General features: G+C 41.2%; 3 protein-coding genes across 4 annotated transcripts; 1 reads left to right on the plus strand and 2 right to left on the minus strand.

Annotated features, from left to right (window-relative positions):
• Positions 1–6339: 6339 nt before the first annotated feature.
• Positions 6340–60791, plus strand: LOC148029055 (pentatricopeptide repeat-containing protein At2g48000-like). 2 transcript variants are annotated; one of them, XM_087687808.1, is made up of 3 exons: positions 6340–6786; positions 58516–58591; positions 59314–60791. In XM_087687808.1, exon 3 carries the CDS (start codon positions 59350–59352, stop codon positions 60445–60447), a length of 1098 nt encoding a protein of 365 aa, XP_087543934.1. In that variant the 5' UTR covers positions 6340–6786; positions 58516–58591; positions 59314–59349; the 3' UTR covers positions 60448–60791. The 2 variants fall into 2 exon arrangements, with proteins under 2 accessions (XP_087543934.1, XP_087543933.1); XM_087687807.1 differs by lacking the exon at positions 58516–58591 and having other exon boundaries at positions 59314–60788.
• On the minus strand, positions 31334–33089 carry LOC148029056 (uncharacterized). The gene is made up of 4 exons (XM_087688749.1): positions 32416–33089; positions 31995–32309; positions 31636–31832; positions 31334–31518 (listed from the first exon to the last, which is right to left on the minus strand). Exons 1-4 carry the CDS (start codon positions 32502–32504, stop codon positions 31334–31336), a joined length of 786 nt encoding a protein of 261 aa, XP_087544875.1. The 5' UTR covers positions 32505–33089.
• A 58738-nt stretch (positions 60792–119529) lies between the features above and the next one.
• TIM8 (translocase inner membrane subunit 8) lies at positions 119530–122172 on the minus strand. The gene is made up of 2 exons (XM_087687809.1): positions 122016–122172; positions 119530–119874 (listed from the first exon to the last, which is right to left on the minus strand). The coding sequence occupies exons 1-2, from the start codon at positions 122055–122057 to the stop codon at positions 119686–119688; spliced, it is 231 nt and encodes a 76-aa protein (XP_087543935.1). The 5' UTR covers positions 122058–122172; the 3' UTR covers positions 119530–119685.
• Between the last annotated feature and the right edge of the window lie 22007 nt (positions 122173–144179).

Genomic DNA, 144179 nt, shown 5'->3' on the forward strand with positions numbered 1-144179 from the left:
CCAAGCGATGCAGAGCCACACAAACTCGCTTCTCAACAAGTATTGCTCTTCTATAGTTTGTGTTCTTGCGTCGTATTTGTGGTGCTAACTTCGCGACGAGATATTCAAATGTACTCATGCTAACTCATAACATGCTTTTAAACATTCGGTTTGAATAACTCCCAAAAGCCCCTAGTCCATAAAAATTTGTGGTCTTGGATAGGCCCAACATGACTGTCAATCGTGCCTTCATTGACCTATCCTAGCTCAACATGCAACATAACCTCAAGCCATGCACTCCATCAAAGTATGAAATTGTATACTGTCATCATCCCCATCATCCAAATCACTTAACAATAGCTGAAATATTGCCATGACAACAACTACAACACTGATGACACACATTATCAGAAGTCTTTCATCGTCCATTCGCTTGTTGTCAAAAGATTTGACAAAACTTTATGAGACAATTGAATAGAGATGTATAAGTAGACTTAAATATATATTTTTTATAAAAAGTTCCAGATTCATTTACTGTTGAAACCATCATTCCTTTTTAAGACTTTTGATTACATCTAACAAGCTAGATACAAGGGAGGCAAGTGTGTCCATGATAATGAGCTTGCCTCTTCCAATGCTTTCATTTCCTCTAAGTTTTCTTTTTGGTTGGCTAACATTAATCGGGCAGTGCTAGCCATGTGATGCCAGGAGTCATATTCCACAGTAGATTCCGTGAGGTTTTTTGGTGGATTTCATAAAACTAGAGACATATTCCATAGTGGATTCTGTGAGGTTTTTCGGTGGATTTCACAAAACTATATTTATTTGCTGAGGCTTATATATAAGGTAGATTCCTTGTGTGAGAAGTTGACGGGGACACTTGTCCTTTTCGGGCATTATATTAATTTAATGTGCACATGGATGATTCCACAGCGGGTGATTTCACAAAATACATATTAAATTAATGGACGTTTATGAGTTTAGAGTGCGCACTCAAATTAAATTAAGGTTAGGACAGTGTTCCAACCTATTTTAATTATTTATAGATGAAGACTGCTAGGTATTCACTATTGTTTGTTTATTTTATTTATAAACAATTGTGAATGCTTCAGTTTACGTGTAGAGCAAGTAGCGATGGCTTTGGGTAGCACTGGGTGTTAACGTAGCTCCAAGCATAAATTTCATAATTATGATTAGTTATCTTAAATATAATATATACTATTATGTATTTATATGATATTATATTATTAAAATTATTACTCTATTTGTAAGTTATAAGTTTAAACTTCTTTAGTAATAATTAGATCATTGTCTTTAGTACTATTTATTTATTTATTTTTAATATCAATTATTTTAGAATATGAGATTTAAGATATAATTTTATTGAAACAAGTATTGAATACCTTGCTATTTTCTTAATGTGGTTAAGTTTTAGAAGGCTTTTCTAGCTTTCTTTATAAAAAGCAACATGATCGCGTGCAATACAGGAAAACAGGGTGAAAACTGAGTTTTTTCGTTGATTCCTCATCTGGAATCGGAATTCAGAGCTTTAAGAGTTGTTTTGGGGGTTTTGGCTCGCTCTAGACGCGATGGTGATGTCAAAACATCAAGATTCAGAGCATAGACTTTTCTGCAACAATTGCATCATATTACAAGATACCTCTTGACTCTTAAAACTCTATATTTCCATTGATATTTGTACTTTCTTTGTAATTATATGTAAGATATGAATGCAAATATCCATGTAAACTATAATATATAATTAAGGATGGCAAACCATGGCTTTTGCCATGGAGGAGGTTGGGCTCGATCTTATGTTTTTCTCTTGTCTTTCTCAATCAATTGAGTTATTCAAATCCTCTTATGTATTATAATGTTGTTTGTATTTAATAGTTGAGATGTTTGATTTGTTAGATTTTTTCCACTAAGTGCTATTATATGTGTCATAAAGTTGTTTATGATTGAGATTTTGATTTGCTAGATTTGCCACGTGTTCTACTTCGTACCACCATGTCATTGAGAGACTCCTCTATCTTTCTACCCTTCTTATGGTGTGCTCCTTGGTTGATCGTTTGATCTTGCCCGATCTTCGGAGGCTCGTTGGAGCCACAATGTCTTCCTAAGTGTGCTCACATGGATTGGAGACTGATTTAGTGTGAAGACAATCCACCAATAGATGAGGCATGTGCATCGTTGACAACATTGGCATGATTCCACATATATTCATCCACAAGATCATACCATTGGCAAAAGATCTTGCAATAATTGTTTGATATGGCATTGTGGGCCTTATCATTTTTATATGACTCATAGATGCGTCCCCAACATTTTCTGCATGCCTCACCATCTTTGTCGAACTCCGAAAATAGCAATGCCAGCTGTGTGGCTACCTTGGACCATATATCCACTCCTTGCTTCAGTGGCTTTGAGAACTCTGCACTCATGAATCCTTAGATATGAATGAGTTGTATTATCCATGCATCCTTCCACAAACCAAACACTTTTTTAATGGTTGTTGAATGATCTTGTGTCTCGGGTGTGTCATCTAGATTCTTTCCTTTTCCGCGCCCTCTTTGGTTTAGGAGGTTTTGGTGCATCAGACTTCGATGAAGTTCATCATGGACGCTGCTTGTCGGCATCTTCGGAATGTGGCACCATTGGTACTTGGGTCTGAACCATGTCAACCTCATCACATGTGTCCTCGATTGTATCACAGGAACTTATTGCTTGCGGATCTTGTTGTGGTGGTTGAGGACTATGTGGAATTGGACAAAGAATTACATTATTGTGTATTGTTGTGGGTCCCTCTATACCTAACTATCTTGGTCGATGGAATAGTGTGAATTGAGGAGAACGAGGATTGATCAAAGGAGGGCGGTTTGGAAACACATTTCTAGGATATATAGCTAGCCACACTATTGCTTAGAATGTAGCATGGAACACCCACACTTTGGCTCGAAAAGTACATAAATTCATTACTGCATATTGCATCCTAGCTCATTTGAGACACGAATTGTTGAAACTCCTCCATGGGAGTGCTCTCTCGGGAATTCATTGAGCTCTACCTTGCGCATGAAAATTGATCCATTATTTACAATATGTGGATGGACAAACATGTTTATTATTCTTTACATAATTGATCCATTATTGTTCTTTATGTAACTTTATGAGACAATCTGTATACAAGATCATTCTATGTACAACTTTACGAGACACAAATTCACATTCTATGTATAACTTTATTGTTCTTTACATGGCTTTACAAAACAATTTGTGCATGCATAATTGCTGAATGCATAACTTTATGAGACAATATCAATATATGCTTAATAAGTATACACATAACTTTTCGAGACAATCTATATACATAATCATTGTATAATTAGGGCCGCTACACACCCAAACGCAGCTGCCCAAGTCCACTAACACGGGCCAATAAGAAGGGGTCAATACGAAAAAAGGCCTTAGTGTATACATATTGAAATGAGCTTATCAATGAGCCAAGATATCCTATTCATCAATTTGGATGTAAGGTTTTACTTTGGTATAGTCAAACAATTGTATCTAACTACAAAACTATGAACTATAAAGTTAAAGTAGCTTTTATGGAAACTAACTATAATATGTCAAAACTTGTCAAACAACTAGAATCTACATAGGTTTTTACAAAAAGATAATTTACTTTGTAAATAGCTAATTTGAGCTTGGCTATACCATGATGCCACCAATCTAATCCAAATGTATACTTTTGCATATGGTTTTTAAGTTTAAACTTATTGGAACAACTATTAACGTACAAGGGATTAACCAAGTTTCATCTATTGCTTACGTACACATGCCAATCCATATACAAGATCGTTCTATGCATAACTTTATGAGACATAGGTTCTTGAAACAACTATCACCTTACAAGGGATTAACCAAGTTTCATCTATTGCTTATGCGCACATGCCAATCCGTATACAAGATCATTCTATGCATAACTTCATGAGACACAGATTCTTGAAATAACTATTACCTTACAAGGGATTAACCAAGTTTCATCTATTGCTTATGCACACATGTCAATCCGTATACAAGATTATTCTATGCATAACTTTACGAGACATAGATTATTGAAACAACTATTACCTTACAAGGGATTAACCAAGTTTTGTCTATTACTTATGTACACATGCCTAAAGATTTCTTAGGAAAGAGAATATGCCTATTTAGTTCTAACCAATGGGCTGCAAAATGTGAAGAAGTTTTAGCTCCTTTACAAAAATAATGTTTAGATAAACATAGGGGGTGTTTCATAACAGATCTACCATTGTTAGTTCACAACCTTATAAAGCTCCTTGTTTTCAAGACCAAATAGAAAAAAAAAAGATTTAAACCCAAATTCAGGAATTCCTTTTCACCACATGGTGTGACATCACACTTATTTAACTGTCTAAAGACACACATCCGTGCATCATGATGCATAGGATAGGCCCTTATCTAAATTCAAGGCAAGCAATGGAGGAAAGAATCTAAAATTAGGGCATTTGGTTCACGGGTGTGTATCTCTTGTCTCATAAAAAAAGTTAAGATGTGCCTTAGATGCTTAGCAAACAAATAAGAGTGCGGTAAAGAAAAACAACTTCAGCGTATACCCTTTTCTCACATTTTCCCATGCAATAGTTTTGAAGGTACATTACATGAAACAATCACAGAAGAGAGAAGTTTCCATTGACAAACATAAGTGCTTTTATATGTCAAATACTTCTTAGTCTACAAGTTGACAGTAATATATTTCTCTATGTATTTTTGTTCTTCTGAGTATCGCTTCTTTCTTTTTGTTGCTAAATTTCAAAAACCCATATTTAAAGATCACAGGCTTAGTTTGACAAGCAATCATTGGCATTGTAGTTTATAGGATCCATAAACTGTTCTATAACTCGTGCTTTATGTACCTTCCATGCAAAAGCAACTACCAGAGCAATGGAGGAAAGAATCTTGGAAGTTGGACACAAATGACAAGCTCCTTTTTCAAGGCCCCTGACTTTGCCTTGACAAAAAACTGAAATGATACTGTTGTGTGTGCTTTTGGAAGAAGAAGATTGACATGATAGTAATAAGCTGGTTTATGGTATGGGGATTTGGGTACCAAAAAAATTTAAGAATACCTGTGACATGGATGCTCAGAGGGATTCGGACCATTGATGCACGATGTATGAGAGAGAGAGAGAGAGAGAGAGAGAGAGAGAGAGAGAGAGAGAGAGAGAGAGAGAGAGAGAGAGAGAGAGAGAGAGAGAGAGAGAGAGAGAGAGAGAGAGAGAGAGAGAGAGAGAGAGAGAGAGAGAGAGAGCATACCTGTGATAGATGAGTGAGATCATAGCAGTACCTCCATTCATTCGAGACCACAGCTACCCTAACCCTGCAACCAGAAGCCATGCATTAGCATGCAACTCTAAAACAAGGCATGGATGGATTGCATAGGCAATGGGAAAGACTTCTCACTTGATCACAATTCGTATATAGGTATGGCGACCCCAGAAACATTTATATAGCAACATAGTGGCAGAGATGACCAATGGCTCACGCAATGGAAAAGAGAGGGACCTGACCCCGGGCCTTACTGTGATTGGCGAACACGATGGAGGAGCCCACACCCCAGCCTACGGACAGAATTGGACAGGGGAGCTCCCTCGCTCTGTGGAACGCCGAAATAGGGTGGGGGGAGCATTCAATACCCCCTGTTGTTGTAGCTACTGGGCACCCCCAGTGTGTAAGAGGGGAATGCCCTTTTTTGCCTTTGGCGCCTTCCTATTGGCCCCAACACCTTCACTTGGGCGGTTGCGTTCGGGTGTGTAACGACTCTTAGATTAGGCCTTTTTGACCTCGACCATTCGGTATGAGTTTTAAACTTCTAGTAAAGTTCTTTTGTATTTGTTTTCATTGCACCATGGTGGGACCTTAACTTCTAAGGTGTGAAGGATATCGTTGTGCTATTTTTTTGCACTGCCACTAAGACTAGCTACACACCAAGTAATGGATAGCCAACCCCCATCTAGAGTGTGGGCATGCACTTTTTGAAACTGGGTACGAACATGGGCGTCATACGTTTACATACCAAATAGACATAGTTTATAAAAAAATAAAAAAAACTTATAATTTTTTTGATTGGTTGCAAATGCAAAAAGTGTATCCTTGTCCACCACTTTACAAAGTGGATAGGCAAGACTCCTGGTCCAAAAGTGAACAGAGAGTTCACCTATTTAGCAGGTAAACAACAAGTTATGTCCTCTCCTATGTGTAAAGGACTGCGGACGCCCAACTTTTAAAAAGTCCCTTATTTAGTGTGTAACCAGCCTAAAGCTGCGGGGGAAGGGGCTCAGAGTGTAGGCTTAAAGTGTCAAAAGTTGGGCACGTAGAGGTAGAGGTAGGTAGGTAGAGAGAGAGAGAGAGAGAGAGAGAGAGATGAAACACCTGCTTCGTCGTGTCCGCCATAGAACCTGCAACAGCAGCAGCAGCGAAGGATCCCCCTCCTGTTTGATCTACCGAGCGGGCTTCTGCTCGCCATCACTACCGCCCCCGCCACCACCGCCGCCGAAGAGCGTCCAAACCGTCTTCACGTCGGTGGTTGCGCAGCGCCAGCCGCAGGATCCCTCCCTCGGTCATCTCTCTCAGCTCCGGAGAAGCCTCATCTCGGCCAAAGATGCCCAGCACGTGGACCTCATCCTCTCTCACAACGCCTCCTTCCTCCTTTCTCCCTCCTTCCAACGGCTCACCCGCCTCATGGACATCCTACGAACTTCTAGAAGGCCCAACCTTGCTTTCCAGGTGATTCTCAAATCCGGTTTCTGTCATTTGTTTTTCATTGTCCGAGATAAAACACACACCCCGGACTTCCATAAGGGTGGTGCCCCCTTTCAAATATTGACCAAGAGAGCAGGGAATAACCATACTGGCATGAGAGTGTGGGCAATAATCATACTGGCATTCTGCTTTCTGCACAATTAGAATAGCTTGCAAACTGAAAGTCATTTACATGAAGATTATGTGCTTAAGTATCGACGTACCTTTATATGGAGTAATGTTAAGAGGTCATAATACATGAAGACAGTGATTGGCATATGGAAAAAGCTTCTACTGGCTAACAGTTTGTGTGTAACATGTGTAAGCCTCACCTACATCCATCTCATATGCCAATGTGTGTGTGTGTGTGTAAACATAGATACCAATTTATACAGGTATACAAGTACTTACATACATACAAGTACTTACAACATTAATACATATGCAGATGAAAGAATATATGTGCATGCTGTTAGCAATGTACATATCATGGCTATATGCTGTTTTAATGCATTGCATTTTTGAGAGTGGCACATTTTATCAGCTGGCTGACCTGTGTTTTGGCGTTCTCAAATGCTGGCCAACCTGATCTTTATTTTTCATTGTCACTGCCTATTTATAGGCCACCTCTTCTCCATCTCACATTCATTCATACATGCACAGTGTCTCCTACTAGGGAGAGGGAGATTGGGAGCACTTTGCTGGCCACCTACAGCCCATGCCTTTGTACACACTCTTGTGCTTTGGTATATGGATTCCATTTCCTGAGTTCTTTACCTTTGAGTTCATGTGTTCTTGTTCTTTTCTTTAATTCTTTGAGCATACAACAGCTCTATCTCCTTCCTTGCTTCTGTTAGCTTCACATTATTCTAACTTGGTATCAGAGCGCAAGCGTCTTGGTTCCAGTGTTGTACTCTGTTTTTGACTGCTGTTTCAGGTCTGATTGCTCTCCTGACTGCTCCACACTTTGTTTTTTGCTGCTGTACCTATCTGGCTGGCCTGGCACCTCATCTGATAACTGGGCGACAGTTTACATTGTTGGGCAGCCTATTTTCTTTCTGTTTTTGGTGCTGTCTCCTGTGTCTACACTGTTATACATTGTGCTTTGATCTGCACAGCCACTGTATTCCATTAGTTGCTGACGTTTTCATCTTCTGCATAGGCATTTTCACTTGTTTTTAGTAGGCGCTTGCCTTTGTTTCATTCTTTTCTACGTTTTTCTAATCTTGTCAGAAGTGGGTGCAGCAATGGAATCGTGAGAATCTGCTGTAACAAACTACACAACACAAAAGAGAAGAGAGAAGAACACTGCAAAGAGAATTTAGAAGAATGCTGTCAAGGAGAGGGATTGGGAGAGAGAAAGAAGAGAGAGAAGACTGCAGAGAAGAAGAAGAAGAGCAGAAGAGAGAGAAAGACAAGTATGAGGAGAGAGAAAGACTATAAATGGAGAGAGAAAGAAAGGAAGAGAGAGAGAGAGAAGACATGAAAGCTTGGAGAGCAAGGTGAAGGAGAAAGAAGACTTGTATTAATTATCTGATAATGAAAAATTAAGTCTCTCTCACCTTATATACCAGCCAATGTAGCTAGTATTTCCCCGTTATTAAGTCCCCCTCTCTTACATCCCATCCCCACCCGAAGCTTTTTGCCCTAAAAAACAATTTGGGTACGTGTGGTAATTGGGAGGGGCTGATCAGAGTACTACTCTGCTGCATTATTACAAGGGTATACCGATGAATGAAGAGGTATTATTGTGTATGATAGGTCATGGGGTATGTATGATACATGGGCCTTATTGGGGAGTTATAAACATGAGTTTTGACCCAAATATCTAGAGTAAATGCGGGCTGCAAACAGTGGACAGCAAGCTGTTTACTACAGGACCCTACTGTAGTGAATCTGTCATAACTTTCTGTGGGAGGCTTCGAACGGGGTGTGTTATACATCAAAACGGAGCTCTCGAGAAGTACTTTTAGCCCATGTATGGTGTGCATTACTGTCCGTAGTACAGAATAAAATCTGCTTTAAAACAGAGTGCTGTCTGCAGTCAGTTTAGGAGAAAACAGGGCCATAGTTAGCTAGATTTCAGCCAAATCTGCTTCTAAAAGGTATGGGAACTCTTCCAAAATTGAAACTGGCCTCCAAGAAGCTTTCTCGAGTAGTAAACTTTGCCACTTAATCAAGTATTCCATGATCGAGCGAGAGCAAAGACTCTTTTCTCTTTGTCCTATGACTTTTTCGGGAATGATGCCTTTTTCATCTATCGGTGGGAGTTCCTCAACATAGTCCACTGCTGAGCTAATGAAGGGCTTCAACTAACTCACATGGAAGACATTATGGATCTTCGTAGATGGGGGTAATGCTAATCGATATGCCAAGTCTCCCACTCTCTTGATAATCCGGTATGGTCCATAGAACCTGTCAACTTATTGCTGGACCCATCTTTAAGAGAGGCATTTCTAGACTTAGGCACTTTCAAGAGCACCAAATCCCCTTCTTGGAACTCCACATCCCGTCTTTTGTCATCAGCATAAAGCTTCATTTGATCTTGAGCTCTCTTCAAGTTAGCTTTACACTGCTGAAGTAAGGTCTGCATTCTATCCAATTCTTCCTTACTTTGTGGATTTATTTTATCATTGAAGATAACCACAGGAAGGGGCACCTTGTAGCCATACAAGGCCTCAAAAGGTAAAACTCCAATGCTAGCATATGCAGAGTTATTATAGGCAAACTCAGCCAAATGCAACCGTGAGTCCCAAGCATGTTGCACATCATGACAGAAATGCCTTAAGTAAGTTTCCAGCCATTTGTTAATCCTTTCTGTCTGACCATCTGTTTGTGGGTGGTAAGCAGTGGAAGGGGCTAACTGAGTGTCCATAGAGCTGAAAACTGCCTGTCAAAAGCTACTCATAAACTTAGCATCTTGGTCATGCACAATGACCTGTGGTAAGCCATGTAATTTGAAAACATATTCCATGAATTGGTTGGCTACTTGAGAAGCATTATACTAAGTCTTTGTGGGAATGAAATGGGTTGCCTTTGTGAGTGACAGATGACTCAGAAGAAGACTATGAAGCCAGAAGAAACAGTCGGGATGGGTGAGCACGAGTGATTCCTTTCACCTCCCAGCCTTGCCTAGTATATTGCTGGCCAGACCATCGTGATCCGATTGCCAGTCGTCAAACCTTGGTGAGTCCTATTATTCTTGGACTCTCTTCAGTTCTAGGCTCTCCTTAACCCCGTTCGGGCGCCCAAGAGCCCGGACGGTCATCCTCGTGTGTGTTCCCCTTGATTTACCTTAATGTCACATTAAATGTCACTTTAATGTCACATTCAATGTTTGTGACCTTAATGTCACATTAAATATCACTTTAATGTCACATTAATGTCGCATTTCCTTCCCCTTAAGAATCGGTTTCGTTTTCGAAAACGATACTTGGAAGATCTAAGTGTAAATCGGGAAACCTTTTTTTTAAAGTACTTACTCGCTCCCATGTTGAGCTTTCTTCTGAACAATCTTTCCACTTAACCAAACATTCTTGATAAATAGTATTCCTTGTTCGTATATTACGAACATTTAATATTTTTTCTTGTTCATGTGGATTAGATTGGTCATTGAACAGCTCCTCAATATTATCATTTAAGATTAGATTATCCAAATCACCCAGCTTTTGCCTTAATTTACTTACATGAAAAACTGGATGTATTTTACTACCAGCAGGTAGTTGGAGCTTGTAAGCCAATTCTCCCACCTTTTTAAGTATTATGAAAGGACCACAATACCTTGGTGAAAGCTTTGGACATTGTTCCTTTTTTTCATAGTTTTAGTTTGTTCAGGCACCTTAATATAGACCAATTCTCCTTCTTCAAAGGAGATGTTGTTAGAGATCAGCGCCTGTACGGGTATGGGACTGCACAGTCCAGTCGGACTGTGCAGTCGGACTGCCACGTGGCAATCGGACTGCCTGCAGCCCAGTCGACTGCATTTAATGCAGCCGACCTGCCCTGTTTGTGCCCTGTTTTTCTGGCTATAAATAGCCGAGGATTTCCACAGTCTCCCACACTTCTCTGCTCGCAGATTACAGACCGGTGGCACGCGCAGATTCCGTCTCTGTTCGCAGATTTCAGACAGGAGACAGTGCAGACTGTAGCGGACTTCGAGGTGAATAGCAGGTTGCATCGTCGAGGTGGAGACACGCAGTCCAGCGCACTGCGCCTGTGTATATTTCTACATATCTTTGTATTCAGCACACTTTATACAGCAGATCTTCATCTTCCACTGTCTCTTTCTCTCTCTTCTCTCTCTGCGTTCTCTCTCTCTCAGTCCTACGCTTCCGCACCGCTGCACTCTGACATGGTATCAGAGCAGTGTTGAAGGGCTGACTGAGCGCAGAACCAACTTGAAGAGGAGTTTCTATCGCGACACAAATTTGCGTTTTCAGTGTTTGAGGGCAGACAGGAGGGCTGCGCCTCGGAATGAGGCTGAAGCGAGCGTGGGCGTGCAAGAAAGGAGTCCAGGTGGTGGATTTGCTGCTGTTTACTGCTGTTTGACGCGGAGGAAGTTTGAGTTTTCAGCCTACAAGTGCAGGTTTTGCTTTTTCATCGCCTCCGGCGGGTGAAGAAGTTTCAGGACGTGGAAGAGCCTTAGCAGGCTGAGTTTTCACAGTGAGAGGGGGTTGCTTTTGCGTTTGTGAAGGCATTACAGGTGAAGATGTCTAGAGAGATTGACATTCTTGAACGGAAAAACCGCAGTGTGATTGAGATGGCGCGCACCATGATGGAGCACGGACAGACCCCTCTGGTTTTGTGGGCCGAGGCTGTGGCTACTGCAGTCCACATCCTTAATCGATCCCCCACTTCGGCCGTTGATGGGATGACTCCTTTTGAGGCTTACTTTGGGACTAAGCCTGATGTTTCTTACTTTAGGGTCTTTGGGTGTGATGCCAATGTTCACATTCCCAAGGCTCACCGTGATAAATTTGAAGCAGCTTCCTGAAGACAGGTATTTGTTGGCTATAGCTCCCAGTCCAAGGCTATCGATTGTATGATCCCGTCAAGCGGGACGTGTACACTAGTCAAGATGTGCGGTTTGTGGAGGTTCCGGCGATATCAACGCGAGAGGAGCATCCCGTTCTTGGAGATCCAGGGGAGAGTTGGGCTCCTGCTACAGTTCCACTGGAGCCTGTGCCTTTTGATTATGATTCTGGTTCTGACACAGAGTCTACTGTTCCACCGGCCCCCCCTGAGGAGTTACCACCGGTGGATATTCCAGAGTCTTCAGCTGATGGAGAGAGACGAGGGGAGGTTCGGCCTCCTCCTCGCTGGGCCCGTGACACACTCCGTGATTCAGGGATCGAGGGGGTTCTTGAGGAGTGGGGACCGCAGGATGGTCCGCGGCGGTCACGGCGGCTCCAGGCACATTCTACGGAGCTTGTTTGCTCTAACTATTGTTTGATGACCCGTGTTATGCAGGATCGAGAGCCCACCTCTGTGAAGGAGGCTTTACAGTCCGCACCATGGAAGAAAGCTATGGAAGCCGAGTTGGAAGCTATTGAGAGGAATGACACTTGGTCACTCGTGTCCCGCCCCCCGAATAAGAAGGTGATTGGCGTCAAGTGGGTCTTCAAGACCAAATACCTTAGCGATGGTTCTTTGGATAAGCACAAGGCTCGCCTTGTTGCTAAAGGTTTTGCACAGCGCCCAGGGATTGATTGTCCTGATACTTTTGCCCCCACTGCTCGTATGGCGACCATTAGAGCTGTTCTTGCCTTGGCTGGCCATAGGAGATGGCCTGTTTACCAGTTGGATATGAAGTCGGCCTTCCTCAATGGTGATTTGAAGGAGAAGATCTATGTTGAGCAGCCTCCTGGCTTTGGATCCTCAGATGGGAAAGTCTACAGGTTGAAGAAGGCCTTGTATGGCCTCAAGCAGGCTCCTCGTGCATGGAACGAGAAGATTGATTCGTTCCTCCAGTCTCAGTTGGGATATCGGCGTTCTAAGGCCGATCCGCAGCTTTATGTTCACACTTCCGAGGATGGTTGTGTGCTTTTTGTGTTGTATGTTGATGATTTGATCGTCACAGGTGATCATGCACAGCAGGTCCAAGAGACGAAGTCAGCTTTATATCGGACGTTCGAGATGACGGACTTGGGTCTACTCCATTTCTTTTTATACCATGAGATTTATCAGTCTCAAAGGGGGATCTTCATCTCTCAACAGAGATATGTACAGGAGCTCTTGGTGTCTTTTGCGATGGAGGATTGTCGGACCCTTTCTACTCCTATGGATCCGAACTGGAAGGCCACTTCCCATTCAGCTTCTCCTATGGCGGATGCTTCCCGCTATCGTCATTTGATTGGATCCTTGATTTGGCTTCTCAACACTCGGGTTGATCTTTGTTTTGCTGTTGGGCTCTTGGCAGGGTTCATGAGTGAACCTAAGACAGTGCATTGGCAGGCTGCTCAGAGGATACTTCGGTATTTGAGGGGGACGTTTGATTTAGGGATTCATTATCCCGCAGGGACAGATGGTTCAGATCTTGTACTTGCAGGTTGGAGTGACTCGGATTGGGCCGGTGATGTGGACCACAGGCCGTCTACTACAGGTTATTGTTTTACCTTGGATGCAGGTGTTATCTCATGGAGTAGCAAGAAGCAGCCCACGGTAGCCCTTTCATCTACTGAGGCGGAGTATCGGGCCGCGTCTTCCACCACATGTGAGGCTGTGTGGCTTCGGAGATTATTGGAGGAGCTTGGGTGCCCCCAGACTCGTCCTACTTTGCTGCAATGTGACAATGAGAGTTGCATTGCCTCGGCACGGAACCCTGTTTTTCATGCCCGGACGAAGCACATAGAGATCCAGTACCACTTCATCAGAGAAAAGCTTCTGGATGAGACCATCACTGTGGAGTACTGCAAGACGGAGGATAATCTTGCAGATTTGTTTACGAAGGCACTTCCCCAGGCTCTACTTCGAAGACATTCCAGATCCCTCAGGCTTCTGCCCCGCCCAGGCTCTGAGAGGGGGTGTTAGAGATCAGCGCCTGTACGGGTATGGTACTGCACAGTCCAGTCGGACTGTGCAGTCAGACTGCAGCCCAGTCGGCTGCATTAAATGCAGCCGACCTGCCCTGTTTTTCTGGCTATAAATAGCCGAGGATTTCCACAGTCTCCCACACTTCTCTGCTTGCAGATTACAGACCGGTGGCACGTGCAGATTCTGTCTCTGTTCGCAGATTTCAGACAGGAGACAGTGCAGACTGCAGCGGACTTCGAGGTGAACAGCAGGTTGCATCGTCGAGGTGGAGACACGCAGTCCAGCGCACTACGCCCGTGTATATTTCTGCATATCTTTGTATTCAACACACTTTATACAGCAGATCTTCATCTTCCACTCTCTTTCTCTCTCTTCTCTCTCTGCGTTCTCTCTCTTAGTCCTACGCTTCCGCACCGCTGCACTCTGACAGATGTCTCTTCGGTGAGGATCTGCATATGCTCTAGCTTGATTTTGAGCCTTTTTAATATTTTCTTGAGCAAATTTTAACATATTATTCATATCCTCCAAAAAGTCTTTAGCTGCCTGAACCTTTTCCTTATGCAATTCTACTACAAAAGGAGCTCTGGGCTGAAACCCATACATTAACATAAATGGACTATATCCAGTGGAAGAGTGCTTGGCACTATTATATGCAAACTCTGCTATCGGTAGATACTCTTCCCAATCAGTTTGTCTTTTACTTACATATGCCCTAAGCATATCTTTAAGAATTTGGTTAACCCTTTCAGTTTGCCCATCTGTTTGCGGATGATCCGCCGTACTCATGCTAAGTTTAGTATCCAATTTTCTAAATACCGCACGCCAAAATTGGCTATCAAATTTTCTGTCCCGATCAGAAACTATATTTGCCGGAAGGCCATACAATCGGTATATGTTCTCTACGAACAATCTAGCCAATTCTGGTGTTTTAACATCAATTGAAGTTGGAATGAACCTAGCCATTTTGGTTAACCTATCCACAATCATCCACACAGAGTCGTACCCCCTCTGTGTTCTGGGTAAAGCAACAATAAAGTCCATGGAGATACTCTCCCATTTTCCCGAAGGAATGCCTAGTGGATGGAGAAGTCCTCCCATTTTTAATCTTTCAGCTTTATTAACCTGGCATTTATTACATTTGACCACATAGTCAAGGACGTCCTTATTCATTCCAGGCCAATAGAACTGCCTTTTAATAAGACTATAAGTCTTATTAACTCCTGGATGTCCCACACTAGGGGTATCATGACACTCAGAGTATCTGGCGCCTTATTTATGTATCTTTTGGGACACATATTCTACCTTTGTAGAGTAAATAACCATTATCAATGGTAAAATTCTTCCACTTGAATCCGGTTAGAGCAACCCCTAATGCTCCATTTCCTTGTTGAACATCCTCAGATATTCCTTCCTCAGTAGAAGCACTTCCATTTGGATCCCCATTTTTTATTGCTTCCCATATGTTGGAATATGCCGGATCAACCTGGCATTTCCCTTTTAAAGATTCAAGCAAGTTGGAAGTGAACTGAGTAAAACTCAATTCATTAATGATGGGCATTCTACTGAGTGCATCAGCTACTATATTATACTTTCCTTTTCTATATCTTATCTCATAGTCGAACTCTTGAAGGAGTTCGGCCCATCTGGCTTTACGCCCGTGTAAATCCGGTTGATCATTAAGCCACTTAATGCTTTCATGATCCGATAAAATCAAAAGTTTGGCACCGTACAGATAGTACCTCCATTTCTTCATTGCTATACTCTTGCATACAGCTCCCTCTCATAAACAGAATAATTCTGTTTTGCACGATCTAATTTCTTGCTTTCAAAAGCAACTAGTCGACCTTCTTGTAATAAGACCGCGCCTATCGCCTTATCACTGGCATCAGCTTCAACCACAAACGGTTTATTGGGATCCACAATTAATAATACTGGAGTTGTAGCAATAGCTACCTTAAGTTTTTGAAAACTTTCATTTTGGTCTGTTCCCCAATTAAAACTTTTTCCTTTTCCTTTAAGTTGGTCTGTCATTGGAACAACTATTTTGGCATAATCTCGAATGAATCTACGATAAAATCCAGATAAACCTAGGAAGATCTGCAGCTCTTCCAGGTTCCTTGGAGGTGGCCATTCAATAATTGCCCTTACTTTTTCTGGATCCATGTTGATTCCCTCTTTCGAGATAATATGCCCCAAATATTTGACCTCTTGTGCAAAGAATTCACATTTAGTTTTCTTCGCATAAAGGGAATGTGTTCTTAACAGTTGGAATACTAATTGTAAGTGTTCCAAATGTTCTTCTCTTGATTTACTAAAGATCAAGATATCATCCAAGAAGACTACTACAAAATGTCCTAGATAGGGCCGTAAAACACTATTCATCAGCTTCATAAAGGTAGCTGGTGCATTAGTGAGGCCAAAAGGCATCACCAAAAAATCATAATGCCCATATCTAGTACGAAATGTTGTCTTGGGAACATCTTGTGCCTTAATTCTTACTTGGTGATAACCTGATCTTAAATCTATCTTTGTGAAGAATTTTGCTCCTTGTAATTGATCAAAAAGATCTTCCATTTTGGGCATAGGAAATTTATTCTTCACCGTTATTTTATTAAGTGCTCTATAGTCAACACAAAGTCGCATAGAACCATCTTTTTTCTTTACCAATAAAATTGGTGAAGCCCAAGGTGAATTACTAGGTTGTATAAACCCTTTATCAAGGTAATTCTTAATTTGTCTTTCAACTTCTTGATGCTGTGTTTCACTTAACCTATACGGTGGTTTAGAAATAGGGTGTGTATCCTTATTTATGTCAATTGGGTGATTTATATCACCCCTATCTGGTGGAAGGCCACTTGGTAAATCAGAAGGAAACACATCTTTAAAATAATCTAACAAACTACTTAATTCATTATTAACATTCAACTCACAAACATAAGAAAATTGTTGCTTTATATTACAAAAAGTAAAAGTGTTCTGTACAGGAAGAGACCATAACATATATACCTCACAAACTTCCTTCTTTATAAGCTTCTGAACTTCAGTAGAACACAGCAAAGGATTATCAGCTACTTCATGTTCACCTTGAATGACAAAAGTCTTACCATCCCTTTCAAATTCCAGTGTATTATGGTGATAACTACGTTTTAAGGATGGTTCCAATCCCCATAGCCACTCCCTCCCTAGAGCAATATCAGCTCTTTCCATGTTCATAATTTGGAAATCAAGTTTATCTTTATATTCTTGAATCTCAATTTTCAAATTGGATACCATTGTATCCCATATTTTATTGTCTTGGCCTTGCATCATACGAACAACATATTGATGCCCACTCTTTTGTTGGGGAAGTTTCAATTTTTTGACAAGTGCATAATTTATAAAATTATGTGTGGCAGAGTCATCAATCATGACTCTAACCCTCTTTCCAGCTATCAATTCATGTACTCTAAGTAAATCATGTGGCCCAAAAGTAGGCTGCCACATAGAAGTTGACATACAACACTTGTGTTGTACATCCATGTGCAAGACCTCCAAAGATTTGTACTTTTCATGCCCCTTTAATTCTAAGGTCTGCACTACATGGATTTGTTTTTCTTTTCCCTTGCCCTTGTCCTTATCCTTTCCTTTGTCTTCCCCCTTTTTCTTTTGAGGGCAATTCCAAGCAGCATGGTTAGGGGATAGGCAATTGAAACACAACTTTTCTTTTTTGGCCTTATCAAAGTCATTAGGACTTAACTTTGGCCTCACATATAGTTTCTTTTCAAAAGGTTGTTTTTTACCCTTAATGAATGACATTTTCCTTTTAAATTTGCCCACAAATTTTGAGGTTTTCAATTCCTTAGACTTGGGCTCCGTATCAGTGAGACTAGTGAGTGTACCTGGACGCACATTATTTTCATTGATTAATGCAAATTTAATTGCCTCTTCCAGCGTCTTAGGTGAACTCCTTTTTACTTCCTTTTTACAGGCTTTATCTAGTCCCCTAATGAATTCTCTTGTTTTTTGAAATTCATCTATTCCTTCCAATTTGAGGATTATCTCACGATATTCCTCCAGATATGTCAGCAGGGGTCTTCCCTTTTGTTTGACATAATCCCAATCTTCCCAATTTCTTTCCATTTTATTTTCAGGAAGGAATTCTTTCAAAAATACGGATTCAAATTGAGCCCAAGTTTCAGGTATTTAATTTGCCTCCTTTAAAGTTCGCCACCACTTATATGCTTTGGGCCCCAAAGTTAAACTAGCCTCCAATGCTTGGAGATGTGGTGGGGTATTTTTAAGTTTATGTAAATCTTCCCATTTTTGGAGGAAATTAAAGATTGTATCTTTATTGCTATCTTTTTCCTCCCCGTGAAACTAAGGTGGTTTCATATCCTTTAGAACTGGATTATCCCTCAATTTATGGTGGGATTCCTTAGGATCTCGCATAGTCACATCTAAATCTTTCGATGAAGATGGGACATCCGAGGTTTCTATCTTATTTTTATCTCTTTCTAACAATAAAGTTATTTGAGATTTTATTTCAGTGAGTGTTTGGGTTAAAAATTCCATTTGAACCCCCTGAGCTTGCACACGAGCAGTAAGATCATCAAATTGCTCTCGTGTAGCAAAAAATTCTTCCCACTGTTCTTCTTGCATTTCTGGTTCATGGGGATCTACCATAGGGTGGTCCCTAGAACTAGAACCTTCCATTACTCTCTCTTTCCCTTTTTCTGCCATTAATACACTGGAATTGGAAAGCAAAGATAAGAAATTTGCATACAAAGTAAAGTACTTCCCTGGTTTTAATGGCACGGCAGTTGCTGCTGGGTTTATTAGTAAGCCCGAAGAGTGAGGAATAATCCTTATCTTCCCGGACTAGACCAGTCACGTTGAAAATGAAGTTCTTCAGCAGAAAACGGGACGATCACTTGGACCACAAATATGTCTTTTATATGTGTGACAAATGTGGCTGATTTCAGTCCATTGGTGGTGATTCAAATGCTGGCTCAGTTGGGAGGAAACAATATTACTGCAAAATTGCTCCTCAAAGACAGCTGTGTGACATATATAGCCTGAATGCTATCTGGTACTTATCATCACGACTACAGTAGTCGTCTTTATGTTTCGCCTCACAGCTTCTTCATGTTTCGCCTCACAGCTGACGCAGCTGATGCCTTTTGCACATTTCGCCTTTCGTTGACCACAAACGGATCCCTTTTCACCTCACGCCGGGTCGTTTTTCCTCACGCCTGGTCGTTTCGCCTCACGTCGGTCATTTCGCCTCACGCCTGGTTGTTTTGCAAAGTGTCACACTTACGTGACGTGGCACACCACAAGTGACTACTTCGAAAGAAACTTCGACGACTAACGAATGGTGGGCGACCCTCAGTCGACTGGTAACCTGGCGGGCGACGCGTGACCTGATGGATGACGGACGTCTTGGCGAGTAACAAACGACCTGGTGGATGACGGATCATGTCCGTTGATCCATAGGCTCTGATACCAATGATAGATGACTCAGAAGAAGACTATGAAGCCAGAAGAAACAGTTGGGATGGGTGAGCACGAGTGATTCCTTTCACCTCCCAGCCTTGCCTAGTATATTGCTGGCCAGACCATCGTGATCCGATTGCCAGCCGTCAAACCTTGGTGAGTCCTACTATTCTTGGACTCTCTTCAGTTCTAGGCTCCCCTTAACCCCGTTCGGGCGCCCAAGAGCCCGGACGGTTATCCTCGTGCGTGTTCCCCTTGATTTACCTTAATGTCACATTAAATGTCACTTTAATGTCACATTCAATGTTTGTGACCTTAATGTCACATTAATGTCACAGTGAGTCTGTCCACAACTACATAGATGCTGTCCCAATCTTTCTTGGTCACCGGTAGGCCGGTAATGAAGTCCATAGTGATGTGTGTCCACTAGCCTTCAGGCATAGGCAATGGTTGAAGTAAACTAGTTGGTTTTAAGGTGCTGTCCTTGTTTTGTTGACAAGGCATGCAGCCCAAGACAAAGTCTTTCACATCTCTCCAAAGGCCCTTCCAGTAAAAGCTTTTAGCAATTTTGTCATAGGTCTTATAAAGACTCCCAAGTGACCAGCTATAGGAGTTGAATGCATCTCCTGCATGATTTTCTGCTTGAATGGGGAAGCATGAGGGATGGCAATTCGGCCATTATACCATAAAAGCCCATTTTTCAGCTGATACGAAGAGTTTTTCACACATTGTCCTTGCTGTAATTTCTGAAATACATTGCTGAAATCAGGGTCTAATAGGTAAGCCTCCTGAAGCTCATGTATCCAATCACTGTGTAACTCCGTGATAGCAGAGACTTTACATGCCCACATTCTAGACAGGGAATCGGCCACTACATTGTCATTCCCACGAGTGTGGGTGATGTCAAAGTCATAGTTCTTTAAGGTGGCTACCCATCTCCTCTGCCTCGGAGTCAGATTTGATTGAGACAAGAAGTACTTGAGTACTCTATGGTCGCTTTTCACTAAACCGGCTGCCATACAAAAAATGATGCCATTTCTTGATGGCATGAAGGATAGCCAGCATTTCTTGATCATAGACATTCATAATCCTCTCATTTTCAGCCAGCTTTCGGCTCTCAAAAGCTATGACCCCATGTTCTTGCAACATAACTGCACCAATTCCTCTCCCACTGGCATCACACTGAATGGTGAATCCCTAGAAAAATCAGGGCATACCAAGATAAGGGCTGAAGTAAGCAAATCTTTCAGCTGATTAAAGCTTCTATCTATCAATGCATCCTAGAAAAATGCTTTTTTCTTCAACCTATCAGTGAGAGGGGCTGCAATAGTGACATAGTGCCGAATGAATTTGTGGTAAAATGAGGAGAGATCCAAGAATCCTCTCAAAGAGGTAGTATTTGCAGGTGTGGGCCAATCTCTGACACACTGCACTTTCTTTGGGTCAGCTCTAATGCCTGCCTCACTGACAATGTGTCCCAAGTACTCAACCTCAGTCTGCATGAACGAACACTTTGTCTCCTTAGCAAAGAGTCTATGCTGTCTAAGTATATCAAATATCTGCCTCATGTGCATAAGGTGAGCTTCCTTTGAGCGACTATAAATGAGAATGTCATCGAAAAATACCAATACAAATTTGAATAAGTAAGGCTGAAGTATTTTGTTCATGAGGCTCTGAAACGTGGCTGGTGCATTAGTCAAGCCAAAGGGCATGACCAAGAAGTGATAGAGCCCACGATCAGTCTTGAATGCAGTCTTTATCTCATCCCCTTCACGCATGCGTATTTGATGGTAGCCGGATCTCAAATCAATCTTTGTGAAATACTTAGCTCCCTTCAACTCATCTAACAGGTCGTCCACCCTAGGAATAGGGTATCTATTCTTGATAGTGATCTTATTCAGATCTCTGTAATCTATGCACATCCTGAAAGTGCCATCTTTCTTTTTGACTAGCAAGACAGGTGATGCAAAAGGGGATGAGCTAGGCTCAATGAATCCCATACCTACTAAATCCTTGACCTGCTTGGCCACTTCTTCTCTTTCACATTTGGACAACCTGTAAGGGGGTTTATTGACCGACTTGGAGTGGGGCTCCAAATCAATGGGATGATCAACTGCTCTCTTGGGAGGTAATGCTGTAGGTAACTGAAGCAAGTCACCATACTCCGCAAATAGAGCCTTAAGGGCTGAATTATCATGCATTTTTCGGGACTGATCTGCATTTTCCTTGTTTAATTGCAGCACAAAAATCTGAGAGCATTTCTTGAACTCTTTCTTGAGTTGTTTGGCTGTAATAAGCTGAAATTCATTGCTGTTTTTAATTCCTTGCAGGTGAACAAGCTGTCCAGCCCTGAAAAACTGCATATACAGCAATGAAAAATCCATGGAAATGGTGCCCAAAGTTTTCAGCCAATCGCAGCCCAACACAATGTCTATCGGCCCCATATTGAGTGCAATCAAATCCACTTTCTGCTTATAATTTTCAGCAAGCTTAATAGGTACAACTGGGCATACATGAGTACTAATTTCCTCACTCCCATTGGCCACTTGCACCCTCATTGGTTGCTGTAAATTAGAGACAAAACATTTCAGCCTGTCCATGACTGCTCTATTTATGAAACTGTGTGTGCTACCACTATCTACCAAGACAAATACATCTTTCCCGTGAATCTTGCCTTGAAGACGAAGAGTGTTGGGGCTCTTAGATCCTGTCCAAGTATCCAGGGAGATAGTACAAACAGTGGCAGCAGCATGTGAACCATTCTTATCACCCATATTTACATCTACATGACCGCCGAGGTCAAATGGAAAGGCGTCAGCCGGGTCAAAGAATTCTTCTTGCCCACATTCCTCTTTAACCTCATCATTTTCGGCAGTGATTGCAAAGGCATTTGCATCCTCATGATCCTCATCAGATTCAACAAAGACTAACATGCTATGTACCCTTGCTTTTGCATTCCTATAAGCACATTTAGATGCATGCTCGGCTGTATACTTTTCTCCGCATTTAAAGCAAAGTCCTTTTTCTTTCCTCTCTTTGTAGAGGTCCATCGGGATAGAGCGTTGACCACCAAAAGCTGAAGCATTTTTACCCCTGCTGTCCCCTTGTCTATTTTCAGCTCTTCCTTGATTTGCAGTCCTGAAATTATTGTTTTGCCTAGAGGCATTAAAGGTGGGATATGTGGAGATCTTCGGGGTGCTGAATGGCATATTTCCACCACCATAACCTGCCTCAAACTGCCTAGGCCTTACAGCACTTCTTTGCTACCCAAAATGTGACTGCATAGATCCTCTTTGCTGCCCAAACAGTGGCTGAGATGCCCCTCTTTGCTGTCCATGCTGAAATGAAGCATCTCGGCGGTACTTACGAGAGTACCTCTCAGCCAACTCAATAGCTTTGAACAAATCTGATGGGCTTTGGGTTGAAACATCAGCCGAGAGTTGGGGATCCGAACCATAAATGTACTTGTGAAGCTTTGCATCGTCATTAATGGACTCAACATACATTGTGAGATTGAGGAATTGGTTTGTGTAGTCACGCACCGTCATCCCACGTTGCTCTAAGCCATACCATTGCCTTGCAAGCTTCTCCTTCTCAACCGGAGATACAAAGATTTGAATCATAAGAGCTTTGAATGCATCCCAAGTGTCAACAAGTTGCTGATTTTCCCTCTTTATGTACCGCCACTACGTGTGGGCAAAGTCCTCTAAGTGTATCGTGGCAAAGTGTATCTTTTGATCATCATTTCTTGGCATTATGTCAAAGTAGTCTTCAAGCTTCGAGAGCCATTCTTCTAATTCAGCCGGGAAGGACGACTGGCCATTGAACTTTGAGAAAATGATTTTGTTTCTCAACTCCCTTTCATGGTTGGGGGGTTGTCCCATATACCCAAAGTGGGGCTGATCCATTGGGCTGTCAAGAAATGACCCATTGTTTGAGTGATTCCTTCCAAAAGACGGCTGAGCACGCATAGGTGGCAGGGGCGCGGGTGGTGGCTTAGAGTTACTCCTCATCCCATTGTTTATGGGCTCCTCATGCCTTTGTGAGGGCTCTCCTTGCTCAAAGCTGATGTTGGAAATGCCCGTTCTTCCCAAAATACCTTGGGTACTTGCATAGGCTGCATTCACGGATGGGATAGTCACTCTTTCAGCTTGTATGCTTGGTCTATCATCTTTTTCCTTGCCTTTCATTTGGGAATCCATCCACATTGAGAACTTGGCTACAAGTGCTTTCATGGTAGAGGTCATTTGGCGCATCTCCGTCACCATTTGAGCTTGACCTTCCATTACTTCCCTATGCCTCTCCGCATGTCTAGTCTCGTGTAAACTGAGGGTATGATTGAGTGCACTAAGACTTCCCATGGAGTGAGAGAGGTCTTCCTCTTCAACCTCAAAGTTGGTGTCATCTCTCGGGGTGCGTGCATCCCTTATCTATTGCTGAACATCTTCATTTGCTTTGTTTTTCCCCGTGTTACCTGCCATGTCTAGGTATAGTTCCGCGAGACCACCTGTTAGTTCTGGTTATAATTAGAGCTAGACAACTCTGATTGACCTACTTTTTGGTTCAAAACAGAGGCAGCGATGCCCTCTTCGAGATGAGCATAGGCACGCGTTCCCAGGTTTTATACAGAAAATTCTGTAATCAGAAATGTGGGACTGTTCTGTGCAGTCAGCACCTTGTCTACACCTAGGAAAGGCCTGTTTTGGGCTGTAGGTATTTGGTATGCTCCAAGTGGGTATTCAAAACTGAGCAGGGTTCTTGGCAAGGCCTGAGGGTACTCTCCAAGGTCAGCATCTCAATTCTTGGGAGTGGCAACACCTCTACAAATGCAAGCGGTTTCTCTACAGCACCCTGAAACAGTCACAAGAGGGTTGAAATTGGGTTTCCCTTCTAATGCACTGTGGGATTCACTGTTTGCTTGGCATCATACATCACTTTAGCATCCCTTAGCATGTTTGGCATCACTTCAGCATTATTGAGCATAAGAGTAAGCATTCCCATGACGATATCCAACAAGATAGGCTCTCATACATACATAACCACTGCTCTTACTGCATATACGACTGCATAGGTGTATCCCATGATATATATATCCATCTTCAATCCAAGTGAAGCAATACATTCCCATAAATCACTGCATACATAGCTGCATGTGTATCTAAAGATAAATTTGCTGATACATGTGCTGAAGTACAATCATACATCCCATGCACACGAGTGTGTCATGCCATAGTCATCAAAATTTCAATCATGTCAAGTCAATTTCTCAATTTCCCAAGAAATACCTGCACTTGCAAATGAGTTTTGGGCTCCGGATCATCGGGAGGTGGGCAAAGTTCCCCCCGGGCCGGGTTGTGCACCCCTTCAGGGTCTTTGATGGCAAGGGGGGGTCACCCCTCTTTTGTCTTGCCCTCTCGCCTGGCATCGGGCTTTTCCTCACCCGGAATATACATGGTAGACATTTATTAATTAAATACCCAGCATGAGATGCATTTTAGGAATGGAAATTTTGGGCTTTTCATGAAGTGCATGGAATTAGAATTGGGAATAGGGATAGAGAGCTTACCGGTAGTGACTCACTCACCCTTATACAATGGATTTATTAATCAATTCTTGGCTCAGCCAATTCATAAGAAGCCAAACGGGTTATGGGTAAGCAAAATTATGATCTCAATGAAGCTTCAGTATGAATGAAATCCATTCCAATGCCATAGGATCAAATGAGAATGATTGAGATTAATATTCAGCATGCATACAATGTTTGGGACTCCTATTACTTACTTGGACTCATGCATCCTCTCAAACAAGTGGATAGGATTCAACAAGAGGCTTAATGGGAGAGAATGAGAGCCAAGAATCGGTTACCTTGTGTTATTTGATGAAGATTGCAGCCACTAATGCCACTTCAGTCCTTCATGAGAGCTCCAATTTGATTCCGTATGCTCCATAGCTCCAAAATGGTTGTGCTCCATCAAGAAGAGATGGATTCAAGCTTGGGGGAGAAGGATTCTTTAATGGGGGAAGGGCATTGCTTGCATAGACCGATCAAGAGAAGGATTCCTTCCAAATGAGCACTCCATAATGCCTTCTTGCTTCCAAGGACCTTCAAATCTTGAGAATGAGCTCCAATGTGGCTGTAGCTTGGAGATAGGATGGCTCAGGACCTTCCCATGAAGAGCTCTTGATGAAATTGAAGCTCTACTTCCATAGCCATGGCTGCCCACAAATGCATGTCTTCAAATCTTGCTTCTAATCTTTTTCCCGTGCTTCTTGATGGCCAAATCTTGAGCTAGACTTGAAGAGTGAACCCTTGGGACCAAGAAGAGACCAAAATCTTCAAGATTCTTGAGCTTGATACCAAGCTTTCATGGCTGCCATGGATTGCATATGATTAGGGTTTCTGAGATGGAAGAGAAGTCCAAGAAGATGAGAAAGGAGGCTTCAATCTTGCCCAAATGACCTGCAAGAAGCTGGGAATGAGAGCCAAGAAGGAGAGGAAGCTTGTTGTGCTGTCATTCTGGCCTGGAATCAGCCCGCATTTTGCGCTGTGAAATGTGGGGAGCTGCTTGGAGGGGAGAGGAGGTCTCACACAACACTTTCACCACTTGCCCTGTAGCTCAAAGGCTTAAGGAGCCCCCGGAAAGGAAGGCAAACTCTATGGAAGAGAAAGAGCAAAGTTTGGGGTTGATTACCTCCATGGGAGCTTTGCAAGAAGCTTGAGAAAGGGGGAGAGAGAAGAGTCTCCCTGAAAAGTAACCCCAACTAGACTTTCTTCTAACTCCTGTGATCACGGTTACTAAGAGTTTACATTCAAAATGGGCCAAAAATGACCAACAGAGCTGCTAAAGTCGGTCTTCCTTCCTCCAAACTTGATCCAAGCCGCCATTAATACTCCTGCCTACAGTCCTTGTGGTCCAGAAATCTTAGGGAACTCCCCTACTGCTCCATGTACTTGTGTACTTGTGACTCAAAATTCCATGTGACTAGAAAGTTGTAACTGGGTAAAATGAATGACTAACTGGGACCAAGAACCTAGGCTCGAAAGTTGTAATTGGGTAAAATGAAGGACTAACTGGGACCAAGAATCTAGGCTCTGATGCCAATTGTCAAGGAGAGGGACTGGGAGAGAGAAAGAAGAGAGAGAAGACTGCAGAGAAGAAGAGCAAACGAGAGAGAAAGACATGTATGAGGAGAGAGAAAGACTAGAAATGGAGAGAAAGACAGGAAGAGAGAGAGAGAAGACATGGAAGCTTGGAGAGCAAGGTGAAGGAGAAAAAAGACTTGTATTAATTATCTGATAATGAAAAATTAAGTTTCTCTCACCTTATATACCAGCCAGTATGGCTAGTATTTCCCTGTTATTAAGTCCCCCTCTCTTACAAATGCTTGGAAAATGGCCATTAATATAAAAAAGTTGGCTGGTTGAAAATAATAAAATAATTAGGTTGGCCAGTATAAAACTGTCTAGTTGGCCACATAGGCCCCAATGAAATCAGATGATAGCTTCATAAATACCTAGCCCACTAACACAGACTCCAACTTACTCATAAACTCACTAATATGCTAACATCCTCTCTCAGATCATAGGTGATTTGGTACAAGACAATATACAATGATAATGACTTATCATAGTATATACAACAATGACCATCATAATGGACCATGGATACCTAAGTAGTGGGTCATGAAGCCACCACCAAGGTGCCTTAGAGAGAACCTGATGTTGATGTTGATCGTATCAGCCCTTGGAAACAAAAAGGAACGATAGTAGTTCTCTATGTCTGTAACAATTTATCTGTAGTAGTATGTTTGAGTATTTTGTAAACAAATCCTTTGAGCATATGTGACCATGGATTTCTTGGCTTCGGCGAGAGTGCCAAAGCGCTTCCTCATGTGAGTCTAGACTAGGAGCCAATCTCACTCTCTATAAAGAAATAATCCATCTTGAACTTGGATATCAATCCTAGCTCTAGGATTTTAAATGTGCGAGACTTCTATTCATGCATAAGGGAAGTCCCTCTCTGGGTCTTTGCACATGTGTACTTTTATATATGAGGCTCAATTGCCCTTCCTCACCACTCTTTCACACTCACTCTTTGGTGCTAGAGTCATGAGGGATGACGTGCATCACACGTACTAGAAAGCAGCAGAGGGAGGAGCAATGCCCTTTCCCTTCATTGTAGAAGATGAACCCTTCCGTGCCTTGGCCTTTGCCTTGGTCGGAGGATTTGAATCTGAGTTGGAGTCAGAGAAGAATGATGACTTGTTGGAAGAATTCATATATTTGGTAGGTTTCCTTTTTTCTCATGATTATAACATTGGGTCTTCATATTCTTTTTCCTATCACTCCTCTGTAAAGTTGCAAAAGCCTTTGCGTGGCCACTATATCGAGATGAAAGCCTCCCTTGTAACCTCAAAGATGCCTCATACTCAAGCAATATGAAGGGTATATGTGTAAAGCTCATCGGTGTCGATGATGTTTAGGTCCATAGAGCATTGGCTATTCCGTCAAACCCTGAAGCAGAGTACAATCTTGTAGGAGGTAACCATCGTAAGGGCTTCGTTAGAAATAACTTGAGAAGAGCAGAATAAGCATGAGCATCATCTGTATTCCAAGCATAGAAACAGAAAACGGTTGGAATGGCCTTGTGGCACGCCGAAATGTTGTCTCTGGCACAAAACCGTCACAAATTGCATCCCCAAACTGTGAAATGTTCCTTGCCTTGTTTCGGATAGGGAACGTAGCAGGGAACGCGTTGCATTCCTTGTCCAAAACAGGACAGGGAACGCGACGTGGCATGATACTTATCCTCCTGCCCTTGCGACTCGTTTCGCATGTATGCTCGTTTTGCTCCTGATCTACTTCTACGTGCTTGTAATTGCTCTCGGTCCGGTGTGTTGTCCCCACTGCACTTGGTTTGCTTCCGCCTACCCATAGTTGCCATCTCCATTACGATTCACCTCATCTCTCTTCTTCTTCAACCTCCCTCTTCCTTCTTCCTTTACTTTTCTCTTCTCTCCCTTCTAAGTTCTCCATTCTTCTCCTCTTATTCCTTCATCCTTATCTCCTTTTTTCTTCTCTCTGCTAAATTCTAAGTTTTCAACTTCTTCCTCACTCTTGAGTCTTCTCCCTTCTCTTGAGTCTCTTCGTAGCAACTAGTTCTTTAGGCTTTTCTCCAGTAATTTTTGTTTCAGTTTTTAGCCTGAAATGGCTTCATTTTTTTGCTCCGCTCTTCGTGCCGGTGGTTGAAGAAGAAGGTCCAATGATTGGTCATGGTGGAAAGAAGTAAATGTTGGCCGCCCATTGAGTGGTGGAGGATCTCGACCATGGGCTTGCAAGCTTTGCCCATACAAGTGAACTAGTGGAGCAAACAAGGTAGTTTGTTGAACTGAGCAATTCTATTTTGAATTTTTATTGATTTTAAATTTTTAAAGTTACTTAAATATTAGAATATGAATATCAATTGCAACTTGTTCCATTTTATGCATAATTAGGTCCGAGCTAATCTCCTACATGAGCCAAATTTAGAGGTACAATTTTGTCCTAATGTGACCTTGGAGAAGCAAAGAGAGCTTCGTGATCGTTTAACAGGTCAATAAGCTTATTTTATATCTAGACCACGACGTGTTGCAGTTAACCCTACAACTTTTGTGACACCATTCCCATCAGATGCGTTTAAAGCAAGATTAGTATCAGGAAGTGCTACCTCCACACTTATTGCAGGCATTGCATTGGCCATGGCATCAACACCACCACATATTGCATGTAGACAGAGCACACTTGATACTAGTTGAGATCCCAAGAAGAAGAAAGAGGTGGATACATTGGTGGCATGTTTTTTCTATCATGACCACATTCAATTTCGTGCAGCCAGATCAGAGTATTTTAAATTGATATGCAAGAAGATTGGTGAGTATGGCCCTTTGTATGTACCTCCATCGTCAGAGACCTTACACACCACTTTGCTCAACAAGGAAAAGCGCCTTGTTGAGCAAGCATCAGTGATGACTAGAAAGAGTATGTGGGCTAAAAATGGAGTTTCGTTGATTGTTGATGGTTGGAGTAATACATGCAAGTGATCCATTCATGGCATGGTTGCTTATTTTTGTGGAAAAATGTATTTCATATCTTCACATGATACATCGGGAACATGAAAGTCGGCAGATGTACTTACAAATAGGGCAACAAGTGCTATTATCGAGGGATATTATCCGATTTTATAGTTTTATATTGTATGGCTCATTGCTTGAATAACCTACCAAAGGATATTGGTAACTTGTCATGGATTGCACTTGTCATACAGCAAGGAGCTTAAATGGTTAGCTTTGTTTTGAATCACCAGTTTTTTCGTCATCAGTTCTTTTTGCGGTCGAAGAAGAGACTTTTAAAATACTCTCTAAGCTCAATACACAATTTTAAATAAAATAAAATAAACCAGCCATTCACATTGCACTCGCTTCATGCACCAAATATGCATATTTTTAATTTGTAATAAAATGAACCTGTTGTTGTCGTGTCGCTATGCACAGTGTGAAAAACTCTAGAGTGCATCATCATTTGGCTTTCTTATTGATCTAGAGAGTTAATGTCATATTAGTTATTAGTGTTAGTGTCCATAGTGTGGATAGTTCCAAAGTACAAGATTTTTGGACAAGTTTAGTCTATTTTTGATATTTTGGATATTATTTTTTATAAATATCCCACCTCATTAGCATTGGCAGATACTCCTGTAAGTATCTTATGCTTGGAGAAAGCAAATAACTTAGCTTTTTGGGATGATGTAAAGCAAATAGATGCTCTGATATCACCTATTGTGCATTTATTGAGGGTTATAGATGTTATGCAGCCTTTCACTGGCAAGGCATATGAGGCTATAGATAGGTTGAATGAAAAGCTATAGGAGTTGGCACCAAATGATGAGGTATATGAGGAGATATGCCATTTAGTTGTGACGAGGTGGAACTCCTATAGCTCATTCATGCATACAATTGCATTTGTTGTGGATCCTGAGTTCTAGGGCAAGGTCAAAGAGAATGACATTGAGGTTATGGATGTATGGAGATTTATATTGTCTTGTTTAGTGCCTGATCATGATAGTAGAGGAAAGATCAGAGATCAGTTTTGATGTTATAGGACCTTTCAGGGTTCTTTTGGTTGTGGAGATGCATAGGAGGATCACTGTAAGATTGGGGCAACTTTGTGGTGGAAGGACTATGGTTTGGATGGTCCTGAGTTACAGCAACTAGCCATCCGTATTTTGAGTCAGTCAATTAGCTCCTCTTGTTTGGAGCAATTGTGGAGTACATATGCTCACATTGCTTCAAAGAAGAGGAGCTGTCTTGGTATAGAGAGGGCATACGATATGGTAGTTGTTAGTGCTAATTTGAGGATGTTATGTAATAGTATGACAACAAAGCCCGATCCATTCACAGAGTAGGAGATACAGCAAGGAGAGGAGACACAAGTTAATGTTGAGGGAGATGCAATAGTTCATGGTACACATGATGATGAGGTTGGTACTTCCGGAGTAGCTAGAGCAGCCTCAGATCATGATGATGATCTTTGATTTAGTTTGGTTTTGCCATGCCGACATTATATTTGTACTTGCAGTCTTGCAAATTGCCCTTTAGGCTATTTTGACATGTCACATTTCTCTTCAGTCTAAAGCTTAGACTTTATATTTATAATCTTTTTTGGGACAGTGAGCATGTTCTTTCGAAGATTAGACTTCATATTTGTAGTCTTTTAAGTTTTTTGGCAATGGGGCTATGGGCATGTTCTTTCACCCTAGACTTTAAAGTTCATTGTTCATTGTTTTATGGCATATGTATTATGCGTTTTATAATTGAATAACTTAACTCTCGAGCCTTGTAAGTTGTAATTCAATTTGTAATGACTAGTTTTAGAATGATGCATGATATCTTTAAATTTAAACTTAACATGATTTGTCCTTGTAGATTATATATCTTGGTTTTAGCACTCCACATGGATTATGAGTGAAATATTATATTTTTTTCATAAATTTTAATTTTTAAATGCCATTCCCGTTCCCACATTCCTGTTCCCTAGGTTTGGCGTCCCTGTCACTCTCCTTTGTGCACGAGTCTCATGCGCCGGTGCTGATAGCTCCTCATAGAGCATGGAGTAGATATCTCGCTCCTCCTGTGGTATTTGCGGAATGTCACGCACCTTCTCTATAGATTTAATATGTTCAATGTTCATACATATGACAATTTACAATCCAACATCCAAGCAAATTAGTAATGCTAAGTATCAAGGACTCAAGGTTAAAAAGTTAATTATACATAATACTAATCATTATCAATTTACCTGTGAAGGCTCAGGGGACAGAGCGGTCCTCTCAAGAAGCTGGAGATTGCAATGGCAAAACACTAAACGCTCTAGCTGGGCAGTTGTGAGCTTGTTTATCTTTTTGGTGTGGAAGAGAGTCCATGTATTGCAGTTTCTCTCAGTAGGCCCTAAACTACAATCTTGCGAGAGGATCCGAATGGCAATGCGTTTCTATTCAAATTTGAAAGATTGAGGTGAAGTAATCGACAATTGCTAATATACATGCCGCAAAATCAACATTTGAGTGGGTAATAGATTACATAAGTTGTTACCTAGATTGTATAATGCATTAGATAATCAAGATTCAAAATATAAAAGTCACCTGTCACATATCAAAGTAGGAGCACAATTGCCGTATTTTTCCCACCAAGAGACAGACTCAAGTTGTGTTTCTTGAAGCCTAGCTGTGGGTGGGCCAAAATGAAGAGAATAATTGCGGAATGCCAGTAAATCATCATCTATTCTTCTCATCATATCTATATCATCCCTTGTGAGGCGCCTCATGTACTCCATGAAGCCCTCCTCTAACTCCTCGCTGGAGTACTGCTCCTCGCTACACCAAAGGGGATGCAAGATATGTGCGACAGCATGGATTGGTTTATGAAACCAATCCCATCGTGCATTCCATATTGTACGAATCTCATCAACCCTATAGATAAAATAAGTTAAAAACTTAGAAGCTAGAATAATGATCAATCATCAAGGAGTCGTTAATACCAAATAATTAAATGTGTGATAGTTAAACAAAAACTTACTTGTCTTGAGGCAAAAAGTTGTTGTGAAGCAAGGCCTCGCTAATTTTATCCATATACTCATATAGAAGCTCCAAAGTACTCTCCTCCATATCAGTGATGCGTAATATAGTGTAAATAGAAGTGAAACTTTTCACCAATGCCTCTGTCTCAACCCACCAACTCTCATTTAAAATATTGCGCCTAAAAGCAAGATCCTTTGGAGACTCTCTCTCACTCCATGTAAGCCATTTCTGGTACGCAATGGTTAGTATCAAATTTGGATTGGACCCGTATTAACCTCTTCAATACAATAAACATATAAGCAAATCTAATGGTGGAGGGCTTCAATAGCTCAAGTGTGCTATTGGCTCGAAACATGCTTGTGACGGATGACCTTTTCTTCACAAATCTTACCATGCTTGTTGCTGTCTTGAAAATGTCATCTATCCAAGATATTTGCCCAATATCTTCAATAAGCAAGTCAAGGCAATGGGATGCACATGGAGTCCATACTGTGCTAGGAAACTCCTCTTAAGCATACATCCCATATACACACAATTGCTTCCATTATCTGTGATCACTTGTACCACATTTTGGACTCCTACGTCCATGATGACCTGTTGCATATGCTCCCAAATGAAAGCTCTTGTGATGGTAAGACCTGAGGTGGAGGTATCGATGGCTTTAATGAACATGGTGCCTTTACATGAAGACACCAAAACATTGTAAACATTCTTTTGGTGCATATCTGACCATCCATCGCATAATATTGCGCATCCTTATTTCACCCATGTCTCCTCCAAGGGCTTCAATTGAGCCTCTATGGATGTTTTCTCCTTTTGAAGCTCCTGTGTGCGTAATGAATGTGGATGGGTCTTCCCACTCACACCCTATGCGGCTTATTACCCTAATTGTCTTTTTCCATTGATGTGTAGTGGCCATATTGAAAGAGATAGCACACCGAATAAATAAACATGTGAGTTCCCTAGTTGCCTTCACAATTGCTTGTCTCTGAAGTCTTGCATAGATACTTGCACCATGCAAGGAGTCCCTTTGCCCACCACCACTAGAAGATGGTAACAGGGTCCTAGCACTTGGACCCGATACGGATATGGATGCACTTCTTTTTGATGGGCCACTAGCACCTCCAATTTGGCTAGTGCCACTAGGCCCACTAGTCTCTCTTTGCCCACTTGTGGTTCATTAGTCTGATGTGGTGTTGATTCATTCTCTTCTAGCTCAATATCCATACGCTTTCGGTGCCAAAGATGGAGACTTACTGTTACTTCTGCCGGCACATTTACGCAAGGCCCGATGTCTTTGTTGGGAACGCATGCCAAGTGGTCTTTCACGCATGGTACACTCCCTGATTTCTCCAATCCACAATAGTTGCACCGCTACTTCTTTGATCCGCTGGAGCCCTCATATCCCTTGATTGTACTGACGTGCCTCCAATATGGGTCCGGCGTCATAATATGATTAGCCTTTAGGACCTAGGTAATGGATTAAAGGAGAAGAAGAAGAAGAAAAAGAAGAAGAAAGAAAAAGGAGAAGGAAAAGGAGAAGAAGAAGAGCTCAGAGAAAGAGAAAGAGGAAGAGGAAGAGGAAGAGAAAGAGGAAGAGGAAGAGGAGGCGGGGCGGAAGATCTGAGAAAGAAGCGAGAGCTACTAGAGTATGTCGCTACGCACGTGAGTCGGGAAGAAGAACGACTAGAATCGCGATCCAGCGTTTGATAACCGGATCCAAAATGGGCTAAGGATCGCGAAACATCGATCTCCTGCTTCTGTCCCGGTCCGAGACGGCCGGTCCGTCGTTTCGGGATTCTAAGGACAAAGCATAGACTGATAGAACACAATTGGGGTTAGGGTAACTCAAAGACAATGAACATAAAGAATGAATAAAGTGATATGACCATCAAATATACAATGCTCATGCAACACACTATGGAGTGAATGAATATTGTACCTCGAACTCTTGTATCTCAAGGATTAGGGCAGGGGTAATATGTGTGTTGTACTCCAAACGGATCCAGAATCGCAGCAAGGCAGCCTCCGAATGTCGAACATTAGCAAACATAGCCAAGGAAGGCTAGATCTGATGTAGACGATAGTATAGGAGAGAGAAAGACTAAAAACACACGTGAAGAGAGACTAAAAACGTAGATGAGGAGAGAAAACAATGAACGCAGCTGGGAGGAGAGAGAAAACAGCAAATGCAGGCTGCAGGAGAGAGAAAACAGTAGCGACAGGTTGAGGAGATGATTGCGACAGTTGGAGGAGAGAGAAAATCTGGAGGGTGGCAGAGCTAGGGTCTGCAAACGCAGCAGTATGCTGACGTGGTAGATTGTACGACAGCTGATGACAAACAACAACAATTGCTTGACTGGAAATAGTAGCAAACTAATGATGGAGGGCTGGAAACATGCATTAGATGAGTGAAGACTGCAACGAACAACTTGGATTGCGACGTCCTCCGTGAACGGAGTGTGGACAGCTTAGTATTCCAAAACGCCGTTTCGGCGGTGCTGAAACGAACTGGCCATTTTGGACCGGGACAGAAACGGAAGACCGCCGTTTCACGATCATGCGGCGTGTTTCAGAGCTGGTTATCCAGTGCTGGATCGCGATTCCAGTCGTTTTCCTCCTTTTTTTTTTCTTCTTCTTTTTTAATCCGTTACCTAGGTCGTAAAAGCTAATCATATCATGGCGCCGGACCCATATTGGAGGCACGTCACTCGAATCAAGGGATACGAGGGCTCCGACGGATAAAAAAAATGGCGATGTAACTATTGTGGATTGGAGAAATCGGGGAGTATAATGCACGTGAAAGACCACTTGACATGCGTTTCCAACAAAGACATCATGCCTTGCGCAAATGTGTCGGTTGAAGTAACAGTAAGTCTCCATCTTTGGCGCTGAAAGCGTATGGGTATTCAGCTAGAAGATGAATCAACACCACATTAGACTAATGAAGCACAAGTGGGGTAAAGAGAGGCTAGTGGATCTAGTGGTACTAGCCAAATTGGAGGTGCTAGTGGCCCATAAAAAAGAAGTGCATCCATATCCATATTGGGTCCAAGTGCAAAAAGGATCCCGTTCCTATTCTCTAGTGGTGGTGGGCAAAAGGGCTCCTTACATGGTGCAAGTGTCCATGCAGGACTTCAGAGGCAAGCAATTGTGGAGGCAATTAGGGAACTCATATGCTTATTTATTCGGTATGCTATTCCTTTCAATGTGGCTACTACACATCAATGGAAGAAGACAACACAAGTCTCTCTTTGCCTCACTATACAAGTGGGGCAAAGAGAGGCTAGTGGGTCAATGGCGCTAGCCAAATTGGAGGTGCCAGTGGCTTATAAAAAAGAAGTGCATCCATATCCGTATCGGGTCCAAGTGCAAAAAAGACCCCGTTGCCATCTTCTAGTGGTAGTGGGCAAAAGGGCTCCTTGCATGGTGCAAGTGTCCAGGTAGGACTTCAGAGGCAAGCAATTGTGGAGGCAATTAGAGAACTCACACGCCCATTCGTAAATGCATTACGCACACGGGAGCTTCGAAAGGAGAAAACTTCCATAGAGACTCAATTGGAGCCCTTGGAGGAGACATGGGTGAAATATGAATGCACAATATTATGTGGTGGATGGTTAGATATGCGCCGAAAGAATGTTTACATGTTTTGGTGTCTTCATGTAAAGGTACCATGTTTATTAAGGCTATCGATGCCTCTGTCTCAGGTCTTACTATCACAAGAGCTTTCATTTGGGAGCACATGCGATAGGTCATCATAGATGTAGGAGTCCAAAATGTGGTGTAGGTGGTGACAGATAATGGAAGCAATTGTGTGTATATGGGATGTATACTTGAGGAGGAGTTTCCTAGTATAGTATGTACTCCATGTGCATCCCATTGCCTTGACTTGCTTATTGAAGATGTTGAACAAATATCTTGGATAGATGACATTTTTAAGACGGCAACAAGCATGGTAAGATTTGTGAAGAAAAGGCTATCCGTCACAAGTATGTTTTGAGCCAATAGCACACTTGAGCTATTGAAGCTCTCCACCACGAGATTTACTTATATGTTTATTGTATTGGAGAGGTTGATACAAGTCCGGTCCAAATTTGATACGGACCATTGCATGCCAAGAATGACTCACATGGAGTGAGAGAGAGTCTCCAAAGGCTCTTGCTTTTAGGTGCAATATTTTAAATGAGAGTTGGTGGGTTGAGACAGAGGCATTGGTGAAAAGTCTCACTTCTATTTACACTGAATTGTACATCACTGATATGGAGGGGAGTACTTAGGGGCTTTTATTTGAGTATATGGATAAAATGGGCGAGACCTTGCTTCGCAACAGCTTTTTGCCTCAAGACAAGTAAGTTTTTGTTTAACTATTACACATTTAATTATTTGGTATTAACGACTCCTTGATGATTGATCATTATTCTAACTTCTAAGTTTTTAACTTATTTTATCTATAGGGTTGATGAGATTCGTATAGCGTGGAATGCACGATGGGATTGGTTCCATAAACCAATCCATGCTGTTGCACATATCTTGCATCCCCTTTGATGTAGTGAGGAGCAGTACACTAGTGAGGAGTTAGAGGAGGGCTTCATGGAGTACATGAGACGCCTCATAGGGGATGATATAGATATGATGAGAAGAGTAGAGGATGATTTGTTGGCATTCTGCAATCATTCTCTTCATTTTGGCCGATCCACAGCTAGGCTTTGAGAGACACAGCTTCAGTCTGTCTCTTGGTGTGAGAAATACGGCAATTGTGCTCCTACTTTGGTATGTGATTGGTGACTTTTATATTTTGAATCTTGATTATCTAATGCATTATGCAATCTAGGTAACAAGTTATGTAATCTATCATCCACTCAAATGTTGATTTTGCGGCATGCATATTAGCAATTGCCAATTACTTAACCTCAATCTTTCAAATTTGAAAAGAAACGCATTGCCATTCGAGTCCTCTCGCAAGATTATAGTTTAGGGCCTGCTGAGAGGAACTAGAACACATGGGCTCTCTTCCACACCAAAAAGAGAAACAAGCTCACAACTGCCCAGTTGGAGCATTTAGTGTTTTGCCATTGCAATCTCCAGCTTCTTGAGAGGACCTCTTTGTCTCCTGAACCTTCATAGGTAAATTAGTAATGATTAGTATTATGCATAATTAACTTTTTAACCTTGAGTCCTTGACACTTGACATTGCTAATTTGCTTGGAAGTTGGATTGTAAATTGTGATGTATGAACATTGAACGTAATGAATCTCCTCTCATATGATATATCTTTGTTTCGTACTCTTACAGATGAATGTTGATAAGATTGATATTTACTCCATGCTCTATGAGGAGCTATCGGCACCGATGCATGAGACTCGTGGACAGAGGAGGGTTAGAGTGAGGGCCACACGTGGTTGTGCATCACAGGCAGAGTCAGAGCCAGAGTCTGAGGATGAGGTTGAGGCTGCTTCATCGAATTTTTGATTAGGGTTCTTGGAGTTGGACGAGGAGATGGTGCACAGACCCTTAGAGTCCGGATGAGTCATGAGTCATGACTCGTGATATAGAGGAGTCAGTTTAGCAGTGCAGAGTCCAGACTAGAGTTGCCAGTTGTTCATTGATGTTGATACTTATACCCTCACTAGACTTTGAAGTTTTGACAGATTATTCACATGACATAGTTACTATCATTGTATCTTGATCCCACTTATTATGCATCTTGATTCTTGTTCCATTGTTCTTGATGTCAGTCTTTACTACTCTTTAGATCATAGATTATTCATGAGTCATAAATTCTAATTCATTTTATTGCCTTAAGTTTTGAAAATTGAGTTTAATTGTGTTAAGCTGTCTTAATTTTCAACCATTGAGTCCTCAGTTTTAACTCCTCAATTTTCACTCATGAGTCGTGACTCGTGACTCATGACTCCTGAAATGTGTAGTGAATGAGGACTTCAATGATATGACATAAAGACTCAAAGTTTTGTATGAAATTTGGGTACATGTTGTTGTAGACATTGATATATTTACGTACTGACATAATACTGTATTTTTTTTAGTGTGCAATCCGAAACGTTGTTTTTCCATTTCCAAAATTTGGCCGAAACTCTAAAACTCCGGTTTTTCCCATTTTTGAAACTCCCCCGTACTATGGTGGGTAGTAAGTTGAAAATACTTGAAACTTTAAAAAATGAGATTAGGGCTGAACGGAGAGCAACATACCTATTTATAGAAAGGTTGGGTTTTCCCAAGTGGATTTGTGCTTATGGGATATAGACACTCTCTAAAAAGACATTTCTTTTTAAATAAATAAGGTTTCTTACTTAATTAAACATGTTTTGGGGCTGTTTAAGTGAAGCTAATGCATTTTTTAGCTCAACACCCCCTCTCAAGCCCAACAACGGTGCCATGAGAAGTAGGCCAGCCAAGCCCGTTTTTCTTTATTCTTTATCCCAAGGCGTCCTACCTCAAAGCAACTAGAGCATCGGACAAAGGGTGTGTGTTGGCTGCCTAGTGGTCTACTAAGACTATAGAGACGATGCTTATCCTACCAAGGGAGTCCAAGTGATCATGCCAGAGAGGCTAGGGCATCAGACAAATGGTGCATATTGGTGTCAGTGGCCTACCACGTCCTGCAAAGGCGGATAGAATCAACTATGGATTGGTTTTTTTTTAAAAAAAAGGGCTTTGTAGTTTGTGATAGATTTAACACTAAGTGAGGGTTAAAGCAATTTTCGTCCTATTGAGTATATGTGCCCCAAATGGGAGAGTGATAAGGGATGGTTAGACCCAAGACCTTTATAAAACAAGCATACCATCCCTACCATTACTGGGTGTCGGTGAAGAAGGAAAATGACGAAGGTGTGGGTGACATAAATATAGCAAAGATGTGAAGCAAGCAAGACAAGCAAAGCAAGCAAGCAAGCAAGCAAGCAAGCTAGGAAGAACTGCCTTGGAGATTGCCATGTGCAATGCCACAAATATGGTGGATCCAAAGTCGACCACTCCAAAAGATCGAAAAGGGATAAATGCGCACAGATGCATGTTCATACGAACAGAATGCCAATGCATAGGGTAATGCAAAGGGAGATGTAAGAGGTTATGCTCACGCAAAATGCAGTGCAACGGTGCCACTTGGATAATGCCCTTGCAGGGGAACTGTTCACTTGTCCAAGTGCCCTTTTACAATCATGTTATCCTTACAGTGTGGATGAAGTTACAAATATCCATAAGTACAATACAAAAGAATGATATCCTGACAGTGTGGATGAAGTTACAAATATCCATAAGTACAATACAGTGTGGATGAATGAATGTCTAAAAACTGTAAGGATTATCACTGTCACTATCAAGAGAAGTAGCCGCCTCCTCTCAAACTAGAAGAGAAAGCAAGAGGGAAGCACCCTGCCCCCGACAATCTAAAGTAGGGGAGGGTGTATCCAAGCCAACTCGGGTAGAATGTATTGAAGAACTGGCCATTTGACCGCTTTGGTCAAAATGTATGCAAAGTTGTCTGATGAAGGCACAAACTCTAGGCGGATGCACTTTGGTTGTCGCAGTAGACAATGGTGGGAGAGTCACAAGGGAAGTGAAGTGCTGCCAGTAAGCTCCTCAGGTAGATGGTCTCGATGGTGCTATCGAAGAGAGCTCTATTCATGGCCTTGGCTGTGGAAGCTGCCATTGTCTCTAGCTTATGGTTGGACCAAGAAATGGGAGCTGTGCCCAAGGTTAAGAGGTAGCCGCCATGGGAATGTTGGGCGTTTAGGTTCTCTTACCCAATTAGAATCAGTGTATCCTTGTAAACATAAACTAGAACCATAAGTGAAGCCATAAGGATAAGTACATTGTAAATAACGCAATACACAAAGACATGTAATCTAATGTGACATCCTAGGTGCTATGAAATATTGATTGAGAAAGCTAAGTCTAGCCTAGTATGAATTAACCAAAGAAGTTTTCCTTATAATAGACCTATAGGCATGCACATCGAAGGGCTGACCTAGGGTATCCTTTGATAAGTGGATAGTAGAACCAAGAGGTGTGGCCACTGGCCATGTTTGATCCGTAGTGAATTGTTCCACTAGTTGAAGTGCGTACTTCTGCTGTGACACAAAAATACAACCCCGAGATTGAACTACCTCCATCCCCAAGAAGTAAGACAACAAATGGAGGTTTGTCATTTCAAATGTAGCACTAAGCTTTGCCTTGATTTCTGCTATGGTAGCAAAATCTGAGCTTGTGATGAGTAAGTCATCAACGTACATCAAGATGTAGCTGACCCCCTCTGCAATAGATTGAACATATAGGTTTGGGTCATAAGGGATAGAATGGTATTTGTGAGTTTATAAGAACTCATCCATCCTATGGAACCAAGACCGTGGTGTTTGCTTCAGCCCATAAAGAGCTTTTTGCAAGCGGAATACCTTATCCCTCGAGTTCTAATGTATTGGCCAACCGTGGTGAGTGGCTAGCACGAGTAATAACCGAAAATATATCAATTATGCAGTAGGTGCGAATGTCTCCGCATAATCAATACCATGCTTCTATCGAAACCCCTGCATGATAAGGTGAGCCTTGTACTTGTCTAAAGTTTCATTGGCCTTTAGTTTGGTTCTAAAAATCTACTTCGTCTTGATGACTTTCTTATGGCTCAGACGATCCACCAATGTCCAAGTCTCATTTCAGTCAATACTCTCGAGCTCCTTCGCCATGGCCTCTTGCCATTGAGGGTGCTGAAGAGCCTCCTGCTATGTATTTGCCTCAAAATGCATTACGTAATCAGCTGTAAACAACGACGCAAATGATGTTTGAGGTGCAAGTTGAGCAGATCTTCTAGGTTCCTCTGGAGTGGAATCCGATGGTGAGATCCCCGAATCTCGCATGGTTTGCTGGTACCAGCGAGGTAATGGGTCTTGTGGAGGGGGTCTGGGAGCTGAAGAATCCACAGGTAGGCTAGGAGCAGGTAGTAAACTAGGCTCTATAGGCACGATCGCCAATGATGTGGAAGGAGGAATCAGATTGGAATCCTGTGCAAAGGATTGTACATCAAAGACGATGTCCCTCCTAGCAATCACCTTGTTCGTTTGAGGATTGAACAAACGGTAGGCTTTTGCTTCGGGGAAATATGTGACAAAGATAAGAAGATCAACTCGGGGAATGAGCTTTCCTATTTTATCATCAAGCATATGTGTATATGACACCCGAACCGTGTTTGTTTGAGGATTGAACAAATGGTAGGTTGTCGCTTCGGGGAAATATGTGACAAAGATAAGATCAACTCGGGGAATGAGCTTTCCTATTTTATCATCAAGCATATGTGTGTATGACACCCGAAGACTTTGAAGTGGGATATGACAGGCCGAGAGCTCACCACCGCTATCACTCCTCTGCAACCAACATGACAACCCGTCTGGTTATGAACCAGCAGCACCCAAGCAGAGAAATATATGAAAGTATCGTTGTAGGCGACATGCTGCACGCTGCAGACGACCAGACCAGGCGACACGGACGACAAGGCTGCAGACGTAATGGGCAGGCTCGCGACGACCAGACAGTGGCTCACGTGGCTGGCGGCGACCTGTTGGACAGGTCACGCTGGTCACGACCTGCCCTGTTAGTTACCATTCTTTTTTTTCTTAACTTCTGCAGTCATTTTACCGGGCATTCACACGCCAAGGGACAAAGTCAAATTTTGCCCAAGAAAATTGGGGCTTTTTCCAGATCCGGGGATTTTAATGTAGAAGTGGACAATCTGACTCAGAAATTGCGAAATCAATGCACAATTGCCCATGAAATTATTTTCTTCAATTTCAGTGAAATTTCTGCACACCGGACCTGAAAAATTTGGGGCTTTTGCAGAATTTCATCAATTTGTGCAAGAATTGCCTGCTATATGCATTTGGGTACTTGAATTGATGCAATTTGAACAGATTATCTTCTTAAAATTTGGGGCGTTTGACCCTTTGTGCTCGGGAATGTCTTTGGAGCAGAATTTGCAGTGAAATCTTGGGGATTTCACATGTAACTGGTGGCTTGGACTCTAATTGTGTCAAAAATTGCTTGAAGAGTGCAGCAAATGACAGTTTTTTAATTCTGAAAATTCATTTGCAGATCTGAAAATTTCTGCAATCTTGGGATTTTCATTGCTGGTTGACCCTCTTGTGCATTATGGTCATTTGTGTCATATTTGGACTTGCCTTTGGTGACTAGTTAGTCAAATTGGGGCTGCAAATTATGGCTGGAAACAGTGACAACAGTAATCTTTTGCATATTAAGAAGCTTGAAGGTGCCCATAATTTTACCATCGGGCAAAAACAATGCTACAATGTCTTGGTGCAGAAAAAGCATGTAAAGCCCATCAAAACAAAGGGAATCAAACCAGCAGACATGGAACAAGACGAGTGGGATGACTTGGACAAACTTGCTTGCTCTACCATTGCTCTTCAACATTGAGAAGCTGAATTCAGCATATGCAATGTGGCAAAGGCTTGAAGAATTGTATGCTCAGAAAAGTGCAGCCAGGAAGGTTTTATTGGCTAAAACAATTGATGGACTTTCGCATGAAAGAGGTTACAGCCATGTTTGTTTACTTGAATGAGTTTAACTCAATTTTCGGCTAGTTGATTGCTTTGGATTTTTGTATTGATGGAGAGTTCAAAGCTACCTTCTTGCTATGCACCCTACCTGAAAGTTGGGATACTTTCAGGACAGCTTTGAGTAATTTGAATGCTCAGCTGGTATACTCTAATGTGGAGAGTTCTTTGTTGATGGAAGAACTCAATAGGTAGAACAACTCAGCAAACAAGTCTTCAAATGCATTACACACTAGAGGTAGATTTCAGCATAAGAGCAGTCCTGAAAACCGAGCACGCAATTAGTCTCGTGGAAAGAATGTGGAGTGCCATCATTGTGGCAAAAAGGGGCACTATAAAAGGGATTGTTTTTAGCTGAAGAAAAAGAAGGGTAAAAACAAAAACAATGAAGTCAATAAGGCTGAAAACAAGGACAGTCAACGTGCCAAAAAGAGCAATGTGAAAATAGAAGAGGTTAATGTAGTCACTCATGATAATGACAGTGATGGTGATGTACTTTTAGCTTCTTCTTTGGATGCACATGCATTGATTGCAGATTCCGAGGATGACATTCACACTTGGATACTTGATTCAAGTGCGTTATTTCATGTCACACCACATCATGACTGGTTCTCTGACTACAATGGTGCAGTACGTGGTGTTGTCCACTTACGGAATAACTATGCATGTAAAATTGCAAGTATTGGCAGTGTGAAATTGGAATTTCAGCATGGCTCCATGTTTTTTTGCATAATGTGAGACATGTATCTCAACTCAAAAATATCTTGATTAGCACCACAGGGCAACTAGATGATGAAGGCCATCACACCACCTTTGGGGATAGCAAATGGAAAATATTTAAGGGCTCCCACATTGTTGCTAAGGGGTCCAAAAGTAATACTCTGTATCCTTTACATGTATCTAGTGTGCGTGACCATGTTGTCGCCATAACTGAGCAGCCAAGTGTTTCTTTGTGGCATAGCCGGTTGAGACACATCAGTCAATTTGGAATGAAAGTGCTCTCACGTTTGGGTTATTTACTGTGTTTGAGGTATGCTGATTTCGAACAATGTGATTATTGCATCTATGGGAAACATGCTCAAACGTCACACAAAAAATCTCTTTCGCTAAAGTCTTCACCCTTAGAGTTAGTACATTCAGATGTATGTCAAATGCCAGGGTTATCTTTAGGGGGGAATAAGTATCTTATTACCTTTGTTGATGATGCCCCATGCAAAGTTTGGGTTTATCCAATCCGTCACAAAGACGAGGCCTTGGATAAAGGTAAAAAATTTCTTGCACTTGCTGAAAATCAGACAAGCAAGACATTAAAATGACTTTGCTTTGACAATGGGGGGGGATATGTGTCCAAAGCCTTTCAAGACTTTTGTGATAGCAAAGGGATTAAGAGAGAGCTTACTGCTGCTCATGATCCGCCCCAAAATGGAGTTCCCCAAGAAGTGTGGTCGGGCAAGCCACCTTCGTATGCACACTTGAAAGTGTTTGGTTGCGAGGCATTTGCGTACATACGTAAGGAAGAACACAACAAACTTGAGCCAAAGTCCTGTAAATGTATTTTCCTAGTATATGGTGATGAAGGTGAAATGGGGTATAGATTATGGGATCTCGAGAAAAGAAAAGTAGTATGCAGCAATGATGTCATCTTCCAGGAATATTGCATGCACAAACAGCCCGAAAGAACAGAGCAAGTTAGAAGGGTTGTATTCTGGGAGGATGTATCAATAGGACATCAAAGAATGCCCGTTACAGCAGCAAATACCTGCTGAAAATATCCCTGAAAATGTAGGGAATGATGCTGTAAATGATGAGCAAGATCTTGCCCACGATGTCCCACAAATTCAGCAAGAACATGTGCACCTAGAACAACCTGAACCAGTTATACAACAAGTTGTACTTGCAGAACAACAAGCTGTTAATGCAGACTTACAGGCTGAACAGCCAGCAAATATTGACCATTGGGTCCGTAGGTCGACCAGAGTGCAAAAACAGCCAAGTAGATTATTATGTGGCTGATTATGTCATGTTAACAGATTGTGGTGAACTGTTATGCTTCAAGGAAGTAATGGATAGATAAGATAGTAAGAAATGGCAAAAAGCAATGCTATTAGAGATGGAATCTCTCATGAAGAATGACTCTTGGGATTTGGTACTTTTGCCAAAAGGACAAAAAGTGCTACCTTGCAAATGGGTTTACAAAATGAAAGTCACTTCTGGTTCTTTGCTCAAGTACAAGGCACTCTTGGTTGCTAAAGGGTACAAGTAAGAACATGGAATTGATTTTGATGAAATCTTTTCTCCTTTAGTTAAAATGACTACTTTGTGAACCATCTTGGGCTTGGTTGCATCTGAGGACATGAAACTCATACAGATGGATGTAAAAACCGCCTTCTTACATGGTGATTTGCATGAGGAAATCTATATGCAGCAGCCTGATGGTTTTGTTGCAAAGGGAAAAGAGCACATGGTATGTAAACTCAATAGAAGTTTCTATGGGCTGAAGTAGGTACCACACGAATGGTATTACAAATTTGATACATTCATGCAATCTCTGGGATTTCATTGTTCTCAAGTTGATTACTGCTTATATATCAAAAAGGCAGCAGATGAAAGCCTTATTCTCTTGGTATTGTATGTGGATGACATGCTAATTGTAGGCAAGGATATTTATGCCTTGGACTCCTTGAAGCAGAGTCTACACAATAGCTTTGATATGAAAGATCTTGGTGAGGCAAATCACATTCTTGGCATGTGTATACTCAGAGACAGATCAAAGGGTTTTCTTTATCTGTCACAGCAAGAGTATATTACCAAAGTTTTGCAACGTTTCAATATGGAGGGAGGGAAAGCTATCAATGTACCATTGCCTCCATATGTGAAACTTAGTGTAGATGACAACCCTACATCAGATGATGGGAAGGTTGGAATGGCCAAAATACCCTATGCTTTAGGTGTTGGTAGCTTGATGTATGCTATGGTTGCGACACGTCCTGACATTGCATTTGCGGTGGGAGTGGTTAGCATATATATGGTATATCTTGGCAAAAAGCATTGGGAAGTAGTGAAGGGTATCATGAGATACCTTAAGGGCACAAAGGATTTGTGTATCTGCTTTGGTAAGTAGAAGTCATCTGTTGTTGGTTTCACGGATGCAGACTATGCTGGCCATCTTGATTGTAGGAAATCTACTTCAGGATATGTGTTTATGTTCACAAGAGAAGCAATCTCTTGGATATCTAGGTTGCAAAAGTGTGTTGCATTGTCTACTATAGAGGCAGAATATGTGGCTGCCACAGAGGCATGCAAAGAGGCTTTATGGCTCTCACATCTGGTGAGAGAGCTTGGGATTACAGAGGTTCCTATCCTCCACTGTGACAGTTAGAGTACTATCATGCTAGCGCGGAATCTTGTCTTTCATGTAAAGACAAAACACATACATGTGAAGTATCACTTTCTCAGGGATATACTTGACAGCAAAGGCATTGATCTTGTCAAGGTACATACACATGATAATCTTGCAAACCTTCTCATGAAAGGTCTTCCAACCAAGCGGTTTGCTCATTGTTGTCAGATGATGGGGGTTGGATAGTATATGTGTTTTTTAACTTTGTACATACATAGACTTAGCTGATTCTTTCCTCTACCTTCAGGTACGCTGCCTTTACGTGGAAGTTTGTTGGGAATAAAGGGTCACCGTGCCTTTTATTGTGTTCGGGTGTGAACGCACCCTTACACTTTGTAATTTATATATATTCAAAATCTAAAATGTGGTACACAAGTCATTGTACCGAACATCAAGTGTCATGCTCACTCTCTCACTCTCTATTGCTCTCAACTCTTCGCATCTGCACTCTCAGCTCAGCTCACGACAGACTCGTCTACAGACTATTGAAGGAATGGGATATAATGTTGCTTCCCGAGCTGACATGCTTTATAGAGATTTTGAGCTAGCTTCTAGGCGAGAAAGACCCTCAACCATCTCATGGCGAGACAACTCATAAAGAGAGTCATAACCAAGATGCTCTAGGCGGAAATGTCAAAGACACTCATTTTTCGTAGACTCTCGAGATGTGGCTAATGCTTGAAAACTATGGAATACGGAGCCCTTAGTTGTTGGCTCGGTAAGAAAATGGATCATATGGTATAGGCCATTAGGCTGTGCCTTACCGCAAGCAATCACTAAATCAGTTTGAGAGTCAAGGACCTTGACTGTGGTTGTAAAGAAAATTGCTTGCCCCAATTGGCAAAGCTGCTAAACGAATAATAAGTTTACCCCAAGTTGAGGGACATGATAGACATTGTCCAACAAAGCTAGATCTGGACCCTTGTCAATGGGAAAACTGACCTAATCTTGAGCTTGGATCTTGATCGACGAGTTGTTTTCTACGCGGATCCTCTCGGTTGTAGGGGCTCGGATACGCAAGATCTTCTCTATAGGAGTCATGTGATGTATAGCTCTGTAAACGCCCCGAACAACGTAGTATGCTTAACAATTATGATATTTGCTTGTTTTCGAGATTTAATATAAAAGAGAATGAACACTTAAGGCTGAAAATGAAAATTACTCACAAAATTACAGCCATGAAAATGTAAAAGTAATGGAGACAAGATTGAGGGTTGAAGATGGGCAACCCTCCCCGAAGGAATGTATTTCTGCTCAACCTAAGTCCCTTAGGGAAGAGCTCAGTTACAATCAACCTGAGAGTGAGAAGAAGTAATTCTCACTCTCACAAGATCATGCAAAGATGTACAAACACACATGCATTATCTATTATGCAATGATAAGAACTGATTTCTTTACAGTAGGAGAGAAGAAAAAGGGGAATTCAGCCTTTCTCCATCGTTGATCAGCAGTACATGGATAGAGCTTGCTTCTTGTAGCTAAAATGGAAGAAAGAGCTCAAGAAGGAGGTGCTGTAATGAATTTACAGGCTTGTTGTCTTGTAAAACAACAGTGATAGAAGCGGGAATATGGAGGAATTTGATAATGGAGAAGTGGGGGATGATGATGGGGATGGATGGGGCCAGTTTCTGGCTATCTGTGGGTGCTGTACATGAGTTTACAGCAAAGAAAAATGATGTTGAATGAAGAAAAACGAGCTCTTATTTATAGGAGAGGGGAGAGCTAGTACAAAAGGGGAAAGTGGAGTAGCACAAGACAAGTGTCCAGCCACATGTCATGAGATGTGACAAGTGGTGGGACACTTGGAAACTTGTGTGACAAGTGTCTTGACACTTGTCTCTTCTCTATGGCCTTCCTTTTTGGGTTGAATACTGTCAAGAATAGAAACAACCAAATTTAGTAAGCACAGTCAGAGTACAGAACTTACTATTTTTAGAATGACATCCCTATTTTTTAGGACTAGCATTTTTAGGCTAATTCGAGGCTCCTAAAATTTAGGGATCTCCTAAAATTTAGGGACCCCCCAATATGGGTATCATATGAAAGCTTTTTCCGTGTACATCGCAAAAATGGTATCCGAATCTTCATGTGACTTTCCTATGCAAAGAAATGTGCATTTCAAGCTTTCAGCCCACACATGCACATTATACAAGCATTTCATGATCATGCCATCTTGTTGATTGTAACTGTCTGTTCTGGTGGATCTAGCCCACACTTCAAGGCATCAATCCTTTCTGTGTACGAGTCTAACCCTGATATGCGTGAGTTCTAGTCACAGGCGCCCAATCGGGTCATATAGGTGGAAGTGTGAACTATCTTTTCTCTAACCCACCGTGTGGGTCCACCATAACCTGTGACCACTCATCAGTGGGGCCAGCTCCAATGCACTTTTCTTTATATCTAATTAGTGCAAATGAAATAAATTTAATAAATCATTATATAAACAAATTAATGAAAAAGGATACAAATTCTGTTTCTATAGAGTTGTGACAAGCTCCATTGTCCACAATTCAAATAGGTGCTCATTGAAGGAAACCAAAAATGCCCAAGTGGTATGCGCAGCGAGAATGAAGTGTGTTCAGCAGTAGAGAGTGCAGAGAGAGTAGAGACTTGAGTTGGGTGTGTACCAGTGTGGCACACACAAAGAATGAAAGAATGTATTTATGTTTGAGGGCGGTACATTTACACCCGCAAGAGTGCGGTCACATGTACAAGTAAAATATATACACGGGAAGTGTAGCGAAGGGCCTTTACACCCAACAACCTTCCACTTAAAGGTCATGAGCAAACCTTTAACCAACTCTCACTAGTCGAATGCAATGCTCATACTGAGCCTTTGCAAGATTTTTTGTGAGAGCATCTGCAGGGTTATCTTGTGTTTTGATCTTAGTCAGTGTGACTAGACCATCATCCAGAACTTGTCTGATAAAGTGGTACCGTACATCAATATGTTTAGTACATGCATGAAACATGGCATTCCTAGCCAGACATATAGCACTCTGGCTATCACATCCAAGTACAGGTGTTTTGGTGGGCAGCCCAAAATCCTTGACCAAGCGATCAAGGCAAACAGCTTCTTTCGAAGCTTCAGTGGCTGAAATATATTCAGCCTCAGTGGTAGAAAGTGTTACTATCTTTTGCAATCTAGAGCACCAAGAAACTGCCCCACCAGTCAAGGTAGATATATACCTACTAGTAGACTTGCGAGTATCCAAGTCACCTGCCATGTCTGCATCACAATATCCCTGCAGATCTAATGTACCCTTTCCATAGCAAATACATTTTCTTTGTGTGCCCTTAAGGTATTGAAAGATGCATTTCACTGCCTCCCAATGTGCTTTGCCAGGGTTCGACATAAACCTGCTCACAATTCCCACTGCATGAGCAATGTCAGATCTAGTGGCAACCATAGCATACATGAGTGATCCACAAGCTGAAGCATAAGGAACACCATTCATAGAGTTGGCTGCCATGTCATCTTTTGGGCAATCAGCTTTGCTAAGCTTAAGGTATGGTGGTTATGGAACACCAAGTGACTTAGCATCTGTCATAGAGAAACGATCAAGCACTTTGTTAATGTACTTTTCTTGTGAGAGAAATAAGAGTTTCTGCTCTCTATCTCTCGTCACACGCATGCCCAAAATATGTTCAGCTGCACCCAAGTCCTTCATGGAAAAGGCTGAATTCAGCTGTCTTTTCAATGCATTAACTTGGCTCTTATGCTTACCAACAATAAGCATATCATCCACATAAAGCACAAGGATAATAAGGCTTCCATCATCAGCCTTCTTTGTGTATAAGCAGTGATCTGCATTGCTTCTTTTAAACCCATGTGAGAGCATGAAGGCATCAAACTTCTTATACCACTGTCTAGGAGCTTGTTTTAAACCATACAAGCTTCTCTTAAGCTTGCACACCAAATGCTCCTTTCCTGGCATAACAAAGCCCTCTGGCTGTTTCATATACAGCTCTTCTTCTAAATCACCATGCAGGAATGCAGTTCTAACATCCATCTGATCAAGTTCAAGATCCATAGATGCAACAATAGCAAACAATACCCGAAGAGTGGTCATTTTGACAACAGGTGAAAAGACTTCGTGAAAGTCAATCCCCTCTTTCTGAGTATAACCCTTAGCCACAAGCCTGGCTTTGTATTTGGGTTTGCCATCCACACATTTGATTTTGTAGACCCACTTGTTAGGAATAGCTTTTCTATCTTTGGGCAATGAAACCAAATCCCAAGTATCATTCTGATACAATGACTTCATTTCTTCCTACATAGCTTGCTCCCACTTTTTCTTTAACTCACATGACAATGTCTCTTTATATGTAAGAGGCTCACCATCATCTGTGAGTAAAATGCAGTCCAAAGAGGGATCAAACCTCTGTATGGGTCTCCTGACACGTGTAGACCTTCTCACCCAATGATTTGTGTTATCAGGCAATGGATCTACATCCAAAGGAATGTCAATGACCTCATTATTTGGCTGCTGAACTGCATTTTCAGGTTGCTGTAATAAATTTTCAAGCTGCTGTAATTGATGTTCAGCATGCTGATTTTGTTGCCCAAACTGATTTTCAGCATCCCTTTGCTGCCCATTTGCATCTGGCTCAATAATGACACGCTGATTATCATAACCAGCATCAAATGGAGCTGAATTTTCAGTGGCTGATCATGCTGAAATTTCACTTTCCTTTTGTCTACATCACTAGATGTGGCATTTTTCAGCAGCTTTGATTCATTAAATAAAAATGCCTCTGAGGGATTTCATGTCAAGTTTGGTTTTGCTATCAACAGGCACATGTACATAGCATTCGCAGCCAAAGACCCTTAAGTGGTCGTATGAAGCAGGTTTGCCAGACCAAACCTCTTCAGGGATGCCACTATCGAGTGTACGATGTGGAGATCGGTTGCAAATATGCACCGCGGCTTTAAGTGCCTCTCCCCAAAACAATTGCGGGAGATTAGCTATGGACAGCATGCACTGAATCTTCTCACATAAAGTGCAATTCATTCGCTCGGCCACACCATTAGATGACGGATTATAAGGGGCTGTAAGCTCTCGTTTAATCCAATTTTCATCACAAAAACTATTAAATTGTTTAGATACGTACTCTCCCCCATTATCTGTTCTTATGTATTTCAGTTTTAAGCCCTTTTGAGTACTAACAAATGCATAAAACCTTTTAAAAGCATCCAATGCCTCACTTTTCTGCTTAAGCAAATAAACCCATAGCTTTCTAGAGTGGTCATCAATAAAAGACACAAAATAACGGAAACCACTATGAGTTTTTATTGGCATGGTACATACATCGGAATGGACTAAATCCAAGATACATGCCTTTCTAGAGGCTCCATGAGAGTATGAACTCTTTACATGTTTTCCAAAGACACAGTCATCACAAAAGGCAAGCTTTGAGTTTTTCACATCAACTCTTCAAAGTGAAGAAAGTGCATCCAAACCCTTTTGGCTCATGTGTCCAAGACGCTTATACCATAGCTCCATGTGTGATTGTACTTCTGCAACTGCAACAAACTTTCTAGGAAGTGCCTTGCAATGAAGATAATACAAAGTTCCCTTTTTACCACCTCTAGTGACCAGCATAGATCCTTTCTGTATTTTCCACATTCCACCACCAAAGGTAGTGTAGTAACCCTTGCTATCTAACTGCCCAACAGAAAGCAAGCTCTTCTTAATGCCAGGTACATACCTAACATCATGAAGAATCAATTCCTGGCTATTTTCAAGAGCCAGGTGTATGGTGCCCACTCCTTCAATATCACCTGATGATTATTCCCTAGGTAAACTTTTCCAAGTTTACCCGCAACATAAGTAGAAAAACACTCCAGAGATGGAGTTACATGAAATGAGGCACCACTGTCAACAATCCACGATTGTGACAAACCATCACGAGCAGATAACAAGGCATCTATTACATCCCTTTTAGTGATATACATGTCTTCCACTGTCATAGCATGTGGATCTGAAGATGCAACCAGCAAATCAGCATCTTTATCTTCTTCTATCTCCTCAATGACAACACTAGATATCATATTTGCCTTTTCTGTTTCTTTAGGGGTAGAGCTGCTATCCTTCTCATTCTTTTTGCCTTTTGCATTAGCGTGCTTCTTGCATTCTTGCTCCTTCTTATAGTACCTGCCATCGGGCTTTTTATGCCCTTTGCGTCCACACTAATAGCAAGTGACATCTTGCTGTTTTTCTTTGCTTTTGTTGCGATTTTTATGCTTATTTGCAGCATTTGACTTCTTTTCAGTCCGTTCTCTAACATTATAGGTTGATTCACTGTTTTCCCCACTAGACTTGCGTCTAATCTCCTCATTGAGGATAGAACCACGTACACCATCAGATGTCAAGTTGGGGTTGTTGCTCAGTGACACAACCAACGCTTGCCATGAATCTGGCAAAGTCATGAGCAAGAAGATAGCCTTTAGCTTAGGATCAAAAGCCGGCAAGCCTGCATCCTGTAACTGACTCAAAATACCTGTAAATGCAGCCAAATGCTCTGAGGCGGGCTTAGACTCATCAAGCTTTAAGTTGACTAACTTTCGCATGAGATGGACCTGATTAACAGGAGTAGTATTCTCATACGTAGCCTTGAGTTTCTCCCAAACTGCATATGCACTGTTGAGTCCCTTGATATCAACCAAGATATCATCAGTAACTGCCATTTTGATGTAAGTAATGGCCTTTTTATTCATTTTAGCCCAATCTTCATCTGACAAAGCAGCAGGTTTTTGTTCTGCCAAAGCATCTTCACAATCCTTCAGAAAAAGGATACCTTGCATACGATCTTTCCAAAGATCAAAGCCATTGCCATCAAATTTGCGAATCTCAAAAAGATTCTTTGTGTCAGCAGTGGATGCACTTCCAGCCATTTTTCAGCAATAAATTTCTGCAATAGAATGCTGAATGCAATCAGCCAATAACAAGGTTGCTGTATATAACAGCAAATACACAAACTTGCACTTCAAAATGTGCCCAAGAAGCAGATATTTTGCTGTAATTTCAGTCCAAAGGGCTGATTACAGCATATACACAAAGCAAATCTGATACATATGCATACAAGACAGCTCCCACTTCAATAATACATCACCGTAATGCCCAAATGCAATAACCCGAGTGTTGTATGTGCCACTGTTTCATTGCACAATGAGCATTCAGCAATACATGTACCAAGAGAAGCTGCCTTTTCATAACATTTGATACATCCCAAGTCCAATTTTCTCCCACTTAGCAGTGAATTTGCTGTAATTCCACTGTCAAAGCACAAATCGGCTCAAAATATATCACTAATGTGAAAAGCCCCAAATTTTCTGCAATAAATCTGCCCCAATTGCATTAATACATGTTCCCGAGAGCATAAAACGGGCAAATTCAGCAAAATTTCATAAAATTTTGCAAAAGCCCCAAATTTTCCGGGTCCAAGTGTGCACGAATGTCAACCAATCTGACTTAGCTGAGCAAAATTTCACCAATGCAGCAAAAGGCCCAAATTTTATGGGTCCAATGTTGAGAAATTTTACTCAAACAAGCAAAATTTCACCAAATTTGGCGAAATCCCCAATTAATACGCGCACAATGTCTGCAATTTTGACGCAGATGTCTATATTATGCATGAACAACACTAAATTTGGAAAAGCCCCAAATTTTCTGGCTCAAATCTGCACAAATCTGAGAACTGTGCTTGCGCGCGCGAACCGGGGCCTGTTTTAATATGACAAGTCACAAAAAATTTGCAAAAATGACTGTTGTGACCTGTCGACTGATCATGCTGATCAAAAACGAATTGCCGCCTGTCCACGCTGACCACGTCAGCTGTCGCCTGACTGTCGCTGAGCAGATTTGGCTGTCGCCTGTCCACACTGACCTGTTTCTGACCTAGCGACTGTCTGTCCAGCTGTCGCGTGTGTAAAACGTGACCTGAACACTGTCACCTGACTGTCCTGAATAGAAACGTGACCTGGAAAGATGACGACTTGACCTATGTCGACCTGGAATGGTTGCGCCTGACCTGTCTGGTTACAGACTGAGCAAAAATGAGCCTGCAGCACTATCGCCTGTTTCGCTCGTGCTCTCGCCTGACCAACAGAGATGACGACTTGCTGATTTCTCACGAGCGAAGCGTTGACGATGTCTCGCACAGGTTCCGGGAGGCGCGCACACCTTAGCCGAAGCTCTGTTACCAGTTTGAAGGAAAGCAAAAATCCCCAAGTAGTGTGCGCAGCGAGAATGGAGTGTGTTCAGCAGTAGAGAGTGCAGAGAGAGTAGAGACTTGAGTTGGGTGTGTACTAGTGTGGCACACACAAAGAATGAAAGAATGTATTTATGTTTTAGGGTACGGAACATTTACACCCGCAAGAGTGCGGTCACATGTACAAGTAAAATATATACACGGGAAGTGTAGCGAAGGGCCTTTACACCCAACACTCATGTGCTTGGCTATGATGAGTGGGCCTTTGCGGTAATCTCATTGGGAGGCAACTCATAGATGTGGACAAGACTTGCATCGGATGTCTCTACGGAGACGATGTGGGTCTCTGCAGACCAGTTAGACAAAACCCCTTTGGAGTTGAGAACATTGTCGACTGAGATGGTTGACCAGTGGCAGTGTGATTCCGACCTTTCCACTACCCCTTGCCATCACCTTTCCCTCTGAAGGGGGTTGTCCGATTGAGGGGCGGGGGTTTGCGACTTGGGTTTTGGTGCTATGCCTCTTGCCTTTGATTAATACTCGTCGTCAAAATAGCTAGTCTTTTGACAATGTTGACAATACCTATTCTTCTTAGGTACATTCTGTCACTGGGTTTAAGTCGAGACTGGGAGTTTTCTTGTAATTCCCTTGCTTGATTTTGATTTTGATTTGAAGTTTGATTTTGTTTACCCTTTCCTTGCTGTCGCTTCTGAGAATGAGCAACAAGAGCCTCCTTTGAGGGATTATTCATATGAAACTGATCGAATAGTCATGCATAACGCAATAGCTGACACTTAAATTCCTAGAATGTGGGTAAATTAGACAGAGAAATCACTTGTTGCATAAAATTGAAGTATTTACGTGGCAACTTGTTAAGAGACAATGTGACCTGAGTATTAGAGGACTTAAGAGTCCATATAGTGGAGAATCCGACAAGGATATGCCAATACTCAGCCAACTTGACTTTCAAGTCACCTTGATTAGAGATTTTGAAGTCTTGAAGCTCATGGTCAAGATTTATTCAACGGATCCTATCCCGAGCCGCATAGCGGTTAGTCAAGTGTGCCCATTGCTTGCTAAGTCAAAATGCTGAAGCTGTATGGAACAAGTGCGGGATTGGGTTGGGGTTCCAATCCTCGCACAAGATCCCATAAGTTTTGTGAGTCAAGGACATGTCTCATCAAGTTCGACCAGGTTGTAAAGTTTGACCCGTTAAAATGAGTCTTGTCATTGAATGGATGCTTGGTGGAAAAGATAGAACCATGAGGTGTCAGAAATGTGGGGTAAGATGGATGCAGAGGATAAGATGGTGGTGGTGGTGTTTGATAAGGAGGGTGGGAAAGAGGTGGGTAGGTAGAAATAGGTTGTGAGTGTCCAATGAGTACTGATTGATAGGGATGCACTGGAAGATGAATGTTTCCATAAGATGTCGGTGGAGGTGGAGGCATTGGGACATGTAGGCCTTGTCCAAATATCGGCTAGGACACAACATAATGACCAGAGGGTCCACTAGGTAATGCCATGGAGGTAACCTGTGGTACCAACTGATCCACACTCCGGAGAGATTGGGGGGAATACCTAGATTGCAATGATCTTGAAAGAGTGTGAGAAAAAGGTAGAACACTACCCGATTGAGGGAGAGATGAGGTCCTAACGGTTGTGCTTAAGTTTGAAGAACCCCCCTAGTGTGGTGAATGAAAACACATGTGATCTTACATGAGATGCAGCATGCGGTGTATTGAAAGCTATAAAGAACGTATTTCCAGGCCTTGTAACTACTCTTACAAATATTCCTAATCCAACCTTGGAAAGTACCATTCAATCTTGTTTAGATGAGGAGAAAAGAAATTAGAAAGAAGGCATCACTAGTCAGGTATTCACTTCAACAGTCCGTGACCAACTCTTGGTTTATATTGTATTCACTAAATGCTCCTTCTTCAACAAAAAGGGACATCTTGTCAGCAACTGTTGGAAAAAATATTGTAACAAAATGAAATGCAACAAATGTAAGAAGATAGGGCATATTACCAATAAATGTCCTACCATCCTTGAAGTACCAAAAGGATTGGAGGCCAACTTTGTCTCCAACCTATCTAATGATCGACTTTTCTAAATCTACAAATCCTCTACCTAGAAGCACTCTTGTAGCCTGATTTATAAGGGCATCCCATTTTGTTTGAGGGGGGGCATTAACATGTCGTGTAGTCCAATGCTACTCTGGCATTGACGGGGGGTGTTGAGAGATAGGCATGTGAATCCTATGTATGCAAGGGTGGATAAGGTTAGTTGGGTGGGAATGAACTAGAGGGCAGGGAGAAACCCTAACCCTAGCCATCCAGAGGCTATTTAAACAGCCTAAAGATCACTCTCAATGTAGAGGAGAGTACTAGTTGTACTTGTGAACAACTCATTAAGCAAGATCTTCTTTTACTTGAGCTCTCTCTCTCCCTCTTGTGCACACTCTCTTGCTCTCACTCTGATATTTCAACAGGCGACAATTGGAGGAGGGAAAAATCTGCAGGGTGGCAGCTAGGGCTTGCAAACGTAGCAGTATGCTGACGTGGCAAGCCGTACAATAGCTGGATGACGGACAGTAGCAGTTGCATGGCTGGAAACAATAGCAAATTGATGACGGAGGGCTGGAAACAGGCGCCAGATAAGTGAAGACTGCAATGGATAGCTTGGACTGCGATGTCCTCTACGAATAGGGTGTGGGCAGCAAGCTGAAAACACTTGAAACTTGCAAAAATGAGATTAGGGCTGAATGGAGGGCAGCATACCTATTTATAGAAAGTTTGGGCCTTCCCAAGTGGGTTTGTGCTTATGGGATACAAACATTCTCTAGGAACACATTTCTTTCTAAATAAACAAGGTTTCTTCCTTAATTAAGCATGTTTTGGGGCTGTTTAAGTGAAGCTAATGCAGTTTTGGCTCAACACAACCTGCATACGCAATTAGGCAATTAATGTAGAAAACATAGTTAGTGTTAGGAAAACGCAAGCAATATAGGCATTAAATGCAGTAGTGCTTGAAAAATCATGCAGAAAATTAAAAAGCAGACTATTGTAAACAAGGTGCAAGTAGCAGATGGTTGGAAACATGCCAATTTTGGTTAAGGCTAGGTCTCATGTGCAGCAGTAGACGTGAAAAGATCAACAACAGCAATAGACAGTGATGGAAGTCCTGTAGCAGCAAAAAACAGCACCTCAAGACTGAACACGGATTTTTGATACCATATTAGTAGTGGGTGCAGCAATGGAAGCGTGATAATTTGTTGTAATGGATTGCACAACACGAGAGAAGAGAGAGACTGCAAAGAAAGAGAAGAACATTGCAAAGAGAACTTAGAAGAATGCTCCGGAAATGGAATCCATCTATCAAGACAAGAGACGACACAACAAGAGCGAGTCTGCGGTTGAGTAGCTAGTGGCACTTGCTCCCTCTCTCCAACAAGACTTGCAAATGTCTGAGTATGTTGACAATGATTGAATGATTAAGGAAGAGGGAGCCAAGTCTATAAATGGGCTGTAAAAATGAAAAAGTCGGCCAGCTGAAAATAATGAAATAATCAGTTTGTCAAGTATAAAAATGCCCAATCGTTCACATATAGGGCCCAAGAAATCAAGGGATTGCATCATAAATGCCCAACCCACTAACACATACTCAGACTCAACTAATTTGCTAACAAATCGACATGCTAAAGGGAAGTTGCACTCGTGTCTATAGTTGTGCATCAGTTCACTACACTCCACATTGTGTTTCTCTCTTATCTTCAATAGTCAACTTGAATTGCTCTTGCTTGAACTATTGAACTCTTGTTTTATTGGGCTTATTGACCTTGAGTACTTGAAACCGGCCTTCCTTCTTGAATAGGGTGGTAAATAACCTGATTTAACACTAATTACAGGAATATGCTTGGGAGAATATTGTGCGACTGATGAACATAGAGGGGGACATGGTTGTCAAGCTGACATCAACTATCTGTATGTGCCTTGAATATCATAGATCTTTATTGGGTCCATTGGAAGTTTTTTTTTGATGCTGTCCATTCTGCTCGTTGATACATTTGTGACCTGGTTCGTAATCAGGTTAAGCCTCAATGGGCAGACTTGATGGAAGTGGATATTTCTGAGGAGGAAGTGCTCTTCCATTTACCACACAAGAAAAGCCCCAGTTGGGATGGCCTTCCTAATGAGCTTTTTTTAGTCAATAGAGGGGCAGCCTATAAATAGGCAGAAGTAATGCTCAGAAAATGACCAGTCAGCCAGTTATAAACAAGGGCCAAAATTAGGTCGGCCAGCATAAAGATGCTCTGGCATAAAAAACTGAAATGCACATAAACACAGGCTCTGTCACCTATGAGATACTCCACCAACAGTGCAATGATTGTGTTCAGTGCTGTTGTTTTTTTCTCTTCTTCAGTTTTATGTCAGTTGCTTTTTCTTATTAGTAGTAATAAAGGAATTATTTTGCATTCTAAGCCTTGCCAGCTTACAACTAGTGTGATTTCTGTAAAAATAGACCTGATTTCAGTAAATCTTGTACATTTGCACAAGTTAATAAGACTGACATTTACTGTCATTTCAAAAAGGAAGTCTTGTCCTTTTGAGCTACTAGAATAGAGCCAACGCCATAGAATTGACAGTTTCGTTTTTTTCATGTTTATCTGTATTGATCATGCAGTGCCTTCTTGTCCTGCTGACAGGTTTTTGAATGGAAGAATAAGCAACCCAATGTTGTCATGGAGCCTCATGACTATGCAAAAGCGATCCATCTAGCTGGGCGTCTAGGACAGCTAGAGACAGCGGAGTCTCTCTACAGTCAGATGGTCAGTAAAGGGGTCCACAGGACCATAGAAGTTGAGAATGCAATGATGCATGCTTATGCTCATGGGCGTGACTCTGGTACAGAAGATGCGTTTGAATCGTTGCGAGGAAATACCAATGCTGATATCAAGCCAAAGTCTAGCATTTCAAGTAGAGGTCTTGCTTCTGTCTGTAAGCGGCGGCATCTACAATATCTTCTAAAATCATTCAATGATTTGAGACAAGGAGGGTACCGGCCTTCATTAGAGACCTTCAATTGGCTTATGTTAGAATATCTGCAGCTTGGCTTGTGGTGGAGAATGGAGGATGTATTTTCTATGATGACTGCTTCTTGCAGACCGGATGCTCTCACGTTCAGGACATTGATAAGGGGGTATGCAGCAGCAAACATGCTGGATCGTATGGAAGCTGTGCAGGAGGAGATGCTGAGACAAGGATATCCTCTGAGATCAAAGACTGCAGAAGTAATGGTTGCAGCATACCATAAGGCAGGGGACTTTTATAAGATGGAGAAGCTGCTCTTCAGCATAAAAAGCAAGTCATTTGATAATAACATGAAGAAGAAAACAATGAGGAGCCACTTGTGCAATGATCGAATATCTGAAATAGATGCTCTTGTTGAGGAAGCTTTAAGCAAGAATGAGCTGGCCTTTTCTCCAGCATTAGCAGATCTTGTGGTCAGGGCGTACTTCAAGAAAACGGAATTTGAGAAGATAGACAAGTTTTTAGAAGCAGCACATGCACATGGTTGGAATATAAAAACAAGTGTATACAATACTCTGATATATCTCAATGGGAAATTTGGTTTTGTCAGTAAAATGGAACATTATTTTGATAGAATGCTGGCTGTAGGTTGTCAACCAAATGCTAGGACATTTCAGATTATGACCAGTGCATGCGAAGCCAGTGGTAATATCATAGAAGTAGGGCAGCGAGTTCTCGAAAAAATGAAAGATGCAGGCTACGATATTTGCAAATTTGAGCAATTTGCACATGATGACAAAAGCAGTTGACTCAGACTTTTCTTAGTTTAGAGCATGCAGGCTAAGCATCCAGATGCAGATTTTAGGACTTGCAGCTGCAAGCCTTTCTACATTTTGTAAAAATAGTTCTTGCGCAGGCCCTGTTGGTCTCCTTAATTAGCAGGATGAAAGTTGCAGGGGTTATCATGGGTGGTAGTGTGGCTAGAGACATGCACATGCTGGACAGCATTAGGAGAAATACTCCTTTTTTTTTCTGATGCCAACTTATACAGCTTGTACAGCTTTAGAAAAGTTTAAATGCAGAGCTCTGCTGAAATTCCATATGAAACCACATGTTAGTAATTAATTTATTAATCTTATTTTTAAAAAAAATTGTCACCTCGTTCCATCTACTGAGTATGTAGTTTGGACCAATGGTATAATTAAACCACAAATAGAGCCTTTGGAGAGAAGCATCTCACTAAAAGGATTTACCAAGCGGTCTACTGTTTTATTCGATGCCTTTTTAAAGGGAGTCTTGGTTTTGTTAGATCTCTTGTGTTGCGTTGTGTGAATGCATTTACGTAGCTTTTTTTCGTTGTCACGCGAGTGATGATAAAGGATGAACCTCTCGCAGCCCCAAGACACCAGAGAAAAGGAATGCCGAAGAGTTGAATAACTTTGTCAACAATATAAATTACAAACACAAGCAAATCGACAACACTAATGCCTCTTACAGCCACAAAACACATGCAATGTAGAACAAAGACAACCACCAAGCAGTAAACTTCACCTCAATTTTCAAAGTTCATGAAGCCACAAGCAAGCTATTGCTCAATTTTCGAAGCTCCGAAAGAACCAAGGCTCTCTTCAATAATAAATGCCTTTGCTTATTCTATTTGTATTTTGTTAAGTATGACCCTACTCTCCTTACATAAGAGGGCAAAATTTTCACACATTTAAAAGGGCTCTTAGTTCTTCATTCTTCTCCCTTTAAATAGTTTTTTTATTCTTCATCATATGTGGTATGCTTTTCAAAAAGCCTCAAGCTTTTCTCAATGAAAATCTTAGAAACTTCTCCTGCACATGCTTTTGCTATACATGTAGGCAATCTCGCTCATCCATATGGCTTTGGTTCATTTAGTTTTGGCTGTCTTGTATAAGCATTGAGCTTACATTCGAGCCATGTAAGGAATTCGTATCAATTGTAGATTGATCTTCGTCATATCATGTTGCCTCTTGCATAAATCATATTGATAAGACGACCGTCTTCCAATTAGCACAGCTCGGTCTTTGCATCATCACGGCCCTACATGATAATCACCAATCGATGTTGCAACAATCTCTTGTAAACAATCATCATAGTGATCTCTCTTTTGACAAATTCTATTGTTGCACTTGAAGGTCCAAGTACTCCTTAAATCATGATGTCGACTATAGCTTGTACCCTAAGTTGCATGTTGGATTAAAGTCTCCCTCAAATAGCCAAAGGACAAATGATTGCTGATGTTGGCTTCACAACATCACCTTCTCATGTAGAGATATCATCATCAAGGCATGTAGTACATTGATATTGCAACTAACAAATAGTATTTCTCTCTGACTTGGTTGCTTGTAGTAGCATCACTATAATAGTCGCCTCGACGAACTAACTCATGACGCTCTTGAGTAATAGATCTGCTTCACGATGCGAAAAAACATGACACAGCTCAGACATACATGATCTTCCCAAAGAAAACCCACTTCTCTCATTAGCGTTCATAAACAAAATAACACCACCAAAGCTCCAAGACATGCTATTATCTCTCTATTGAGTAGCAACAATCAGAGATGTGTCCATCCCTCTTCAATGTCTCACGGAACCACTTTCACATACACAGCAACAAACTCTATCTTCACATGTTGAGCCTTCCTTCCCTACTAAATGCACGCTTCTGCTCTCCCTTATTGACTTAAATATTTGAGAAATTGAATTGTCCAAATTTTTGTCAAATATTTCATGTGGAGAAACAAGCAAAGAGTGAAAAAGAGACAAGTTTCTGGCATAAACATCTCCCAAAATCTTTAAGAGCTTCAATACATCCTTTGCATATTATTGTGCATCTATCTTTGTCCCAACACCTTGTCTAAACAACTTGTTGCCAAGTTTCCAAGCGATTTTGTAGCCCTGATCAAAAGTACATTAAATGAAATCTCCTGCATTTGATAAGTCCCAAGCTCCTTGAGAGTGCTTCGAACCTGTTCTCCCTACAATGTATTAAACCCAAACACTAATTTACATCCCCCTCCTTGAAAGAAGATGTTAAGTTGATTCCAACGCCACATTTGGCAAGCAGTCCCCAGAATTATTCATCCAACACTACATGAGAAAATATGGTATATATGAAGGTGCTGAGAATAGTAACTTTCAAGTCTCATTTTTTGGCAGAGATCTACTTTTTAGTGTACATGCTTTGGTACCATGCAATGTGTCCTATCGACAAAACATGCTTTGAAGATGAACTCCATGCTCAATCACACATGATTTGAGAAGAAGTGTAAAGTCGAAAATACAAGCAATGCCACATATTAAAAGATTGATGCACTGACAGGATTAGTGGCTAGCCTATCTACAAGTGCATGTGCATCATGCGAAATGCAAATACAATTCTTTGATTGTTTTAGATTCTTAATCTCACCTCTCATCACTCAGTGGAAGAAAGAATTGTTGCACTTCACTCCACCCACCTAAATCTCACAATCACTTAGGAGAATAGTGGTTCTCATGATATTGACCAAGTAGACAACCCATCTCACAATTGAAGGAGTCCTTCACGACCCTCAAACTCACCCAACCACCTTTCCCTCTCAGTGTGAGGTTCCTAATTCAGTGATGAACATCCCAACTCTCATGTGTGCATAATAAAAGGTGCTCTCTAGTGCGCATACATCTAAGATTTATTGCATTTAGTTGGAGTGGGTATCATGATGTCCTAGTGCTGCTCAATGATGGTGTAAAGAGTGCATTAACCCAACCCATGGCATAGACATAATTAGCAAAATTAGGAGATGACCCTTGAGTGGTGCAGTTTATCTAACAGATGCAACGTGAAGTACTTGTGAACCCATAATTATTGTGATGTTGAAGAATATTGGCAAGAAGTATACTTGAATCAGGATGTCCAGTAGCTTCAATCAAAATCTGGCTCCAGTCTGTCTAAACCAACATTAATCTCGATTGAGACAATCAAGTTCTCAAGCACAACAAATCCAAAAAAATGATAGAAAAAATTCCTAATCTAATCAAACACAAAAGATCTAGCTAAAACACAACAAGATAAAGAGTGACGTAGACAACTAAACACAAAAATTTCTACCTACTTGATGTTTTACTAGGGTTTTTCAGTTTATGCAAAAATGTGTGATATATTTAGCCGACCCGTAGTCTACAAGCATTCATGCAGAGTAGTAGCCTTCATAAAGTGATGTTACATCAATCATCCATTCGATTCCCTTAGTCTTTTGCTCTTCTTGCTTATGTTCGGTTCACTCTTTCAATTTAATTGTCATCAATCTTGATACATATTTCTTCAATCTATACCCATTGATTTTTTTGTTTATGTGCTTTTCCATCTAAGTCTTCTAATGCATAAGTTCCATTTTTGTATGTTTCAATTACTCTAAATGGTCCCTTCCATTTAGTTTGAAATTTCTTTTTCAATTAAAAATATGAAGATTTTTCCTAGACTTCTTTCATAATAATCATAAGCCTCTTTCCTATTTAATTGCACTTCTTGTAATTACAATAATCTCTCTGTCAAATAATATTTATTCTTATCCTCATTCAACTTTTCAAGCATAATTGAAGTAGATATTTCCACTTCTATAGGCAATAGAGCTTCTCTTTCATAAACCATCTTATATAGAGAAAATCCAATAGTCTCTTTCTTGGATAAACGATAAGCTCATAATGCACTCAAAAGCTCAATATCCCATGTTTGAGGATGATCTTTAGTAATCTTTGACAACATCCTCATAATCTTTCTTGGATAAACGATAAGCTCATAATGCACTCAAAAGCTCAATATCCCATGTTTGAGGATGATCTTTAGTAATCTTTGACAACATCCTCATAAGCTCACCATTGAATGTCTCATTTAAACTATTGCATTGAGGATAATAAGGCAAAGTAAATTGTTTTGTTATCTTCATTTTCTCATAAAGATAATGTATAAATTCTCCTTTGAAACTAGGTCCCCTATTTGATAAAATTTCTAAAGGTGTCCCAAACTTGCAACATATGTCCTTATATATAACTTTTTCCATATCAGTGGCTTTGAAATTCTTAACTGCTTTAGCTTTTGCCATACAAGAAAGTTAATCAATTGTAGTCAAAATATAAATATTTCCTCTTGATGTATGAGATAAAGGACCAATCACATATGTTTCCCATTTTTTAAAAATATCATAAGCAAGAATTGTCCTTGTTTCCAGTTTTAGAAAATTTTTACTCATTCTCTGACATTTATGATAAGACTTGCACTAATGATTTACATCTCTATGGTCGGGGAGTGGGTGAGAGAAGCCTAAGAGCACTTGAAGGATGCTGAGCCCATCCTAGAAGATAAAATCAATAAGCTCTCTAGTGTGAGCACATCGGTTTGACCTACGCAGCTGAAGTCAAGAGACACATCTGCACCTTGAGCAGTACCACATAGACAAAGCTTAAGTGCTATGGGCCAGTAAACTAGCCAGGGCCATTAGCCAAGAAGCACGGAATTAGGAGGGAAGCAAGCAGCTGACAACCTTCTTATGACATTAGTGACAACCCATATAACTTTGCACTTAGGAGACCTACTTATGCAGATCCTAATGCTATGGCAAGAGTTGAAGCAGTGGATTCTAACCGTCTTAGACTGGAATCTTTAAAAAAATGGCACATTGAGCATTGGATTACTACTTTTATAGTAGAAGAATTAGCTATTGTATTGCCTTTAAAGATGACCTATTTATTGGGTAGAAGGACCAATCGAGCAAGGGGCAATTGACTTACATGACCATAATGCAATGAGTCAGATACCTAGCTTGACACTACACTCAGTGCCTAAGTCCTTAGACGTTAATGCTTTCTAGGAAGGCACAGAGATGCATGTAGTCTTGCCAGTCTTAGCACTAGGAGATGCTATGAGGAAAGGGATTGTGGACATGAGAACTGGAGTTAGTGTACTTAGCCACATAATGCTTGAGGCTTGGGGTAGCTTGCCTGTCGAGAACGTTAAGTTTAATGTCACACTGGCCAATGGGACAAAAATTAGGACATTCAGAGTGTTGAAGAATTGGCCGTTGAAGATTGCTAGGCCGACCCTGGATGTGGAGCACCACACGAGTTATAGAAGACTAGGGCAATGGTCTAATCTTCTTGAGCAACTGAACGGAAGTAGTGAGAGTAGAGATGGACACCTGGAAGACAATGCCAATTGACTGAATGCCATCTCCGTTGTTATGCTGAAGGGTGATGCTCAAGTTAGGAAATCTTATGGGCCGCTAATGAAATATATCCCTAGCTGTGAGAATGAGCAAGATTGGATGCACGTGCTAGCCACCATCGATTCGCCATTCTCGGACAACGAGGAGGAATACGAGCAAGCTATTAAGACAGCCAATGAGCCCACGAATAAGCCCGCAGTACCATTATGCATGAGGGCCATAAGCTCTTGTAGCTCACCCACCCCTATCACATTCCATGTCTTGAACAACAAGCTAGAGCTCCATGGGATCTTAGAGTACTTGACGAACAAGCTAGCTGGCAATCCAATGGCTAACCTTAAACCCCTCAAGGATCTCATGGATGAACCTAGGTGGAAGTGGACCAAGGAACATGATCTGAATCTGATGTACAATTGGGCCTTAGTTATAAATTGAGAAAGAAGAGGAGCATAGAAACCTAGGAGATGACGACGAGCAGTCAGATGAGGACAATTCTGGATGACGAGTACAAAGACTATTGTTCCCTCAGTGAAGAGAGCGAAGAAGAGATTGACACAATAGAGTATGATACTGATGACAGACATGTGATTGAGCAAATATGAGTAGATTCCAAACCATGGAAGGGGAATGCCTTTAAAATCAAGAGAGGAATTATGCGAATGGAGTGCGATCGCACGTGGTTGGAGCACTTAGGGGCAATTGATTACAAATGAATAGGGCTCACCCAACTAAGTTCCGCATTGCTATTTAGAACGAAATTACCTTCAGAGTTACGACCACTAGGAGAGACTCCCTCTTCTAGCGAAGACGGAGAGCCGAAAGTAAGCTCAGATGGCGATCCTAAAATACCCAGATCACCTAAGACCAAACACACCAAGGGGGACCTACCAATCCATCTAAGGCACATACAATTGAGGGAGGAGAGAAAGAGACAACCTAGGGAGTCGAAAGCTGGGGAGTAAAAAAAAACCGCAAGATTTGCTAAAGCGATTCACGAAATTCAAGAAGGGCGATAGAGTAGAGATCTTGCTAGGTGCTAAGAGGCAAGGATAAGTAAACAAACTTGTAGAAGGGCCTGCCAAAGTCAAGGAGGTTGACTTGGCTGGGGAAGGGGAGAAGCCCCAATTTGTCTTCATAGTTGAGACTTGACTGAGCAGGAAGAAGAAAATCTCATTGCACTCCTACGAGAGTACATAGACATATTCGCTTGGTCCCTCGATGAGCTGAAAGGGATAGACACGAGTGTAGTGACTCATAATATTCCCATGACATAAGATGCAATGCCGGTCAAGGAGCGACCATATTCAATGAATCCCAAGCATGCTCATGCTATTAAGGAGGAGAGAGACATGCTGTTTAGAGTTGGATTCATCTATGAAATCGAGCACACAGATTGGTTTTCACCCATCGTAATTGTCGTGAAAAAGAACAAAAAAATCAGAGTGTGCATCAACTATAAGAAAGTCAACGTTGCTACGAAGAGAGACAACTATCCACAACCGTACACTGAGCATATGCTCAAGAGAGTGACTAGCAACAAAGAATCTTACAATTTTTTGGATGGCTTCTTAGGTTACAATCACATGTAACTGCATCCTGATGACATACATAAGACTGCATTCGCTACCAAGTGGAGCTTCTTTGCCTACATAGTCATGCCCTGCGGGCTAACAAACGCACCAGCCATGTTCCAATGGCTCATGTGTGCCATCTTCAAGGACATGCTTAGGCGAGAGCTAGAAGTGTTCGTTGATGATCTATGTGTTCATGTGTTCACTCAAGTTGGAGGAAACACCTAGACAAACTCCGCTTAGTCTTTGAATGATGCAGATTGTATCATTTCTCATTGAACCCCCTTAAGTGCCAATTTTGGGTGAAACATGGATGCATCTTGGGGCATGTGGTGTCCAAGAACAACATTGCCATCTACTTCTTGGAAGTCAAGGTTATTGTCGACCTTCCACCACCAACCAACTACAAGGAAGTTCAATGCTTCCTAGGACATACATGGTACTATCGGTGATTTGTGATGAACTATGCATCTTGGGGCATGTGGTGTCCAAGAACAACATTGCCATCTACTTCTTGGAAGTCAAGGTTATTGTCGACCTTCCACCACCAACCAACTACAAGGGAGTTCAGCGCTTCCTAGGACATACATGGTACTATCGGCGATTTGTGACGAACTATGCACTAATCACTAGACCACTCTACAAAAACTGTTGATAGTATTCGAAAAGGACCAATGAATGCCAACATGCATATGAAGAGTTGAAGAAAGCTTTGACAACTGCGCCAATCCTAAGAGCCCTAGACTGGACCATAACCTTCCACGTACATATTGACGCCTCAAAGTTTGCTATGGGAGTTGTTTTGTGCTAGCCTGGTGAACACAACCTAGACTATCCAGTGAGCTTTGCTAGAAGACAACTCATAGATATACCGAGATGAACTATTCCATAACTGAGAGAGAAGGTTTGGCCATGGTGTTTACTGTGAAGAAATTTTGGCATTATCTTTTAGTTACGCCTTTCACTTTCTTCATAAACCATCAGGATCTATTGTATCTTGCGAACAAACCTTGTGCTACTGGTGGACGCATAGCCAAGTGGCTACTACTTCTGCTAGAATTTGACTTCTCCGTGGTTGTATGCAAGGGAAAGAAGCACTACATGGCTGATCACATGTCCCGCATACCCATGGGAGAAATCATTGGATAGGGTATTGTAAATGACTTATCGGATGCACATCTTTTTAACCTGTCTAGCGAGAAGGATTTATTTAGAGCTGACGATGCAATATTGGGCAGATGACATAGTCCAAGTGCTAGAGCATAGACTACTTGAAAGACCTATCGAGAAGGCTTGGCTTAGGCGACTTATCCTCAAGATACAACTCTATTAGTTTGATAGCCAATCAGCTCTATAGGTTAGGGCAAGATGGCTTACTATGACGATGTGTGTGCGAACATGAGATGCATGACATACTTGCAACGGCACACGATTGAATCGTCGGAGGGCACTTCAGCAGAGACACGATAGTACGCAAAGTGTTGTAGTCTCAATTGTTGTGACCCACGTTTTTTCATGATGCAACACAGTTTATGAAGCACTGTGATGAGTGTCAACAGACAAAGATCCCCGTTTGCAAGGATATGATGGAGCTAACCCCAATCATCGTAAGGCAACCATTCGAAAAATGGGGGATTGACTTCATTGGGCTAATTAGTCATGTAGCACAATACTCACAAGCTAAGTATATCATAGTCACCACATACTACCTCAAAAAGTGGGTAGAAGCACGAGCCACTAGGAAAAATGATGCTAGGACCACGACCAAGTTCCTTTGGGAGTAGGTGATCTCATAATTCGGCTACCCCATTGAACTAGTTAGTGACTAGGTATGCACTTCATTAACAAAGGGATTGCCCACCTCCTGTCTACCTTCATGATCATCCATTGGAAATCTTCACCCTACTACTCTCAAGCAGGCTAGGCTGAATCCACAAATAAGATCTTAGTAAATGTCCTGATGACCAAGGTAGTCTTTACTTCACGCAGTGACTAGGATAACAAGATGATGGCAGCCTTATGGGCCTATCGAATAGCCTATAAAATGACTGTGGGATAGACTTCCTTTAAGTTGTCCTACATCACTGAAGCCATTCTACTAGTGGAATTCTTTGTTCCTAGCCTAAGAGTAGTGATCCAAGAGAGATGGGATGATGAAAAGGAGGCATGGATGGAATGCTAAGTTGAGTTAGAATGCCTATCAGAGACTCATTTTCTAGCTACCCATGCAATGATTTGCAAAAAGACACAATGTAAGAGCTGGTTTGACAAGCATGTTAAGCAATGAGATTTCAACTAGGGCGACCTAGTACTGTTATACTCAGTGAAAGGCCATAAACAAAATATGAAGTTTAGGGGATTAGGGCCTTTTATAGTCCTCACCATCAGCCGAATCAACAATGTAGAGCTCAAGTCCCTAGACGGAGAGGGCATAGGCTTCTTCAATGGTAGCCACATAAAGAAGTACTATCCTCCCATGCATCGACTGCATGAGCCTCCAATGCTAGAGTCCCCTGTGAACATACAAGTTGCCACAATTATGAAGATGGAGGACAAAGATGAGGAAGCAGTAGCACCCACTTACCTATACATAACGGTCATCGCCCAAAAAATACATACTTTTGATGCATTGATTGTTGATGAGGGGTCCAATTTTAATATCTTAACTCACGATCATTGGACTCTCATTGGTCGACCATAACTACAACCCACAACGCTAAACTCAGTCCATTTGGGGGTCAATCATACACACTTTTGAAAAAGTGCAAAGTTGCAGTCTCTATCGAGTCTAAGAGTATATCCATGGTCTTTTATGTGTTGCCAAACACAAAGGATGCTGGTAAGGAATTGCTGTTAGGATGCACATTTAAAAAGCAAGCACATTGCAATGTCGATTACAAGTTGCAGCACATTCACCTTGCCATTGGCAACGTATGCATAGTCAGCTTTCAGTAAGGGCAGCATGGCTCTATGAAAGCCCGCAAAGCCACCAATAGATAAACCTACAACTAAGTCTAAAGGGGAGGGGGGTCGTGACTTGTCATAATCCACCAAGCCTCAATGCCAACAAACCACTGAGAGTGTAATTAAGGCTAGTGAACCCAAGCTCAAATGGGTGCCTAAGCACCAAGGACCGCACACCTAGAAATAACAGACACGACCTCGCGCTGCTAGAAACTCATACTCGAGATCTAGGAGGCAAAGAAGACATTATAGGCATAGACGAATGGTCAAGCCATGATGGGTTCCCAAAACCCTATTGCAAGTGCAAGGCTATTATGAGGGCAATACTTGGATACAGGTACCTAAAGCTAAGATTGCCAAGGGAACCGCACTCAAGCGCCACCCTCAAACTTGTCTACACAAGAGTGCACATCAATTAAGGAACTGCGCTGCTAAGCCTGCAGAGCCTCAACAAGTCTACTAACAGAAACCGCAGCTTGTTGCTTCCAAACCACCTCAACCTAGCGCTACTAGTGTCCCAAGGGCATCACAAGCTTCTAATAGCACAACATCAACATCGCAAACCACACCTATCACACAAGAGGCTACACTGCGCCCTCAGGATCAACCAAAGTCACAGACACTAGTTGTTGAGTTGTCTAGTCCATCAATCAAACCCCAACCTCCTATAGGCCTTAAAACCCTTTTATGAGTGGTGATCCATCCTTACCTTGGCCTTTGAGTTAACTGAAAATATGGGGGATGACTTGGTCACTTGCATTCGATGTTTGGATGCTACATTTACCATGCTTGCTAAAAGCTATGAGCGATTAGACTTAGGTATTTTAGAAGAGCCTTTAGCCATAGAAGTGCATACACTACCTTGCACTTGAGAGGAATCAAAATTTGTGTTCGTTAAGGCCCCCACGGCAACTGAAGAGTTAATTGCCAATGAACTTTCTCGCAAACGAGCAAGTGCACAAAAACAATGACTCATCACATCTTATGACAAGAGCACGGTCTCTGCCACAAACCAAGAAATTGAAGAGTTGAAAAACCTAGTCATCAATGACTCTTCTCTCTTGTGAAAATGATATGCTCTTTGACTTCAATGGGAGGCCTTGACCCTTCAACCTGTAATCTTTGCAGAAGGATTCACATCATTCTTGGGGGTGAGTGGATAAGGTGGAAATCAATTGGAAATCAAAACACCAAACAACAAACAAAACAAGTACGGAAAGGAAGAAGAAACAATAAGAGAACCTCAAAACTAAAACCTAAGAGTGGAAAGAAGAGAAAAGTGATTTTATACTTAAAAAGAATAAGGAGGAAATGGTAGCTTGGAATAAATGAATTCCTTGAAGTGAAAATTGTGTTGCAATCCCTTTATCTTCTTGGGGAGAAAACGATCTTGCAAATGAATTAATGGAGGATTATTGTGCTATGATAGGAGCTAGAAACAACAGGATAGCAAGACCACACCCATCGACTTTCACTCACAGAGGAAGAGAGAAGATGATACAACATCACCCTCCTCGAGAACCGGGTCTATAATTAGTTGAAGTTCAAGACCATCCATAATGTCGACAAAGTGGTGGCCAAGGAGAACGCAAGCACTAGAAGAATCATAGAATAATGCAACCTAGCAAAGTACATTGAGAAGTTTGGGTAGGAGGCCGATTACAATTAGTGCATATAGTTCTTGAGAACCTATGACTCTAATAGAGCATGTGGCACCGTGAATATGGGAAGAGGTGAAGAGGCATTGTTTTTAGGCCAGAGGTACAACAACTTGCTCATGCACAGGATTGGAGTGCCTCTGTTGATGGATGAGATTGACTAGATTGGCTATGTGCGGAAGATGATTGATCAATCTGCCAGAGCACTAGCCTTACGGAGTAGGCCCATTGGCAAAGAGTTTCCAACGTCAAAAGCTAGAATAGAAAGAAAGAAATCTACCTCAAAAGCTTCATTCATAGGGTTCGATGGAGTACTAATTGCACTTATTTTGGAGGCAGTGGGAGAGGTGGTAGGTGAAGAGAAAGTAGGAGAGACACCTGAGAAAAGGACACCGCCTCATGAGCATGAATAGTCTAGCAAAAGAACATCAAGCAAGGGAGAAGAACAAGAGACATAATCCAGCCAAGAAGAGCTTAAAAAGCTAAAGAAGAAAACTCCCCAGAAGTAGTAGCAAGAAGCTAGGAAGAGAATGATGAAAAAAGAGAAGACCGACTTGCAGAAGGCACAAAAAGAGTCAAAGAAGACTAAAGAAGAGAGATGAAGGAAAGAAGAAGCTGAATTGCAAAGGATACAAGAGGAGTCTAAGAGAGACAAAGAGGAAACAAAGAGGAGAGAAGAAGAAGACGTAGAAGAGCTACACAGAAAGGAAGTTGAAGACATGGCTCAAGCATTATGCATGTCGGTAGAGCAACCCTCCAGGCAGGAGGAGTTGGCTGCCATGAGCTCGTGAGGAGAAGAAGACCCAAGCACTAGTGCCCAAGTGCGAAAAACCACAGCACCACTAGTAACAGAAGGCAAGGGCAAGAGCTAGTTACATCCAATTCCATCTATTCTCATGCCTACTACCCCAGCTACCACACCCACCCAAGGCACCTCAACCATGGTGCCCCGACAACTAGAACAAAGAGACTGGCAGTTGTAGATGCCGAATCAAGACAAGACCCAAATAAGCAAAAAATAGAGGCATCCACAATGTCCATCCCTATAGCAGTGCCGCCATCTCCATGGGCTACAATGAGTACAACAAAGAGCTCCTTTCACAGCTAGAGAGGGCTAATGAAGAAAAGAAAACAATAGTGGTTGAGTTGGAAGTTGAAAGGGAAACAATGATAGCCTTCTAGTTGGAAAGGACTCACCAAGTGGCCGGTTATAAAAAAGAGTGAGCTAAAGGTAGAGCTCAAGACCAAAGAAAGAGATGAAGATAGGTGGCAAGAAAGGCTTGCAGAAGAAACACAAGCTAATTGGCTTACAAAGACAATACAAGCTACTAATCATGCAACACTAAGACCTGACAAGGTAGATGAGAAGAGTTCAAGAAGCCATGGATAAGCTCGTAGTAAGAGAAGTAGAGAGAGCTCAGGTAGGAGAAGAGCATCAAAGAGAGATGGAGGAAATGAGGTATAGATTGCTAATGGAGATAGAGGGGTAAAGAAGGAAATCGAGTACTTGGAGGAGGAGAAGGAAAAAGTGACCCAAAAGTGGAGAGATCAAGAGCCAATGATAGCAGCCTTAGCCCAAAGGCAGAGTGAGAGCCTAGAGGAGATGAAATAGAAGGTTGAAGCATGGGTGACTTAGAGTGAAGGAAGAGCAAAAGACTTGGCAAGCCATCTAGCCCATGTAGAAGGTGACAGAATATTAGTGAAAAGCAGAGCTGGTAGGGGCTACGAACATGAGATTGGAAGCCCATAAGGCACGGATTGTGTATCCAACCACAAGGAGTGGGAACTAGCCTAAGCCAATAGGAGCGATGAGAGTATTTTTTAAGGACATGGATGATAGTCCAAGATGTGGAGCTGTTAGGCTTTAAGGAGGGACAAGGAGCATAAGAGCCCATGAGGGAAAGAGAGAAATAGGTGCCACTTCCAAAAGCAGGGCTAGATTTTGAGATGAGGCAACAAGACGAGGAAAAGGTCCCACAGCCTCCCTCTCCACGACCAGAAGCACAGTAGGAGGTGGACACAACTGCTAAAATAAAAGCAGAGGTCAAGAAGAAGAGAATGAGGATATTGGAGCAAGCACGGAGAAGGTTGAGAGCTCAACCAATAGTAGCCCCAAAAGTGCCCATTCCACAAAGAGAACATTGTTTACCAATGAATTGGAATGCAGAGCTTGCATTGTGGGAGCAGAAAGAGAACAACCACCAACCTTTTGACTTTACTTTCCGATTCCCCTCTACATTGAGCAGAGTGCTATAAACCAAAGTGGTGGTGGAGGTGATTAGTATGGGTACAAGGCTTAGAGATAGGTGGAACCAAGAGAGAGAGAAGAATCCAATGTTGTAAGGGATGGAAGCACATGATTACTGGGAAAATAAAGTTATGGAGGTACCCAGGACTATGAAGGGGTACGAGTCCCAGCCGAAGTGGAGGAAAATAATCTTGGATGGGAATATGGATGCTTGGATGTCATTTGGTAACACCCTACCCTTTGAGAGAAACAATCCAATATACATGCCATATTCGAGAAGGGTAGGAATGGACTTCAACCTTGATATCCATCGCTGTTATAATTTTCCTATAATATGCAATAAGCCCTTACCTTTTCTGAGGATGACTTATGGACCTTGATTGCTCATTTTCTTAGTGAGTTTTCTTCTTGCCTACATCCTGCCTTCATCACAACCTATAACTATCTTAGGGTGCTTAGAGTACTAGCTAAACAAGACCCTACACCATAAGAATACTGCCTCTCGCCCCTATTTTTTAATCTAAATGCCGACATAGATAGCTGTGCCATGAGTATCTTAATGATCCTAGTCGCTCTCCTTCCATCCTTTTGCATGGCCCTGTTAGAGGATATGAATGACAGACACTTCACTAGATGCAACTACCCATTTCTGTCCACTACCCCTCTCAATGTACGTATAAACTTAAAAAGATGCATGCAGGGCAAGTACTTTCTTGGTAAGTCCCTTAAGCCCCCAGCCGCCTCCTCCTATGACCACGATCATGAGGACTAGCTCTCCACATACTTACTAAAAAAAAAAAGCTAAAAGAAAAGAGAAGGAAAAGACAAGGAAAAAGCAAAACAACAAAAAAGAAAATAAAAAAAGAAAGAAAACAATACATCTCATTTTTGTTGAGCTTCAGAATCACTTCACCTAGAGGTCCTCAAGTTAGGCGTGTCTGGTGGCCTCGGTCGGCTAGAATCCCTAGCCCCTTTTGTTCCCCACTTCATGTTTAGGGCACATCAAGGGTAGGACATACCTAAGGAGTTCATGCATTGCCTATGGTTAGACCTATCTCCTTGAGATACACCCAATGCACCTCCCCTAAGCATCAACTGGGTTCTCAAGTGTGGGACAACACCCATGCTTGCTTGCGGTTCGAACCAGCTCCTAGATCCACTAGCACGGACACAATGCACCACATAGTAAGGTAGACAAACCTCCTAGGCAGTGCACTTTTCTTTTCCTTTTCAAGTAAATAGGAATGCGATCGACCACTGATCTCGGAGGCCCCCGTCAACCACTCAATATATCCTCTGTCTCCAAAGCCTCAACCGTTCTGACATGCTTCTCTTCCATGTCAAATCCCTGCAAGAGCCCCATCATCGACCACATGACAATCCTTCAATCTCATTGAGCCCTCACTAACAAAGACCCACAAGTGCCATGGGATTGACACTCGACTAAGAGTGGGATAATGTTAACCCCAATGCAAGATAAGGAAAAAGAAAGTTAAAAAAATGCAAGAAAATTCAGAAATACAGATGCGATGGAAGAAACAAGAGAAGAAAATGAAAAAGGCGAAAAGGCAACCTCAAAGAAGGCAAAGGGGAAAGGCAAATTTTAAAATGCAAAGGCATCCCCAAATTTTGTAAAAGAGCACTAGGCTCTCTCCTATGCAAATTATAAAGAGTAGATGGGCATAGGTGAAGGGATAATGTAAATATAAGGGAATAGGAAAAGAGGACCTTGGCAAGATGCCTGGTCATGTAAAAAGGGAATGGGTGCCCAAAGGGATAAGGGCATGTATAAAAACCAAAAAGTGAATGGAAGAGCTTATTCTTGGTGTGTGGCTAAAGTGGCTCTCTTCTTCTCTTCTTCTCTTATCCTTACTTGTGCTTGTGCTTGCCTTTGAGAGAGGAAGTGTGAGGGAGTGAGTGTGTGAGGGTGAGGGACCATGGTGGAGAAGCTCTCCATCTTCTCCTTTCTTCTTGTCTTGTCTTCTCTTGTCTTGAGTGTGTGGCTTTGGAAGATGGAGCTTGAAGGTAGAGGATTGAGCTTGCTTGAGCTTTTATCTTGGATCATGGAGCCACCGGAGTGCTTGAGGGAGGAGGCTACTCAATTGGGCATCAAGGTAAACTTACTACACTTGTAGGATCGAAAGCGTGTACGGCTAGGTGAGAGAGAGCCATTAGTTGCTCACTTAAAACACTTGAAATAATAAGTAGTCCATGGGTCTTAGCGGTTGAGCATGAGCTTCCACTTCAAAAGGAATAGCCCATATTGATGTTATATCAATCGGAAGGCTTGAACTTGTGGATATACAAAAAGTCCAAGATTAAAATTCAATGATTGAATTATAGTGAGTTGGCATGCATATATGGTATGAGGCTAGCCCTCACACCTTATGTCACTTTGGTTTAGCTTGGTTGGTTTGATGAGATGCAATTTATATGCCAAATAGACTATATTTGGCTAGAGCAAAATGACCAATGCTCTTTAGGCCAAGAGGGCCATTTCTTTTGTTGTGATATCATTTATCTCATTAGGCCAAGAGGGCCATATGCATGTTTGATGCAAGTGCATTGAATGGTTTTTTGCTATAGTTTTACATCTAGTAGGTCAAGAAGTGCATGGAGGGAGCTGCTTGCTACGTACAAGCTTCTTGTGGCCAAGTCTAGGTGATATCCTTTCTTTATTAGTTTTTTCCTTTATGCTGAATGGTTATGTATATGGGGATTTTTATTTTGTTGGGGATTGGCAGTCAAGGCATGAAGTCCCAAAGTTTAGGTTATATGGGTCTTAGGAGGTCTAAGTAGTTGTCTGCCTCCTGTGAAGATATTGTCGAGCACTCTAAGAACGGTTTAGAAGGTAGTCCTAGAGACCTTGTCTTGCTAGCCTACTAGGCAGCTGTTTCTAGGAGTCTCTATTAGTTGTGAGGTAGCTAGAGAAGTTTGGCAAATAAAAGCAAGAGATGAAACAATGTATATATCTGAAGACTATAGTATATGGAGGAGTGTAAAAAGGGGTTCTAACCCTTGAACAAAAGGAAAAGAAAAGAAATGAAAGAAAAATCAAAGAACATATAATCATTTCCTTGCGACAACCTGGCAGGTTTCAGGGGACGAGCCAAATCTAGGGCCGATGCCTTGTATTCCTGAGGGTGATGTCTAGCCGAATAAAATAAATAAGGATGGTTGGAGTGAAAATAAAAGTGAGCGAAATGAAGATTTAGTGTTGCCTCACAAGAGCTTGGTAGGTTCTTGGGTATCATGATAGGACCTGAGACCGATGCCTTGTTCTCCTTGGGTCATTACGCTCAGCTCCCTTCTTTTCACATGCCCAAGTATCAAGTCTCCAAGTATTAAAAAGTGATGAATTAAAAGTATTTGAAAATGACAAATGGGGCTATAAGAGTCCTCACCTACTAGTAGGAGTTCTTTGTCCAATTGTCCTAGGGTAGGCAAGTAGCTCAGACCACCACTTAGGATGACTTCTTTGATAGTTCTTTTTTGCTTGTTTGTGTTGGAGTAGTTGGTTAGCGACTAGCTATGGATCTCTATTAGGTTATACTTGGCCTATCCTTTGTGGATCTTCATGCCTATCCTTTGTGGATCTTCATGCCTTGATTTGGTCAGGGGGTAGGGTGAGAGCAATGTTTGTATTTTGTTGTGTATTCTTTTTTGAAGCAGCTTGATGCTCTTGATAGTTTCTTTATGTGTAGATCGGTTTGTGGATTCGATAGACCGAGTCGCCCTATCTCGTGGTTGCCAATGATAGTAGATGTTTAGAGCTCGGTTTAATATGCAAGAAGACATCGGGAGCGTAAAAGAGAAAATTTTCATGGAAAATGAAACGATTGCAAATCAATGAGTTGGAGATTTCTTAGATGCATTTTGACACCAGGAATCCAACGCAAGTGTCCGTTTGTTGATCGGAGTTCGTTTGACTCCCCGTTTAATCCCCATAAGGTTTTGCATTATAAAGCAGCTACTAGATCCGAGAGCCGGAAATGCGTGATGGAGGCTAAGTTGATAGATTTTGATGCCACAAAGCCAATTGTCTAGTCCATTTGAGATTTTGAGCTTGTTTGCCCCTTCATCTAGGTCGAGAAACGACTTCAACAAGCAAGTGTGAAAATGTCAAAATGAACTAGGTATTTGAGGGGTTAAGTGTAAAGCTTGACTAAGAAGAGGAAATGCATGAAAAAAAAATGTGATGGGGGAAGAGGCCCCATTTTTTCGATGCCTCCTCACACCCTTCAAAAATGGCATTTTTGGGGCTGTCACCATTCTCTCCTTGCTCTTGGGCTTGAGTTTCATCAAAATTTTGCTCTCCATTGCTTCGATTCTCATGAAGAATGATGTAGTATTCAACAAAATCCAAAATTAGCCTTTCTCCCTCCTCTTTCTCCCTTGCCATAAACATGGTTCATATGTGGTGAGAGAATGAGGGGGAATGGGTGCTAGTTTGTGATGGAATGCAAGAGATAAATTAAATAAGCGAAGCATCAACGACCATGGATGAGCGTTAATGGCTTCCCGAATGTGAGATACATATGGATTTTTATGTGGTTTAATGCGCAAGTGGGATTCTTCATTGTTTTATGATGCATTTGATTTCATATGATTGTAAATGATTTGTTTGATAAAAAACATAAAAAATAACAGTAAGTATTAATCATTTAATAATTTTACGCTAAACACGCAACACTCGTAAAGTGCAATTTTATGGTAAATCATGAGTTTTATGGGTTTTATTGAGTCATATTGTGTTCCTATGGTATGAAATGGTGATGATGATAAATCTCAGTATTCCTAATCATTTTACATTAAAAAAAGGAAAGATCAGAAATATATATAAAAATAATCAAGAAAATGGGTTCTATATGGGAAAAAATAGATTTTATGTACAAAAAAAGTACAAAAAATTATAAATGTGTTCAAGAGTGTATGGTGGGCCTAAGGCATGAGGTTTAGCATCAGATTAGCCCCATTTTCATATCTTAATGCATGACTTATTAATTTTTGGACAAGAAAATGATATGAGAACATTCTCTACACCTACCACCGCAAGCATAACATTAAATTCTAGGGAGAGAGGGGGATTTATGAGTGATGATTGTGGTTTTAAATATGATTTATTCCTTTCATTTTGCATATAGAGTTCATTTGGTTTAAGTGTTAAAGGGTTCAATAGCATGAGTATACTCGATGCTATTCCTATGCAATGCCGCAAGTATGCTAGTAGTATGAAAATCATGAAAAGAATTGGTTGTGCTCATCCATGTTGCTGATTTTATTAAGAAAATCGCATTCACCTTTGCATTGCATTCCATATACATGGTATCAAACAAGTATCAACTCCTGGATTGCATAGCACTTGGTTTCATAAATACTGACCCATGTTGAGAGCGTGAAAAGTACCAAGCTATAGGGTTAGTACATTCATTTCTTTTGGGACTAATAAAGTAAGGATTATACTTCATCTCTGGAATGATTTTTATAAAGAGAGGACTATGTGTCGTATGTGTTATATGTTTCAACGTCATATCTTGGGGCCAATCCCTAAGGTGTAGGAGATTTTCATATCTTGGGGCCATGACAGACAATCGAGGGGTGCTCCTCCCTGTGTATGTGCTATGAGGTGCTAGGCACTATTATGTTTGGGTACTCCCTATGAGGAGTTGGGAAGGGATCTATTGGACTATAAATGGTACAAACATGTGCCTAAGTTAGATCAGTGCGTGTAGCCTCCAGGCGCTCCTAGCTGTGAGACCGTGGGGTATTTTCTTGAGCATAGAGGCCCGGCTAGAAACTTAGAGCCAGTGTTGGACCCATTTCCTGTCTTGACAATGATGTTTCTTGGAATTGCTATGAGCAAGGACATAACTGTAGCTTGCATATGTGGCTTTGGATTTTGAACAGGAACTGGAAATGTCAAAGAACGATGCTTCTTGGAGAAAAGTCACGAGTCATTTCATTGGTGCGATTGACAGAAGTGGTGGCAAAATAAATGTTGTAGAAGAAAGCGGGGAATCGTGTGCAGGTGTTGGTTGCATTGGGGGTGGCAAATTAGAGGCCTGAGTCCAAAGGCGGTGAAGGCAAGGATGTGGATGGGTGAAATATAACAGTTTAGTTTGCAAAATATGGACGGTGAATGGAAATGACTCATAAAGGAAAAATAATTCAAAAAAATATCAAGTGGAAATGATCACGCAGATGGAGATCATGGCACAAAGGTTTTGATGAAGACTATAGAGAACTTGACGGCATCAGATTGCAAAATGAAGTGGAAGGTCACAGAAATGTATGAAAAGCCTAAAAGCTTTATGGAAAGCTTTTAAGGTTTAAAAGCCTTAAAGCTTTTGAGTTGGCATAAACGATAAAACTTTGTAAGCTTTATTAAAAGCAACAAAATGATTAAAAGCCTAAAGCTTCCAAAAGCTTAATGTGTGTTTTAGAGAGCCTATATAAGAAAGCGAAAGAGAAGTAGTAGGGGCCCTTGCCCTTCCCTTGAATGACAATTTGTATCTTGTGAGAGAAGAGTGGAGGTCACAAACAATAGTGTGGTGGTTTGAAGTTGCACTGATCAAAAATATAAAAAAAAATTGAAGCTAAAGGGCCGTAGTTATATATCAAATATTCAAGATGTTGAGATATTCAAGCTCAGTCTACCTACTACCTGCTAACTCTATTCAGCAGTAGATTACATGGATGATATGTGTGTGCAATAAAGTCGGTTAGACTTAGCTAGTACAGTTAGACTAAGTCTCTTTACACTACTTGACTTAGGTTGTAGTACATTGTACTTTGGGATACATAGTTAGAAAAAGTGTGATGAGTAATGAAGAAGAACATTGAGAGTAGCCTGCTCTCTATTGCCCCTATCTCTCTCTCATCTTTCTAACATGGTATCTGAGCCATGAACCACCATGAATTCATGAAGCTTGAGAAGCATGGGAGCTTGGCATCAGCATTGCAGGAGCTGGAGCCTAAAGTCAGGAGTTGGAATGAAGAGATCTCAAGTGGTATACAAGAGAAAAGAGAGCTATCTTGAAATGTCTTGCAAAAATGGCAACCATAGCTTTGTTCATTAGTATGTATCTTGTGTCTGAGTTGACCAGAGCCTACTGAGGCTTTCCAAGGGGGTTTTTGGTCACATGAATGAGCTCATGTTGATGAGAACTTACATCAGAAAGGGAAGCAAGTAAAAAAATGTGAACATGGTAAAATGTGCCTATTTTGGATTGTCACACTTTGGGAGAATGCAACCATGTTTGACTTGAGTATTCATGAACTATATGCTCAAAGCCATGAAGCTTATAGAGCTTAGTTAGAATCTTACCAAGTAAGCATCATTTACACCCTTGAGAACAATAGTATCAGCCCCTCATTTTTAGCTTGGACATTAACGTGGCACAAAAAAATTGTGTGTGATTTTTGGTGTTAAAATTTGGGAAGTTTTCAGCCCTTAAAATACTTGTCTTGGGCACAGACAAGTACATGATATGCTTCAAAATGTATATGCCTTGTACTTTGTGCATTTGGCAGGATTAAAGGGGGCTAAGAGTTTAGTTTGGAATGCTTTACAGTTCTGAAATTGCAATTTGAAATCTGTCATTGAATATATGAGAGCTTACACTTGAAGTTTTGGAGCATCATGACACCTATTTGGTACCCGTAAATGCTTGGATGTTGATCTATGAATGTAAGATGGTTTGTGGACGTACATGAGCATTAAATGTACTAATATGGACTGAAATATTGCTAGTTATAATAGTGGATTGGTTGTATACAGTCTTTGGGAAGAATATTTGGCACTGCTACTTGCATACGGTGCAAGCATTGATGCTTGTTTGATCATGTATTGAATCCCTGATGTAATGGGACATGTCCATGATGTCTTGAGGATGTTTTGGGCTAAGAATATCTAAGTTTGCATAGGGAATTCTCTGATGGTCACCATAGACTGCTTGTCTGTCTACTGTTACATAGCTTGGTTGCATACAAGATATGTAGGAGATGAAGTCTACATGAACATGCTATCATGCCTAGTTGTTTTATCACTGCCATAGAATGTTTTGAGTTGATTTGAGCTTGGTTTATGCTCATTTGATTGTTTTTTTTCACCGCTGGTTACTCACAACTTGTTTTTGAGACAGTAGGAAAACTTTCTTGAAACTGTAGGAAAACTGTTCCTAAAACTGCAGGAAAACTATCCTCAAATTGCAGGAAAACAGTTCTTGAAACTGTAAGAAAACTGTCCTGAAATTACAGGGAGTTTGATCTTGAACTACTGTAGGGAGTCAGGCATTTATAGGTTGTATATTGCATTGAATACATAGATTTGAAGAGATGAAAAATGCTAAAAGAATTAATAACTTAACTCAAATAGTGGGTGACAAATTAGACAACAACAACAACTATGCTATCTTGAAGTTCAGGATGGATAATTTTCTCATTGGCAAGGGCTACTAGGACTTGGTTACACGTGTGAAGGCTGAGCCCAAACTCCCCAGTAGGAATGCAACTCTTGATCTGCTTAGAGCACATTCAGCATGGACTGAGAGAGCTCATAGGGTAGTGGATTGGCTATCCCTATGTATTTCTAATGCTATGGTTATACAAATAATGAATTGCAGCTCATTGAAGGATGCATGGGATATTTTGATGAGATACTATGATACTACCACTAGTGCCAAAAAAATACAACTGAAGTAGAAGTTTAATATAATGGACAAGAAAGGATGGTCTATTTAGGATTATGTGACTGAGATAAAGACTATTGCGGACTACTGCGGATCAGCTAGCATCCATTGGGATTGAGGTAGATGATGAGGATTTGGTGGCTATGACCCTGAATGGTCTAGGTCCAGAATATAAGTCCTTTGATATGTCAAATTTAGTCGTGGCTGAAATGCCTGATTGTAGTGGGAGCTCATGCTCAATCGCCAAGATCCATGGACCACTTATTGCTTCAAGTGTTTCAAGCGAGCACAAATGACTATCTCTCACCTAGCCGACACACCTTTGATCCTATAGGGGTGTAGTAAGCTTACCTTGATACTCAAACGAGTAGCCTCCTTCCTCAAGCAACCCGATAGCTTCACGATTCGAGATGCAAGTGCAAGCAACCTCAAGCCTCCACCTTCAAGCTCCATCCTCCATAGCCATAGGTGAGAGAAGAGAAGAGAAGAGAAGAGAAGAAGAGAGAAGATGATGGAGATATTTTTCTCCTTGATCCCTCAAGCTCACACACTCACTCTCTCACACTCTCACACTCCCTCTCTCAAGCACACACAAGCAAGCAAGAAGGAAAGAAGAAGAGATCACTTTTGCCACACACCAAAGAACGAGCCTTTCATTCACTTTTTGAGTTTATATACAAAACCCTAAATCCCTTGGATACCCATCCCCTTTATTACATGATCGAGTATCTTGCCAAGGTCCTCTTTCTCCATTCCCTTCTACTTGCCTTATCCCTTCACCCATGTCTGTTTAGACTTTACAACTTGCACAAAGAGGGTGCCTGGCACTCTTACAAAATGAATTACATTGCACACTACACTTTCCTTGCGAGAGCCCTCGGAGGTTCTCCCTCATCTTTGAGAGAGTATCCTTCATCCTTAAGAGGACTTCCCTCATCCTTGAGAGAGCCTTGCTAGAATATTCGGTGCTCTTCTTCGTCCTTGGGAGCACCTTGCTAGAATCTTCAGTGCTTTTCTTCATCCTTGAGAGCACCTTGCTAAAATATTCAGTGGTCTCCCACATTTTTTTAAAGCTTGCCTTCTCCTCCATTTTTCTTGCCTTGGTAGAATGAGCTTCTTCATTGAGTTTTTGACTTGGGCTTCCTGTTGAGTGTTGAAATGACCTATTTTTTGGCTGATTTTTGTTGTTTTTGAGAGCTGAATGGTTGATTTTATGAGATGATTGATTGGTTTGAAAGTGTTTTGAGAGTGTTTTGGATGATATTGATTATGTTTTGGAAGTTCATGATGATTTTCAGTGGAGATATGAGGTTCTGTGATGTTCTGATAGGTTCTGATTGGTTCTGTATACCTTCTGTATAGCTTCTATTTTGTTCTGGTTGTCTTCTATATGAAGCATGGATTGATGATTGATGAAGATTGAGATATTGTGAAAGCTTATTGAATAGTTTTTGAGAGTTTGGAATGGTTTGAGTATGAGTTATGAGGTTTTGGTAACCTTCTGTAGATCTTCTGTAGAGCTTCGGTCTCTGTTCTGTCTCTGTACTGTAACTGTACTGTAGCTGTTCTGGTACTGTACTGTGACTGTTCTGTAGAGCTTCTGTATGCTTCTGTATGTGTTCTGATGGATGAGAGTGTAGATTGGAAAAGTTTTCTAGCCTTGGAAAGAGGTGAATACAAGTACAAAAGAGCTAAAAGAAGTGAAAGAAGTAGTTGCTGAAGACTCAAGTAAAGACTGAAGTGAAGTGACAGTGGTGAGCTACGAAAGGACACTGTAGTGGCTCTGGTGCCTCTTCATATCAGACACACCTCTTGGGAGGGATATCCACGACCTAAGAAGGATTATTGAGAGTGATTATGAGATATTTTAGTGAGGATATGATGTATTATTGATGGAGAGAGAGAGAGAGAGAGTCAGAGATAGCCAATTCTACTAAAACAGAGTGATTGTATATGAGAGATTGAGAGAGAAGACTATGAAGACATTGAAGATGAATAATATGTGATGTATTTCCATTCAAAGATGGTGTATTCTTTGCTTTCTTTGTTCTATTGATGTATTTTGTGAAGATATTGAAGAATATGGTTGATTCTATCAAATCCGTGGGAGATCTATATGATGCTGCATGAAGATTTGTTGTGCCTGGTGTTCTTTTCTTCATTGTGATCATATAAAACCTAATAAAAAAGCTTGTTGATGTTACAAGATAGATTTTCTTGCAAGATAATTCCCTTTTCCTTGGTGTTTCTCTTGGGGCTCCATGTTTTTGGTGCGCAGCTGGGGAAACTTGCCATCAACAAGCACCAGAAGAGGCTGAAAATGAAGGAAATGACATTGCCAAGAAGAGAAGAATTCAATGGATGTTTGTAAAGTTCCTTCTTTCACTGAAGATTTGGAATTTCTCATAATCAAAGCCACTTTCCACAAGAAGTTCATCCCACAATGGTGGAAACACATCACCATTATGATGCATGCTCTATGTGGTGGACAGTTTCCTCTTGCTGTTGAAGTAGCATAAACTTGCATCTTGGTGGCAAACTGTTTGGGGATAAACTGAAGAGCAGAAACAGAGAGAATGACCATCCATGGAAGATTTGGCATTCATTGAGAAGTTTTCAGACATCATCAAGTGGGAGATTGTGAAGAAGCTTCAGGAGTCTTGGTCTGTAGAGGTTCACGAAGACAAGAAGGAAAAAAGCTGGAATTTGTTCGTAGATGCTCAACAGCAAGATACATGGGATGCTTGGTGCACTGATAATCTTCTGTTTGTTCAATTTGCAACCCACTGGAAGTTGGTAGACAGAGTGTTTTTCACAACATACACTGTTGAAACCATCAGAAGCTGGCATTACTATGATGATGGCACCACCACAATGCTTAGACGTATGCATTTTGACACCTTCAGAACCGAATACCTTCCTCTGTGTAGTGGCATGAAAGCAGAATTTAGAGACGTTGAAAAGGAAGAAGTAGAAGAAATATTGGCAAGAGAGTCCTCCAGAGACTGAAGCCTTCTGTTAACCCTCTGTGGAGCACAAACTGCATACATTAACTCGGATGTTTTGTACAATGTCAAAGGTGTAGAAATTCGGGCCATTATTATTATTCATGAGTGGAGACTACATAAGGGAGTAGAGGGAATGCTCTTTCTTTAATTATAAAGGATTTTTCCCAGAGTGTTTCTTTCTGGAATCCACCAACTTTGCTATACAGAGAATTTGCTCACCAGTGATTGTTCTTGCCTTAGTGTTTCCATCCTTGGTGATATATATTTCATAAGGTGTGATAGCCACCTTTTCAACCACACCCAACCTTCGAGCTAGCAACAGTTGAAGGTAGTCTCCATACTTTGCACATCTACAAAACTCCACATTGTTCATGCATAGTTGTCCTCCTTTGATGTGGATTAGGCTAGAGAGAGAGAGAGAGATTTTATGATTTGGAGACGAGGACCTCTTGAAAGGGCCTTCACTTTGTTTGCAAAACACTCACCACAATTATGAGAATCTAGCAATTGATGGAAACATGATTTTTTCAGTTGTGAGAGAATGGAATTTCTAAGGTGAACACCTTTTACCTGCATACGTGCCATCATTTGATAGGCATACTTCTTTTTTTGAGCTTCCTTGGGAGACCATTGTGGGAGTCGTGGACTTCGACCAGCTTTAAAAAGAGTTGGTGAACTCTTTTTTTCATTTTTTTAAATCTTTTTTTAGATAAAATGAATACAATCAATGCAATCTTTTTTTTAAAAGGCTGGTATAAAATGAATACAATCTTTTTTTTCCTTTCATTTGGATTGAGAAATGTCAAGATTCAAAGGCTATGAAAAATGGATATTACAAAGATGATTGTGTTACTAGCCTCGATGCTAGAGGAACAATTGTTGAGATGAAGAGATACACTTGAGATTTTGCAAAAAATTTTGTAACATGTGAGACATCGGAACAATTGAGATAGCAACTAGAGTGAGCTGTATAAGGGACAAAGCATCTGGTTGATGAAGAAACCTTTGTCATTGTTGAGAGTGTGGCTCCTACTTGGATATAGAGTTTGTCCAAGAAAGAGAGAGTTGTCAATGATTATGCTTTGGGCTATGCTCAACTGCACTATGTGCTTTTTGCAAGGTTGATTTTCTCTTAGTGGGACTTTCGTCATGGCTCTTTGTTTCTTGGTATTTCTGTTGCTTTCTCTATAATGGTTCTTTGTGGGGTTGGTGGTCTTGTGGTGACTTGGACATCGAATGCTTTTGTACAAAGACATGTGTCATCATGCATTCCCTTGGAAACTCGTGAGAGTACATGCAAGTCATATGCTTCAACCATAATGAATAGGTGCAGCTAAAAAAGACATCACTTTATCTTAATCCCATAGTGTTGACTTCAATGTATATCACCTATGCTTGATTATCATTGCTTGTGTGTGTGCTAGTTTTGCTTCTTTTGGTATTATTTATACATAGTCACAAAACACATTGTTTATTTATGTATACATTTATGAGTCCATGTCACTTTGTGAGGATAAAAACCAATTGTAGAACTCAGGATTATACTGGAGTGTGGCATACGTATCTAGTAATCGTGGCAACCTACTCAGTAACAACATATATTTTGCAACATCCAGTAGCATGGTCCCTTGTCGGAGTCTACTGGCAACATGTAGCTCCTCCTCAGTGAGAATTTAATCAATCAGAGAGTTCTCTTGGCTATTTCTACCTAAGTCCATACCCCAAACAATAGTCAGTACTCGAAAGGAAGTTGGTGCCACATAGGTTGAGATTGCCATTGGGCCAGTCACTCCTCATCATAATCTGGGCTCCAAGTTTCGGCCATTGTAGAGAATTTTTCAAACCAATGTTTTTCAAATTGACTTAGACCCTCTGATTGTCACTTTAATTGCTCTATCTCTAAGAGATTTGGTTGGCAAAGTGCTTCATTGAATGTCACAGTTAAGTGTAGTTCGTCGGCTTCCTTGTCAGAGATGAGTTGCATGCATTCATGTAGGAGTTTTTCATAGTGCTCATTAGGATATTCTTGCTCTTCCCAGGATAGTGGATATGACAAATATTCCTCAAGCTGCCCCCTAGGGAATGCGCCCATGTCTGCAATGATGTAGGCACATGCAAATAATTTGAGTTTAGTATTCAACTCGATCAAGCACTCTGTGACACTTCTATTTTCGATGAGGGCTTGCTTGGTTGCTATCTCATGCAAGGTTATGGGAGTTTCCCTAGGCTTTAGCATAGCTGGGGGCTCAGGCGGCCTAGATGAGCAAGATTGATCAATGCTAGGATTGCTTATGTCCTCGAGGTGTTCATGTTTCTTTTGAGGCTTTGTTGTGCTATTATGTCCTAGTTTTCCTTGGATGTGACTGGTATAGTTTCATCAACGTGTTGTGACATTGTTGTATCCACTCTTGATTTATCAATGTAAGTTCTGTTGTCAGTGGATTGAGTGTTGCAAAAAACCATTGATAGTAATGGTTGCTTTGATTTATTAGAATACACAGATGTGTTTGAGGTTTCACCACCGTTAGGAGAGATGGCAATGGGTCTCTTGGTCTCAATCTTCTTGGCATCTACAACCACTTGCAACTACCATTGTTTTCATTGTTTTCTCCTCTTTTTCTTGGCCAATCAAGGTGTATCCTTTAAAGACTCAAGACCTTGAACTAGGTCAATCATTTGATGTGCTTGGTTGGCCCTTGGCATTCTCTTTTTCTAGTGTGTCCTCATGGGACATAGCTGCGGCTTGCTCAACAACCTCGCTAGGTTGTGAGGGTACTACTACCTCTCTTTTTGGAGAGTCTAGCTCTTCAGCTAATTCCCCTCTGTTTAGCCCCTCATCCCATTGCATTGGTAGTTGCTCCTGGTTGGGCGTTCACTCTAGAATCTTGTCATTACCAATTGGAACATGCCTCCATTGCTTCTTATCAGAGCGGGTGTTGTGTTTAGAGCTATTTTTCTCTTGCTCAGGAGGTTTGGGTGACTCTAGTGTAGAACCAAGAGACGGTTTAGGGTTCTTGTCATGTAGGCTTGGATGAAACTAGTTGAAGAAGTCAGGGTTGTATTGATGGGAAGCATAGAGATCTAGGATTGTAGGGTCTTGAGTGAGTCAGAAGACATATGCACTAACATCAAGTACCATGCTCTCTACTCCTAGCCTGCTAGCCACGTGTAGATCTTCTCCTAGAAGCAGTTTATAATACAATGGATGTTTTTGGATAGTGGCAGAAAGCTGGACCTCATGGACCATTGCCAATACTCTTAATGAGGTTGGGGCAATGAAGATGGGATCATGTATTGATGTCCAAAGGGATTTCCTTTGCTCAACGAGTGTCATTAGCTGGTGGCTAATTTTGGCTCCCAAACTTTGGTTGGTGGAGTACCATTTTTGCACAAAGTTACCTTGTCCTTTTCCTTTTTGTTTGATTGCTTCAAGGTTTTCCTTATTTATCTCACATTGAGCAGTATAGAGTGAGGGTATCAAGCGCAATTCTCTAGTTGTGGCTTTTGGGATGTCCTTTATGACTTCTTTAGTGGACGACAGCTACATAGCGGGAGCAAACATGTTGTTGCTCATCCCAAGTCAGGGTTTTAGCTATGAGCTTTATGTGCTCTAGTATTGGTCTTTCGATGTCCACATGTACGTATGCACATGTGATGGCTATTAGCTTTTGATCAAGCTTCATCAAGCACTTCATCTCTGGTTCACTGGTCAGATGCATTATCTCTTTGGGCAAATCTTTGAGAGATTTCTCCTCAAGCATAGGCTTTAGGTGCTTCAAAAGTGCTGGAGGTGTCAAGAGTGTTGATTACGACATCTCTTCCGTGCAGATGAATTGCTAAAAGGATATGTTCCGCAAGGGGCATCATCACAGCCAAAGGTTGTGACTATTGTGATTCCTGATTGGAAGTAGTAGCGGCTAGCTCGGTGGACTGGCTACTATTGGTAGATTGCAGTGTCAAGTCCTTAGGCAGATCAAAAGTGGTGGTGCTGTTTGTTGCCCTTTGCGCATTCACTTGTGCAGATTGAGCTAGTCACGGTGGATTGCACAAGCATATCCTTGGCTGAGAATTAGGGGTGGTGTCATGTCCCACATCTTGGACATTTGGAAGCTCAGATGGAGATAGAGATTGGGATTGAGTAGCTGTGCTTGACAATTGTTGTTGTGCTTCGTGTGTCCATTTAGGGAAAGAGGGTGTAGGAGATTTTGGACTCCTATGTGGACTTGGCATTGGCTGGAAGATTTGCTCATGGTCATTAGATGATTCTACCATTTTCTTTGTTGAGCAATCAGCCTTATCATGAGCAATGTTGTGCCTATGGTGCTCATTATCCTCTTGGAAAGTCAAAGGCTCCTTGGGAACTAGTGGTCTTTGTGCACACTCAATAGTTACATCTTATATCCACTTATTAAGCATGCTAGGCTAAGGATCTACCTTTCAAATAGTCATGTTTGGTTTCTTGATTTCAATTGTGAGGGGCTCAGTCACTCCAATGTTGTTGACTCAAGACTTGGATTTTTGTTTAGATTTCCTCCTACGCTTCTTCACTTTTGATATGTTTTGGCCTTTAGCTAAGATAGAGGTGGTTTAGCCGGGGGTTGTGGTATCCAAATCCATTAGTTACCTATGTAATAGCCTTGAGCATGTAGCAACATTTTGGACATCCATCATGATGTTGTGTTGGCTCTCCATTAATACCTTCATCTATAAGGCTTGGGCTTCTTTTGTGGTCTTCTACGATATTTGTAAGTCCAAATCCTATCCTTGGTATTGTCTTCTAACCTTCTTGTTTCCAGCATGGCCTCGCTCACACTGGTTCTCTCTGTTTTTGTATCAACTCTTTTAAGAAGTTCTTACTCTCGTTACTAGGCTTGCCTGGTATGTCAGAATGTTCCTTGTCTTTCCCTCAAGGTTTGATGAGGTCACCCTTGCTAAAGGTTGTGATTATCCTCACATCCGGTAGTGTCAAGTGTATCCTCTGTGCTACATAATCGACCTCACACTTCGTTGCACTTTTGAAGGGTCTTCCTAGGAGGATTTCCTTTCCACAATTTGCACTATTTGGAGGAACATGGAATAGGATAGGCAAGCTTTCTATTTCAATAGTTACAAGGATTCTGGACTTTCCTATAAGTGCTTGTGGGTGTCCCCCATAAGGATTAAGAGTTGCATTAGTCGGTGTGAGCTCTAGTTGGCCTAGTCCAGTTCATGCTTCATAAGTAAAGATATTAAAATTTGCTCCTTCATCGATGAGGGCATCGACACTATGCTCTCTTTTTTCAATGAGTTTGACCCTAAGATAAGTAGGTGGTAATATACCTTCATCTTTCGGGTCTTGGCTTATAAGTTCAAGCCTTCTGATATATGCCTTTGAGCCCCCAACTGCACAACCAAACATGCATTCTCTATTGATGTCTTGGGTCGTCTGTGAATGCCATTCAAGATGCATCTATCATCAGGACTATCATGTCTAGTAATCCTTGCAATTGTAGCTTGATGATGTTGCATTCTGCTTTGACTAGATGCAGTCTGAATGCAACATATACATGTTTTTTTGGTATGGCCCTTTTGCCCTTGTTGGCTAGATTCGCTCATTGAGGTTCTAGGGTCTCTATTTATCTTTGTTCGGGTATGGGCTTTTGGTTACTATTTTGCAAGTGAGAATCTATGCTTGTACAGAGCCATTACTACACTATGATCTAATTTGGAGGACCTATCACGGCATGCATTTTCTCTCGAGCCTACTTGGGGGAGGTGCGGAGGGGGCCGAGGCGTTATGCTAAATATCATGTGCGATTTGAAGGACCATTCATAGCCAAGTTTTGAACTACTTGCTCTAGATTTTAGCCCAATGATAGATCTATGATGTGCTTTCAACTCTATATGGTCTCTAGGTTGATTTCAAGGGTTAGATGTATCAAATTTGTATTTTGTTCACTTGTCCGATTTTGATTGTCCAATTCTCAGAGGTCTGATTCTCAGGAGTCCGATTATCAGAATCAGACGTTCAATTTTGGGTTGGTCCAATTGGCCGATTGGACGTGATTTGAGTCCGAGTGGTCCAATTTTGGTGGTCGATTATGGGTTGGTACAATTTTTGTGTGTCTAATTTTTTATTGTCCAATTGTTATAAGAGAGGGGGATTTAATAATGGGGAAATACTAGCTACACTGGCTAGTTACTTGATTTTTCATCATTAGATTTTAATACAAGTCTCCTTTCATCTTCATCTCCTTCATTACAAGTGGTATTGGAGACCGACCATGGGGACATTGGCTACTGATTCTTAGCTGGCTTCACCAATTTAAGAGTTAATTGACTCTTGAGCTCTCTTCTAATTTCATCCTCTTGATGAGCCTAATAAGCCTATTGTTGGAAGAGATTCAAGTAGTTAATCATGCATTTCCTTTCAGATTTCAATGCCTACATGCTGTCAATTTAATTTCAATCATTCTCTTAGGCTTCCTTGCATTTAAGATGATCCATTCCATGCTGGAAATTCTTATTACTCTTCATTGATTGCCTCACCCTAACCTTTTGACTTGTGATGATTGCTTGAGCAAATATAAATCCCTGAAAATCTATTGTAAATGAGGTGAGTTAGCAGTGAGTCACTGCTTGGTAAGCCCTCTCCTTATTCCCAATTCAATTCCATGCACCTCATGAAAAGAATTATTTCCAAGCCACCTTGCATAGCATGCTGATTGCTTAAATAATAAATGTTTGCCATGTATACTCTGAGTGAGGAAAAAACCCGATGCCAAGCGAGGTGGCAAGACAAAAGAGGGGTGACCCCCCTTGCCACTAAAGTCCTTGAAGGGGTCCACAACCCGGCCCAGGGGGAACTTTGCCCACCTCCCGGTGATTCGGAGCCCAAGTTGCTTGCAGGTGCAGGTACTCACTTGAAGAACTGAAACTGTGACTTGGCACTGATGTATGGAAGTATTACTGGCTACAAATGTATGGAAATTTTATTGAGGATGTATTTGCACACATGGGAATACATATGCAGTCAACGGCAGTGAATGCAATGCTTTGGGATGTATGAGAGATGGCTATGCACGGGAAAATGGTGCTAAGAGATGCTTATGACATGCTCAGTTCTGGAATAAGGCTACAAACAGTGAAATTGGATGATTGAGTAATGCATTATGCCACGTGGGATGACCGCTCAGTCATGCATTGACAAGATAATCCATTGTAACCCTTTTCTTAACCCTCACAGGGTGTTGTAAACAGTTTGTTGCATTTTCAGGGGTAAACCCACTCTCAAGAACTAAGGTGCAGGTCTTGCAGAGTGCCCACAGGTCCTAATAAGGGCTTGGATCAGTTTTGGAACTCTATTGGGACTCCACAGAATACTTACAGGTCAAAACAGGTCTCCTACAGGTGTAGACAGGCTGCTAGACTGCACAATATAGCAGTATTTTTCCTATTACAGGAATTTTTGTATAAAATCTGGGAGCACATGCTTATGCTCAGTTTGAAGAGGGCATCCTTGGCTCCGGTTTGAACACAAAAGTAGGTCAATCGGAGTTTCCTAGCTCAAGTTACAAGCAAAACAGTGACAGGTGGTCTAGTAGATTGCACCTAACAATGGCAGGGAATAAGGGAAAAACTAAGGCAAATGATGACCTACAGCAACAAATAAGGGATGCACGCACCCCAAGGGCTGAAACTAACCCTGAGGTGGAAGAGGAAGATTATTCTCATGGCATGGACAGCCTCAGTGCACTCACTAATACCCTCAGTTCACATGAGACAAGGCACGCTGAGAGACATAGAGAATTGATGGAAGGCATTGGTCATATGAAGACCACTATGGACACCCTTACTACCCAGATTACCAAGTGGATGGAATTCCAAATGAAAGGGAAGGAACATGAAGATAGATTGGGTATGCATGCTGAACGAGTGATGGCTCCACCAGTGAATGCAGCAAATATGAGCTCTTAAGGCATTTTGGGGAGAATGGGCATTCCTAACAGCACTTTTGAACAGGGAGAGCCTTCACATACACAAGAGGAGCCCATGAACAATGCAATGAGGGGAAATTTTCAATCATCACAAGGCCCCATGCCATCTATACGAGCTCAGCCATCTTTTGGTAGAAACTTCTCTAACAATGGTTCATTTTTGGGTAGCCACATGGATCAGCCTCAGTTTGGATACGTGGGACAGCCACCTAATCATGCAAGAGAGCTGAGAGACAAGATTGTCTTCTCAAAATTCAATGGTCAATCGTCATCCCCAGTTGAACTTGAAGAGTGGTTCTCCAAGCTTGAGGACTATTTTGACATCCTACCTCGTAATGATGACCAGAAGATCCATTTTGCAACGATCCATTTGGAAGGATTTGCATATACATGATGGAGGTACATTAAAAGAGAAAATCAGCAAGTAAACTCATGGGAAGCATTCAAGGCACTCATGGTGCAAGTATTTGTTTCACCGGTGGAGAAAGAAAAGCTTGCTCACCAATGGTATGGCCTTGAACAGCGTGGTCTTACTGTTAGAGAATATACAAATCAGTTCCTCAACCTTACCATGTATGTTGAGTCAATTAGTGATGATGCCAAATTACACAAGTATGTGTATGGGCTGGATCCCCAACTCTCGGCTGATGTTTCAGCTCAAGACCCATCGGATTTGTTCAAAGCTATTGAATTGGCTGAAAGGTACTCTCGCAAGTATCGTCGGGATGCTTCATTTCAGTATGGACAGCAAAGAGGGGCATCTCAGCCAGTGTTTGGGCAGCAAAGAGGACACATGCAGTCATATTCTGGACAACAAAGAGGTGCTGTAAGGCGAGGGAAGTTTGGGACTAGTTATGATGGTGGTAACATGTCATTCAGCACTCCAAAAATCCCCACATACCCTACTTTTAATGCTTCAAGACCACAAGGCAATTTAAGGACAGCAAACAGCCCAAGAATGGATAATAGGCAAGGGGACAACAGAAATAAAAATGCTTCAGCCTTTGGTAGTTCAAGATCCATTCCCATGGATTTGTATAAAGAAAGAAAAGAAAAGGGGCTTTGTTTTAAGTGTGGCGAGAAGTATACAGCTGATCATGCTTCAAAATGTGCTTTTAGAAATACTAAGGCACAGGTTCACAGCATGTTGGTATTTGAGGACTCAGAGGAGGACCCTGAAGATACACATGCTTTCATGATGACTGTTGAAACAGATGATGCTGATGAAGAGCTTGTTCAAGAAGAGTTCTTTCATCTAGCTGATTCGTTTCCCTTTGACCCCGGTGGCCGTTTATCATGGACTGTGGGTAGAAAGATTGAACCACATGTTGAAACACATGCTACCACTATTTATACCATATCAATGGATGCTTGGACAGGATTCAGAAGCCCTAATACATTGCGTATTAAGGGCCAAATTCATGGGAAGGATGTGTTTATACTCGTGGATAGTGGTAGCACTCATAATTTCATTAACAGAGCAGTCATGGACAGGCTGAAGTGTTTTTCCACTAATTTACAACAACCATTAAAGGTGCAAGTTGCCAATGGGGATGAAGAAATTAGCACACAAGTATGCCCTGCTGTTCATATTCAGTTTGCTGAAAATTTTGGACAGCAAGCTAATGTAAGAGAGGGGGATTTAATAATGGGGAAATACTAGCTACACTGGCTAGTATATAAGGTGTTAGGGACTTGTTTTTTCATCATCAGATTTTAATACAAGTTTCCTTTCATCTTCATCTCTCCTATCTCCTTCATTACAATTGTCCAATTGTCTGAGCGTCTCAATCGAACAAGTTCTGTGTGTCCGATCAGATGAGTTTTTAGGGTATTCGAGTCCGAAAATTGAACCATCCAATTCTAGGGAATCAGACCATCTGAGTGCGACTATGGTGGGAGTCCCATTCTAAGAATCGAACTGTCCGAGTCTGATTCCAGGAATTGGACTCTGGTAATAGTATCCGATTTCCTACGAGGGACGAGTTTCCAAGGATGACAAAAATGAACTCAATTCTAATGATTTTGGTTATGAGGGGTCACACAAGCTTCCAGAATGTAAGAATAGACCTAATGAAGGATTGCATGTACTTGGAATAGCAAATAAACTCCTAAATACAAATCGGAAAATAAATCAAACCCTCTTGCCCTATTATGACAGTAGAAACCCTAATGCCAGTTTTCCTTTTTTTTCTTTGTTTTTTCCTACCTTAATGACAAAGCAAAAACCTACACTACTCCAACCTACTTTTCAAATCCAAAAAACCAAAAACTTACTTGCTAAGGAGATCGAATACCTCTTCAAACTCCCTCCCTTTTCTACCTATCTAACTCAAGCACCAGTTCAAGGAAAATCCTACTTCAATGCTTGATTCGAAGCCGCAAGCACTCACAATATACCTACAGGGTTGAAGTATCTGTGATGCTTATTTGCTACTAACAAATGCTTGAATCATACCACTTGAGTGGTAGATGGTTTTTGGGATATAATGAGTGCTAAAAGCCCAAAGGCTAGACTAATTTGTTGCTGGTTATGCCAGGGTATTGACTGGTTATTGTCTCTGCAGGAAGGATATCTATCCTAACAAGGTGAAATATATCAAAGAGTGGCCTACTCCTACGAATTCTGCTTCCTTGAGAGGTTTCGTTGGATTGTCTTCATTCTATAGGAGGTTTATAAAAAATTATGCTCATGTGGCGGCTCCTTTGATCGATAAGCTAAAGAAAGAGGCTTTCTTTTGGGACTCCATAGCCGACAAGAGCTTCAATGAGCTGAAATCTCTCTTGATTTCAGCACCTATTCTTGTGTGCCCAGATTTCTCTAAGGAATTCATTACATGTTCTCTTCTTCTCATTCTTTCATAATGCTTACTAAATTATAATCACACATAATTGATAAACATACTAGGTCACTAACTGACCATACCATTAACTGTAGTTGAGTCTGACCGACTCAGTTATTATTATACCGCACATGTAGACAGACAGCTGTCTAGATAAGGTCGATCATGTCGATGATACTGATCATGAGCTTGATTCTCAACACTCCCCCTCAAGCTCAAGCTAACTACTGTACTCCAAGTAGCTCCTTGAAATGCACAAATTTCTCTTTACTAAGTGATTTGGTAAAGATATATGCTACGTGGCCTTCTGTCTCCATATGGAGTAGATCAATATTTCCAACAAGTACCATCTCCATGATGAAATGGTAATGAACTTCTAAATGCCTTACTCTCCCACAATGTGACCCAAGTATTCCACTTCATCTTCCATGAAAGAACACTTTGATATTTTAGCAAAGAGTGTGTGTCTTCTTAATATGTCAAAGATCTCTTGCACATGCATCAAATGCTTATCCTTGGATTTGCTATAAATGAGGATATTATCAAAGAATACAAGGATTGTTTTGAACAAGAAAGGCTGCAATATCTTATTCATGAGTGCTTGAAAAATAGCGGGTGCAATTGAAAGCCCAAATGGCATGACCAAGAATTGGTATAACCCTCTTTCAGTCCTAAAGGTTGTTTTATACTCATCCCCTTCATTTGAATTTGATGATAGCCCGATCGAAGATCAATCTTGGTGAATAACTCTGCATCTTTGAGCTCATCCAAGAGGTCATCAATACAAGGAATCTAGTATCTATTATTCACTGTGGACTTGTTAAGATCCCTATAATCAATGCACATGCAAAAAGATTCATCTTTCTTCTTTACCAAGAGCAGAGGAGAGGCAAATGGAGATTGACTTGACTGAATTAAACCCATTTGTAGCAACTCTTTAACTTGTCTTTCCACCTCTTCCCTTTCAAATTTGGCAAGTGATAGGGAGGTTTGTTGATGGGTTTTGTGTTGGGCAGCAAGTGCGTAGGGTGATCTACCTCTCTCTTTGGAGGCAAAGATGATGGTTGCTGAAATAAATCTTTGTATTCCTTCAATAGCTCTTCTATTGTTGGATCATTTTGCTTTGAAGACGATGATGACTGATTTAGTGGCTTCTCTTCATCCACTTTCGCAAGCAAAAGAGTGAATATGCATGATCGTGCATTGATTTCTTTACACATCTTCTTCATAGAGATGAGTTCCATTTGCTTTTGACCAAATATTATATGGTGTCCATTCCATTTGAACTCTATCAATATGTTTTCCCAGTCCAAAGAAAATTTTCCAATGGTTTTCAACCAATCGCAGCCATTGATAATATCTATGGGTCCCATTTCCAAAGTGATCAAGTCCACTTCCAAAGTGCATGAAGGAGATAGAGTGATAGGAGTATGTAGGTATAATTCATTACTTGACTAATAAGATCCATTAGCCACTTGGATCTTCAATGACACTTGTGTTTGTTGAGGAAGCAATCTCAGCCCATGCAAAGATTTGGTATTAATGAAGCTATGGGTGCTGTCCGTATCAATCAAGAGGTGAACCATTCTTCCATTGATCAACCCCTCAAGTCTAAAGGTGAACCATTCTTCCATTGATCATGAGAAATTGCACATAAAGCACCACCCGGATCAAAAGGAAAGCTATCCAAAATATCATAAAATTCATTATTATTTCCTTCATCCTCATCATGCATTTCTTCAACCATAGGGTTTGCTTCCACATGAAATACATTTCCCTCTTCACTTTCATCTATCTTCATCCGGCTCATCGATGATGACAAAGTTAAGCTTGCTATTTTTTTATTTGCATTTTAGCCTATGGTCTTGTGTCCACTTTTCTCCACACTTGAAATATAACCCTTTGGCCCTCATGTCTCTTATTTGATCATTTGAAGGGACCTTGCCTGTAAGTGCTCTTTTGAGATCCCTTTTGTGCATTTTCAGCTCTTGCAAAGCTTTGTTTTACTTCAGCCATTGACCTATAACCATTTCTTCCACTTGGTTTTGATCCATAGACCGTTGGATATGTAAGCAACTTGTTGTAATTACTGCTATAGGTACTAGTTCCCTTGCCGTCTTGTCTATAAACATCCCTTTGCTGGGGCTGAAATGAGCTCCTACTTTTTGGTTGAACCCCTATTGAGTATCTTCTATATTTTTGCCAATACCTTTCAACATATAAAATGGCTTCATGAATTGACTTGGGCTGCATTGCACCTACTTCCAAAGAGAGGGGTAAATCTAGACCAAAGATGTATTTGTTTAACTTGGCCAAATCATCAATCCCTTCAATGTACATAGAAAGAAAGATTGCATTATGTAGTGTGTTCTAATACGTTGTATGTTAAAATTGTTTTGTAGTATCATATCATTGGTAGGATGCCTACTCCTAGAGAGGTAGGCTACCATCGAGGTCATAACCGGGCATCCACTTGGTAGCATTTCTACGAGGAGGGACTGATCATGGAGGAACAATAGAAAGAGCCTTTATGGCCTTAAGTAGGCACCTAGGGAATGGAACCACAAGTTTTATTATTTCATGCATTCACAAGGATATACCTGCAGTGATATGGATCTATGTTACATATGAAGAAGGCTCATGATGGTAGCCTTACGATTTTGGTACTCCATGTGGATGATATATTGATTGTTGCAGCAAAGCAAGTGGCTCAACAATTCATGGAATGTATTTTCAAGCTTCATGGTATGCCGATGAAGATTGTGTCCGATCGCAACACTAATTTTATGGGCAGCTTTTGGAGGAGTTTGTTCTCTTCAATGGGGACTCTTTTGACTCCTAATACCGCATATCACCCACAAATGGATTTGGCAAACCAAAAGAGTTAACAAATGGCTAGAAGTTTATTTGAGGCACTTTTGCCATGAGACACAAAATGCATGGGACCAATGGCTCCATATCTTGCGGAGTTTTGTTACAACAATACTTACCATATGAGCATTGGAAGGTCTCCTTTTGAAGCTTTATATGGCTACAAAGTACAAGTACCCTCTGCATTGTTTCGTGAAGATGTAAATCCACAAGCCCGTGATGAGGAGTTGGAAAAGATGGACGCTCTTATGAAGCAATGCAAGGACAACATTCATAAAGCTCAAGAGACAATGAAGGTCTATGCTGATGAAAAAAGAAAACATGCGGAGTTTGAGGAAGATGAATGGGTATTTTTGAAGGTTCCCAAATCACATTATGCTTCTCGTAAAGGAGGACACAACAAATTTGCTCATAGGTTTTATGGTCCTTATCGTATTGTCAAGCGAGTTAGGGATCTTTCTTATCAACTAGACTTACCATTTCTTTCATGTGTCTCAGCTTAAAAAGTATATGGGCCCTCAAATTCAAGTTCTTGAAGAACTACCTCCCTTGGATGATGATGATTTGATCATCTATTGATGCCAGGAGGCATATTTCACGGTGGATTCCATGCCACGGTGGATTCTGTGAGGTTTTACGGTGGATTCTGTAAACTTTTATTACCGGGGCTCATACACAAAGTGGATTCTTTGTGCGAGAAGTTGATGGGGATGCCTATCCTTTTCGCGCGTTTCGTTAATTTAGTGTGTACATGGGTGATTCCATAGCGGGTGATTCCGCAAAATAGATATTTAAATTAATAAACGTTTATGAGTTTAGAGTGCGCACTCGTGATAAATTAAGGTTAGGATTGATTTCTAACCAATTGATTTATTTAGCTAAAGACTACTAGGTATTCACTTTTGTCGGTTTAATTGTATTATTTTACTAATGATTGTGAATGCTTCAGTTGATGTGTAGAGATAGCAGCAGTGGCGATGGAAAGCATTGGAGGATAACGTGTATTCCAGTAATCGTCAATATTTTGATGGGCGTATACCTGAGGCATGGTGCCTATATTTTGTTGCGCCTATTTATCAAGGCGTTTGATATTCATTTATTATTTTTGTATGCGCATGGGCGCATGATTTAGATATTTGTATTTGGACATTGTATTGGGTATGCCTGACTTCTTGGGCGCCTGCCCATTAGCTTTATTTCTATTTGGCACAAAAGCAAACTCAAAAGCTAAAGCGTGCTATTTTGTAATTTGGGCTATTATTTGAGCTTGAAGATGATTAATACATAAAATACATGCTTTGTGGAGCGCTCACACAAGGCATAGGGGGAGATTGCACCCAATTGGTCTCTTGTTCATATCGTGCAAGTCTTCTACATTGATTTGTGTGCAAAAAGTAGAGTTCTTTTGTTCTTGGGGACCTTCTGACGCTCACTACGCGCGCTTACAGTATCCGATCTATGCACCAGTGGTATCAGAGCGAAGCTGAGATTGAGAGCTTCCAATCACTTACCATCTTGCGCGAAGGCAAAGCTCCTGGAACGATCGAGCTCTACAGTTAGTTTCATCGCGAACGGTCGATACGGGTGGATTCCTGGCGGTCAAGAACCGCTATCTGCAGCCTCTGATCTCACGAGGGACCGGTCTGAGGAGGCGGAGGACCACTTCTACATCTCCCTCTCCAAGTCGTTTTTTCCATAGACAAACAGATAAGCTTCATATCTCAAAAAGCTTAAAAGCTTTAGTTCAAAGATTAGAAAGCTTATTATTAAGCTTAATAATAAAGCTTAAAGCTCCACAATTCGAGGTCTGGTATCGTGGCATCTTTGCGTCATCAATGGTGGCGTGAAAAATGGCCCCCTCCCTAAAAACGAAATTCACGACAGTCAGTTTAAGCTTAAGCTTAGTTACATAAGCTTTCAAACTTCCTAGTCTACCAAGTTCTGCAAGTCCTTTTACTTCTGCAAGTCCTGCAAGTTTCCAGAAGTCAAAACAGACTTATCTCAATTATTCCCATAAAGGTTGTTCATGCGCAAAAGCACAGAATTACGGAATTGCTCCCTGGAAGACTCTGTTCACACACACAGACTTGCTGAACCAGTTTCAGCAAACACAGAAGGTCATACGCAGTTTCTACGAAGACAACAAATCCCGCAATTGCAAAAGACAAAGACCGTAAAAGCCAAACAAATCCCACAATTGTGAAAGACAAAGACCGTAAAAGCCAAACAAAAATATGTAAGCCTTGTATACCCAACTTTGAGCTACACTCATCCCGCTAATCAGATTTCGAGAGTGTGAGGTCTTTTGGATTTTACAGGATGATGGAACAAAACATGGACGATTTAATTGCTGAAGGTGATTTACCTGAACCTACGATGGAACAAAAATTGGATTTGATTATGATGCAGCTTGATGAAGAACGAAGAGCTCGATAAGCTGGATTCTGTGAGGTTTTACGGTGGATTCCGTAAACTTTTATTCTGGGGCTCATACACAAATGGATTCTTTGTGCGAGAAGTTGATGGGGATGTCTATCCTTTTCGGGCGTTTCGTTAATTTAGTGTGTACATGGGTGATTCCATAGCGGGTGATTTCGCAAAATACATATTTAAATTAATAAACATTTATGAGTTTAGAGTGCGCACTCGTGATAAATTAAGGTTAGGATTGATTTCTAACCAATTGATTTATTTAGCTAAAGACTGCTAGGTATTCACTTTTGTCGGTTTAATTGTATTATTTTACTAACGATTGTGAATGCTTTAGTTGATGTGTAGAGATAGCAGCAGTGGTGGTGGAGGGTGGATGATGGATGAGTAGAGAGAGAGAGAGAGAGAGAGAGAGAGAGAGAGAGAGAGAGAGAGAGAGAGAGAGAGAGAGAGAGAGAGAGAGAGAGAGAGAGAGAGAGAGAGAGAGTTATTTTTGTATGCGCATGGGCACACAATTTATATATTTATATTTGGACATTGTATTGGGTATGCCTGACTTCTTGGGCGCCCGCCCATTAGCTTTATTTCTATTTGGCACAAAAGCAAACTCAAAAGCTAAAGCGTGCTATTTTGTAATTTGGGCTATTATTTGAGCTTGAAGATGATTAATACATAAAATACATGCTTTGTGGAGCGCTCACACAAGGCATGGGGGGAGATTGCACCCAATTGGTCTCTTGTTCATGTTGTGCAAGTCTTCTACATTGATTTGTGTGCAAAAAGTAGAGTTCTTTTGTTCTTGGGGACCTTCTGATGCTCACTACGCGCGCTTACAGCATCCGATCTGTGCACCATCTATGAGCTCGAGAAGATTATTGGCAAGTGGAACAAGGTTCTACAGAACCATATTCTTGTGGAATACCTTGTAAAATAGAAGGGTTTGCCTATCGAAGAGTCTTCATGGCAACAAGCATCATATTTGGAACAATTTCCATGGCTTAAGCAAAAGGACAGTTCATAAACAGGGTAGTAAACAACTTGTTGTATTAAATTTTTGTGAGAAAGTAAATTGTCTTACCATCATCAAAATTCAATTTTGAAGGCATAGCTAGATACTACATGTTGTCCTCAACATTTCTATATATCACACATGGAAACCGGCCACTTCTAGCTCAAGATATGGCCAATTTTGTATTATAGCATGTTTTGGACAAATTACAGCATTCTATTCCATTTATATGGTCCTTCTTCATCAACTTCTTTGATCTTCATCAACATGGAGCTTTGTTTCAGCATGATTCCAAATGCTACAAGCTATCTTTGTAATCATCCTTGTATTTGTTTCCAATTTAGCTTTGATGAGATAAAGCTCTTTTAGGCCGGGATGGCTTGTAATAAAGCATAAGTTACCTTAGTCTAGGGTAGGCTAGGGTTAAGTATAAAAGGTGGAGATGTAACATGTGAAGGATCTTTTTTTCCATTTTCAAGCAATACATGCTTTGAGTTTCCTTCCTCCCACCAACTAAGAGGGTGCATGCCCTTAGCCACCAAGATATGGGGTGCATACCATGTCCCACCTTGACATGAGGTGAGTATTCATGTTGCAGCATTCATCTATGATTCTCAGCCTTCCATGGCAATATAATTTCATGCCTAGCTACCTTGGCTATAGTTTCCTTGCAACATGATGTATTTCTTTGCAAGTATGATATATTCCATGAATTTTCAATTATTTTGTTTGCTGTGAGAACTAGCTATTTTACATAAGGAAATTACACTTCAAGGAAAGGCTAAGGAACTCGATAAGAAGGAAGCAATGCTAAGAGAAGAATTTCAAAAGACACTAAAAGACAAGAACTCTCTACATGAAGAATTCCAAAGGGTATTGCAGGAGAAAAAGAGTTCCTTGAGGAAAGAACTTCAGATGGAATTGCAAGAAAATGAGAAATTCCTACGATATGAAATCCAAGATACTAACAGAAAAGATGTAGCACTAATAGAAGAGCTACAAATGCAACTAGAGGAGAAGGAGGCTATCCTACAAGAAACCATCACTAAGCTTCAAGAAACAAGGACAAACCTAAAGGAATACAAAATTGACAATGATACACTGAGCAAGAAAATAGTTGAATTGAACCACCAATTGATACAAAACAACCTTGAACTTTCTCAAGAGAAGGCTAAAGTGTAGCGTAAGGAGAGAGAAAATGAACCATGTTTGCAAGAGAGAAAAAATGGAAGATCACATTTGATACCCTACATCACACTAACTAACCAACTAGCCCAAGCTATGAACTATGTAGAAGGGGAAGCATAGCAAATGCACACGGAGACATTCTTGAAGCTATCCAATGGTCTAAGTATTGCCTTGTATGGGGAATCCTAGTACAAGATTCAGCTGGACACTTATAAGTATATCCTTACTAAGCAACAAGAAATCTATAGAGAAGTGGCCCCCAGAGCTTGCACACCCCAAACAAAAGACCCTAATGAGCTCAAGGCACAGCTTGAAACCATACACAACATCCTAGACAACATGCAACAAATCAAGAAAATATATTTAATGATATTCGATCCAACCAAGCAAGACCTCATATGACACCTATAGCTGAAAGGATATGAGGATTTTGAGTTACAAGCAATGGGGTTTCTAAAAGACAAGTCTTTCCCTCCTAGGTCCCCTATTGGAACCACCTACTGTCATGACACCACCAATAGATCTTCTTGATCTACCACCTTTTAATGACTTCACAGCAAGATGATGACACCAAAAGAAGTACAAAAACAAGGCATTAAAATGTTCATAGATACACTAAATTTTTCTTTTTTTATGGGAAAAATAATAACCACATATTTGAAAATCATTCAAATAACACCCTACATGAGGGGGACACATTCATCAATATATGGTATGCACAAAAATGTACATAATTGCATTTTCTAAGAGTTAGAAATGTATCAAAACATAAAGGCCATAACCTTAGAAATACAAATTTATTTAAAAAGTCAAAGAAATAATAAAAATATGAAGGGATAATAGTGTCTTTTAGGAAAAAGATGGGGTGGAGTGCATAGCTAATTTCATGCATCTTCTCTCCCCTTTCTTCCAAGGCACATACATTCTCTTTTGTATGATGCAATAATTTCTCTCTCACCTCTCTCTTTTGTGCAAAAAGTTCTCTATCCCTCTTTTTCCTTCCCTCCTTCTTATGTGCAATGGAAGCTATGGAGGATGATGATGAAGATGATGATTCTATTCATTATTAATAGCAAGATTTGTGATTCTTTTAAGTTGTGAGGTCAATGGTGAAGCCATACACATAGATTTCATGTGGTGCTTCTTTGGTTTGTATTCGTTTCTTATTGTGGGAGCGTTGCCTTCATTGCCCTTCCATGGCAAGAAACGAATGCAAACCAAGGAACCAACACATGAAATCTGTGTGTATGGCTTCACCATTGATCTCACAACTTGAAAAAACCATAGATCTCACTCTTAAAAATGAATTTTTTACACATGAAATCTATGTGTATGGCTTTCATTGCACAAAAAAAAGAGGGAAGAGAAAAGAGGTAAAGAAAACATTTTGCACATAAGAGAGAGGAGAGAGAATTTTTCACACCATACAAAACAGAATGTATGTGTCTTGGAAGAAAGGGAAGGCAAGAGGCACAAAACAAACCATGCAATCCACCCCATCTTATGCACTTACACACTTTTGTGCATACCATATATTTATGGATGTAGTCCCCCTCATGTATATAGGGTATTGTTTGAGTGATTTTGCAAATATGTGGTTATTATTTTTTCCATGGAAAATGAAAATGTAGTATATATATGAATGTTTTTATGCCTTGTTTTTGTGCTTCTTTTGGTGTCATCTCATAGGGTCCACTACAGAGTAGATTGCCAAACAAAAAAAGGCCTATGATGCTATCATAGAAGAGCTTAAGACACAATCCCAAAAGGTATCAAATCATCCCATTCCGTCTAAGGTCATGGAGAATGAAGAGAAGGGCAATACAAAAGGGAAGCCAAAGGAGAAAATTCAGAAGTATAGAGTTAACTAAGGCATTAATTTTTTATTTTAAGATCAATGAGGATGATAAGTTTAAGGAGCCCTTACCCCCACAAGTAGTCCAAGTACTTATCCAAGTAGCTGAAAGCATAGCAAAGAAGTGGGCATGCCAACTAGACAATGATGCCTTCAAAGCATCCTATCATATCAAGGTGGATGCAAGTATATATCTCACTATGAAACTTCAGGGAGCCTAGCCAAGACAGCCAGAATGAAAGTACACACTCCTAGAGCAGGACAAAGCATCATGGAATGCATTTATCTACTCAAGTGATCTCAAATGAGAAAATTCACTTCTATGTCCTTATCCCCACACCGACATGGCAATGAGTATGACAAAAATGATCATGGGAGGTGCAACTTTTCAAAGATCCTAAATATAAGGGTCCTTGAGAAGAAGAAAATCTACCTATTCCAAGCCTTTGACCTCATTCTCTCTTTCATACATTTTGTGAAGAAATTCACCAATTTCCCAAACCCTTCCTTCTTTGCAACATGCAATTATCTACATCTCCTTGCCACATTACTCTAATAGCCCATCACACCCTATGAGAAAATGTTGTCGCTACTCTTGTTTGATGTAAACGTTGGAATCGACCAAGCTGTATAATACGGCTTCTCTTTGAGCCTTACTGCTATCTACCTATTGTATTGAGCTCTTGACAAATATAGTACATAATAGGTTTGCTCTATGCACACATCTACTCTATCCGAAGTCATCCCTATAACTATGCAGCTCACTAAAAGAATACATGCTCCATAAAGGATGCCTCCAGCATGCATTGTGGCCAAACCCTGAGTAGTGGAAATGCTTATCAAAATTATTCACGAGAGAGAGAGAGAGAGAGAGAGAGAGAGAGAGAGAGAGAGAGAGAGAGAGAGAGAGAGTGAAAGGTGAGAAGGATCGAAGCTTGCACTCGAGAGCTATGGCGGGAGAGCAAGAGCAAGAAAAAGAGAGGCAAGAAATGGGAACTCCAATAGTCACAATGTGTGATCGGGCCTTCCTTTATTCAAATTTCCACTAAAAGAATAAAGAATAAAGTGATGGTGATGGGCGCCCGCCACCTGCAGTGTGCAGTGGTGGTGACTGTCAGTGTAGTAATACACGAGCAGCTAGGCGGAGGCGCCTTTACCCCCAACAACCTCCCACTTAAAGGTGAATTCGCCCTAGTGAGGAGTGACAAGAAAAAGAAAATGACAGTACAACATGTACACATATACAATAGGATAAGGAAATACGTCATCTCATCCCACTCCCATCAACCTCCTGAGGAAGGCAAAGCACTTTGTAGAGAGGCTTTTCGTGAATATCTGGACGAGTGGCTATCATGGCATACATAAGACTGCCCACTGCGAATGCATAGGGAATCTTGGCCATCTCGGCCCTCTGCTCATCTGTCTGTGGACAATCAGCATGTGATACCTTCACATAAGAAGGCAATGGACAGCCAATAGGCTTTATGTTCTACATGCGGAAGCGCTCAAGGACTTTATGAATGTACTCCCTCTATGACAAGTAGAGGAGTCCTTGATGCCTGCTGCGTCTAATGTGCATACCATGAATGTGAGCGGCCTGTCCCAAATCTTTCATCTCAAAGCTCTTTTTGAGCTGAGCCTTAAGAGCATCTAGCTCATCACGAGCTTTTCTTGCTATTAGCATATCATCCACATAGAGTACCAAAATCAATAAAGAACCATCACGGGCTTTCTTCTGTAAAGACACGGATCCATAGCACTCTTGCTGTAGCCTTGTGACTGCATAAAGGCATCAAACTTATGATACCACTCCCTAGGTGCCTGCTTCAAGCCATAAAGACTTTTCTTCAATTTGCACACTAGGTGCTCCCTGCTAGGTTCTGCAAAGCCCTTAGGCTGCTCCATATAAATCTCATCATGCAAGTCCCCATGTAAGAAAGCCGTCTTGATATCCATCTGGTATAAATCCAAGTCAAGCTGAGCAACCAAAGCCAAGACTAAGCACAGGGTGGTCATCTTAACCACAGGAGAAAAGACCTCATCAAAGTCCACACCATGCTCTTGCTTAAAACCCTTTGCTACCAGTCTAGCCTTGCATGTTGGCTAGGGGTGTCTAGGGGTACTTTTCAGCTTGTACACCCACTTGCATGGCAAAGCCTTCTTGCCCTTAGGCAAGAAAACCAAATCCTAAGTCTCATTCTTATGCAAGGAGTCTATCTCAGACTGCATAGCCCTCTCCCAGGAGTGACTGTCACCCCTATGCATAGCCTCATCATAAGTGAAAGGCTCTCCTGCATCTGTAACCAAGACATAATCCATCGAGGGCTGAAATCTATCAGATGGACGTCTGTCTCTAGTAGACCATCTCACGGCAGGCTCTGCGGCCTGCTCAGCTGCTTATCCAACACCCTGACCATGAGCATCTGCTACAACTGTGGGCTGTTCAACTGGCTGTGCAGGAGCTCTCGGCTCCTCCTGAAATATGACCCTGTGGATCTCAAAAACTCTCTCAGGCTACCTATGCATCTTGTCTTCATGGAAGACTACATCATGACTGCAGATGAATTTTCGTGCTTGCGGATCCCAAAGATGGTAACCCATCTCGCCTGCATCCCCATAACCAAGGAAAATGCATTTGACACTCTTAGGATCCAGCTTACTTCTCTTGTCCCTGGGCACATGGAAAAATGCCTCACATCCAAAGATACGGAGATGCGCATAAGAGGCAGGTTTTCCAGTCCATACCTCATCTGCAACCTCGAAATCCAAACCACTAGAAGGTGATCTGTTTATGACATGCATAGCTGTACTAACTAACTGCCTCAGCCCAAAAGCTTGGTGGTAGGCATGCATGTCTAAGCATACTGCGTACACACTCCTGGATGGTTCTATTCATCCGCTCAACCAAACCATTTTGGGGGGGGGGGGGTGTACGGGGCGGAAAACCGACGCTTAATACCCCTCTCATCATATAACTGCTCAAAAGCACGTGAGACATACTCACCCCCATTATCTTTCCTTAGGCATTTAAGCTATACCCAGACTGGTTCTCAACCAAATGCAAGCCATCTCTAGAACTCAGCCAAGACATCGGATTTCAGCTTAATGGGATAAGCCCAAATTTTTCGTGAAAAATCATCTATGAAAGTAACAAAATATTTTGCACCACCCATAGACTGACAAGGCATGGGCCCACAGACATCCGAATGTACCAATGCCAAGGGCTCACTCATGCATGGCCTACCAAACTTCTTATGCGTAGACCTAGTCTACCTGCCATAAAGACAATGCTCACATGAATCAAAACATGCATAATCAAGGGGCGGTAAGTACTGCAAACCAGAAAGCATTTTCATTCCCTTCAAAGACATATGGCCCAAAACGGGCATGCTAAAGAGATACATGTGGGATAGAACCCACAGACAAAACATGATCAAGGGAAGAAGCGGATACAATCAAGGGATAGAGGCTGCCAGCCTTGGCACCTCTTGCAACCACAAGTCTGTCACGAGTGATCTTCCATGTAGAGTCTCCAAAAGAAACATGATAACCTGCATCATCAAGCTGTCCAACTGACAGGAGACTGCATGTCAAAGCAGGTACATGACGTACATCCTGTATAACAAAACTTCTGCCAGAAGGAAACTGCAGTCTAACATCACTAATGCCCACAATATCAAGAGAGATGTCATCACCCAAGCGCACAGAACCCGAAATAGTACGGTATGAATGAAACCACTCTCAGCAAGGTGTCACATGAAAGGACGCACCTGAGTCCAAGAGCCAACATTGTGCATACATAGAGTGTATCTCTGTCATCTGCGAAGCACTAGAAGAAGCTGCAAGGATATAATCATCATCAACATCCTCAGGCTGCATAACATTGATCTCTTCAATTTTAACACTAGCCTTTGCAGGCACTATGCTGCGATCAGAAAACTTATCCTGCACTTTGTCTTTCCCCTTATCTTTGCGCCTTTCATTGCGCAATTCATGGCATTGTGGCCTAATATGGCCCTTTTTCCCACAATGGTGACAAGTAACATCTACATTCTTGCCACGGGATTTGCTACGTGACTTCCCATGAGACTTGGACCAAGATTTCTGAGAATCTCTCCACAGCCATTGCCACTGCCATGCTTTCCATATCCATCATTCCTGCCTCTAACTGTCATAGCATGTGACACATGAGAGGCATCCAAATTCTTACGGTTAACCTCTTCCTGCAGAAGAGCACTCTTAACATCAGATAATTTCAAGGTAGTAGTAGAGGCACTTAATGCAGTGCGGAATACATCCCATGACTCATTAAGAGTACCAAGCAAGAAAAGAGGAGTGACATCCTCTGCAAAAGTGATGTCCTGTGAAGTCAAGATCTTGAGTATAGCATGGAACTGGCTCAAGTGAGCAGACATAGTCACATTCTCCTTCATGCGCAGATCCATAATCTGCTTCAGCCAATACATCTGACTCGCTGGACTTTTCTTGTCATAGAGATTCTTGATTTTATCCCACAACTGCCATGCACTCTGTTCTTCCTCAAATACATTGTAATGAACCTGTTCTGTGAGAGATAATACAATAGTGGACTTGCATAACTCATCAAGCTCAAGCCATTCCTCATTTGGCATAATTCTAGGCGGATGCCCGCTCAACCTCAAAGGTTTGATCTGCAATTTCTGCACCAACACCTGCCAAATCTGGCTCTTCCAATAAGAGTACTTCGTACCATCAAGCTTAGTGATGTTGAAAATAGCATGCTCAGTGGACGAACTCGCCATAATGCAGGCTGGAAGACTGTAGACAATTCAAAATTGCTTGTTGTTTAATGCAAAAAATGGCAAAAAAATCACCAAAATCGAGAGAAAATTGCGAGAAAAGTGTAACCAAAGCTGCTGCCCACCAAGCACTAGTGAAAGTACATCATTTTAGAATATTTCAACATGAAAAATCCATATCAGTCCGGAGTTATATGCTTACTGTAATAAATGACAACAGGGTACTGTGAGAGTCAATTTCTGTTCAAATCACTGCACTAAGTCAATAAATGACAACCAAGACATGACCAACCATAAAGGGGAATAAATCAGCACCAAACAGTCATCGAGACCTTGAGCAATCACCCAAATATGTCACCAAAGCATCCGTCAGTGTGAGTAGGCATACCCCCTGGACAATAGGGCAAAGTATAAATAACACTGGCAAGACCTGACACCAATAGGTGTATGCTCATAAGAGTGCAAAGCCCAAGCTCAGGTCAAAAGCAACTCCAAGATATCAGTGCATGGACCATGCATCATTTAAGTGTAAGAGATCCCAAGTCTCAAGTATCTGTAAAATGCTCAAAATAGCATAAACCTCCTACTCAATGTCGGTCAAGCATATAAGATACTCCCATTGGCACGAAAGGTGGATAAACGAGCTCAACAGCTCAATCAAACCAAGTCAGAGTACCAAAAATAGGTAACCAAGACAATGCCTCAATAGCATCCCAAGAGCATGACGGCTACAAAGTAACTATAGGTAGCATCCATGAGCAAGACATACATCCCAATAAATATCTCTGACAACCAAAATAACAGCCAATACAAAAATTTCGGAATAGCAAATGAGAATCCAAGCCAAGTCTTTAGAAAGCACTAAAGCTCAACAAGTACATGGTACACTGTGCCAAGACAAATACATCAAGCCGTAGGCGTCAGGTAAGCATGTACCCAAATAGCATATAACTGTCAAAGCACTGACCACTATCAAGCATAGACCAATGTCAATGAGTACGGGCTGAAATAAGCTCAAGCTTCCAAAAGCATCCAGATCCAATGACAAGCTCGAAGTCATCCCTCGAAGATCAATACATCATAGCATAACCCAAGACATACACTCGAAATCAATAGGCATATGTCAAAGCATGAAAGATAGCTTCAGCCCAAGAGTATTCAGCATGCATATAATCTCTGTAAACTAAGCAAATCAGTGCTCAATCCAAGCTCAAATCCATAGGCAAACCATAGACATACATTTCCGTATGTATAGGCACCAACCAAGCATAATCGGGCATCAAATGCTAAGACCTGATGTGTCTCACATAAGAGGCATAACATCCATAAGTGATCTGGTATCAATAGACATCAGTAGAAGCATCACATAAGCCATAGGCATACAAATACATGCTGTCTCAAACCTGAAATCTGTTGCAGAATATTCTATCATCAGAATTTGGCAAATCTGACATCACCATCGCGTCCAGAGCATGCCAAAATCCCAATTTAGACTCTTACCTTGCCTGAATCGGGTTACGAATGCCCGAGATATGACAAAAAGAGTGATTTTTGGGCCAGATTTTGAAACAGGCGCAAAAAAAACGTGAGTTGGTTGGAGGGGTCTGCTGTCCCACGTATCAACAATGGGGCCCAAAGGGGGCACAAATGGGGGCCAAAGAAGGCCTACACCAAGCCTCAGCAAGCCTTGATAGGTTGGAAGCAAGATCCAGGTGAAGGAAGCTCCAAGGATGTGTGAGCTATGGCTGCCCACAACTTGTGAAAACCCTGTTTACCTAGACCTATGGACTAAAGTAAAAGTTTGAAATAATGAAGCAATACCTCAATGTCAATGCCCTGATGGTGCCTCAATAGGCCCGGAAGAAGCTCGGGAAGCTGGGGAGTGACGCGAGCTCAAGAGAATGAGCTATGGCTGCCGGAAGGAGACCCAATGCGAGTGGGGAGTCAATGGGAAGCTGAGAATGCCATGAGCCAAGCTCAAGAGTCGGGAAGCCGTGCTCTAATACCAGTTGAAAGGTGAGAAGGATCAAAGCTTGCACTCGAGAGCTATGGCAGGAGAGCAAGAGCAAGAAAGAGAGAGATAAGAAATGGGAACTCCAACAGTCACAATGTGTGATCGGGCCTTCCTTTATTCAAACTGTCACTAAAAGAATAAAGAATAAAGTGACGGTGACGGGCGCCCACCACCTGCAGTGTGCAGTGGCGATGACTGCCAGTGTAATAATACACAGGCAGCTAGGCGAAGGCACCTTTACCCCCAACAAGAAGCACATTGACATACTCACAACACCCAAGGGCCACCCTAGCCCACTCCCCCACATCACAACCTTGGGGTTCATCAAGGGCAGGACAACCCAAGCTTGCTTGGCCGACCTATCTCACTGTGGGGATAACACAACATACTAACCTCTCACAAACTAGATTCTTAAGTGTGGGATAACATTCCAATTTTACTTGGAACTCGACCCATTTCCTAGTTACACTATACGAGTATCTCACATCACTAGAACACATAGTCACACCCTCGAGGACAAAACCATGACATGTATATGGAGCGCATGAAGAATCATCGACATCAGTGGCCTATACTTTCTACTTCCTACAACTTCCTTCACCTCCAACAACCATTATGTTTCTCTTCACCACACATTGCATCTTTCCCTTACACTACCACAGAAACTTAGCCCTCTAGGATCTCTTCATCTTCTGATCCAACACTTCTCACCAAGCACTCCTTTGGCATAAGTGCTATGGGACTGATATTCCACTAGGAGGGGGACAAATGTTAACCAATTTGAAGACACAAAGACATGAAGAAAGAGAAGAATGCAGAATCCAAAAATTTCTTTGAAATTATTATGCTTTGAAAAAAGAAATCATTGGTTGTAAATTAGAGACGAACTCCCTTCCTTGCAAATTGTAATGAAATTTGATAATACTCAGCATAGGAATATAGATCTAAGTGCATACAAGGGGGGAAGACCAATCAAAAAAAGGATAGGATACCTAAGGATAATGGGAAAACCCTAAGGGTTGAAAAAGAGTGAAAAAGATCTTGTGATTGCCAACTTTTGGTTCTTACCTTCTTGCTTTTACATATATATATATATATATATATATATATATATATATAGAGAGAGAGAGAGAGAGAGAGAGGTGAGTTTGAGAGTAAGAGAGTGAGAGTAAGGATGAGGGATCCAGAAGGTGAAGCCTCCATCTCTTCTCGTGATCTCTCATGCCTTACTATGCTCTCTTCTAGCATGACAAAGACTGTAGAGGGTTTGAGAATCTAGGAGGTGCATCTTAGATTGTGGAGTATACTACGAGCATCCTTCATCATAGAGGGTATGGTTTGTGCATTCATTAATACAAATGGATCTCGTATTCGTGTGTGGGAGGTTACATGAGAGAGAGTCATCAACTAAGTGGTTAAAGCTCCTAAAATAATAAGAGTATGTCCAAACCTCCCATCATGTTGATTGTGTGTTGCCCAACATGACCATAACCCTTTGCCACAAGTCTAGATTTGTAGCAAACAATATTATCAACTAGCTTATGCTTTGGCTTGTAAACCCACTCGATAACAATGGCCTTCTTACCACAAGGGAAAACACAAGAATCAAGTATTATTTTTTATAATAGCAGCATACTTCGATTGCATAAATAGTAGCCATTCCAATTTTTCAAAAGACACAAGCTCATCACACAAATTAGAAACAACCAATACATAACAATCTACTCCATAAGAGGCACTGTTAAATCCCAAATGAGTACAACTAGCCCAAATGCATCCAACTTACTGTCACACAACATTTATATAGCCATTTGGGTATAGTCCTAGACTGCTCAATATCTACTCTCTCATTAAGAAATGCATCATTCACATTTGCATCAGATTATGAGAAACATATGTAGGCTGAAAGACTACCTCATTTGGTATTACACATGACTACACAACATTAAAAAGAGACAATAAAGTATCATAGATGTCCTTTTAGTGTACATCCATCTCTTTCATATACAAAAGTGAAGGTTGAATAGCATCTTCCATAAAGATAGCGTCATGGCCTACAAAGATATGCTTATTTTGGATGGTAGAATTTATAACCTTTACATTTATTACTATATCCAATAAAAAATATATTTCATAGCCTAATTATCTATTCTATTGCATTGTTGCACTAGTATTAAAGCATAAGCCAAGCAAATAAAAACACGTAAGTGAGCAAAAGATGGTTTTTTACCATGCTAAGCCTCATATGGAGTGATATGCCTTAGTGGGATACGTATTAAGTATATAGGTTGCATATAAAACTAGCTTAGGTCAAAAACTATGTAACAAAGCTTAACTCTTAATCATACATCGTGCCATCTTCATGAGAGATATGTTCTTTCTTTGAGCTCACTGTCTTATTATACCATATATGGGACTATATGTTGGTGTATTATGCCACATTCAACTAGATATACATTAGATTCTTTAAATATGTACCCCCCCCCCCCCCCCCCCTGATTAGAATGGGGAATGTTCACTTTACCTCTTAACAAATTTGTAATCGTGCTAGCAAATTGCTTGAAGTACAAATACACATTATACTTAGCTTTAAACCATATACCCATGTATGGCTAGAATAGTTATCAATGAAAGTCACAAAGTATAGGTAGATGCCAAAAGATGTTTGTATTGGACCACAAATAACACTATATATAAGTTGTAGGTTGTGAATAGCTCTAATTGAACCATCTTTCGTAAATGAAGCATGTTGCATTTTATCCAATACATAACCTTTACAAATATGTTTTTCACATGCCTCAAAAGTAAGCAATGAAGATATCATATAAAATTTCTATAAGTGCAAAACACTAGCAAAATTTAGATGTCAAAAACATGCATGCCAAAGTTTTGCATCCAAAATTACTTATGAATCTACAACTACATATGCCATGTCTTCCATACATTTACCATAGTTATTAAGATTGTACAATCCATGGCATAGAAAACCAAATATAATAATTATATTACCAAAAGAGAGATCATGAATTATGCATATGCTATCAACAAACTTCACAATCAAACCAATCTTGGCAACTGTAGCAAGTGGTGATAGTAAATTCTTTTTTATCTCTAGTATATACAAAGCATCCATAAGTGTAAAAGTAATATCATTAACAATTGTTAGTACTTTTTTTTCAACTCCTTTGACAAGATAAGAGGAGTTATTGGCACATCACAATACTGCCCTTAGAGGCAAGCTTTAAAAAAGTGAACAAATTACATAGAGAAGTAATATGCTTCATACACTACCATCAAAGTATCATACATCTAGATCCATAATAGACTTGTAAGAATCATGTAAAGAAGGATCATAACTACATTGCACACTAAATGCCCACTCTATATCCTACATGACCTTTATAGATTCTAACTTAGGAGGAGAGGCATTTGCAACAATCCTACCAGCCTCTTTCCAACCAATTTAGGGGAATCCTTAATGATATGATATTTTACCTTAAAATATGATCATATGTTTTCTCATTTTCTTATTAGCTTTCGTTGTTCAAATATCATTTGTAGATTTCTACTTATTAGTAGAAAATGAAGCTTTTCCTTTATCTTTTTGAGCCTCACAAAAGCTTGGTCTACAACATGCATAATTGGCATGTTTTGCCTAGATTGGTCTTCTATAGCAAAATGAAAACTATCAAATAACAAAGCATTGAAATTGTCTTTCATCACCTAATAAAGAGAAGAAGCAAAACTCTAATAAAAATCAAGAACACCTTTGAGAACAGGCTATGCAATTGAAATATCTGGCAAAATCTCATTTGCAACAATCAACTACTTAAGTTCTTTGATTTTTGTCAAAAAATTATCCATGGAATCACCTTTATCCATATGTTCACTCTCTAATTTCTTATGTGGGTAAGCAACATGAGTTTCATTTCTTCCTTGATACAAACATGCAACTATATCCCAAGCATGCTTAGTTGTTTTACATGAGCGAATATGTGGGACCATGGTACATCTAACAAACAATTCAATCAATGCACGAGGCTCTACATCTTTGCCATCCCAACAAATCTACTCATGAGTAGGTCATAGTGGTTCTCTAGCAGCATTAAAACTAGAGCTAAACTAGGACCTAAAACATCCCCAATAGCACCTATTTCATTTGTTTGTGCTACACTTGCAACTTTGAAAATACCACTAGGATGCCTTCCAATTCCATATACAGTGTTCCAAAGCCCCTTTGCAACCAATACATGACATCTCATATAATCCCATAACAAATAGTTGGTTTCATCCAACTTGTCCTCAACAATCGACATACCAAATACACCATTGTTGCCAGCCATGGCTATTGACTACACTTGATGCAAAAGTTACATGTATGGTGGAAAATATGCATAAAATCAACTTGCACCATGCAGCACAATACAAAGTATAAGGGCTCTTACCTACAAAAGTGGCAAATGTTGAAAATTCTACACAAAATGATGAAATAACCTACAAGACCTCTTACCTAAAGATGTTGAAAATTATGCACAAAAAGACAAAATAGCTTCCACAATTCTAACAATAGTGCAAACGAATGTTGAACCTAAATAAAAAATCTGACAATGTCTAAGCTCTCATGGGCTTTCCTACTAAATCTATGGACCTACAAACACTCATCAAACCTCATCCCAATCTAAGGAAATCAAGTGGCTAATGTTGTGATGACTCTATTTAAGAGATCGAAGTATACTCTAATACCAATCATTGGACTTAGGATTGCAAGAATGCAAGTACGCACCTTGGGAAGATGAACCTTAAGAAAGCACAACTCAAAGTGTATTGAGAGGCATCAAAGAGAATATTTACAAGACTTAGTATGCAATAAAGTGAATAAACATATATACAATGGTGTGGAAAAAAAGCCTCCTAAAGAGGGAATGAAGTGCCCAACAATCCTGTGTGTGTTCACCCACATCACTACCAAAACATGATATTGTCATCTAGTTGGACTAATTGTTTGGCTCATCCATCCAAACTCCAATATGACCCATCAAGGCATCTCCACTCCAATTAACATGTTTTTACCATTGCTTCTTTGAGTTATTATTTGGAGAGGGGGTCATGCCACTCAACTGGCTTTCTTCATCATAAACAACATTAAGATTGACACATTTTGATCTTTCATTCGATTTTTTGCTTCTCTAACCTAGCCACAAGTAGGATTTGAGAGAGGAAACATGATTTTCTTCTATGCTCATCTAGTTGTGGGCCTCAATTCAAATGAGGGATTCCAAAGCTCTAACACCCTCTTTGTCCCTTAACCATTCTCTGCTAACAATAGCCTTCATCACATGCATATCAAGTAGAGACTAGGGTTTCTCCATCCAACTCATAGCTCCTCATTTTATCTCAACTTCTCCAATAGCCCATGTGGCACATATGTAGTCATTCCTTCCCTTCTATAATGGGCAACATGTGCGTTCAATTATAACTTTAGAAAATCTTAACATTGTGTACCTATCGGTTTGCCAAACTAAACTAAACTGTACAGAACTGCTCTGTTGAGACTTCACTCTTGCCAACATAGAGGGACTGATCTGCTCTTTCAAGCAACGCAGTAAGATCTAGCTCCCTTAATGGCTTTAAATGACTAAAACACAATTGCTTCACTCAACACAATCAAAGAAGGTGAATATCTTAGGAGGATTGCAGGAGCCCAGGCTGCAAAAAGAAAGCTTTTTCCCACGACAAGTGCACATAGCTATAGCAAGGGTACATGGGGAATACCTAGAATGCCTGATTCTCAATTTACATAATCTTCCAAGCGAGGCAAGCCTTCTCATCAAGAATACTTGGGCATGATCAAAGAAAAAATTGTGTTTAGTGCTTCAAAATGCAACACAAAAAACACCTAAAATAAATGGAAGTATTTTTCTACGAGATCCATTCTTCATATGGCAAAAAAGAGCGGAGGCTGGTAGTGTAGGGATCCAAGGTTAACCTGGTGAATATCTTAATTTAGTAGGTTAATCCACTCAATGTTTGATATTAAACTAAAGAGAGATGCAACAACCGGCTCAAACTTCAAGAATCTCCTCTACTCTAGTCAGTTTCTCAGGTTTCACCTGCTTGCTTTTAGCGTGCCTTCAAAACACTTCCACTCAAATCATCCTCAAAGGGACAGGAACCCTGGAGTCTGGCTTGCATTCACAAATTCTCAAGACTATTTGAATCCAAGATTGAAAAAAACTGACAGGAGAGGAACAGGACTGTAAATCGCCAACTGCTCCTGAATTTTGAACCGAGAAGAGAGGAACAGGAGAGGGAAATCACTCCCTGCAGGTAACTCCAGACTTTCAATCACCTGCCTTGAGTTCTTAACTAGATAAATAACTATCTGAGTTTAACTACAGCTGAAAGAAAAGGCATAGTTCCTGCTTGTTCAGACTCTACCCTCACATTTTTAAAACAAAAAGAAGGCTCGCGCTTGAAATAACTGAATTAATACATTAATGGTTGAGGTTCACAGTATCACAGGAATTTCAGAGACATTAAGCAGAAACACAGGGGATGTAAAAAGGCTCAAATAATAACTCATATAACATTTAGAAACTAATCAGAACTGTGGCTGTTTCCCATTTGGCATGCATTTGAGCTATGAAGATTATACATTCAAATGTCCAAGGAATACCTCCTCTTCTTCTTCAAAATCGATAAATCCTAAAAGTATCTTCATCATTCAGGCATGCTATTGAGCTGGCGAAAGACCAGCGCAGTAGTTTCCATATACCGCTGGGCACAATAGGTAAGACAGGAAGCCTCACTTGAACTGAATTTGCTGCCTGGTGTACCAACGCACTTGTCCCAGCAGACATAAGTGAGCTTAGAAACCAAGTCATTCAACATTGCTCGAGATTTTTCTTCCTGCAGTTATCCAAGTCAGTACTATGACAGAATAAAGACCCTTCAACTAAGTAGGGAATACTGACCTAGTAAGCAAAGACATTTTCAGAGGAAAAAGAAATTCTACAAGACATATACTAGCCGTTGACAGTAAACTTCTTACATAAATGCAGTAAAAGACGTGCAAATAACAAAACTAGAAATATGTGATTGCATAGTAGCTCAGGTTACATGTCTATTAATCTACAGAACAATCTGTCATGCTAGACTCTGAACTGGAAATCGTCTCTAGGCAGCTACTAATTTCAGCCATGGAAAAGGTGCTAGGATTCAAAAGTGATTTCATTCATCAATAACCACAGCTATACATACTTTATGTCAAGCTATGAGACCATGTGCATAAACACGCAAACCATAGGTCCCATCGACAAATCAAACATCACACGTAATACAGCATCACCGCTCTAGGAAAACCCCACACCTTTATTAAGAACAATTGTAAGAAAAGACAGTTCTAGTTCTGTTTAACTTATACTGATATCTAGGAATGGATACCACGATGCTTAAAACCAACAGTAACACAGTTGTCCCAAAACACATCCAAAAAGTCAATGCAGGTATCACAAAATGGCCTCTCATCTAACCAATATTTTCAAAGGCCTTCTAGGTGTTCCTCATCATTTCAATGCATCTCGATAATGATAATCTGTAATGTGAACTCTAATAATGACATATTTTAACATGCAGTCCTACAGGTTCTAAAGAGAGCATTGCAACAGTGACATTTTTTATGCTTCAAAGACCATACAGGACATGTGAAAATGGTTCTTACACGTTGAATAATTTGACTGTACTTTTATGCATTGAACGATGGACTGCACTTTACTGCATGAAGATGGCAAGTTGGTGAAAAAAAAAGAGCCAAAGAATGGCTATGGTCTTGCCAATGGAAATAATAGGTTAAGAATGCCATGTGAAAAAAAGTGAAAATAAGAAGCATGTAAGAGCAATGATTACAAATGCTTAGTAAAACAACATGACACAATAAAACCTCTACACATAAGAGCATTGAAGAGTTATGACCATATAAGAGAGCATGTCTGGCTTGCACTTTATGCAACATATTTGGTTTGGCATAGGTGTGGGCTTGGCCCTAACACCAAACTCGTAAAGTGCAACAGATTTGATTTAATGTAAGTGTGTGCAACATGAGTGTACACATATGGTAGTACATGCATAGTAAATTGCGACAGATTTGATTTGGTATGGGCATGTGAAACATACATGTGTGCTAGAGCCTAGGCCCAACAGCCAAACTAAAGATGAAATTAGCACACACTTTATGCAGCAGGTTTGGTTGTAGGGCTAAGCATATCAATATTGTGTAACCTATGTACACTTCGCCCTATGGCCACACTAGTAGTAACAAATTAATGCATACAGGCTTGAACCTAAGGCCAAGGGCATACTTTAATTAAGTCGGAAATTCTTCTCTCCAAGCAAATAGAGTAGTAACTGATAAGGTTAGCCATTTTTTCACTAAACAAATCCAACTATGACTAACTGTGCAGTACAGTATTAACTGTGCAAAACAGCACCAGAATCTATCAAGCCAACAACTGCAGGTTCCGTCAACCTGTGCAGTGGCAAGAATTTTCTTTGCCCAAGCTCAGTACAGCATTATGCACAAAGTCTCTGTTCGGGACCGATGGCAGTTGATAACTCCAGTGAAGTCTGCTACAGTTGCTGAGATTTTATAACGAAGCTGTGGCTTTTACTTTTAACATCACAATGTTAGCAAGATGTTTCCAAGGCAAAAAAACAGAGATTGCTAGCCATGGTCATAAACTAGAAGGCTAACATGTTAATCCTTGAACCTAATCAAATGGTTCACAGGAGAATGAAGGGTTGGCGAGCACCGGTCATCGTGTTGATCAGAAGGGGGAGCCTACGAGGGTATGAGGCATGCCTATAACACAAGCGACTTTGAGAGATGTCTGGAGCATACTAAATGGCAAACTTTGTCTGAAAATTGAGGGTTACAACAACCCTACTGTTGCAGTTTCTTATCAGACATTCATAATCTCTCTCTCTCTCTCTCTCTCTCTCTCTCTCTCTCTCTCTCTCATTCAGCAGAGTGTCTGGTGAAATGAAAGGCATACCTGCACGAATTTCTGAAGCTCATCAGCGTCGCGGGGATCCATGGAAACTAAAGAAGAGGAAGAAAACAGGTCGCGCGAGAACAAAATATTACGATTGCTTAGCCTACGTTTTTCATAAACGAGTAGTGAATCGCACAAATGTGACAAACTAGGGTATAATGGGCCAATTGTGTGACACGGTTCTAGGTTAGGGGGCAACTCTTGATAATTAAGGTGGATCGTGTAACATTCTTTATCGAAATTCAAGCTACCATGGTGAGATTTTCAAACACTTGGGAGTGCCCTTAGAGATTGGCATAACAATGAAACGAAGGTTGGAATGGTTTAAGACTAAGGTCAAGAATAAAGTGGCAAGGTGGGGTCAACTACCCAACTCGATTTTGCTAGAAGGTCGATTGTTTTGAAAGGCATGGTCTCACCACCTCGATCATCTCTATGGTTACAACATTTAGTTTTAGCAAATCAACATGGGGTTTAGTTGAAAATATATTTGGGGATTTCTTATAGCATTATGGAGATAAAATATTGGCCCACTTTGACTCGTGGGATTTAGTTAGTGCGCTGACAAAGCCGAGGGACGATTAGGGGTGGAAAAACTCAAGCGTAAAGGTCTCCTTCTGAGTCTCTCATTGCTTAAAATGGTGGAAAACAAGAAAGCTAGGATTGATATAATGAATTTTTGAATCGGAAAATATCAATTGCCTTGGTGGTATTTAGTCTCATGTGAGATGGGAAGATCTAGTGGTAATTAAGAATGCTAGAATTCACATCATGATTTAGAAATTGCTTGGGAACTAGTCAAATGCCAAAAAGAATCATTTGACAATGCTATCTCAAAAGAAGCACATGACTACATAGGTGACTCCTCTTTGTTGTAGTACATATGTTGGTCCCAATTCACCTATACTAATTGCTATAAGTGCGATTCAAAATTAGGCTCAAGCTCTCCAAAAGACTGCACATTATAGGATTACAAGGATGGGAGCAAATATGGTATAGTCACACTAGTGACTAGATGGCACTAAAAAGTTATTAGCAAGCACTTTAGACTTAAGGACAAGGAGGCGAATGGATGGCATAAGTCCTAAGGTTGAATAAGGCTAATTGGCTTCTAGCTTTGGCCATCCCCTAAAGTTTTAAAATTCCCCCATGTAAAAATTACACAACATAGAGAATAGAATCTGAGCAAGGAGTAGAGAATACACAACAAATATAAGAAGAACGGAAACTTCTCTAACTCCAAGCAAATTGATACAAAGATAACTATATCCATCTGTGCACTTCCACTATGAAGCTTAGATGGCGATTCAGATAGATGATAGGCAAGAAGCTTAAGGCTAGCTGGAAGAACTCTAACTAAGTGAAAGATAGATTAATTATGGCTTTGGAGGGATCTTCCTTTTATAACCCGGGAAGGTAGTCTGGTCGAGATGTGCAACCACATTATAAACCTTCCCTTGTCAAATAGGGAATATATCCTTTATCATCGTGGACTGGGGGCACTACGTATTGCAAGAGTTCACCATAGGTTAGATAAATATTGAAGAAAATGCATACATCAACAAATTGAAAGGGAGAAGAGTTGAAAGACAAGATGCAATAGACACCAATTGGGTACAATCATCCCCCCATGCTATTGACTTGGTTTATATCAATATAGAGGATCAAGCTATATTTATTTTCACCAAGGGCTTGGGAGTGAGAAGCTCTGTCACTTCAAGACTATGCTTGGAGTATATGAGCTTATCCTGTGAGCTCAAGAGATAGTGTTGAGATATTGATCTTCATTGAGGTGCCATCTACTTCACGCCTTAGTGATGTGGTGAGACTTTACTCACTAGTGTGTTAGGTGAACAACATGTAGGATATGCTAGTGATTCCATGGTTGGACTATATCAATATAGTCCACTCTTAGTTATGGCACATTCATTGTGCCAACTCATATATCATTAGTGGGTTCACACTTAGTGATTTCATGTACATATATTTTAGTACTTTCATATTAGTCTTTTATTATGTTGTAGACTATGTATTTTTGTGTGAAAGAATGAGAAAGAAGAAGAATAATATTTTAGCCAAACTTCTCTATGTGCTCAAGTCTCCATTGTGTGTATGTGATTCTGGTTGCTTCATCTCTCTTTCCTCTTGTCTATTATGTTACACACATGCTACATCTAATTACACGTGCATAAGTGTATTTATAACTTATTGTATAGTTGTCTTCTCAAATCTACTATAAAGTAAGTTCACTGCATGTAAGAATTTTCATCTTTTTTAATTTTCAAAAGCTTGTCTTGCCATCTTCATAAAACTACACCTAGCCTTATCCCAATATGTGACTTGCATTTTCTTAATTATTCTATCACAGTTAATAATAAGAAATAAAGATGACAGTGATGCATGGCTGCTACCTGTAGTGTAGAGGTGTGCAATCAATGAGTATAAGGTAAATACAGGCGGCTAGACATAGGTGGCCTTTAACCCCCAACAACCTCCCACTTAAAGGCAAATGTGCATGGAGTGAGGAGAAAAGTACAATATATACGTATGAGTACAACCGGATGAGAGTGTCAAGATTGTGGGAGAGAAGGAAGGAGTCTCACTTGTAGCTTTCTTGCTTGCACAATGGGGAAATACACACAAGGGTGGAGGCTGAAAACAGTTTTCCTCTTCTTAGTTGTGTAAGCCAAAAGAACTCTCATACAAAGAAATAGAAGAACCCTATATATGGGTCTCAAACCAAACTCAACTAACTAAGGTGGCATACTAACTGAGCCACGAACTAGAGTAGATAAGGATAGCTGTCATGTAGCTATTATTCATGGGCGGTGTACCAACCGCATCTGCAACTGACACGTCGGTGACATAAATGTACAACGGTCACCCTGGCATATCACGAGTGGAGCTCGATATCTCAACACTCCCCCTCGAGCTCAATCCCAATTCCTGCACACCAAGCAGGTCTCTGAACTTGCACAGCTTCTCCGCGCCCAATGCCTTCGTGAATATGTCAGCTACCTGATCCTCTGTGCTGATATAAACTAGATCAATAAGACCTAGTAAAACCCTCTCTCGTACGTAGTGATAATGCACCTCAATGTGCTTTGTTCTAGCATGATAGACTGGGTTATTTGCCAAGTGTATACTACTCATGTTGTCACAATAAATGACAACTGGCCCATCTGTAGGTTGATACATATCATAAAGTAGTTTATGCAACCAAGCTACCTCACATGCAGCCATTGCTGCGCCCCTGTACTCAACCTCTGTGCTCGACAAGGCAACTGTAGGCTGTTTCTTGCTGCTCGAAGTGACTGCAGCACTCCCAAAAGAGAACGCATATCCACTGGTAGATCGTCTATCAGAAATACTACCAGCCCAATCAGCATCAGTGTATCCATGCAACTATATCTGAACCCCAGTCTCATAAAGTAGTCCATACTGCAATGTGGACTTCACATACCTGAGTATGCGTCCAGCCGCATCCAAATGCGGTTTCCTTGGAGCCTGCATAAACTGACTTACCAGTCCAATAGCATAGCTCAAATCTGGCCTGGTAATAGTAATATAAATCAAGCTTCCTAATATGCGTCTGTACATAGTAGGGTCTTCCAGAAGCTCACCTGCATCTGCGCTCAGCTTCACATTCTGCTCCAAAGGAACTGAAATAGGCTTACAGCCTGTCATCCCATATTTGGACAGCATGTCCAATCCATACTGCCTCTGCAAGAGCTGTATCCCACTTGATGGTGATCTAATCACCTCAATGCCCAAGAAATAACGCAGCTCTCCCAAATCCTTCATCTCAAACTTCTGCTTCAATAGCATTTTCACATGAAGGATATCTTCATCACTGTCACCTGTCATAATCAAATCATCAACATAAATGACAAGTAGCATAATACCTTTCTCTGTTTTTCTCACATAAAGTGAGAAGTCTGCCTTGGAAATCTGAAAGCCAATAGTGACAAGATATTGTCCTATCTTGTCAAACCATGCTCTAGGTGCTTGCTTCAAGCCATACAATGCTTTCTTCAACCTGCAAACAAACTCAGGATGAACAGCATGCACATAACCTGGTGGCTGCTCCATATAGACCTCTTCTTGCAAATCACCATGCAAGAATGCATTCTTTACATCCATCTGATGTAAAGACCATTCCTTTGATGCAGCCATAGCAATGACTGCTCTTACGGTTGCCATCCTTGCAACCGGACTGAATGTTTCTTCATAGTCAATGCCATATGTTTGCGCATACCCCTTGGCAAAGGTACCAATTCCCATGTAGCATTTGCTTCCAAGGCATCCATTTCTTCATCCATGGCTTTCTCCCATTTTTCTTTTCCCATGGCTTGCTCAAAAGAAGTGGGTTCTGGTTCCTGTATCACTTTGACCATATAGGCATAGTGAATGGCTGTAAATCCATCATATTTCAGCCTATCCACAGGATACCTAGCTTTGGTAGACCTGCGCAAAGTAGGTTCACTCCCAGGTGCTCTCAAAACATCCTTGGTCTTCCTTACTCCAGGTGTAACAATAGAAGGAATACCCAACTCATCATCAATGCTTTGTTCTGAGCCACTGGATTCACCATCCACATAAGAGTGACCTGCATTCACATCAAACATGGGTTGATCTACCTTCTCTTTTCCTTTTCGTGATACCTGCATACCACTATCTACATTGCTTTGAGAAGATTCTCCTGATCTCAATCTGCCTGTCCATGGTGAAGAATGTGAACCACTGCTAGAGGACGCTCTAGGTCCACTAATATTTTGTGACTGCTGCTGTTGTGAATTCTCTGCAGCATTACCACTTTGTGCATCTACGTCATCAATCACATTTACTGGTTTATACCAGCACTCATCTCATCAAAAATAACATCTCTGCTCATTGTAAACTTACGAGTAGAAGGGTTATAGCATCATACCCTTTCTGCTGTAGAGAGTAACCAATAAAGATGCACTTCTCAGTTTTTGGATCCAACTTGGATCTCAACTCATCTGGCACATGAATATAGGCAATGCAACAAAAAATTTTCAAATGAGAAATATCTGGTTTCCTACCAGTATACCTCTCCTCTGGAGTCATCCCATGTATTGCTGCAGTGGGAGTCCTGTTCATTATGTAGACTGCTGTAGCAACTGCTTCAGCCCAGTAAAAATCTGGCAAGTCTTTTTCGTTGAGCATGGCACGAGATACCTCTCCAATATGCATGTTTTTCCTTTCTGCAATTCCATTTTGCTGTGGGGTATGACTGCATGAATATTGCTGCTTTATGCCATGCTCTTGCAGGAACCTTGCAAACTCATCTGAGAGGTACTCTCCCCCTCCATCTGACCTTAGGCATTTTATTTGCAGGCCTGTTTCTTTTTCAACCATAGCTTTAAGAGTTTTGAAATGCCCAAAAACTTAACTTTTCTTTTTTATAAAATATACCCAAACTTTTCTGCTATAGTCATCAATAAAAGTGACAAAATAATGACAGCCTCCAAGAGATGCAGCTTTAGTAGTCCACACATTAGAGTGGATTAATTCCAATGGCTTCTTACTCTCTTGAACATGTCTAGGAAATGGTTTCCTTGCCTGTTTTCCAAACTGACAGGCTTCACATACCTTATGCATTTCTGCAACCTTGAATTTAGGCAATCCTGCAACAATATTTTGGGCCTGCATTGATTTAAGGCGCTGTACATTAACATGACCAATGCGTTTATGCCAGATATCAATATCTGCAACTACACCGGTCCCATGTGCAAACATTGCTGCACTCAATTCAAACATGTCTGCATCCAACGTAAACATTCTGCCCTTATTCTTTCCTTTTGCTATCAAGCGACCTTTATTTTTCATATCCTCAACAAAGCATCCATGAGGATTAAATCTGACCTGCAAGCCCTGCTCAACCATTTGACCAACAGAAACCAGATTCTTGGTGATATTCGGGACATGAAATACATCGGACAGGTATTTCTTTTTCCCATCCTGCATAGACAAAGGAAATTTTCCATTCTGCACAATAGGATGTGTAGTATCATCATCAGTCTCCACAAATCCTGGCTTTACCATTAAGGTGGTGAATCCATTGGCATCCCTTTACTTTCTTATGTGAAGGTCAATCAGACAAATTGTCCCTAGTCAAATGATGAGAAGGCCAAGATAGCCAAGATCCCATATGCACCTGCAGTGGTTGGGCAGATTGATGTATGCCATGATAGCCACTAGACTTGACATAGCATTTGTAGTTGGAGTATTGGCTCGCTACATGGCGACACCTAACTAGTGACATTGGGACACCATGAAGGATATCATGTGATACCTTAAGGGCACTGCAAGGCAGCTAGGATATTAGAGTCATGGGTTACACTGACTTCTTATGCAAGACATGAAGATTGTATGAACACCTCTAGCTATGTCTTTACCTTTGCTAGAGGTATTGTTTCTTGGATGTCTAGGGTGCCAAAATGCACTACCTTCTCTACTATCGAGGCTGAGCACATTGCAATTCCATTGAGGCTTACAAGGATGCCCTATAGCTAGGCTAGCTAGTTATAGACCTTAATGTTACTTCTATGAGTCCTACCTTACATTCAAATTCTATAAGTAGTATCCAGTTGGCACATAATCCAATCTTTCATGTGAAAACCAAGCACATTGAGGTGTGCTATCACTTCATTAGAGAGGTGATTGAGGACAAGCACATAGAGCTTATCGAGATCTCTACATACAAGAACCTCGCTAATCTCCTCGCTAAAAATCTCCAAGCAGAAGGTTTTACATTTCTTAAGAAGTTGATGGGAGACGTTACCTTCTCTCTGTTGAGATATCGAGCTCCACTCGTGATATGCCAGGGTGACCGTTGTGCATTTATGTCACCGACGTGTCAGTTGCAGATATGGTTGGTACACCGCCCATGAATAATAGCTACATGACAGCTATCCTTATCTACTCTAGTTCGTGGCTCAGTTAGTATGCCACCTTAGTTAGTTGAGTTTGGTTTGAGACCCATATATAGGGTTCTTCTATTTCTTTGTATGAGAGTTCTTTTGGCTTACACAACTAAGAAGAGGAAAACTGATTTCAGCCTCCACCCTTGTATGTATTTCCCCATTGTGCAAGCAAGAAAGCTACAAGTGAGACTCCTTCCTTCTCTCCCACAATCTTGACATGGTATCAGAACCTTGTTCGTGGTAAGAAGCTCAAGAAAGCAAGCCAAGCTCGCGGTGTTCTGGTAAGAGGAGCAGTGTTACTTTCATTTTTTGTGTTTTGGGAGCAGATCTCTACAGGATATAAAACTGGTCAAGTATCATGTGAATGTGCTCCTTTTGCAACAAGTAGAGAAGTCCCTTAGAGCAATTGTGTATAAAATGCATACCAAGTATATGATAAGCATGCCCCATGTCCTTCATCTCAAAGCTCCCTTTGAGCTAAGTCTTTAAAGCATCTAGCTCATCATGATCACTCTTAACAAATCAACATATTATCAATACAGAGTATTAGAATAATAAGGTTACTGTCTCGAGCCTTTTCATAAAGAGATATGGATCCATAGCATTGTGTAAATAATATTGTGAATAGATAAAGGTATTAAACTTGTGATACCATTCCCTAGGTGCCTACTTAAGTCCATGAGAGACTCCTTCTCAACTTGTACACTAGGTGTTCTACCCTTTTCCACAAAGCCCTTAAGTTGCGACATACAAATATCCTCATGTAGGTCTCCATGGTCATTTTAATATCCATCTAAATGATAGAAAAGCATTATTACTACACTTATAGTACCCGCCACTGCACACTGCAGGTGGCAGCCTGTCACAATCACTTATTCTTTATTCTTTTAGTGACAGTTTAAATAAAGAAAGGCCCAGCCACACATTGTGGTTGTTGGAGTTCCCATTTCTTGTCTCTCTCTTTCTTGCTCTTACTCTCTCGCCATAGCTCTCGCATGCAAGCTTCGATCCTTCTCACCTTTCACCTAATGCCATCACCAACACTAGTCTGAAATCCATCAAGATGGGATGGCCCTCTTTGTCACACGATATGTAAGGGTTTATGTATGCTTCATCCTCGCTCAGCTCCTTTCCGTAATGTATATGAGCATCGCTCAGTGGATGGGTCATGATGGATCCAAGAAGTCTAGGTATCCTTGTGGGGTTGATATCCATCCTAGGGATGGTTGGATTTTAATCATTGGGTGTTTTGGGAGATGTTGAGAGTGGAAAAAGACTGAATTTTTGACTGATTTTTGTTGTTTTTGAGGACTGAATGATTGATTTTTGATGGATTTAGAGTGATGTATGGTTGTTAATGGAAGTTTTTGAGAGTGTTTTGGATGATATTGATTATGTTTTGGAATATCATGATGATTTTTAGTGGAGATATGAAGCTCTGTGATATTCTGATAGGTTCTATTGAGGTTCTGATTGGTTCTGTATAGCTTCTGTTTTGTTCTGATTTTCTTCTGTATGAAGCACGGATTGATGATTGATAAAGATTGAGATCTTTTGGAAGCTTATTGAATAGTTTCTGATAGTTTGGAATGGTTTTAGTATGAGTTATGAGGTTTTAATGACCTTCTGTAACCCTCTATAAACCTTCTGTAGAGCCTCTGTCTTTGCTCTGTCTCTGCTTTGTAACGGTTCTATATCTGTTCTAGTACTATATTGCCTTGTTCTGTAGATCTTCTGTAAGTGTTCTGTAGAATGTATGTGTGACTTTGGGAAAGTTTTCCACCTTTTAGAAAGGATGAATCTAAGTTCAAAAGAGCTAAAACAAATGGAAGAAGCAGCTGCTGAAGATTGAAGAGAAGATTGAAGTAACAGTGACAGTAGTGAGTTGTGAAGAGACACTGTAGTGGCTTTGGTGCCTCTTCATATCAGACATACCTCTTGGGAGGTTCATCAATGACCTAAGAAGGATTATTGAGAGTTATTATGAGAGTATTGTAGTGAGGATATGATGTACTGTTGAGAGAGAGAGAGAGAGCCAGAGATAGCCAATTCTATCAAAACAGTATAACTGTATATGGGAGATTGAGAGAGAAAACTATGAAGACATTGAAGATGAATACTATGTGATTGATTTCCATTCAAAGATGGTGTATTCTTTTATGTTCTTTGTTCTATTGAAGGATTCTATGAAGATGTTGAAGATTATGGTTGATTTTATCAAATCTGTGGGAGATATCTACTATGATGCTGCGTGAAGATTTGCTATTTTCTTTGTTTTTGGTCATCAAAAGAATAAAATAAAAGCTTGTTGATGTTACAAGATAGATTTTCTTGTAGTAGAATTCCCTTTTCCTTGGTGTTCCTCTTGGGGCTCCATGTTTTTGGTGCGTAGCCGGGGAAACTTGCCATCAACAAGCATTAGAAGAGGCTGAAAATGAAGGAAATGGCATTGTCAAGAAGAGAAGAATTCAATGGAAGTTTGCAAAGCTCCTTCTTCCACTAAAGAGTTGGAAATTCTCATTATCAAAGCCACTTTCCACAAGAAGTTCATCCCACAATGGCGGAAACATATCACCATCATGATGCATGCTCTATATGGTGGACTGTTTCCTCTTCCTGTTGAAGCAGCATAAACTTGCATCTTGGTGGAAAATTGTTTGGGAATAAACTGAAGAGCAGAAATAGAGAGAATGACCATCCATGCAAGATTTGACATTCATTGAGAAGTTTCAAGATATCATCAAGTGGAAGATTGTGAAGAAGCTTTAGGAGTCGTGGTCAGTGGAGGTCCACGAAAACAAGAAGGAAAAGAGTTGGAATTTGTTCGTGGATGCTCAACAGCAAGATACGTGGGATGCTTGGTGCACTAACAATCTTCTGTTGTCCAATTAGCAACCCACTGGAAGTTGGTAGACAGAGTGTTTTTCACAACATACACTGTTGAAACCCTCAGAAGTTGGCAGTATTATAATGGCACAACAACGATCCTAAGAAGAATGAGTTTTGATACTTTCAGAATGGAATATCTCCCCCCTATAGTGGTTTGAAAGCCGAATTCAGAGATGTTGAAAAGAAGGAAGTAGAAGAGATGTTGGCCAGAGAATCCCTCAGAGACTGAAGCCCTCTCTGATACTACCCTGTTGAGTATAGACCAACTGGTTGGAGCCAACCCCTTGATGAATGACGCAATCAAGAGGCAAGTGTTAGAACGAGTCCAGAGGTATGTAAGAAGAGAGAAGGCAAAAATCAAGGTTGAGAATGAGCCTCCCTAAAAGCAATCTTTACAGAAGTCCCCATACGACTCAAGGTCCCCTTCCTAGTCAGATTCGTTCAGTAAATATTGATGACAGGCCAACAAATGTAGTCCCATTGCCAGTTTTTAAGGGAGAGTACAATGAAGACCCTGATCTTCATATAGCAGAATTCATGGTAGCATGTGTGGCTAACAATGCCAGAACCCCTAAGCATTGGTTAGCAATATTCCCTGCCACTTTCAATGGCATGGCATTTCAGTGGTATGAGAGACAAGTAGCAAGAACTTTTGGCAGATAAGACGACCTGAAGTTGACCTTCCTCACTAAATTCAAGCGTGAAGGTTTTGAAGAGCGGATGCGAGAGGAGTTCATGAACCTAAGTCAGTCCTCTGGAGAAAGAGTAGAAGCTTATGTTTCGCGAATGGAATCCATCCTGAAGAGATAGACTAACCATCATTTGGATGAAGGTATCCAGAAAGGAGTGTTTCTCAGAGGCCTATAACCAGAAGTTTGCAAGTTCGTGGAATTGAGAAGACCAGTCAATCTGCAAGCTGCAGTGGAAGGTGCAAGATTATATAACGAAGTTGAAGCAAGGCTGTCAATGACTCTAGGAATAGGAGTCTTATCTCCTCCCATGCCATGAATGGTATACCCACCAAATGCAATCCCAGGTTCAACCACAACAATAGTGGCCTCAAATAGTTCCTCCAATGGCGACTCAACAATAGTGGAACCCTACCAACTGGAATCAACAACCCCAAGTCTCAGCAGGAGCTCTGAATCAGAACCAGAATAGAGGACCTTCTGGATCGACCCAACCAGTGTATGCAGTGATTATAGAAGCTTCCCAAAACCCTATTACAAGCACTTCAAGAGGTGAAAATCTGAAGGACTACCTATCCAAATTAGTTGCAAGTATTAAGAAAGAGCTTCTGGATGTGATTACAGAGCAGCTACAGACGCTGAAGGTAAATACTGCCAATATATCCACTCTTGTGGGAGCTGGAAGAGATGTGATGCGTTCTAATACATGGTGCGGAAAGTGTCATCAAGTAGGACATCTAGCCACTGAATGTACTCGAAAACCAACCATTCCTGGAGCCTTTTGTTCCTACTGTTTGTAGAAGAACCATACATAGGATATTTTCTCTCTAAAAGAGATGCATGAACGAAGATAGAAGGATGAAAATGCAAGATTCAACTTGCTGGAATCTAAAATGACAACACAGGATATTGGACCAAAGCCTAGGGAATTGGGTCCTAATTTTGGTCCAAGGAGGTTTTGCTCTCAAAGTTACAGAGGACGACCGTTTGGCGATGGTCAAAGATCAGAGGTGGAATGTTATGGGTGTGGAGAAAAGGGACATATCTCCCCAAATTGTCCAAACCCTAGACGATCTATGGATTACAAGCCCTTATGCAGCCGATGCAAAGGAGAAGGCCACACTACAAAGGACTGTTCGAGTCCAGCTTCTGTAAAGGCCAATGGCACTGATAGCCAACAGAAGGTACAAGAGCTTGTCTCCAATTTGGTAGAGTTGGAAGTTGCCGCTATTACGCACACCAAGAAAAAGGAACCAGTTGTTTAGAATGAAAATAATTCTCCTGCCAAGACTGTGAAGTTCAACATGCCAATAGAGGGACAGAGTAGAAATTCAAAAGCATCTTGACAAGAAGACATGGATTAAGGATCGCTCCTTCAATAGCGACCAAGACCAATAAGGCCTCAGAGCCTGTAAAGGAAATAGATGTGGCTAACACCTTCCTAGATCCTGGAACCCCAAAGATTAGTGTAAGGATAGAAGGATGCTTCATTTCAGATGCATTGATTGATGGAGGCTCGTCAGTACACATAATGACAGATGTGACAATGAAGGACTTAGGGTTGCAAGGAATTCAACCTACACAATGGCTTATCAGATTGGCAGACCAAAGTAGAATTAAACCGTTGGGCATCCTCCCATACGTAAAAACAACCCTTGCAGGAAGAGACTATTGGCTGACATATCTGGTGGTCAAAACAAATTCTTATGGGACCTCATACCCTCTGTTGTTGGGAAGACCTTGGCTTTTTGAAGCAAGAGCTAGGACACGGACTGGTTCAAAGGAACCCTAACCCTAGGCAGAGGACCCAACAAAGTGGTGTTAAAGTTGTATGGATCGCAAAAAGGCAATGGATCCACATCCATTGAAGTCATAACTGACTCCTCCAATGAGGTAACAGATGGTACAACAGGAGACGAAGAGGCTGTTAAGCAGATATTTCCTAAGAAAACAGAGGCACAGTCCCTAATAGTAGGCACTGTAAGCCAACTGCCAAGGGAAGAAAAATCCTTGTCCATGGGAGAATACCTCCTGCCTCAACTAGAATTAACTTCTAAAATCACCTCTGACAGTGAAATAGAAGCATGGATGTACTGTTCTCCTTGTTACATGACAGTTGCAGAGACAGAGCAGAGGCAGAATAGATACAGAGTAGAGACAGATACAGAGACAGAGCAGAGGGGTAGAACAGAGATAGAGTGGATACAGAGATAGTCGCAGAGACAGTAGTAGACACAGAGGCAGAGGTAGAGGCAGAGTCAGAAGCTGTGACAGAAGCAGAAGCAGATGCACAAGTAGAAGATCTGTTCTTCTCCTATAGAGCCTCTACAGAAGCAGAGACAGAGCCTCAAGAGGAAGAGGATGAAAATGATGAGGAAGAAAATGAAGCAAGTTATGAAAGTACAGATGAACAATTTCCTCTGATAGCGGATGATCTTGTTAGTGTCCCTACAGAGACTTCAGAGGCCGAAAATCTCAGGGTGCTGGATGGAATGACCATGGTTCCATTTGGGTTGGCCAATGGACCACAAAGTATGCAGAATATGTATAAGCAATGGATTAAAGACATAAAAATTAAGTTCACCAGCGGCTCTCCTGTCGCCTTGACCGTTCAGTCCAGAGAAAAGATGATGATGATGCCCCTTGTCAACAGAAGCCAAAGCCCTTAGAGCCACGACCTCTAGAAGGTTCATATTATGTGACATTCCTGTACGCATTCTCTGAAGATGAATCCTTAAGTCTATAAGAAATTACCACTCACACAGAAGCAAACAAAGCTCTGATACCCTTCCAGAAACCTCAACAGACAAATGAATCATTTATTCAGAAGGAGGACACTGGCTCTAGTGGAACATCAAACGAGGACACTACTCCCTTGAAAGAGTTAGACCTCTATCTAGAAGTAATCCGTGGGACATTTATCCGCGAAGTGGAAGGTGAAAGACAAGTAACGTTCTTGGATACTGACGGTACCGAATGTCACCTAAAAGTGGGTCTCAATCTTCTAGAAGAAGAATTAGTAGTCCTGCAAGACCTACTCAAAGAGAAATTAGACGTGTTTGCTTGGTCATATAAAGACCTAAAGGGGATTGATCCCACAGTATGCCAACATCACATTGACCTAGAGCCTGATGCCAAACCTGTAAGGCAAAGACAAAGGCATATGAATCCTAATTACTCTGCTCTGGTGAAGGCTGAATGATTGAAACTTCTTGAAGCAGAGTTCATTTATCCCGTGACTAATAGTGAATGGGTTTCGCCCATTGTGGTAGTACCCAAGAAGAATGGGAAACTTTGAATATGTGTGGACTTTCGGAAGCTCAATTCGAAGACAAAGAAGGATCATTTCCCTATCCCTTTTACAGACCAACTGTTGGACACAGTGGGGCAGGCCATGAGCTGTATTCCCTCTTGGATGGATTCAACGGATATAACCAAGTCCAAATTGTAGAAGAGGACCAATCTAAAACAACCTTCACCACAGAATGGGGGACCTATGCCTATAGAGTGATGCCATTTGGGCTCTGTAATGCTCCTGCCACCTTCCAACGAGTAATGATGGCTACCTTTTAGAGTCATCTTCATGATTTCATTGACATGTATCTTGATGACTTTTGTGTCTACAACTTAATCCACGAGAGTTGGGGACATCTAGAGCAATGTTTTGACAGATGTCGAGAGTATGGGATTTCTCTCCACCCCGACAAATGTGTCTTTGGAGTCTCCTCAAGAGTTCTCTTGGACCATATTGTCTCGGCACAAGGGATTGCAATAGACCCAGGCAAAGATTGCGAAGATTGCCACTTCAACAGCACCAACAAACCTCAAGCAATTGAGAGGATTTCTTGGCCATGTGGCTACTAGATAAGATTTATTGCACATTTTGCAACCAAGGCAACCCCTCTGCACAAGCTCCTAAGGAAAGATGCGGAGTTCGTTTGGACTGATGACTGTGAAGAGGCCTTTAATACCCTAAAATAGTGCCTTATCCAAGCACCTATTTTACAACCTCCTGACTGGACAAAGGAGTTCCATGTGCACACAGATGCATCAATTGAAGGGCTAGGTGCTGTCCTATGTCAAAAGGGCCCCTCTAAATTAGATCAACCAATATATTATGCAAGCCGAAAAGTCACTGATAGGGAATGGAACTACACAGTGACAGAGCTTGAGTGTGTTAAAGATGCAGGATCTAGAGCCAAACTGCGGAAGCTATGGAGGATGGAAGATGAAGAGAGAACTCATGATGACATTGACAAGGAAGACAATTGTTATTACACAAGTGAATTAGGTTCCAAGATTGAGATTTGGACTCATAAAGACATTCTTGTTTAGTACTGACAATGACACGGACACTTGATAGAAAGAGACAAGTACTATTGCATTATCATCATATGAAAGTGATAGTCAAGTACATCATTTTATAGGATTGCTTAGTAGCACGCTACATCCACTGTGCCTATGGGATCTGTCTCTCTTCCTAGAATGAATTGCATCTCCCTAGCCTGGCTGTTCCATACAAAGAGGCATACATAGGGTTTGATTGGCAGATTCTCAACACCCCTCCTCAATCATGACCTGAAAGTACAAAGTGTATAGAGGCTTTAGTGAGAGCAACACCTGCAAAGTGTGGGCATACCACAAACATGGCAAAACACCAGAGGCTGTCACAGAAAAGGCTAAGTGTGGGTACCATAAACATGGTGGACATCCAGAGGCTGTAACAGGGGCCTCACAAAGTGTATAGAGGTTGTAATACAAGGCTACATGAGGAGTTTTTACAAGCTTATGAAAGGAACATTAAGGCAGGTACAATGCTTTTAAAATAGAAAATGAGAGACAAGGATCAATAGGCCCTTGTGGTCTTTTTCAACATCAGGTATTTCTTTGTCAGCATGGAAAATCTTCTTGTCTTTCTTCTCTTCTTCATGATCTTCTTGGTCTGCTCCTTTATTGACTTTGCTTGTAGCATTTTTGAGTTTGCTCTTCCAGTTGTCCCCCTCAAGCAAAGTGGTAGACATGTCTTCAAAATCTTCAAATGGATTCATTGATTTCTCTTTGGTGTAGGCAGCTCCATTTCCTTCTGTAGGTAGAGTAAGAACATCTTCTATGTCATGTAAATAAGCAACACAAGTCATGTTACTCTTCATGAAGTGTATCAAAGGATACAAGAAGAATAGTGTCAAATAACACTTGATAAGTATCAATAGATACTGTTCTTGATGAGCCTGATGTTGATGCTAGATCTTCTTGAACCTTCTTCTTGTTGATTTTGATGTTTTGATTTCTTGCTGAAGACTGAGTTTTGGAGCAGATCAGAGTAGCAAAAACCTTCAGTTGAGTGATAAGAGTGAGAAGGATGAGTTGGAAGAGAAGCTTGATGTGGCTGTTGCTTGAGCTGCTTGATTTCTTCAACTCTTTCAAATCTTCCAAGCACAAATCTCCCCTCCTTGATGTGATTTGATGAGAAATCCTTGTTAGAATCTTCAGTGTTCAGTTAGATTTGAGTGGTAGAGGATCCTTGAGCCAAAAAATGAAGTAGAGATGAAGCTTTGATATTGTGGCTATGGTGGCTTGGTCTTCAATTCTTCTAAATGCTCAAGATCTTTCCTCCTTGATGATTTGATGGGAAAGTTGATCAGATTAGAGTGACAAGGGCTTTGCTGACTCCAGAGAAGTGAGAAATTCAAGTGAAATGAAAGCTTGAAGTAGAAAAGCTATGGCTTCCACAGTAGGGTTCTGAACCTGACTGGTTTTTTCAACGTAGCAGTGCACAAAAGTAGACAATTGACGATCCCTCTGAGTGGAAGAAGGTTTAGATATGGCTCTTCAAAAGCCCTATGGTTGCAGGACTGTTAGCGGCTGGTGTTGATCACACAGAGCGTACGACCAGTAACTGCGCAGTTCTGAATAACGAGCAAGGAAACAGGCTATGCCGGGGCAGGGAGCATGTAATGTCGATCTGTATTGTGATGCAGTGATGCGCCTTGAGCAAAATAAGAAACCCCCAGAAGAAAACATCAGCTATCTCTGCCTGGATGAGGAGATCAAGAAGCTCCAAGTGAGCTGGGTCCTATTGGCTATGGAGGACACCCAAAGCAGAAGTTGAGAAGATTGACAATGCTGAGCTCCAAGGTGTGCAATGCTCAGGTGTGAGGTGCCAGGGAGGAGCTCTGAAAGTAGAGGAACATTTTTCCAGAAGGAATTGCAGTGAGATATGACTTGTGGAGAGAGATCCAAGAGCTTGAAGCAGGCAAAGTGCAGGCTGGCTATGGTTGCCAAGGAAGGTCAAGTAGAGATGGAGGTGAGAAATGGAACCATGAGCTGGACTTGAGTTGACCTGAGGTTAAGATGAGCTGAGAGAGTAGAGGAGAGCTAAGCCATGCTTAGCTGAGCTCTGATACCATGTTAAATATGCGGGATCTAGAGCATGGCAAACTGCGGAATCTATGGAGGATGGAAGATGAAGAGAGAACTCATGATGACATTGACAAGGAAGACAACTGTTATTACACAAGTGAATTAGGTTCCAAGATTGAGACTTGGACTCATAAAGACATTCTTGTGTAGTACTGACAATGACACAGACACTTGATAGAAAGAGACAAGTGCTATTGCATTATCATCATATGAAAGTGATAGTCAAGTACATCATTTTATAGGATTGCTTGGTAGCACACTAAATCCACTGTGCCTATGGGATCTGTCTCTCTTCCTAGAATGAACTGCATCTCCCTAGCTTGGCTGTTCCATACAAAGAGGCATACATAGGGTGTGATTGGCAGATTCTCAACAGAGTGCTTGGAAATGGTGTTTGCACTGGAGAAGTTTCGACACTATCTACTGTCAATGCATTTCAAGTTCTACGTGGATCATGAAGCCTTGTCCTTCCTGATGAACAAAGTAGATGTTAAAGGACGACTGATGAGATGGTTGCTACTATTCCATGAGTTCAACTTCGAAGTGATCACTAAGCTTGGCCGTTCCTATCTCCTACCCGATCATCTATCACAGTTCCTTCAAACAGAAGAAGAGGAACATGATGATCCAGACCTTCCTAATGCTTCTTTGTTTTTAGTTGAAATAGTTACTTCCTGGTATGCAGACATAGCCAATCTCCTAACAACTCAACAGTATCCTCGTGGCATCTCAAGCTGTGAGAAGAAGAAACTTCTGTTAGAATCAGCCCCCTACATCTTGCTAAGCGGTGCAATGTACAAGAGAGGCAAAGATGAAGTATTGCGAAGATGTGTTGCAGGGGATGAAATCGGCATAGTATTGAAAGCATGCCATGATGAACCATGTGGTGGACACTTCACAGGAGAAGCGACAGCCAGGAAGGCTTTGTTAATAGGATACTGGTGGCCGACCCTCCACAAGGATGCATATGACTACTGCAAGAGATGTGATGCTTGTCAGCGAATGGGGAAACCCACCAAAACAAGCGCCATGCCACTGCAACCCATTCTTCCCCTAAAGCCGTTCGAGAAGTGGGGGATCGATTTTGTGGGTCCCATTGATCCACCCACCAGACGGAAGCAAAACAGATACATCTTAGTACGTACGGATTATGTCACAAAGTGGTGTGAAGCTAAAGCCCTGAAGCGGGATGATGGTAACAGCGTAGCCCTGTTCCTGTACGAGAATATTATCACTCGTTTTCCCTCGAGTTGGTAAGTGACAGAGGCACTCATTTCCTTAACAAAATCATGGAGGAGCTGACAGAGCTGTATAAGATCCGCCATCGCAAGTCCACTCCTTACTTCCCTAGTGCCAATTGCCAAGTTGAAGTTATCAATCGCATCCTCTCCTCGATTCTGACAAGAACGATTGCTGCACATCATCGCGACTGGGACGATCGACTTACAGAGGCCCTCTGGGCATACAGAACTTTCCATAAGGCAGCTACAGGATAGACCCATTTTCAGTTAGTGTATAGTATAGAAGCCATCTTCCCTGTTGAGCTGGAATTGCCCTCTTTGCGAGTGGCAGTTAAAGAATGCTTGGGAGATAATGAGTCACTGCAACGCCGTCTCGTGCACTTGGAATGCTTGGATGAGATACGGCGGATGGCCCTACAGTGCATGGAAACCACTCAAGCACGATGCAAGACCTATCATGACAGTTTCATCAAGCACAAGGAGTTCAAAGAAGGTGATCTTGTCCTGGCCTATGATTCGAGATTTGGCAAGTTTCCTGGTAAGCTTCAACAACGGTGGATGGGTCCATACAAGGTACTTGCTGTCAATCCTAACGGCTCTCTTCAGGTGTAGACCGTTGATGCCTCTGATGATCCTTTCTTGATCAATGGCTATTTTCTGAAAAAGTATTTCCCTCCCTGGGGATCTTGGCAATCACAGTCGACCTACCCTTTCCCTTTTGGGCGGCACACTGTCCTTCTTGTCATGCTTCTGATAGCCCTTATGATTCTCCTCATGAGGCGGTCTCGTTCTGCTAATCCCTCGTAGAAACATCTCAACCCGACCCTGTTCTCTTCTCGTCTGATCCAACAACGGTGGCGAGGTTGGTCCTGACATATGGTATTTCTACCATTCTCTTTCTTAACAAAAAAAAAGGAAAAAGAAAAGAAAAGAAAAAAAACAAAAAGAAAAAGAAAAAAAACGAAACTATTATGGAAGAAAATGAAGAAATTCCATGTCATAATAGGCCTCGTTCCAAGAAAAGGTGGAAACACCCTTGGGCCGGAAGTTGACTGTGGAAAAGGTGGCAACACCCTGTAGTTCAGAATAGCTAACTCACCAGCAGAACCTCTTTAGAAAGTAATTCGAAGCCACCTCCTTGGGTGTGCTGTCTCTGCAATATCAGTCCGTCTGTCCTTCTTAACAGACGACTCTTCTTACAAGTCATTGAAGTATGAGATTTGTAGGCTGCCTCCCTGGGTACGCCTTGTCTTCAAGATCCTGATGACAACAATAGCCGACATGATCTTCATCACCAACCCCTTGAATGATGCGAGCTTTCATCCTAACAGGATGGGGATGTGCATATGGGTTGCCCTTTGAATCTAGGAGCGAGTGAGACAAAGGGTGGGTTAAGTGACCAGTTTTTCCCTTTAAATCAAATGAGAGGTGAGGTATGTGAATGGAGTGTTGCACACATGGGATGGGCCTCTCAATGCACAACACACGATCTGTTCCTGTGCATTGCACCATAAGGCTCCCTGGCCTTCCTTCTTGCACTATATGCCGGCGCAGGGAGGGATGCACATTTGCACCATCAAAGCGCACAAGGCATACAACCTCTGTACAAGTGACAGTGAGGATTACATCAATGGGTTTCAGGAATGGGTTGCCCTCTGTATCTATCAACAGAGCGTGAGACAGAGGGTGGACTGAGTGTGACTGGAGTTTCTTCAATCAATTATCGAGAGGTGAGGATTGAGGGATGTTAAGACAATTGGAGTCAGTACGTTTCTATTTTCCCATACACCCACGGGATTGGTCTCTGCCATCAGCAAAGGACATGTCCCTCTATTATGTACACTACACCACAAGGCTCCCTGGCCTTCCTGCTTGCACCTATGCCAGACAGGTTGGATGCACTAATGCACCATCAATTGTGCACCCTGGCATACTCCCTCTGCACCATTCCTTTGTCGATTCCTAAACCGGGTGTGTGCTTTGGGTCCCATCATTATTTCCTCGAGTGATGTTAGTAATGGGACGAGTGACTGATTTTTTATTCCATTTGAGTGATCGTGAGTTGAGTGTAATATCCCTTGTCATTGACAAATTTCCTGCGATTTCTTCAACCAGCTACCTCCCTGGGAGCTGCCACGTGGTCCCTGCCATGAAGGACGTGTGCTGTGAAGACACCTTGTTACCTCCTGCAGCCGACAATGACACAAGATGCAACCTCGATCATCGACATTCCTCCTCGGCAATATGGACCAAGTTTTTCTAACCCTACACCTTCTATTTCTCAGTGACGGTCATGTCTTAAGTGTGGGGACGTTCGTGGTTGGTTTGATGTGTGGTACTAGGTCCTTGATGTTGGGTTTACCCTTCCTGCTAAGGTTTTAAGTGTGGGGATGCGTCCCTACGCGTCTATGATGCATACCCCCATGCATATACTCTGCTATGATCATGCATCTATGCCATCACTTCATTTTAACCTGATGGGGTCCCTTCCCCACTCATTCGTTTTATTTCACCCTGTTCCCAGAGTTGTTTCTTGGCTGGTTTTCTTTATATTTTGTTTTGTGATTTTTCTATGTGAACGCACCCTACGTTCACCAGAATCCCAATCCAACCTTACAACCGTGTTCGTCCCTTCAAAATGCCCATTTTTCCTTTTTACCAACCCCTATTCCAACAGACGGTTTTGAAGTTATTAATTTTTGAAGCAATTCCTATAAAATGGATAGTTTTCCATGTGAACGCGTCTTTTTTGCTTCGGAACCCTGATCTGATGTACTAGCCCTGTCCTACCCATTCCTCGTGACATTTTTCCTTTTTAATCTGTGTCATTTTGATGCACAGTTCATCCGTGATTAATTTTTGCGAGTTTTCGGGCCCTTTTCGTGCTTATTTTTCACATTTTTCCATGTGAACCTGCCCTATTTGCATCGGAATTCCAGTTTGATTTGACAGCCATGTCCGGCCAGCCTTTTTTTCACTTTTTTATTTTTCCTCCCCCCTCTTCCAACTGTCGGATTTTTAGTTATTAATTTTTTAGAGTGTTTTTTGATGTGTTTTTCGTGTTTTTTGATGTGAACCCCTCCTAATTCCTTTCCAACTGAGTTTTGATGCGCTAGCCCTGTGAATCCCTCCCCCTTGGACATTTTTCCTTTTTACTGTCCTCTATTCTCGTGCATGGTTTTTCCCGTATTAATTTTCGAGTCTATTTACGGGCTCATTTTTGGGATTTTTCCCATGTGAACGCATCCTATCTTGATCAAAAGTGTGTTTTGCTATGATAGGGTTGTTGGATACATTGTTCTGCACAATTTTCCTTCTTTCTACACTTCATTTCGATGCGCGGATTTTCCGATATTAATACCCGTACGTGTTTTTGGGTGTGTTTTTTGCGATTTTCCCATGTGAACACCCTGATTTTTCCCCGAAACCCATGTTGCATGTTTCCATAATTTTTTCCTTGTCTCCCGGCATATTTTTTCTTTTTACAGATTTTCGATTCGACTTACAGTTTGGGTTTTATTAAATTTTCTTCCTTTTTGCCGGGTGACCGCTTTTCTCGTGTCGCGCATGAACGCACATGTTTTTGGTTTTATGTGCCTCCGGAGGCCCCTGTGGCGTATATGGTTTACGCATTGCCGTCCCTGCCCTGTTTGCTCCCGTCATTGTAAATTTTTTTACCCGTGCCCCGCGTATGCGCGCGGGACGGGGGTGCGTTCCTTTTGCACACCTATATTCAATTTATTTTTATTTAAAAAAATTTCAAAAAAAAGAAAAGAAAAAAACCAAAAATCAAACACACACAACAACCAAACAACCCACATTTATTTAAAAAAAACAATAAAATAATAATAACAATAATAATGAATACAAACAAAAAACAACCACACCCACACAGAGAAAAAAAAAGGGCCAAGAAGAAAAGAAAAGAAAAGAAAAAAACAGAAACAAATAAATATCCCATTAATCATCCAATAA

Source organism: Lygodium microphyllum, chromosome 11 (assembly GCF_053477565.2).
Source record: "Lygodium microphyllum isolate KBCC chromosome 11, Lygodium_microphyllum_v1.1.10, whole genome shotgun sequence".
NCBI classification, from domain to species: Eukaryota; Viridiplantae; Streptophyta; class Polypodiopsida; order Schizaeales; family Lygodiaceae; genus Lygodium; species Lygodium microphyllum.

Excerpts from the sequence above, each read along its gene's own strand:
- LOC148029055 (XM_087687807.1), top strand. The coding sequence starts at position 6,424 with ATGAAACACCTGCTTCGTCGTGTCCGCCATAGAACCTGCAACAGCAGC. Across the intron at positions 6,787-59,313 it reads GGCCCAACCTTGCTTTCCAG|GTTTTTGAATGGAAGAATAA; the intron begins GTGATTCTCAAA and ends TCCTGCTGACAG.
- TIM8 (XM_087687809.1), bottom strand. The coding sequence starts at position 122,057 with ATGGATCCCCGCGACGCTGATGAGCTTCAGAAATTCGTGCAG. Across the intron at positions 119,875-122,015 it reads AGCTTCAGAAATTCGTGCAG|GAAGAAAAATCTCGAGCAAT; the intron begins GTATGCCTTTCA and ends GGATAACTGCAG.
- LOC148029056 (XM_087688749.1), bottom strand. The coding sequence starts at position 32,504 with ATGGAGGAGAGTACTTTGGAGCTTCTATATGAGTATATGGATAAAATT. Across the intron at positions 32,310-32,415 it reads AACTTTTTGCCTCAAGACAA|GGTTGATGAGATTCGTACAA; the intron begins GTAAGTTTTTGT and ends TTTTATCTATAG. Across the intron at positions 31,833-31,994 it reads GGCAATTGTGCTCCTACTTT|GAAACGCATTGCCATTCGGA; the intron begins GATATGTGACAG and ends CAAATTTGAATA.